The sequence below is a fragment of the Emys orbicularis genome, chromosome 8 (assembly GCF_028017835.1).
Source record: "Emys orbicularis isolate rEmyOrb1 chromosome 8, rEmyOrb1.hap1, whole genome shotgun sequence".
Classification (NCBI taxonomy): Eukaryota; Metazoa; Chordata; order Testudines; family Emydidae; genus Emys; species Emys orbicularis.
This window is the reverse complement of record NC_088690.1, coordinates 28,948,420-29,092,598: the sequence shown is the minus strand read 5'-3', so window position 1 is coordinate 29,092,598 and position 144,179 is coordinate 28,948,420. Positions and strand designations below refer to the sequence as shown.

At 41.7% G+C, this 144,179-nt stretch overlaps 1 protein-coding gene across 1 annotated transcript; it reads left to right on the top strand.

The window, feature by feature from the left end:
• The first annotated feature begins 58,016 nt into the window (after positions 1 to 58,016).
• Positions 58,017 to 136,003, top strand: TTLL7 (tubulin tyrosine ligase like 7). Its single transcript, XM_065409321.1, has 20 exons — positions 58,017 to 58,041; positions 58,472 to 58,603; positions 62,935 to 63,056; positions 64,062 to 64,129; positions 68,473 to 68,631; positions 69,682 to 69,898; positions 74,945 to 75,109; positions 75,834 to 75,992; positions 95,988 to 96,082; positions 97,144 to 97,291; positions 97,379 to 97,452; positions 101,412 to 101,547; positions 102,468 to 102,554; positions 106,688 to 106,883; positions 107,951 to 108,159; positions 111,504 to 111,644; positions 115,609 to 115,689; positions 123,441 to 123,601; positions 131,872 to 132,045; positions 135,886 to 136,003. Exons 1-20 carry the CDS (start codon positions 58,017 to 58,019, stop codon positions 136,001 to 136,003), a joined length of 2,667 nt encoding a protein of 888 aa, XP_065265393.1.
• Positions 136,004 to 144,179: the final 8,176 nt, after the last annotated feature.

Genomic DNA, 144,179 nt, shown 5'->3' with positions numbered 1-144,179 from the left:
AAACTATAACTTCAGAATATTATTCCTTCATACAGCTCTCTTAAACACTATTTTAATTTACTGTTTTTATTAATTCATCATTTACAGTTGCAATTTATTAAATATTGCAGATGATATTTATAAGTTTTTATACGTATTTATAAGAGACTGAGTTTTCTTGAAAATCCTTTATTGATGTAACTCTTCCAGATTGTAAATTCTGTTGTTTACAATACATTTGTTAAGTGCCTGCCCTAAAAGCTGCCCTAACCTAGAATCATAGAAGTTTAGGGTTGGAAGAGACCTCAGGAGGTTATCTAGTCCAACCCTCTGCTCAAAGCAGGACCAACACCAACTAAATCATCCCAAGCCAGGCCTTATAAACCTTTAAGGATGGAGGTTCCACCACCTCCCTAGATAACCCATTCCAGTGCTTCACTACCCTCCTAGTGAAATAGTTTTTCCTAATATTCAACCTAGACCTCCCCCACTGCAACTTGAGACCACTGCTCCTCGTTCTGTCATCTGCCACCATTGAGAACAGCCTAGCTCCATCCTCTTTGGAACCCCCCTTCAGGTAGTTGAAGGCTGCTATCAAATCCCCCCCCCCTCATTCTTCTTTTCTGCAGACTAAATAAGCCCAGTTCCCTCAGCCCTCCTCATAAGGCATGTGCCTCAGCTCCCTAATCATTTTCATAGCCCTCCGCTGGGCTCTCTCCAATTTGTCCACATCCTTTCTGTAGTGGGGGGCGCAAAACTGGATGCAATACTCCAGATGTGGCCTCACCAGTGCCGAATAGAGGGAAATAATCATTTCCCTCGATCTGCTGGCAGTGCTCCTACTAATGCAGCCCAATATGCCGTTAGCCTTCTTGGCAACAAGGGCAGACTATTGACTCATATCCAGCTTCTCATCCACTGTAATCCCCAGGTCCTTTTCTGAAGAACTGCCACTTAGCCAGTTGGTCCCAGGCTGCAGCAGTGTATGGGATTCTTCCGTCCTAAGTGCAGGACTCTGCACTTGTCCTTGTTGAACCTCATCAGATTTCTTTTGGCCCAATCCTCCAATTTGTCTAGGTCACTCTGGACAATAACCCTATCCTCCAGCGTATCTACCTCTCCCCCAGCTTAGTGATATCTGCAAACTTGTGAGGGTGCAATCCATCCCATCATCCAGATTATTATTGAAGATGTTGAACAAAACTGGCCCCAGGACCGACCCCTGGGCAGCTGGTATCAAGCAGAGTGCCCAACTAGACATTGAGATGTTGATCACAACCCATTGAGCCCGATCTAGCCAGCTTTCTGTCCACCTTAAAGTATGGATTGGATGAATGGACTATAACTTGCTGGCAGGCTACATTTAAGTGTATCCTGGCAATCAGAGACAAGCAATACTTGCTGTCAGGCTACATTTAAGGCTACACTTAAAACACTTTTGCTGCTCACCTCCTTCCCATACTGTGCTGCCTAGTGGAGCAGTCTGTGAACCCATTCAGTAAGGGTTCCACACTTTCCCTGACCACCTTCTTGTTGCTAACATACCTGTAGAAACCCTTCTTGTTACCCTTCATATCCCTTGCTAGCTGCAACTCCAATTGTGCTTTGGCCTTCCTGATTACATCCCTGCATGCTCGAGCAATATTTTTAATACTCCTCTCTTGTCATCTGTCCAAGTTTCCACTTCTTGTAAGCTTCCTTTTTATGTTTAAGCTCACTGAAGATTTCACTGTTAAGCCAAGCTGGTCGCCTCCGATATTTGCTATTATTTCTGCACATCAGGATGGTTTGTTCCTGCCCCTCAATAAGGCTTCTTGAAAATACAGCCAGCTCTCCTGGACTCCTTTCGCCCTCATACTAGCCTCCCAGGGGATCCTGCCCATCAGTTCTATGAGGGAGTCAAAGTCTGCTTTTCTGAAGTCCAAAGTCCATATTCTGCTGCTCTCCTTCCTTCCTTTTGTCAGGATCCTGAACTCTGGGACCAGAAGCTGAGGAAGGAAAGCAGTGGTAGGAAGCGACCCAGGCAGAGTAACTCAGAGGCCCCCCTCAGAGGCCAAATGCAGCTGACCCTCCTAGGGCTCTGGGTTGCAGCCCAGTGGAGCAGGCAGGGCCAGGCTCTCCTACCACTGCCTCCACTACTAGGTGTGTGCTAATCACTAGGGTACCCTGCCCACCAAAGGACCCTCTTACAGGGTAAAAGGCAACCAAATCAGAATCAAGCCCAAAGTACAAGCCAAGGATGAATCACACCCTGTTTTTCTTTTTGATGTGACTTTAGAATGCTAGGTCTTGTCTGCTCTTCATGGACATCGATAATCCCATGGCACTTTTATTAAAAAAAAAAAAGTAGAGGTTTCCCTAGTGTTATTGCCAATTTTTTTCTCCCACCACCAGCTTTTGTGCAATGTGCTGTGTCTCCTTTGGTGGTAGTGTATGTATAAGGGGTCACATGGTATCTTTCTATAGATAAATTAGCCAGATGGTAATGCTGGTAATCAAAAGCCCTGTGAATTCTCTTTCATAAAAATAAACTGTCCACAGGGAGGAAGAGTTTAGCCCAATGTGGGGATGGATAGGTGTGCAGCTTTGAGGGGAGGATATCTGAAAGGAACTCAAAATCCACCCTGCCTATAGATTCTGAACCATCCACTGACAACCCTCCCCTTCCCTCTGACTAGCAGCTCAAACTCCTAAGGGAACTGTGCTGTCATTGGCTATCTTCCACCTTCTTCCACAGGGGTAGAAAGCATGGAGGAGAACTTACTGCTGGTTCTATTAGTAACCTCAGAGCAGATTTCTGCCTGCTCTCTCAGGAATTAAGCCACAGAGTGGCTATTCTGCATTCCCACAGCTATATGCAATTGGAGTGGAAGGGCCTTTGCAGTATCTGAGGTCAGAGTATACAATGAAGCAGCTGTTTGCCTTCTGTATGTCTGGGGCTTTTCCTGCTAGATTTTGCTCCTCTCCGCAGCATGTGGTAGATAGATTTGGAAAAGTTGGGACATATGCTCCTTCCTGAGATCCTTTGGGATGAAAAACACTACATAATTAAGATAACATTACATTTATAATTATCATTTTCTGTTTTATTATGTAATAATAATTACATAGCTGTGTTACAGTACACCATAACTACATTTCACTCTTTACTGACATATCTCCAAACAATGATTGTATTGTCTTAAATAAAATTGTGAAAAAATTAGCTATTTACGGAATACAGTTTACTGAAAATCATTACTGACTCTTGGGTATAGTAGGAAGATATCAAAAAAATTACAGCTGCTGCAACGTTACTTAGACTTCCATATTATCTCTTTAAAAATGGGCTTTAAAAAAATTATTCTGAAAGTCCTAATCATAATGGCAAAGGCTACCAAACTATTTTATTAATGGCTTTTCTCAAAATAAGGGTGCTTTAAAATAAGAATACGTGATATTCTACTACCACCCCATAGTGCTGCTAAACAAAAACACATTTTCACCATTTTTCAAAGAAGCATTTTATTGTATTACATGTGTTACTTTTAAGGAAACAGCTCACTTTGCTTGAATAATGTAGACTAAATACTAAATTCTTCATAACCTTACAACTGATAGCAATTCATTCCATGTTCAGTTTGACTCTATAGAAATGGCCTCTTTTTTAAATGAACGTCCTATAAAGATACTAAGAAATTATTTGCTATATTTGGACGGTCTGAGATTTCCTGTGAATTGGCATTATGTTTATCTGTTTGAAAACCAGAAATTCCTGATGTGTATAGCAAGTATGCATGATTGGTCTGAAAGGGAGAGGTGAGGAAAAAATGTATGTCTAGAAAAGTCATGAATTTGATCAATAGACACGGGGTGCAAACTTTTCTTGCATACAAAAGTTTAGCAATCTCCGGGGGGAGGGGAGGTTTGAGTGCTTTAAATCACCTTTTCATCTCCCAGAATCTGGGCTGCTCTGAGCATTGGTGCAGCCTGTGGTGTAGGTTAGGCTTGGTCTACACTTAATTACGTTGACATACCTGTGTTGATCAAGGATGTAAAAAAGCCACGCCCCTGATGGACATAGTTTTGGTGAACTAACACCCAGTATGGATGCAGAAATGTAGGTGGAAGAATGCTTCTGTTGATGTAGCTAAGGCCTGGTCTAGGCTTAAAACTTAGGTCGACATAGCCATGGTGCTCAGGAGTATAAAAACCCATATCCTGAGTGCTATCCTATGCTAATCTAACCCCAGTTTAGATGCAACTAGGTCAATGGAAGAATGCTTCCATTGGCCTAGCTACCATAGCTCAGGGAGATGGTGTTCCTAGAGTGACCGAGAAACCCCTTCTGTCACTGTGGGCTATGTGTACAGTATGCAGTTATGCTGGCATAGTGATAGTGCCATAGCTATGCTGCTACAGTCCTCGTAGTATCGACATGGCCGAACTTTGTTCAGGGAGGTGGTGTTCTTACACTGAAGGAAAAAACCTTCCATTGGTGTAGACTTATGTCTACACTGTGGGATTATGCCAGCAAAGCTATGATGCTACAGTCTCTGAAGTGTAGGCATACCCTTACAGCAGCCCCAGAGGTTACTCTAATTTACAGCAATGTACAGGGAAGCCTATGTACTTCTGTTGCCCAAAATTTGCTGGAGTGCAGTTCTCTGGCCACTCCAACTTCTGCCCCCCCCCCCCCAGCACTCCTTAGTCTTAGAGGCTGAAAAGACAGATAGTCTATGTCCACATATGCGTATGTAGAACTTGTGCCTGGAGAATTCCACAAGGAATTCTCCAGGCACAAGTCCCCTTGATATTCCCTGTATGCCAGTGGAGCAGAGTAATGGGGCTGTAGTAAGGTTTAAAAACTGCCCTCTGTCATTCTTAAGATACGAACAGCTTTTACTTTAAAAAATAATTGGAGTTAACATTACGTAACAGCAAAGAGACTGCTGTGAGCTTCAGCTAGCCACAGTTTGTTCTGCCCGCTTGCAGTCCAAAACCCTGCCTCCTAAAATGGAGGAGAAATGAACTTTGGCCTCTGCAGCCACACCTTGCATTTTAGGATATTACAGTTATGACCTGGGTGAAACCTTGTTATGGGGCAAGTTAAAAACTCACTGAGATTGATGGGTGTAGCTTCACCTATCAGTTAACATAACTGGAGGGATAAGTTAATTAAAAGCTGCCACCTAAGACAAAAGCATTATTTGAATTTGCCTAGGAGGTTTGGGCTAGTGCGTGTGAGTGTGAGCAGAACACAGAAAACCAAGGAGTGAGACAGCCTGAAGTAGCAACTGAAAGCATGGGGGTAGGACCTTGTGGGAAGCCTTGTGGGAGGTTTCAGGAGTGCAGGCTGAAAAGAGGATTCTTGATTCTATGAGCAGAAGAAGCTGTTTCCTGCTATTTGATTCCTTCTGTGCTCAGACACACAGGACTTTGTACATTATTATACATAAATAAAACTGCATCAAAGAAATTTCTATCACCAATTTCTCCTCATAAGTGGGTGGGATGGGTCTTACTATAAAAGTTAGATATTAACTCTATTATAATATCAGCATTTATATAACATTTTACATTTTCAAAGATCTGTACAGACATATCCAGCTTCTGCAAAGTTAATTAAGTATTCCCATTTTATAGAGGAGGAAATGGAGGCAGAGAAGTGAAAGGTATGTCCATGACCACGCAGCAAATCAGTGGCAAAGTACAGAATGATTTTCATGGTCCCATCCTAGTCCTTAGTAAATGATTGTCTGCATCACAAAAATCAATGCACAATTCTGCACAGCTAGCAACCATGGCTTAAGAGACCAAAGACTAAGTTTTCAGAGCTGTTGCAAGTTGGTTGGAGGTTGACCTGCATAGGGAAGTTTTCACAACATATGCCCAGCCTTTGTCCATTATTATAAAATCCATCATCTTAATGAGCAGAACATTCACACAAGACAATAAATTGAAGAACTTATTGGAGTTCCTTGACACTGAATGTTAGCTAACTATGCATGCCAGATTTTAGATTATGGTCCTGCACACATTGCTATTCTGCTTAATCAGATAGCTGTCTTTCAGTGATGTCAGACTTTGAGGAAAAATAATTAATTGCTTTTCATTTTTATGTAGCATTAGACATTCTTTGCATTTCAAAAAATGTGAAGAATTTAACTGGAACTGAAGTTTCCCAGAAATAGATTTACTAGTTAACTATTGCATGAATTGTGTGCAATATGAAAGCCAAAGATATGAGAGTCAAATTACTATTTTAAAATCTGGCTTTATTAAAAGACATGCCAACCATAAATTAATCCAAAAGTGTCTTTAGGATCTCAACATTTCTTAGGATCAGGAGAGGGGCTGTATGATCTAGTGAACTGAGCATCAGAGTGGAATCCTGGAATAGTTCTACTCCTGGTTCTGCCAGTGACTCACTGGGCTACATTCAGAAGTGATATGTAAGGTATGTAATAAATTATATTAACACTGAATAAGACTCCCTCAGACTGATCTCTGAGTATGGTTTACTGTGTGGTCTTGGGCAATTAACTTTTCTGGCTGCGACAGACATTGCAACAGGGTGCTCTACTTAATGCAAGATGGCACCTCCTCATGGTCACTCTGCAGACTAGCTCACCAGGTCAACATCACTTCCCCCAGTTGCACACTGTCCTCCACCTCTCTCACTCCATGAACTGCTGCTGCCTCTTCATGACTCAGCCCTCCAGCCAGGTCACTACATGTGTTTTCCCCTTCCAGGTACTAAAGGGTTTCAAAATCTCTAGCCAAACTAGCAGTCTGAGGTAGTCTTCCCATTCACTGCTCCCTCAGTGGCCAGCACATGAGCCCAGGCCAACCCTTCAGCCAGCAGTCAAGCTTTGTTCCCTTTTAGACCTTACTGCCTTTCCCTAAACCCTCTCCTACCATCTGGCACTCCCCACTCTCTGGGATTTACCAACATCTTAATTCCCTCCCTGGGAATAACAATGGGTTACCTATCCCTATAACTACCAAATACTTCTCCCAGGGAGTGACTACAGGCTTCCCTAGTAGCCCCCTTCTGCTTCCAATTTCCTATCTTTATAGTCCCAGCCCAGCTTGTTCCTCCTTAGCTGGTCTCCCTTACTCAGTCAGGGAATTACTTGGCCACCTGATTCCCCAGCTGTGACTTATTGGGCTAATTAGCTCTTGGCTCACTCTGCATTAACCCTTTCTGGGTAACTGTGAGGTGAACACCCCATAACATTGGCCCAAATTCATTCCTGGTATAATACCACAGAGCTGGGAGGAATTTGAATCTCTGTGTCTGTTCCCCCATCTGTAAAATGGAGATAACAATATTTACTTTATAGGAATGCTGCAAGGAACATTATACAATGTTTATACAGTGTTGTTAAGTAGAATTATTAAAAGACACCTGATTATTTAGGTCAAGCTTCTCTAAATTTTTTAGGGTTCTAGATTCATTTTATCTGTAACCAGGGCTTTCAGTGGTTCTCCTACCCTAAATTTAAATGAGCTGCAGGCAGCGTCAGAGGCTTCAGCCATGAAAATATGTGTCCACTTTCCCCCTCAAGTTAAACCAAATGATATCTATAAGAGAAGGAAGATTTAGAAACCACACTTGGTCATGAAACGTGTATATTCATTGCCATTTCTAAGAAGGGTCATGGTGACAGCAGTAAAATCTCATACAAAACAGTCATTATGTCTCCACAAATCAAACTGCTGGCCTGATGGTTCTCTTCAGATTTATGGCAATGTATTTTATATTCCTATCACCTAATAAGGTGCAGCTCTAACAATGACTGAGAACTGATAAAATATACTTTACAAACACGCTGACTACCATGTTTTACACAGCAAGATACATCCTGAGAAGTGTGAAGCACCAAAACTTCTGTGGGGTAGGAAGCCCTATTCATTCCCTCATTTCATCTTGATGATCCCTCATCGGAACAAGAGCTCTTCTATTCCCTGTTGGCTACTGACGAGCCTGAAATAATACTGGCAGAAGAGCTGTTCAAGCACCTCCACATTTAGCCAGCAGTCCAGCAATGATATAGGCAGTACTGGCTAATGCCATATGCTCTAATTCCAGCTTGTGGATGGATAGTTTATGTGCAGTAAGCGTATTGCAGTTTCATTATTTTGAGGGACCAGCATTGATTCATAGATTTCATGGCCGGAAGGGTCCATTATGATCATCTAGTCCAGGGGTCGGCAACCTTTCAGAAGTGGTGTGCAGAGTCTTTATTCACTCTGATTTAAGATTTCACGTGCCAGTAATGCATTTTAACATATTTAGAAGGTCTCTTTCTATAAGTCTATAATATATAACTAAACTATTGTTGTACGTAAAGTAAATAAGGTTTTAAAAATGTTTAAGAAGCTTCATTTAAAATTAAATTAAAATGCAGAGCCCCACGGACCGGTGGCCAGGACCCGGGCAATGTGAGTGCCACTGAAAATCAGCTCACCTGCCACCTTTGGCACGCGTGCCATAGGTTGCCTACCCCTGATCTAGTCTGACATCATGTATAGCATAGGCACTAGAACTTCCCCAAAATAATTCCTAGATCATATTTTTTAGAAAAACATACAATCTTGATTTAAAATGTCAGTGATGAAGAATCCACCACGACTGTTGGTAAGCATGTGTATAGTTTGCCAGCACACATAGGTTTACTACATTCACTTTCTTTGAATTTGTGCTTCTTTCTTCAATCTTTCACCTCCTAGATGATAGAGAACCTGTAGGCATGGACTTTTCATGGTCTGTCTTTCATTCAGTATAGGAGAGTATCTTCAAAAGGGTGAGGTCCTGAGATTCGCTCCCTTTTCCCCTCTTAAGCAGGGGCATAGGACAGGTGAGAATTTGATATGGGTCCTTGAGAAACTCTACATCCTAACACAGGGTTGCTAAACAAAATAAATGAAGACAGTCTGTTTTGAAAGGATATTTTATGTAGTTAAAGAAACAAACAATTCTCAAGTTATCATGGCAGATTTAATTTGAAAAGATGCCTGAAGTGAGGGAGCCAAATTCAGCCATGGTATAACTGAATGCAACTCCATTGACTTCCTTGATATCACAGTACATCTGTTTACACCCATGATTAATGGGTCCCAGAGGGAAGTTTAAATGGCGAGGACTGTAAAGTTGCAGTTTATTGTATATGAAAGGATATGTTATGCTTACAGCTTGTAAAAGCACATTGTTCCATATAGTAAAAAATGTTTACAGCAGCAATAAGTCCAATAAAGCACATAGCACACATTTGGTGCTATATAAAAATACGTCATGCATCAGGGCATTTGATTTTCAGCAGATAGTACCAGATAGTACTTTGAAGATTAGATGGATAGAAGATAAGAAGCTGTAACAGTCTGGCAGGGTGTGCCTGAAATCCCAGACTCTGTTAGCAGGTGTTGATGCTGCATGGCTTCTGCTAACTCACTGAGCAAGTGACTTTTATAAGGGAGGACGGTGTGGCTCTCTGAAGGGGGAGAGGAAATTTAGGCTGAGCAGTCTTGAATTAGGAACACTAGGAGAGGCCAAGCCTAGAGACAGAGTTTGAGATTAACCTTGTTATTTTCCTGTTAATTTCTTTAATAATGCCAAACCCCAGCAAAGGTACTCTACAGTGTGTGTGTACTTTGTTTTAGAGAAACTTGGAAAAGACACTTCCTCACAAAAACATAATTAATGACTAGCAAATATTGTCTAAGAAGGCTCTTTATAAACAGCAGTAGACAGCACTTTTGAAACAACCAGCTTTCATCCTGTACAACTATAGCCTGAGCTACACTTTCTCTGTCAAAGTTAGACGTGTATAGAGCCTTATAGTGGCCCTTAGCTACAGCCTAGATTGAGGGTGGCATGGAGCTATACCAACACATTGGTAGCACCTCAGGAAGGCAAAATGCAGCCTGAAGTTCCCAGGAACACATGAGTGCATGCCTACAACTACATCCTTCAGACACCATGGTCTAGTGATTGGGGCATGAGACTGAAAGGAAAGAAAAGAAAAATATGTTATGATTTCTCACTCTGCTACTGTCTTCTTTGTGGTCATGACCAAATCACTTAAGCTCTTTGTATTTCATTATTTCCTATCTGTAAAATGAAGGTGATGCATACATACTGTACAAAAGCACTTTGAGGCCTATGGAAAAGTATATGGATGATAAGTGTGGAGTACAATAATGATGATCATAATTATTCAGGGAGTACATCATGTATGGAAGGATGGACTTGGGCTCTGTCATGTATGGCAGGAAGAATGGAACAGGGGTTGGACCATAATAAGTAATTAGCCTATACCCTGAAGTATAGTATAAGCTTTGATTGATCTTATCATTATAGTACTATTTATAGTCATAAAAAGTACCCAGTCCTACTTGGAGCACAGAAAAAAATAGAAGCATTAAAAGTTTGTGAAACAACTTAACCACTACTGATCTTTACTTCTTGGTTCTGCTTACATTTCTTCAAGCATAGAATTCACAACATGACTCTTACAGCATAAAAGGCATTCCTTATGGAATGTTTTATTTACAGTAGTAATTATGTACACACAGCTGTTATCTCAAAAAGAAAATTGGTTTACAATTTATAAAAACAAACAATCCTATTTTCCACTTCCACGCAAACACCTGGGCATTTAATACCCTGTTTTGGTTTGTTAATAAGTAGAGTTTCATTTCAAATATCCAGTGTTCTAAAAGCAGTCCACATTAGAAGTGATTCAAAATAATGAGGGCTGTATCCAAGTTAAAAAAAAAAAAAAGTTGGTGAATTTTGATCCTTGCTGTATTTCACATCCCAACTGAAGACCAAGAAGAGCTCAAATATTTCATTAATTAAACCTCTGCTTTGTATTGTTTTAATTGATCACAGTTTCTCTGATGGCTGAAAGCAACTGTAGGGATTCATCTCCCTTTTCTAAGAAGGATTTTTTTGTGGCTAGAGCACAGGCATTTTTCTTCCACACACTTCCTTAATGATGTTGGACAAGTTATTTAACCTCTCTGTGCTTCATTTTCACCATCTATAAAATACCTACCTCACAGTGGTATTGTGAGGTTTTAATTCATTAATGTTTGTGAAGCATTTTGTTATCTTTGGATGGAAGTTACTGTATGAGTATGTTTGGTTACATTAGCAATAAGTACAACACTAAAACTGTCTACACTATCGTGGTAAGTCGACCTATGCTATGCAACTCCAGCACTTAGCTGGAGTTGATGTACCTTAGGTCGAGTTACCGCAGGGTCTACACCATGGGGGGTCAATGGGAGAAACTCTCCCGTCGACTTACCTTACTCTTCTCGTCGGGGGTAGAGTACAGGGGTCGACTGGAGAGCGATCTGCTGTCCATTTGGTGGGTCTTCAGTAGACTCGCTAAATTGACCGTCGGTGGATCCATCTCAGAGAGTCGATCCTGGCTGTAGTGTAGACATAGCCTAAGTCTATATTCAGCTACTGAACTAGAGAAAGTTTTAAAAGAAACTGCCTGATCTGAAGCAGAACATGTAAGCATTGTTACCATAGACTTAAAATAACTTTAGAATTGTCTCACCTGCTTTGAATCTGGGTATATTAAACATTTTTATCAATAAAAGTATGATTTTCCCAATACAAAGCAATGGATTTCACTGAAGTTAGAGCAGAGCATATTTTTAGATGCTTGAATTGAGAAAAGTTTTATTGTTAACATACAACTGCCTATTGGATAACTCTTCTGCAAAGTTCGCTACAAAATATTGAGGACCTCCTATCATCTGCGTTGGCATCTCAATTCCTATTTAATTAAATGGGGGATGGAAGGTGCTCAGCACCTCAAAAGTGGTGCTTACCTTGAAGGAATGGTCCTTAATACCTATTATGATGTGGGTGCATGACTGGTTGGAAGACTGTTCCCAGATAGTAGTTAGTGGTTCACAGTCAAGCTGGAAGGGCATATCAAGTGGAGTCCTGCACGGATTGGTTCTTGGTCCGATTCTGTTCAATAAATTATTTAGATAATGGCAAAAAGGGTACACTTACAAAGTTTGCAGATGATACCAATCTGGGAGGCGCTGCAAGTGCTTTGGAGGATAGGATTAATATTAAAAATGATCTGGACAAAATGGAGAAGTTGTCTGAAGTAAATAGGATGACATTCAATAATGACAAATGCAAAGTACTCTACTTAGGCAGGAACAATCAATTGCATACAAAATGGAAAATGACTGCCTAGAAAGGATAGAACAAGAAGCAATGGGCTTAAATTGCAGCAAGGGCAGTTTAGGTTGGACATTAGGAATAAATTGCCCGGGGAGGTTTTGGAATCTCAGTCATTGTCAGTTTTTAAGAGCAGTTTAGACAAACACATGTGAGGGATGGTCTAGATAATACTTAGTCCTGCTTTGAGTGCAGGGGACTGGACTAGAAGACCTCTCAGTCCTATGATTCTATATTTTATTAATTGTGAATATGCCTTACTTCCCTCTTCCAGCAGCTAAAGAGAAATTTCGGAATGAAAATTTCTCACCCCTCTACATTCAATATATTTCTCTTTAAAGAAAAATCTAAGGAGTAAATTTCTACTTTATAAAAATGTAAATTGTTTTGATTTATGTAGGATGAATACTACAGCAAGATTGATTAGGTTAGGGAAGTAGCATAAGTTCCACTGCTTGAGAAATTGAAAACTATATTGGATAATGCATCAGTAAATATACTGTAAGAACCAATCCTGAACAGGTAGGAAGATGCACTGGATGACCAAATACATCTTTTCCATTCTGAAATTCTTGAAGAATATTGAAAATGCAAAATTGTGTGAAAATATTGGAAGAAAACATTCAATTATAAAAAAATTGCCCACTTTTACTCTCAATGGATATAGAAAGTTAGCAACAGATTCAGATTGGAGGCTTTCTTTAGAAATTTTTGGTAAAGGAAAAGGTTTGTGTGGAATTAATTTTTGCCATTTTATAGAAAGCTAGAATGTGATACACAAAGAAAAAGCATTACATTTTTTCTCATGCTTTTAATCATGTGGGTTTTTTTGTTTGTTTGTTTTTCAAAGCAGATGCAGAACACCAGGAGCGATGCCAGAAAAATTAGCTTGATTCCTTCAGATTTTTATATGACAAGTTTGTAAGATTTTCTACATTGCTTTCTCATTCTTTAAGGCGAAGAAGATTCTGCTATCAAGAAAACTTGCCTGTTATGCAAAATAAGGTATTTGATCTTAAATATTGTTTCTTTATGGGATTTTGGAGTAAGCTGTTGTGTAGTACGCTTTTACAGAGACAGGATTCCTTTTTATGTCACTGTTCACAGACATGAATAAGACATTGGAATGTAAAATGTTTGTTCCATGTTCCATAAAACTTGCCTTTCTATGCATCTGTGGGCCAGATCTCCAGCTAGCATAAATCAGCATAGCTCTATTATACCATCTGAGGATCTGTCCCTTTGTTCCAGGATATTCACAATATCTTCATCACTATAAAAATGTAAATCTTACTTATAGTTCTGTTTAACATACAACAATTTTTGAACTAAGATTTGTAAATTTGAGTTGTATTTTTAAATGGCTAAATAAAACTAATAATGTGGGTTAGAATTCACAACTTAATGTATCAAAAGCCCTTTAACCAATTACTTATACACATTCTTTTTATTGCATTTTTGATTCTGGTACAGAGCAGATAAAACTGAAATCTCAAATACACATCAAAACAGTTTCACACACATCTTCCAGTGTTACTAACACTAGTGATACTCTCATCTGCTGTGCCTGATAAATAAGGTGCAACTAGAATTTCCCTTCCCAGTGAGCAGCTAATGTTAGTGCACATCAGTACAAGAACAACTGAATAGGAATTTTTAAAAATGCTGCGTTGTATCCAACTTTTTCATATAAAGTTTTTGATTTTCAATTACAGATGTAAGTCAAATCCATTCTGCAAGTATAAAGCTAACTCAACATATTTATGTTAAACGTATTTGGTGAAAACCAGGAAAGAACTAAATAGAACATGTTCGTCTGATATCAAGAAATGATTACCTTTCCATATAGAATATGGAAGTTTCCCATCCAAGTCTGACATACCTTGACAGGGGGTGGATCACTTGATTACCTGTTCTGTTCATTCCCTCTGGGGCACCTGGCATTGGCCATTGTCAGAAGACAGGATACTGGGCTAGATGGACCTTTGGTCTAACCCGGTATGGCTGTTCTTATGTACCTTGTTGAGCCTGAGAAATGTTGTTGCTTTTGTTGTATGAACAATCAAAGTGGTAATGAAATCTACTTGGTTATTAATAGTTTATTAACTCTGCACGTTACAGTAAGAACATAAGAAGAACATAAGAAAGGCCGTACTGGGTCAGACCAAAGGTCCATCTAGCCCAGTATCTGTCTACCGACAGTGGCCAATGCCAGGTGCCCCAGAGGGAGTGAACCTAACAGGCAATGATCAAGTGATCTCTCTCCTGCCATCCATCTCCATCCTCTGACGAACAGAGGCTAGGGACACCATTCTTACCCATCCTGGCTAATAGCCATTTATGGACTTAGCCACCATGAATTTATCCAGTCCCCTTTTAAACATTGTTATAGTCCTAGCCTTCACAACCTCCTCAGGTAAGGAGTTCCACAAGTTGACTGTGCGCTGCGTGAAGAAGAACTTCCTTTTATTTGTTTTAAACCTGCTGCCTATTAATTTCTTTTGGTGACCCCTAGTTCTTGTATTATGGGAATAAGTAAATAACTTTTCCTTATCCACTTTCTCAACATCACTCATGATTTTATATACCTCTATCATGTCCCCCCTTAGTCTTCTCTTTTCCAAACTGAAGAGTCCTAGCCTCTTTAATCTTTCCTCATATGGGACCCTCTCTAAACCCTTAATCATTTTAGTTGCTCTTTTCTGAACCTTTTCTAGTGCTAGAATATCTTTTTTGAGGTGAGGAGACCACATCTGTACACAGTATTCGAGATGTGGGCGAACCATGGATTTATATAAGGGCAATAATATATTCTCAGTCTTATTCTCTATCCCCTTTTTAATGATTCCTAACATCCTGTTTGCTTTTTTGACCGCCTCTGCACACTGCGTGGACATCTTTAGAGAACTATCCACGATGACGCCAAGATCTTTTTCCTGACTCGTTGTAGCTAAATTAGCCCCCATCATGTTGTATGTATAGTTGGGGTTATTTTTTCCAATGTGCATTACTTTACATTTATCCACATTAAATTTCATTTGCCATTTTGTTGCCCAATCACTTAGTTTTGTGAGATCTTTTTGAAGTTCTTCACAATCTGCTTTGGTCTTAACTATCTTGAGTAGTTTAGTATCATCTGCAAACTTTGCCACCTCACTGTTTACCCCTTTCTCCAGATCATTTATGAATAAATTGAATAGGATAGGTCCTAGGACTGACCCTTGGGGAACACCACTAGTTACCCCTCTCCATTCTGAGAATTTACCATTAATTCCTACCCTTTGTTCCCTGTCCTTTAACCAGTTCTCAATCCATGAAAGGACCTTCCCTTTTATCCCATGACAGCTTAATTTACGTAAGAGCCTTTGGTGAGGGACCTTGTCAAAGGCTTTCTGGAAATCTAAGTACACTATGTCCACCGGATCCCCCTTGTCCACATGTTTGTTGACCCCTTCAAAGAACTCTAATAGATTAGTAAGACACGATTTCCCTTTACAGAAACCATGTTGACTATTGCTCAAGAGTTTATGTTTTTCTATGTGTCTGACAATTTTGTTCTTTACTATTGTTTCAACTAATTTGCCCGGTACCGACGTTAGACTTACCGGTCTGTAATTGCCGGGATCACCCCTAGAGCCCTTTTTAAATATTGGCGTTATATTAGCTAACTTCCAGTCGTTGGGTACCGAAGCCGATTTAAAGGACAGGTTACAAACCTTAGTTAATAGTTCCGCAACTTCACATTTGAGTTCTTTCAGAACTCTTGGGTGAATACCATCTGGTCCCGGTGACTTGTTAATGTTGAGTTTATCAATTAATTCCAAAACCTCCTCTAGTGATACTTCAATCTGTGACAGTTCCTCAGATTTGTCACCTACAAAAGCCAGCTCAGGTTTGGGAATCTCCCTAACATCCTCAGCCGTGAAGACTGAAGCAAAGAATCCATTTAGTTTCTCCGCAATGACTTTATCATCTTTAAGCGCTCCTTTTGTATTTTCATCGTCAAGGGGCCCCACTGGTTGTTTAGCAGGCTTCCTGCTTCTGATGTACTTAAAAAACATTTTGTTATTACCTTTGGAGTTTTGGGCTAGCCGTTCTTCAAACTCCTCTTTGGCTTTTCTTATTACACTCTTGCACTTAAGTTGGCAGTGTTTGTGCTCCTTTCTATTTGCCTCACTAGGATTTGACTTCCACTTTTTAAAGGAAGTCTTTTTATCTCTCACTGCTTCTTTTACATGGTTGTTAAGCCACGGTGGCTCTTTTTTAGTTCTTTTACTGTTTTTCTTAATTTGGGGTATACATTGAAGTTGAGCCTCTATTATGGTGTCTTTAAAAAGGGCCCACGCAACTTGCAGGGATTTCACTTTAGTCACTGAACCTTTTAACTTTTGTCTAACTAACCCCCTCATTTTTGTATAGTTCCCCCTTTTGAAATTAAAGGCCACAGTGTTGGGCAGTTGAGGTGTTCTTCCCACCACAGGGATGTTGAATGCTATTGTAAATATCCACCACAGTACTTCATTTGTGGTGGATATTTAGGATTGTGTAGTGACTTTCCGAAATACACTATTTCCAGGGTTTTATATCTATGAAAACAGAATTCTTACAGGCTGAAACCTTGTTATGGATTGAGTTGAAACCTGATTGAAAATGACATATGTGAGATGACCTGTCGATTAACATAACTGTAAGGATAAATTAATCACAAACCTCCACCTAAGACAAAAGTGATGTGATCCCACCAGGAGTTTTGAACTGTGTGGTTAGAGGCGCTTGAACTAAGTATTGTTGGTGGGTGGGGGGAGAGAGAAAGTAAAAGACAGAACCAGAAAGTGACAGAAAACCTGAAGAAATCCAAACAAAAGGCTATAACTAGGGTGTCGCCCTGGCAGAAGGCAGAGAGAGCTTTTGGGTCTGGACTGGCTAAAGAGGCATGGGGGGGGGGGGGAGGGTGTAAGCTAAGAAACTACTCTGTTGGCCTTTGGTTCCTCCTGTGTTTATATATCTAGTAAATAAACAAAAATGCATCAAACAAAATACCAGTCTCCACCATCAATTTCTATTCCCATTCATAGCCCTGAATTCTGACTAGTTACTCGAGTCAAAAGGGGACAACAATAATTTTCTTAAATCATTAGAAATTAGCAATTTTACTGTGAGGGTTCTTCTTGTTTGAAGTCTAGTCTCCCATATAGGGGATCTCAGACTTATTCCTGTTCCTGGCTCAGCCTTGCCTGAGCCCATTCCTGTCCTGTCCCAGGCTTGCTTCAGCCTAGACCCTGTCGGCACCCAGCATTGCGTCCCCCGACCCTTGTACTGATTTCCACCCTGTAGTCAAGGGGCAGCTTTTTGCACTAAATTTCCAGTCTACCTATCTTGCAAATTCTTGTATGGCTGCATTCTTATGGTAACTCAGCATCTCATAAATATTAATAAATTTGTCACAACACTCATACATTTTACAGATGGGCAACTGAGAGATGAAGTTGTCACTGTTGCAGGGCTAGCTGCAACTTTTTCCTTTTCTTGGATGGTCTGCCTCGGAGTGTACTCTCAGGTCTCATGCCTTTATCTCTTCTGGAGTGGAATTCCACAATTCTCCCACTCTTTGACCATGCCCTGGGCTATGGTACCTGGTGTATTCACTGTGTTTACCCAGCATATCCAACTGGGCTTGGCACCTGCAATTCTTCCTGTCGGCAGTCTGCAACCAGCGGTGTCTTGTGACCAGACAGCCTTCTTAGATTGAACCAAAGTATTGTGTACTTTAACAGTAGGAACAAAGTATTGAGGGGGAAAGGATTTTAAAACAAAGTCTACATGCATATCTATCTTACCTGAACCCTTTCCATCACCTGCGTGCCCCCAGAGGTCCCTGTACCCCTGGTGAGAACCACTGACCTAAAGGCAGATCAGATCCTTACGGGAACGGAAGGTTTCCACCCCCGGTCAGTTTTGCTTTGCTTTGTGCACGGGGCCGGGGGAAGAGCAGTGATGGGGGAGCTACTCCGGGAGCAGCGTCAGGGATCCGTAGGGAGCGGCCGGGGGGGGGGGGGGGAAGGTCAGGAGCGCTAGGATCCGAGGGATGCGGCGCGGGGCTCCTGAGCCGGGTACCGCTAGCCGGTGCGGCAGGATCCCGCGGCGGCCCGGCAGGGCAGGGCAGGGCAGAGCAGAGCGCCCCCTCCCCTCGCTCTCTGGCTCGCTCACTGCCCCAGCCGCTGGCTCTGACGGGGCGAGGCCGGGCGGGGTGAGCGCTGGACGAGCCCCGGCCCCCCTGCCCGGGCAGGGCGGGTGAGCGGCCCGTCGCGCCCCGGTTGCTAGGTCCTCTGCGTCCGAGGGCGGAGCAGCCGCGGGGCCGCCGCTACCCTGGCTGGCGGAGGAGTTCGGGGGAGGTAAGACACGTCCCGGCGGCGGGGCCCGCTCCGCAGCCCTCGCCCGCCCTTCGGGAGCCACCGCCGGCTGCCTCGCGCACCCACCGGCCCCGCGAGCCCGTCTCCGCCTCCCTCCGCCGGGCCGGCAGCTCGCACCCCCCCCCCCCCAGCCCGCGAATGGTTTGCTCCGGCAGCCCAGTTGTCCCCGCCTGCCGCCGACGCCGCTGCTGCCTCCAGCGTCCAGCCTTGGCAGGCTCCGGAGCAGGTGCTGCTGGCCGGGGAGGGACCACAGACACCGGTACGAGAGCAGGCGGGCGGGTGCAGCGCAGCGACCCTGCAGAGCGGAGTGTGGGGGGGACCCTCAGCCTCAAGGTACAGGCAAGAAAGCCAGTGAATCCCGGTCCCTTCCCACTGCCCTTCACCACCTCCCGGGCGCAGCGCGGGGCGGCTGTAGCAGCCGGGTGGGGTTGTTCTACCCATAGCCCCCTGAACCTTCCCCCTCCTCCCAGCTCCCCCGTGGTAGCAAAGGTACAGGGGCGCGAAGCCTCTGCTGCGGGGAGATGGGCGTCAAAGGGAGAGGCCAGATGAGGAACAGCTGCTGATAGTGATTCAGCATCATTGCCTGCGAGCCACTGGGGGGAGGAGGTGGAGGTCGGACACCAGAAGGGGCCCTTTCAATTACCCAGAATAGAAAGAACTCAGAGTCAAAGGTGCTTATTCACCCTCTCTCCTTTAATGCTTAGATGTGATGCGCAGGTAGGGTCTTCTCCCCATAGAGGTGTAATGTTAGCTTTGCTGCTGGGGCCGTGTGGAGAAGGGAGAGGGAGCATCTGCCTATACTATATCTTAATTTCTCTCCCCCTCTGCTGTTATTTGGCTTGTTAAGTGTTGGAGTACAATTTATGTAAAAAATACCCCAAAGAAGGCCCCCTTCCAGTAAACCTTTCTCTCACAAATAATGACTTACATGATAATATGATTGATCTCATTGAAACAGGTAATGGTTTCAGGATTGGGCCCCAAATGGGATGCGGCATATGCTTCCGGTCAGTTTAGACTGTTCTGAAGAGCTTCATAAATGCAGCCGGTTTAATAATTTATGTTAGAACATCTTAGGACTGTCATTTCATCTGAAGAATGATGAGCAAGCACATCTTTTTGTCTGTGAGCATATTATATTTTTAACAAATCAGCTGGTTTTCAGAATAAAATTTACTCATTACTGATGTGTGTATGTGTGTGGGGGAGGAAGTCCATTTAAAAATAGCTTATGTAAGTTATATTAGAGAGCCTAACTAGGTCTCTGCAGAGAAGGGCGAGGTTATGGTGGGGTCATTTCTTGGCAGTAGCATTTAGTGAATGCTCAAATTTAGAACAGATGAAATCCATGGACATGAAAGAGTACTTCTTTTTCAGCTTCCTGCTGGTAGACCAACATCTGTCATCGGTAAAGCTTCTTTTTGTAATTCATATGGTCTTAAACTGCACATCAGTTTAAGCAATATACCTGATAACCTAAATACAAATATTTGATGCCAGAGTTCAAATATATGTTATTAGATTCCACCAAACTAATGTGAGACTTTTGTGTGTGTATCTTTGATATGTATTTGCAAAGTAAAAACCTAATTTGGGCACTGTTGTTCCTTATAACAAAACTAGTGCTTGATACTGTATTTCTTGCCCACCCAAAGCTACTATTGATTTTATGTACCTGGACATCTGTATTAATATTAATTATAAATAGAGCAGCACTGTCAGGAGATCAGAAATTCCTTCTCAAGGGAAGGGGGGGGGGAAACATGGATTCTAGAGAATATAGCAAAATGTGCAGAATGACTGTACAAGATGCTTTGTGCCCTTGTTGAATTTCCAGGGTAAAGGTTTCCTACAGGAATAGAATAGGCTCAAAATAGCACTTCATAGGACAAAGACAGAAGGCTGTTTTTCTACCAGGGTCTCTGCCACATTGCAAACAAGGGTATTGTCAGCAACTTCATGTTCGTTATAGCAGCATCTGAAAGTATTATTTGCAGGGGTAGGACACTTAAGACAATGATGCACTATTAAAAATATAGCAGAGCAGAGAAATAAAATTGTTTTCAGAAAATAATATAAGATATTCTAGATGCTTCTTAAAGAAGTGTAATCTTACCTGTAACTATGTGTTCTCACACTGCTAGCGCAATGGGGTCCTGGTTCAAGATTAGGGCTCCTGAGCAGTAAAGTAACACAAATAATAAGGACATCACCAGTCTAGAAGATGCTACTGGGTCCAATCTGCTAGAAGTGTGGACAGAGGCAGCAGCCTGAAGAATTTTGGAGCCCATGCTCAACTAATAGGCAGGAGGTGGTTGACTCCCAGCATCTTCCAAAGCCAGTAATGTTAGAATTGGAAACACAGAATAAGCTATGGTCATGTCTGAAGCCGAGAAAGATGAACAAGTTACAAATGGTGGGATAATAAATCATCTTATAATCTGTTATACATTAAAGTTTTTTTCTAAGATCTTTATATTTGCTAGCAGTGAAAGACATAGTAAATATTAAGGATGAGATGTGGATGCTTAATGCATACTACTGAACGCAGTGCTTACTACCAGTAGTTATTGTCGCCAGGATTAAGCCTCAATTTCTCGTTAAATGTGAATCTTTGATTTAATCTATACTGTAAAATAGGATACACAAAGGGCTTTGGATCAGACTCTTAAAAAGGAATGAACGAATAAATTCCAGATTGAAAAAATAGCAAAGTATTCTTTTTCTTGTGGTTTGTCTTAAAGAAGACCAGAGTTGGTACACTCATTGATTAATAATAAGGCATTCTTGTTCTTATGGTCACTGATAAGATGAAGGTCTCTATTATGGATGGATAAGGTAGTATACGTTTTTAGTTTTTTCAAAGTGCATTGCTACAAAGGCAGAGATAAGGTAGTTTGGGTATCATACCCATGTATGTCCATGCTTTCAGATGTCTGGGTTTCTTGTAAGTCCAACCTTAACTTTGAATTTCCTTGCATTTTAATGGAGTGGTTTTACAAACTGCCACATTATTATAGGGAGATTTGTACTTATATATGTATGCTCTGCCTTAACTTCACCTTAAATTTTTTTTGTCTGGAAGTCCCTTAGTTTTTTAAATAGCCCTAAAATGGGAGTAGGGAAAGCAGGTATTGAGGTAGAGAGGGCTCATTTTCCTTCTTCTTGCTGACTTCCTGAAATCTGTAGGAGTGGATCTCCCACTCCTGATAATCTTGGAAACTGTACAGGAGAAGGGATCCCTTTTTGGGCACTTATTAGATCTCCAGGATGAGGAAGGGACTCGAGAAAGCAAAGCATATGTGATAGGGCATGGCTCCTCCCATTCCTGTGCACCTCCTGAGGCCCACATGAGGGGAGCCCATTTCTGAAAATGTTAGGGAAGTTCACTACACCTGTACAAATGCATCCAATCTGTCAAAACTTAAGAGGCTGATCAGGGTCTTCCCAACCACAATGTTTGGAGGCTTGTGAGCTCCATGTTAATCTTGACTTTTAGCAAGCTGGCTTGGGGGCAGGGTAGAAGGGACCTTTCAAAATCCAAACTGCAGGCATTGGGAGGCTAATGGGATCCCCATAAGCATTATGAGGCTCTTTGGAGTCCCCTAACCCTCCCTCCCTTCAAAGCTTAAGAAGCTTGTTATGGGGATGCTCTCCAACCTTTTCTCTGCAGACACTAGGAGGGTCCCTTCAAGCTTGTTGGAAGCAATGAGCTATTTTTACATTAGTGTTACATTCCAATGATAAAACTGATTAATATTGTAATCAACTAATCTTTGGTTTTGTGCACTGGATCTCAACCAGATGAGTCTAGTAAAGTAGGTATATCTTTTTCCTTTCCATTTTTTGCTATAAAGTTGGCAAAATTAAATAAATAAACCATCAGTGGCTATTAGCCAAGATGTATAGTGATGCAACCCCATTTTCTGGGAGTCCCTAAGCCTCTGACTGCCAGATGCTGGAACTGGACAGTCGGGGATGGATCACTTGATAATTACCCTGTTCTATTCACTCCCTTTGAAGCATCTGGAATTGGTTACTGTTGGATGACAGGCTACTGGGCTAGACGGACCATTCATCTGACCCAGTATGACCGTTCTTATGTTCTTATGTTAATTAGTGAGGGTTTTTTTGTTCTCTAATAAAATCAGAAAACAGAGAGCCCTTTGTTTAATTCACTTTCAGTTAGGTTAAAAAATTCTACCTTGATCCCAAATGTAACATTCATTTTGAATCTGATTTTTTTTCTTTTTAAAAAATGGGTCTTGGAGGGCAGGGGACAGTATGTGGCAAAATGTGCTTAAAATAGGGACTCAATTGCAACTTTAGCTATGGCCTTATTTACATTAAGGACATTGATTACAATTCTGTGCACTCCCTAATGTAGACATTGTGCGGTAGCATAATGTGATCTTACATCAGTCTTACTATCAATTACTACTCCAATTACAAATCATTGAAAAATCGTGAGTCAGCCCCCTTTAAAAATGAAGATTAAAAATATAAATGTTGGGTCCTTTATATTTTGCTTTATGTTTTTTGAGCCTTTAGGGTTCACATTTTCCAGCTCTTCTGTCTAACCATGAGGGTGAGAAACTTTTCTTTTCTCTTAACTTAATAAAAGGAGGGGTGGGGGAAAGGAGCGGTGTTGGAGAGGAAAAAATAAAACAGAGATTCTCACATAATAACATGGCTCCAGCAATTGGGACTTGAAGCATCAAATATTGAGACCCATGATAAAATCATGAGTTGGCAACACTGTTCAGTGCATCTTAATTCAGAAACATATTATTACACCTTGATGTTTGTGACCCATTCATCTCTCAGTTATGCTTCAGACCTATCCACACCTTAATGTGTGTTTCAAACAATATTGGTTTTGGAAGATGCTGGGATTGAACCGCTTCCTGCCTACAAACTGACCATGGGGTCAAAATTCTTCAGGCTGCTACCTCAGTCTGCAATGTGTGCAGACCAGACCCAGAAGTATCCTCTAGATTGGTGACTTAGTATGAGAAACCATAATTTTAGGTAAGAATACATTTCTCCTTTAAGAAAGCGTATCATATTACATATGACTATTTCACATAGCTTTCTGCAAACAATTGTATTTCTGTGCTCTGCTACTATTGTTGGATACTGAATAATTGGATACCCATTGTTAAGACAAGAAACTAAAGGAGAAAAGAAGAAGCAGCATATTAAATAAACGATAGTAGAAGACTCTCTCTCTCGTGTGGAAAGTAGAAAACTATTAAAGAAAATATAGTCCTCTTAAAAGGTACCACATTAACAGCCTGAGATACTGAAGTTCTGTTTATCCACAGTACACACCTACCATGTTGTCTTGCTTATGTCCCTCCACCCAGGCCACTTCTAATGGGTAAAAGATTAGGTCATTCTCAAGCACATTATTCTTTGTACTGTACTATCTTCTGACAATGCCCCAAATAGCACTTATTAGTGTCCATTTTTGTGGTGGTTTGAGTGATGTGGACTGAGTCGTGTGGACTGGGAAATGGACTGAGATCAACAACCAGCTGGTAGGTGCCATGAATTTTTACTTACTGTTAACCTGGTCCAGATGTGAGCCAGTAACCAAGAGAAGAAACACTCCATATCGAATAACAAATTTCTTAAACCATCTTTTTACTCTCATCATTTTTAATACAATTCTTTTTCTTTGCTTTCTTCTGTTGCCATGTTTCTGAATGTTCACCCTTTACTTCAGTGACTGAGGTGGGAATAATTGTTGTGGTCCTAAATGTAGTATACACAGCTGTGTTACTTGTTCAATGACTTATGGAATAAATGGCAAGCCAGAAAAGGCTGATTTAGTATCAGCCATCTTTAGTTAGGTTATGACTTGTAGATTTGTCCATAGCAAATAGATAAAATGGAACATTATTATTAATTACTTGTACTGTGATGACACCTAGGCAGTGCAGTCGTGGATCAAGAGCCCGTAGTAGTAGGCACTGTACAAACACAGAGCAAAAAGACTTTCTCTGCCCCAAAGAGTTTACAGCACACATAATTATTATTGTGAAGCTACATAATAAAGGTTAACAAAAAACCACTAAAAATTGAAGTAAGAGTGTAATGCTGTAACAGTGCTTTGTTAAATATCACTGTCATCAACACGAGTACATGATCACTTTTTATAGAAAGTAAAGTTAATAAATGGAGTTACACCAGGAATGGCTTTGGTCCAGTGTTTAGTAATGACTGTAAAAAGTTTAAGGAAACTGGTGCATAATCATCTATCTTCTCCCTCTCAAATAATAGAAGCTATAGAACCTGGGTAATTAAAGGGTAATTAAAGAGATCTCTAAAATATAAGTAATGTAAACTGCAGTGCTACATTCCATTACCTATTTCTGCTGCAAACAATTTTTTTCTGTAAGTACAGGTTATTAAGTTGCTAAGTGAAATAACTTCTTAATGCATAACTTCTAGTGAGGAAACAGATAGAAGCATACCTTCAGGTTCCAGTAGTTATTTAAAATAATGGTTTGTTGTTGAATTGATTTACTCTTTAGTGTTCTAACCATTCTGTTCATTGGCCATAATAAACTAAACTATTGTAATCATGTAATACTAAAAAAACACTACTTTGGAATTTATTGCTGCAAGAGTTAGTGTAAAATGATAATGAAGGCATTTTATGAAATGTGCATTTTTAAAAGAGAAGACTTTTACCAGATTTAAAATGTGATTTATTACAACAGCAAATTCATCCAATTCCCTTATTATCGTATGCCTCACAGCATATATTATGTATATTGGTACATAAATATTGTATCATTATGCAACTACATAGTGGTATAAAGATGGCTTTAAATGAGCACAGACTCACATACATCATACATTACTGTGTGTGCAATACCGGACTGATTTTTGTCCATAAAGAGATCACTTGCTCCAAATTTAATTCTCAGTAATTGTACACTAATCCACAGTATGAAGAGCTGCGATTGTGTGGCAATTCTGTGGTCAAGACAAAACCATTTGAGAAAAAGCATACTTTTTATTGCACAGATTGATACCTCTTGTATTCATTACTCTCATCTTTCACTAATTATAATACTTTGCCACTTTTAATCGCAGTAACTTGTTGAATGCTCACCATAATCTATGAGCTAAATATTATGCTGCAAAATAAGCATGAAAGTGCAATTAACACTTTCTGAAAGTAATAATAACTTTTCAAATAATTTATAAAATAAGCTGGACAGAGGAGTAGTTCGACTAGTTAAAATGCATATTCCAGCTCTGGTGATTTTGGGCCTAATGTATTCTGCAGGTGAATGGGAAGAGAAGAGCAGGTAACTGGGAATGGGGCAGGGAAGGGAGGATCATGGATTGTGGAAGGAGGCTCCCATTTAAATCTGGTGGACATCTGAGCAAAAAGTCATCTAGCACAATTGCACCCCTTTGAGAGGTGGAAGCTTTGCACGCTCAGGGAAGTCTGTGGGAGCATGGCTGAGTTAGTCAAGTTCTACCTGTGAACACCATGGGATCCATGGGATGTGTTCATGAACCTTCAGGTTTCATGGGGATTAGAGGCTTTGCCTTTTGCTTGTCCTGCAGGGTCTCAAACCCTTCCTTTTAAAAGAGAGCATGAAGCAGAAACTCCATGGAGTAGGTGGTCATTTACACCTGTACAAAGCAGATGTAAAACTCTACCAAATCAGAATTCTCCACTCATTTACACCAGTACTAAAATTTAGACACACGTCATGGTCCCTTTGCCTTTATGTGGCTGATGAGACAACCGGCAAGACAATGGAGAATCAGGCCCCATGAATTTGATAGCAGTCTGTTCTCCCTTCTGCCTGATGTTTGCAGTCAGAGTCAGAATTGGTTAGCTCCATTCCTTCATGCAGATTATATCCATAGGAACATTATTTCCCCTTACTTAATTTATGTTTTAAAGGAATAATTAAAGTGGGCATCATGCCTGTTACCATTCTAAAACCTTCAGTGTCAGCAGCTTTAATCTGAGCTGCTCAGTGTCTCCAGAGTGAAGTCACTGAAGTTGATGATAGTACTATTTCCCTTTCCATATGCAAAGCTATTATAGCTTTGAATACAAAGCAGTATGGGTATTTCTTTAAGAATATCTCTATTTCAAAGGCAGGATTTATAAATATGAGCTGCAGGTGTGACCTTGATAAACACTCACTTATGTGGGGCAAAACCATATCTGCTTTATGGATAATACTTTAAATCTGAATTGAGGCTAATTAAAGATGTTACCTTTTTAATGAATGTTTGAGTATTTTATATTTTGGGACAGTGCCACTGAGGTTCCTTCTTTCTCTTTCTTTTTTTAATCTCTCTCTCCCAGGACTTGGTCCATACATCCTTTCATTTTAACATTGGTGAAGGTGCCACTTAAGGCCAAGAGATAACAAAGAAAAATCATTTTAATTTGAGAATCACTTGCTTTTGTTTTCCTTCAGAGTAAATGTCAGGGCAAATAAGATTTCTGGCTTTATTTATTTTTCAGGGAACTCAATAAGAGGTCTAACATCTATCAATGCACTGAAAATTTAAATTGGTGACTTGCTTACTTGATAATTGATGGAAGAATACAGCTATGTATAGCAAGTAGAAACTTTTAAATTTGTATTTCACATTTGTGGGCCAATGTGGTAGTCTTATAGTACCACACCCAGTACCATGCTGTAATCTGAGTTCGAGTCCTTCACCACCTGGATCATTAGGAGTGAAATCCTGGCCCTACTGAAGTCAATGGAAGTTTTGCCATTGGAGCCAGGATTTAATCTCTGGAGAAGAGATGTCATGCTGCACTCTTAACTCCTCTAGGTTGTGTTAGGAAACAGGGATTGAGGTTTAAAGTGGGGGGTTCAGCATGGAGTGTGAGAATTGTAATGGGTGGGGTCTCACATAACCCACAATTGAGTAGGGCCTGTGGTTGTTCTGTTGAAGGGCTACATTAACACCTTATCTAGAAGGAAAACTCCTTACTGTGGGTACTGGAAAGAGTGGTCTAAAGGGAAACATTGGTAGTTTTTCATGAAGGACGGAGCAAGCCTTTTAAAAATGTAAAGCACGATCGATAGTTATTCATGAGGGGGCTTTCCCCGTAGTTTTAGTTTAGACCTAGCTATGTGTTGACAAAGTTATTTTCATCTTTGCTTAGTAGCAAAAAGTTAAGTATATTCTTCTTTGGTTACATTAATGCATGTTTCCTTCCAGCTTTGTCTTTGGATTGACATTTGTTTGTGTTATTTTTAGCATCTGAAAACTAGCACAGAAATATCCCTATAGGCTATAGTGAAAGAATTGGAGTATAGCATCAGCAAATGGAAGCTTAATACTGAATTCACGTACACTAAAACAGTCACATGTAGATATTGATTGAGATAAAAGAAAAACTACATTGCAAGGACAGTAGATTGTAAAACCAATCCACTGGTGTAAGAAAATTTCTCTTTGTACTTGTTTACAACATCTTTTTTACTAATAATGTTGAAAAATATACATTGGACCTACGTGTTGATCTAATCCATAGCTTTTATTTTCCTTGCTTTGGTGGGCTTCTCTTATGTCTTTAATGTTCCTCAAATGCATTTTTTCCTGTTAATTTGTTATATTGTTTTTTTCCCCTTTGAATTGCCTTTTGGTGTTTTTTGTCTTATAAAACAACACACATGATAAGAGTTATTAGGTGGTGGTAGAGTTATGAAAAATTTGTTTTTTCCCACACCCAGAAGAAAAATGGACCTGTTGAGTCTTGGTGTGGGTGGGTGGGGTTGGGTAGGCTGTGTAATTTCCCCCTCCCATTTCTTTAACTTTTTTATGTTACTCTGAAGTATTTGAATATAACATATTTGAAAGTCACTTTAAAATATTTTAATTTGTGAATGAAAATGTTAGTTACTAAAATGTAAAAGGGAAGTGATGTAAGTAATTGAGGTTCTTGGTACATGTAATAAGAAAGCTACAGAACTGTCTGGAGCAGGGGTCGGCAACGTTTGGCACATGGCTCGCCAGGGTAAGCACCCTGGCGGGCCGGGCCAGTTTATTTACCTGCTGACGCGGCAGGTTCAGCCGATCGCGGCCCCCACTGGCCGTGGTTTGCCGTCCTGGGCCAATGGGGGTGGCGGGAAGCCGCGGCCAGCACATCCCTCGCCTGCGCCGCTTCCTGCCGCCCCCATTGGCCTGGGACGGCGAACCGCGGCCAGTGGGGGCCGCGATCGGCTGAACCTGCTGCGTCAGCAGGTAAATAAACTGGCCCGGCCCACCAGGGTGCTTACCCTGGCGAGCCGCGTGCCAAACGTTGCCGACCCCTGGTCTAGAGGAGTCACTGGTGATTGGAGAGGTAGGTGTGACTATTAGGTGGAATTAATTATCATTGGATATTGAAAAGATGGTAAAAGTGTATCAATATCTAAAGGCAGATACAAGAGAGAAAGGTGCATCATTAAATAGTAGATTGGGGACTCAATTCTTGTTTTACTTAGCAAGATTTTTATTTTGGACAATGTGTGTCTTTGTTTTGAAGAATAAATTTTGTTGCAGAGTGATTTGCATAGTGTATTTTGTTTCATTTCAAAAACTCTTTGTACTTCTCCTCAGCCCCCCTACACATACCTTTTTGGATTGAGGAAAATTGCAACAATCCTTATTGGTGGAATTACTGTAATTTAGACGATTTCTCCTACATTGATGGAGAAAATGTAGTTAGTTATTTTAGTTTTTTATTTTATAAAGCATTCATAAAGACATCTAGATTTTTTTTCTACACAACTAAATAAGAATTAAAAAAATTGTAGGTGTGTGGAATGAGAGACAGCTGTTCTTAGAATTCACAATAGGGGGAAAAAGGAGACCACTCATGTTTGTTTGTAGATCACGCTACCAGTATTGTCTGCATGTGCTTATTGTGATGGAAAAGCAGCGCTACCGTTGTTAGCAGGGCTAACACATTGTGTGTGACTGTAACATTCCCAGCCCTCCAAACTGTGTCTCTGGGCCTGATTCACCACAACTCTTGCCTCCTTGTAACAAGCACAGATCGGTGTGTGTGCCCAGTGAGCTCTAGGAGTGAGGGTAGTACAGCTTGTCCCCTCTCACAGGTCTGGCATTGCCTGGCTTTCTAGTACTTATAGCCTAATTGTTCATTGCCTTGCACCTTGTGAACGTTAAATGCCACCAAATTAGAATGAGCTCCATACCCCCAATGAGAAGAGTCCCATGCCCCAAACTATTTCCCTACTCTGACAGTGAGATGCCCTTACCTTTCTAGATCTGCCTCCTTTGCTTTGAAAGTGTGTGTGCATAATCTGCCAACCTTTAAATTACTTTTAAAGTTAAGATTACACTTAATTTTTTTTTAATAATTAGAAATTAAAAATTCCCTTGTGGGAACTGAACCTGAAATCAACTCTAGCCATGACCACAGAGCATGCTTATACCCTGCAACAGGCATTAAATCAGTGGTGGGCAACCTGCAGCTCACAGGGATGTGTTGGCCGCCGCTTCCCACAGCTCCCATTGGCCGGGAACGGCGAGCCGCGGCCACTGGAAGCTGCGGGCGGCTGTATGAATGTAAACAAACTGTCTGGCAGCCCACAAGCGGATTACCCTGATGGGCCGCAGGTTGCCCACCACTGGATTACACCTTCAAGAGTGGGCCTGCTCTTTTTTGGGTAAATTAAGAGCAAAGTATATATCTCAAAATTGGTAGCGAGTTCTGTGTTAGTGTACCCTAGATAACTAAAACAGTTCATAGATGGGCAAAAGAATTTTGATTCTCAGGGATAAAATAAACAGTTGATAAATGGATGATGGTGAGTAATTTTAAATGCTGTAAAACAAAAGAAATTATTTAAATAAGCAGGGTTTTTTTTGAGGCCGGAAAATTAATTAATATCAGGAATCTTAAATTCAAATTAAATCCCACCAATTCTTTTTGTTTTCCATCTCTAATTTATTTCTTCTCTCTAGTAATACTTGGTCTACAAAATTTCATATTTAACAGGAGAAGTTCTTAATATTTTAAGATACAGTAGCATTTCAATATCAAGTTAAAAGAGAAAAATAAATTTTAATCCTTTGGCTGTGCTTTACAATTCATCTCACAAATCCATGTTGAAGTATTGGTTATGTAAAAACAATGAGGAGTCCAGTGGCACCTTAAAGACTAACAGTTTTATTTGGGCATAAGCTTTCGTGGGTAAAAAACCCACTTCTTCAGATGCATGGAGTGAAAATTACAGATGCAGGTGTGACAGACCCAGACCAGTGGGGTACAGGAGTCTGGTAGAGGGCAAATATACTGGTCACTGGATGAGTAGTTTTCTGTTCCCTGAGTGACCAGAGCAGGGGCTGCACTAGAGTAATCAGGAACCTGCTACAACCAGTTAAGGCAGGCAGGCTAATTAGGATACCTGGAGCCAATTAAGAAGAAGCTGCTAGAATCAATTAAGGCAGGCTGATCAGGGCACCTGGGTTTTAATAAGGAGCTCACTTCAGTTTGTGGTGTGAGTGTGAGGAGCAAGAGGCGCAAGGAGCTGAGAGGGTGTGCTGCTGGAGGACCGAGGAGCACAAGCATTATCAGACATCAGGAGGAAGGTCCTGTGGTGAGAATAAGGAAGGTGTTTGGAGGAGGCCATGGGGAAGTAGCCCAGGGAGTTGTAGCTGTCATGCAGCTGTTACAGGAGGCACTATAGACAGCTGCAGTCCACAGGGCCCTGGGCTGGAACCCGGAGTAGAGGGAAGCCCCGGGTTTCCCCCAAACCTCCCAATTGACCTGGACTGTGGGTTCTTCCAGAGGGGAAGGTCTCTGGGCTGTTCCCCAACCTACATGGTGAATCTCTGAGGCAAGAAAATCCACCAATAAGCGCAGGACCCACCAAGATAGAGGAGGAACTTTGTCACATAGGCATAAATATACTGCACACGCACACACGAACAAATCTAGGAACGATTAGGAAGAAGGAAGGTTAAAATGATGGACTGGATTTGTGACGGGGTGTGTATACCCCGAACTAGCCAAGACAGGGTTAAACCCACATTATGGACAGCGGAAGTCCCACCCCCTAGGCTGGACTGGCCATGCTCCAGATGCTGCAGCAGTATAAAGGGAGGAAGCCCAGATCATTTGGGGCTGGATGCTGGAGGGGAAGGACCTGTGCTGAAAGCTCCCACTGAGGAGTGGCTACGGCTCCTGCTTGCGGAGATTGGATGCCCTTGTGACCAATGGAGCCCCAGGAAGTGACCGGTGCGGCGGAGCCTGGAGACCCCGAAGCTTCATGGACTGCCATGCCAGAACAACGTTAGGAAGTGACCCAGGGAGGGTGATGGAGTGGTATCAGCCACCCAGGTAAACTCAGCGTGTTTCGGTGGGATTCCCCACTGAGCCAGTGACAGACTGCTCTGCCACTGCCAGGGCCCTGGGTCGGGGCCCGGTGGAGTCGGGTGGGCCCGGACCCCCCTACCTGGGCTACCAGCCACCCTTGCTGGTGGCCCCTCAGGTGCTGGCTGCTAGGCAATGCGGCCCTGCACCAAAGGGCCACGCTGTTGACTCTGGCTACTAGGCCACGCTGCCCTGCACCAAAGGGCCGCGCTATTGACTCTGGCTACTAGGCCACACTTCCCTGCACCAGAGGGCTATGCTATTGACTCTGGCCTCTAGGCTACGCCACCCTGCACCAAAGGGCCACGCTATTGACTCCGGCTACTAGCCCACGCTGTCCTGTATTGAAGGGTAGCTCTATTGACTCTGGCCACTAGGCCATGCTTCCCGGGCACCAGGGCTATTACCTTTATGCTGGTCTATAGACCCCGGGGTGGCGAAGTCTGAGATAGATAAGTGGACTTAACGGCGGTGTCTGCGTACCCCCTGGCACCCCTCTTTCGGGCTGGGGTGTGCATACACTGCCACAGGCCTAAATAGGAAGGTGCTGCAGCTAATATCACCCTGATCTATCAGCAATGCAAGAACCTGTGCCACTTCTCAATCACTGAGAGAGACTGTTTTGCAATATTTATCCCAGTCAGTTAAATCCTTGAGAAATGGAGGTTTTGAGCCTCCATTACTAGTTTGTATGTAGAGGAGTTGGTGGATTAGGTTGCATCACACTTGAGTTTTTGCACAATTGCTCTGTTGTGTTCTATTTTAGCTGAAGTATGTTAATTTCCCAATTTTATTTTGACAGTTTATTTACTGTAAATATCAAGTACTTCTAGGGGGAGGGCTTGCTCCAGCATTTCCCCTCCTTCTTTTCTGTTTCTTTGCTTTTGCCCATATTTTCTTGGACTTGTATCATAATGGCTTTTTCGTCTGGTAAGGAGGATTGACTTTGGGTGGGCGGAAATCTGTCCTGGACACCTTTCCTAAACACTGCTTCAAACACACAGTGAATTTTGCTATTAAAAAGAAAATCTTTCCAGACCAAGAGAGAAGACTAAAGGTAGTGTTTTTTTCAGCATTGCTACCTACTTGGAACTGCGTCACTGCTGTGATTAAAGGCATGAGGAGAAATGGGCATGCTTAGGTCAGTCATCTCAAACTTTGTAGTTATTTTAAACTATGAATTCAGAAAAACCTACAGTGTCACTGTCAGCATGTTCAGTGTTCGTAGCTTAGAGACAGCATAAGGTTAATCTATAAATAGAGCTGTTCAATATTATAGGGTAGCACTAGTAATGCTACAGTTGTGGCTGATAAAGCACATTTATTCTGTGCTGTGTTTTCAGGCGCTTCCTAAAAAAATGACCCATTTTGGGCAGAAAATTCTCATGCTGCTTCATTTTTCTCAGCACAAAGGTAAAACAATTTGTGTGTGGAAAGTTTGATATACTTTATTTTTCACGCTTCAGGTATTGCATTTTTCAATAAATAAAGGAATTTTTCAGAGGCTTTTGATCACATGCTGCCTTCTACTGTATAGTGTGGAGTGTAGCAAAATGTACCTATGACAGGGGTCTGCACTCATTACGAACAGATAGATGTTAATTCCTGCTTAGATCTCCTACAGTGGATAGAGTGGAGAAATGAAGCGGTGCTGAGGGACTGAACGCCAGTCAGGCATTCAAAGGAGATTCTATAAACCAGCTCCCTGGTAGTGAGAAGAAAGAGACTTTGGAGGAGGCAGAGCTCCACATGCTATTGTGAAAGAGTTAGATTCCTTTTGTTTTACATATACAAGCTTTAGTTTTTAGATCAACTATGCATCTTGAACCCCAAGAAGAATAAAGCTGAGAGGAGAAAAGCTTGGTCATGGGATACTTTGTTGTTGTTGTAGCTTCTGGCCTGCTCTACCAGTCCAAGTCTCTGGCAGTAAGTTCAGGAGGAGGGTGTGACGTTGTGCAGTCTATATGGTTTTATAAAAACATGATAATAAGTGAATATAATGTAACTGGGATATGCTTCATGCAAAAGGTCTCTTGTAAGGTATCATTACAAAGTTTATAATCTACTGAGTGTGATCATCCGATTTGTATAAATGTACCACTCTTGTATCTAAAACTAGAAATATAAAATATAACTCTGAGGGCCTATTGTAATTATGTAAAGTGTGGGCCATTAATGATGGTTTGGAATCTTGATGACTCCCATTGTCTGCAGATGGTTGTGTTTACCTGTGAGTCTTCCTGTATATGTGTGTGCTGGCAAGTGAGTAATGAAGTCTTGCAGTGACATGTGATCAAGTCACCTGAACTGGAATCCATCTTTAACCTGGTGCTTTTCCAGTGAGGGGGGGGGAGTGGAAACCCAGAGGGACAAAGGGTTCCCGCCTTATGCAAAAGATATATAAAGGGGTGGAAGAGAACAGAGGGAGAGAGGAGCCATCATGAAGAATCCCATAGCTACCACCTGAGCTGCAACAAGAGCTGTACCAGGGCAAAGAATTGTGCCCAGGCCTGGAAGGTGTCCAGTCTGAGAAAAACTTACTGAAGCATCTCTGAGGGTGAGATTATCTGTATTTAGTTTGATTAGACATAGATTTGCGCATTTTATTTTATTTTGCTTGGTGACTTACTTTGTTCTGTCTGTTACTACTTTGAACCACTTAAATCCTACTGTCTGTATTTAATAAAATCACTTTTTATTTAATAATTTACTCAGAGTATGTATTAAGACCTGGGGGAGCAAACAACTGTGCATATCTCTCTCAGTGTTATAGAGGGCGAACAATTTATGAGTTTGCCCTGCATAAGCTTTATGCAGGGTAAAACGGATTTATTTGGGTTTAGACCCCCATTGGGAGTAGGGCATCTGAGTGCTAAAGACAAGCACACTACTGTGAGCTGTTTTCAGGTAAACTTGCAGTTTTGGGACAAGTGATTCAGACCCTGGGTCTGTGTTAGAGCAGACTGGAGTGTCTGGCTCAGCAAGACAGGGTGCTGGAGTCCTGAGCTGGCAGGGAAAACAGGAGCAGAAGTAGTCTTGGTACATTGGGTGGCAGCTCCCAAGGGGGTTTCTGTGATCCAACCCGTCACAGTGGCGTAGTCGAGCAGGATCTGTGCACAGCTGATTGCTTTGAGCTACTGGTAGTGATTTTAAGTGAGTTTTAAGTGTGGTGGCTGGAGAACAGACAAAGTAGTTACTGGTTTGTTATTTTCTGTTTGCTTATTTCGGGAAAGGGAAGTAGGGACAGAAAAGGAAGCAAAATAAGTAAGAATGAAGATGAAAAGAAGCTAAAACTACACAAGTTTCAAATTGCCCAGAAAGACTGAACAATGGGTGCTGGGAATGTCTCTGTTAACTAAGAAGCCCGGAGCTGAGTGCATCTCAGTTTCAGTGAACTGCAGATGGGTGTGGCCCAACCTCTGTCTGTGCTGAAGCTGACTGGAGTGTCTAACCTAGCAAGACAGGAGGGGAGGGGTGCCTGTTCTGGCAGGAGGGTGTTCTCTGTGGTATCCCAGCTCATCGAGTGATGGTCTCAAGGGAAGACAAATGGAAATTGATGTACAATTTGCCTGGGAAAAGGCTGACCTGGAAAAAGGAAAGGCTGCCCACCAGCCTGGACTTAAGAGACAAAGCAATTAAGACCCAGAAGCATGACCTGGCTGTAATGGAGTGGAAGAGGTGCACACAGACATGTATCCTGGAGCTGGAAGTTGGGGTCCTGGTGACTGCTGCGGTGGGAACAAACCCCAAGGACTCTAGCTGGAAGCAAACCCAACCTGAGTGAAAGGGGGGGGATTTTGCTGGCCAGTGAAAGGTCTCTCATAGCTTGGAGCTGTGAGCCTACAGCTGGATCAGGGTCTCTTTCCCTTTTGGGGGACACAGGAGTGTCTGCCCCATAGGGGAGCCCAAAAACGAATTTTAAGTATACTGCCTCCGCCATGGTCAGTGTCCAAGTCTCTGGCAGTAAGTTCAGGAGGAGGGTGTGACGTTGTGCAGTCTATATGGTTTTATAAAACCATATAGACTGCACAACGTCACAGCTTGGTCATGGGATACTTTGTTGTTGTAGCTTCTGGCCTGCTCTACCAGTGTACAGCACATTTGGGTCCACGTCAGTGAAGCATTGGTGAAAGGAGGCGTTTTGCTCTATTCTCCCCCTGCAGATAATGCACCATAAAAATCCCTTTCCATAGCAAGTGCTGTGGGGTACCAAGTCTGTGGCTAGAGAAAAGCAGCTGGACTTTATGGCATGTTCCCCTCAGGTCTGGTTGAATTTCTGAATGGCAATTAGGCCATGTCTACACTACAGAGTTAAGTCAACTTAAGTTATGTCGATGATCATAAACCTCTGTAATTATATATCTTGTGCATGTTCACACAACGCTACTTGTCAGCAGAGCATGTCCACAGTTGGTGCTCTAGCACCGACAGAGAGAGCAGGGCACCGTGGGTGGCTATCCCACTGTGCAAATCACCACCTTCTCCCACTAGGTGTTCTGGGAATTAATCGCAGTTCATCATGGGGGCAGGATCACCACCTCCATGATGCAGTTTTTTCCCTCCCGTAATTCCAAGGGCCTCCGACTGCATTTTGCGTAATTTTTCAACTGCTCCTGCAAACTTTGCGCCTGCGATCTCTGCCTGAAAGCATGGATCCTGTCTTGTGATCAGCATTATGAACACAACGTAGCTGATCCTGCAGTATTTCAAGAGCTGCGATTCTGAACAGGAATCCGTGCTGCCTGCCCTGCTGCATGCCATGGAAATAAACAATTCAAAATTTATGTTGGCATTCATGGAGCAGCTGCACACGGTGAACCATCGCTTTTGGGCTTGGGAAACAAGCACCGAGTGGTGGGATCGGATTGTGATGCAGGTATGGGATGATGAGCAGTGGCAGCAGAACTTTCGTATGCGCAAAGCCATCTTCCTTGAATTATGTGTAGAGCTTGCCCCCGCCCTGAGGCACAAGGAACCAAAATGAGAGCTGCCCTAATAGTGGAAAAGCAAGTGGCGATCACTGTTTGGAAGCTGGCAACTCCAGACTACTACCAGTCAGTCCGAATCAGTTTGGAGTTGAAAGTTCACCGTGGGGGTTGTGGTGATGCAAGAGTGCAGGGCCATTAATCGCCCCCTGCTACAAAGGACTGTGACTCTGGGCAATGTGCGGGCAATAGTGGATGGCTTTGCGGAAATGGGATTCCCTAACTGTGGCAGGGCAATAGATGCACACATATCCCAATCTTGGACCCAGCCCATCTTGCGACGGAGTACATCAACAAAAAGGGCTATTTATCCATGGTACTGCCGATGCTGGTGGATCACCAGGGTCATTTTCACTTACATCAATACAAGGTGATCAGAGAGGGTGCATGACACATGTATCGTCAGGAACATTGGCCTGTACAGAAAGCTGCAAGCACGGACTTTCTTTCCAGCCCAGAAGATTTCAGTAGGAGATGTGGAAATGCCCATAGTGATCCTAGAATACACACCCTACCGCTTACTCCTGTGGGTCATGAAATCGTACAACAGAAACCACAGCAGCAAGGAGCACTTCAACAACAGGCTCAGCAGGAGCAGAATGACTGTAGAATGTGCGTTTGGCAGATTAAACGGTTGCTGGCGCTGCCTTTTTGGCAGGTTAGACCTCAATGAAGAAAATATTCCCATAGTCAGAGCAGCCTGCTGTGCTCTGCATAACATTTGTGAAGCCCAGGGGGAAACGTTTCCCCAGGGGTGGAGTGTTGAGGTTGATCATCTGGTGGCTGATTTTGAGGAGCCAGACACCAGGGCTATTAGAGTAGCTCAACAAGGGGCTATTTGAATCAGGGAGGCTTTGAAGCAGCATTTTGACAATGGGCCCAGTAATGTGTCTTTCTGTAATGAATTGAGCTAGACATTGTTTACTTGCCATCTTGAATGATCCCTGTAACGGTTCATGCCTGAGCGTTAATTGTAGTCTGCAAACTTGCCAATTGCCACTGTGTATGAATTTCTGTTGCAACCACCCTGTGTAGATCACAAATAAAGAATCATTGTCTTTGTAAGATTAAATTTTTATTAAACAGCAATACACAGATTAACATTTTTTTACAAGGGACGTGACAGTGAGCAGCACTCTCTGAAGTGAGGATCTCACAGCTGCCTGTAAGTCCAGCTGTTGTTCTGGAAAATGTCCCTGGGATGGAGTGCAAGGGGTAGTGTGATGGGCCAGGAACATGAGAGGAATATGTGGGGGGAGTTTATGCTGTGCAGGGCAAGGAAGGCAGCTCTGTATGGGCTGCGGGAGGGCTGTATGTGTTCCGCCTGCAGCACAATCGGGGACCTCAGCATCACTGTTTGGTCCTCCATGAGCTTTATTATCCGCTCCTTCCCCTGTCTCCTCTCCTGGCTATCAATTTCTAGTTTCTTATTTATTGTTTCTCTCCATGTTCTGTGCTCACTATTGGCCTGATCTGACGATTACAACAATTCGTGAAACATGTCGTCCTTACTCCATCTCGTTCACCTCCTTATCTGACAGAGGTGCTCTGCTGTGTGTAGGAGCTGGCCCTCAAGAATACATCTGCCAAAGCACAAGAAACAATACACAGAGTCAGTATTGTGTGTGCACTCACGGTCTTGAATCATAAAAGTTACATACACCTCTTTCTCACTTTCCCTTGGCAAGCACACAGCATGGCCAGAGCACTAAACATGGTGAATTTGGCCTGGGGGTGGGGGTGCAAGACAGGACAAAGGGTCTGTGTGGTTTCAGAAGGGGATCAGTACAAGCGCCTCGGGACACTATACTGAATACTGACACCATTTTCCACAGGTGGGGGTGATCGAAGCTGAAATCACACTACTGAGGGTAACCGAAGATGTAAGGGTGCATTTCCGCCTGTGTGTGGCTTCAGAGCAGGTCCGTATGCCTGTGTGCCGCTTTGTTTCCTCCAGAAGTAATTGCTGATTGGCGCGGCAAAGTTTCCTACGATGGAGGAAGAAACACAGCAGCTCTGGCAAGGAACCTTCAGCAGAGGATTGCAGAGTATCTGCAGAAAAGTTTCCTAGAGACCTCTAGGGAGGATTCCCAGGAGATCTTGGTGTGCATTAACAAACTTTTCTGCAGAGCCCCATTGCATAGCTGCACAGGGGACTATGAAGCAGATGCAAACAGTACCTAGTGTTAATTTCGATTCCTTCTCTCATGTGAATCATGTAACAAAATAAAGGACACCGCTACCTCATGTAACCATGCACTATCCAAGAAAAATGAATACTTACCAGAGCTCCCCTCTCCTGCTTCAGCCAGACTGCTGGGTCTGGGAAGATCCTTCCAGAGACAAAAAGAGGTCTTGGCTCGCCCCCGGACAAGCCTGTCACCAGTCCTCCTCCAACTTGACCTTCTTGTCCACCACTTCGTCCTCGGGGTTGACTCTGCTGGCTGCTGCCTCCAGTCCCACTGACGTATCCACGGGGCACTTGGTGGTGGAGGTGGGGTTGCCGCCGAGGATGCCGTGCAGCTTCTTATAGCAGCGGCATGTTTTCAGTGCTGCACCAGAGCGACGGTTGGCATCCCTTGCCTTCTAGTATGCCTGTCTCAGCTCCTTCGTTTTAGCACACCACTGCTGCATGTCCCTTTCGGACCCCTTCTTCTCCATGCCACCAGCAATCTGCTCAGAGGTGTCAAAGTTCCTACGGCTGGATTGGAGCCGCAACTTCGCAAACTTCTCTCCCCACGGACCCAACAGATCCAACAACTCCAGTGTACTCCACATGGGAGCCTGTTTGCTGCAGAAAGCTGGCTGGTCAGCTGGGAAGATGTGATCTGAGCTGTCCACACTGAGCAAACAGGAAGTGGAATTTCAAAAACAGGGGCTTTAAATTGGGAGGGGCGCATGCCTGTGTACCTGGCTGCAGGGCAATGAAGTAGAAACTGCTTACCAGAGCGCTCATGATGAGCATTGTGGGATACCTCCTGGAGGCCACTTAGGGTGACATAAGCAAGTACTGTGACACTGTGTTGCTCTAACTTTGTTGCAAAAAGCTCTATGCCGCTCGCTGAGGTGGGTTTATTATGTCGGCATAGCAGGAGATTTAAATTGGCAGGAGGTGTGTACACCTCCACTGTTTTGTTGATGAAATCTGACTTGTCAACAAAACTGCGTAGTGTACACAAGGCCTTAATCTGGAAGTTCTGCTTACTGAATCAGAATAACTCTACTCTGGGGGTACAACTTCACACATTGCTCTGCTAGGGGGATCCGGAGAAAGCAGTGCAGCCTTTGGGGACGGACAGAGCCAGGGGAGCTGTGGGTGTCCTTGACCTCCGTATGGATGCTCCTGTTCCTGTTAGCGTGATTAGAGCAGGGATACTCAGACTGAGGCTCGGGAGCTGCAAGTGGCTCTTTAATGTGTCTCCTACAGCTCTTTGCAACACGTGACTTAAAACACTGTGATTTAATTATTAACCAGTCTAAGTTATTAACCAGTTAGGATGCTTTTACTATGTTATTAACCAATTGTAGAATACTTGTCAGTCATTTTGCTGTGAAAATAATTATATGAAACCATGAATTCACACTAAAGTGGCTCTTTTGGGTAATGTTGATTGCTAATTTGGCTCTTGAATCACTGAAGTCAGAGTATTACTGGGTTAGAGCAAGGGAATGGGAGCTAGGATTTTGTTGTTGTTGTTGTTGTTGTTGTTCTGTTCCTTGTATTGCCACTGACTTGCTGTGTAACCTTGGACAAGTGAGTCAGTTTCTCTGTGTCTCTGTTTGCAGTTCTATAGAACGGGCAGAAGTGTCCTGCAATATTTTGCAGGGTGTTGTGAGACTGAATTCACACAATTGGGTTGCGAGGTACTTTGGGTCCTTGGGATGAAAGGTGTTAATTAAAATATTCTTTCTTTTCTCTTTGATTAAATATTTAAAGAAACTGAAAAAAGATTCTTTGGTTCTGCTGAAGCCTCTTTTTAATTTTACATCAATACTAGTTGGAACTGCCAATAAAGTCAACTTTGCATTGATTTTATGCAGTCCTATGGCAGTGAACATGGGTAGAGTCTTCTTGCTAGTACCCTAATATTAATTTTTCATCACTTACCAGGGTTTTTGGATAGCTTTTGTACAATGTGTATTAGTTGGGCAGCACTACTAAATTCTATGTATTTCTCACGTGTCTGCCTGCTGGGTTTAAAATTGCGTGGATTTGTTTGTCTTTTTGTTTGGAAGAATGGGAGGGATGTTGAATAGCATTTTTTCATATTGTTTGGCATGTTCTAGAACGATGTGTACACCAGAGGGTGTGAAAAAATGCCCACTGGATGCTCAGGATCCCAAAGCAGAAACCGGTAGAAGCTAGGATTCTCCACGGAGGGTTAGTTAGGCATCTGACTCCCACAGAAATTCAATGAGACACGGGCATCTAACTCTTTCAGGTCCCTTTAAAACCCTAGCCAAGGTGTTCCGTTATTTTTAGAAACTGTTTTTAATTTTTTTCCTGTTGTGCAATGTTTAATTTCTTTCCTTTGTTCTCCTGAATTTAAACAGCTGTGTATACACTACATTTTTGCCCTAAAATTTCCCACCATTGCTACCACTAGCACAGCTAGCACCAACCAATAATACTCTGCCAATCACTTTATCCTGCTTAGAGCAGATTTGAAAGTTGCAGTGGTTAAAATGTTGGCAACTACCAATCTACACAAGTACTCCCACCATTGCTGTTCCCAGTTAAGCTATACTAATGGTAGCAACAGTGGGGAAACTTCAGAGTAATTACTGTAGGGTGGGCAGGAGTTCACTATGTACACAGGAGCCTCCTAGTTTCAGATTCATATGTTAGAAAACCATAGACAGACATTTACCCTCAGTGTGGCCATTAGTTTGTGCCCAGACCTTGGACTTTGAATGTGTTACTTGACATTTTGAATCAGATTCTGGGCTGCAGGCCAGTGTCTGTCAATTTGCATTTCATCGTGCTGTCGGTGTGTCATCCTGGGTGCTAGACTAGCAACCATTCTGATGTGCCAGGATCTGAATTTAGATGATGTAATTCACAACCATAGACTCTGCAAGCCTCATTTAGAAATTGCAGTCTATGTCCAGAAACACTGATGGAGCTAGGCAGTGCAGGCCTGGAATATATTAGCGCTAATAGGCCAGATTCTGTGCTGTGGATAAGGAGTACTTGCTTTAACTCATCTTTGTGTTTATATCCCTGATCCTGAGGCCATCTTGGCAGTTGGCTAGTACCTGACAGCATTTGAGAAGCCTTCTGCTCTAACTTATACCAGCTGCCAGTGACTCTAAGAGGTTATTTTGACAACCAGGGATCAGCTGGCATAAGGAAGCATGTAACAGATGCAGAGGCATATAGGGTGGACGTTGACTATGGAGGCCAGGTGTCTTGCTGAAAGACACAGGTCTGCTGCCAGAAGACAGGGGGTCTGGGTGGGAAGGAGGCACTTGGGAATAGGAGAAGACAGTAAAGCTCTATTGCTTCCCTTCTTTCTCCATCCAGCAAAACTTTAGAGCATTTAGGCTCTTAAATTTTAGAGGGAAGCAGGGTTTGAGCGGGATACAAAACTAAGGCCTGGTCTACACTAGGAGTTTATGTCGAATTTAGCGCCGTTACATCGAATTAACTATGCACCCGTCCACACCACGAAGCTATTTAGTTTGACATAGAGGTCTCTTAAATTCGACTTCTGTACTCCTCCCCAACGAGGGGAGTAGCGCTAAATTCGACATGGCCATGTCGAATTAGGCTAGGTGTGGATGGAAATCGACGGTAATAGCTCCGGGAGCTATCCCACAGTGCACCACTCTGTTGACGCTCTGGACAGCAGTCCGAGCTCGGATGCTCTGACCAGCCACACAGGAAAAGCCCCGGGAAAATTTGAATTCCTTTTCCTGTCTGGGCAGTTTGAATCTCATTTCCTGTTTGGACAGCGTGGCGAGCTCAGCAGCACTGGCAACGATGCAGAGCTCTCCAGCAGAGATGGCCATGCAATCTCAGAATAGAAAGAGGGCCCCAGCATGGACTGATCGGGAAGTCTTGGATCTGATCGCTGTGTGGGGCGATGAGTCCATGCTTTCCGAGCTGCGATCGAAAAGACGGAATGCAAAGATCTACGAGAAGATCTCAAAAGCCATGACAGAGAGAGGATACAGCCGGGATGCAACGCAGTGCCGCGTGAAAATCAAGGAGCTGAGACAAGGCTACCAGAAGACCAAAGAGGCAAACGGACGCTCCGGATCCCAGCCCCAGACATCCCGTTTCTACGAGGCACTGCATTCCATCCTAGGTGCAGCCGCCACCACTACCCTACCACTAACCGTGGACTCTGAGGATGGGATATTGTCGACGGCCGGTTCCTCGGAGATGTTAGCGGACGGGGATGATGAGGAAGGAGATGAGGAGGACGAGGCAGTCGACAGAGCTTACAACGCTGATTTCCCCGACAGCCAGGATCTCTTCATCACCCTTACAGAGATCCCCTACCAACCGTCCCCAGGCGTTAACCCGGACACAGAATCAGGGGAAGGATCAGTCAGTAAGTGTTTTAAACATGTAAACATTTATTTTGAACAGAACAGGAATATTAACAATATTAACAATGGGTTTTGCATGATTACTTTGCCCTAGGCGCTTAACGTTTCAGTCCTTGGCAGTGCAACTACTGAAAAAAAATCTAACAATGTCCGGTTTAGCATGATTGTTCTGCCCAAGCCGCTCTACTATTTAGTCCCTGCCAGTGCAGCTACAGTAAAATGCGGTCTATATGTCCGGGGATAGAGCTGAAATCCTCCTGGGACATCTCCACGAAGCTCTCCTGGAGGTAATTGGAAAGCCTTTGCATCAGGTTCCTGGGGAGAGCGGCCTTATTGGGTCCTCCGTAGTAGGAAACGTTTCCGCGCCAGGAGACAAGCAAGTACTCCGGGATCATTGCCCTGCAGAGCATGGCGGCATACGGCCCTGGTCTTTGCAGGCTTTCCCGAAGCATCCTTTCTTTCTCCGTCTCTGAAATCCTCATCAGAGTGATGTCGCTCATGGTGACCTCCTTTGAATTAGGTAGGGGAATGTTAGTATTGGGACTGCTTGCCTGTTCCTTTACAGAACTGTAACCGGCGGTTTACAGCCACGCGGTGGAGGCGGGAGAGGGGCAGCATACAGGGATCTTTCCCGGGGACAGCCGCGAGGGGGTGGGACAGGGGCAGAGTTCATGCTTGCCGGATTGCTGGCAGCAGGGACTGGCATTGCTTTCAACGTGAAAGGAGGCCAGTGCTGCTATTAAAGTTTTAAGCAGCCAGAAGTCTACGGCTTACCATGTCGGCCTGCTACACAAATTCCGGTGTCCTGCCCCGCTTCTCTGATCTGCACTGCAAGACCCCAGGCACTGAATGCGAAGGCCGAAAATTCGACCTTGTCCTGAGTGCGCATGTGATAGGTGCTGTGCATGGTCTTGTTCACTGAGAAAGACTATGTTCTTTGTTCACAACTAAATTTATCTTTCTGAGGAATTCACTCCCTTTTTCCCATCCCACAGCTGCGACTGTCTCCCGACCTAGCCTGGCATCACACTCCCGGAGGCTAGCGCAGATTAGGCGTAGGAAGAAGAGGACACGGGAGGACATGTTCTCGGAACTTATGGGCTGCTCCCGAGCCCAGGCAGCCCAGCAGACCCAGTGGAGGGAGAACTTGTCCCAAATGCACCGATCACACATGGAACGGGGGGAGAGGTGGCGGCAGGAAGACCAGCAAGCGACTCAAACGCTGCTTGGACTAATGAGGGAGCAAACGGACACGCTCCGGTGCCTTGTGGATGTTCTGCAGGACCGGAGGCAGGAGGACAGAGCCCTGCTGCAGTCTATCTGTAACCGCCCTCCCCCGCCACCAAGTCCCATACCCCCCTCACCCAAAGTCCAAAGAAGGAGGGGCGGCAGAGTCCGTGAAAACTCTCACTCCACCCCTGCAGACTGCTCAAGCACCAGAAGGCTCTCATTCCCCAAAATTTGATAAGTCCTTTCCTTCCCGCCTCACCCAAGCCCCCGTCCAAATTTCATCCCCCAGTTTCATGTGTAGTTGCTAATAAAAAATACGTTTCTGTTAATTACTGTTTCCATCATGTTCTTTTAGAGGAGAGTCTGATTGAAGGGGGGGGAAGGGGGTTGGTAATTGGACAGGACAGTCACCTTTAGCAGGGTACAGAGGCGGGGGCAGGTTCAGCAGCAGGGCACACACACATTGCAGTCACTAGTTACCCTGGTCAGTCTGGGAGGTGGTTTTCATGTTCTGGGGGGGGGGGGGGGGCTCTGTGACTTTGTGGTGGGGGAGGGCAGTTAGAGATCTTATGCAGCGGTCCTTATCCTGGATCACAGAGCCACGCAGCAGGGGATCTGTAACTGTCCTCCCCCTGGCACAAAGTCACATAGCCCCCACACAGAGTCCCGAACAGGAGGGGTGGCAGGCTCCGTTGAAACAACCAGTCCACCAGTGCGGAGCCTGTCATTCCTGGAGTTTAGAAGCGTCCTTTGCATCACTACACCACACCCGCTCCCCACCACAGTCTGCGTCCCAGGTTCAACACTTTCCCATGAAAACAGTAATAAAGAAAACGGTGTTCATTAACAAAATTCAAGTGATTTTATTTTTAAACGTGTGTTGGAGGGGGGGAACGGAGTGAACGGGGTATGTAACTGGAGAGGATAGTGAACATTTACTGGGTAAAGAAACGGGGGCAGGTTTAGCTTCTCTGTAAACAAACTTAATAGTCACAGGTTACCCTGCTCACTGAGGAACCTAGCTTTCAAAGCCTCCCGGATGCACAGCGCGTCCCGCTGGGCTCTTCTAATCGCCCGGCTGTCTGGCTGGGCGTAATCAGCAGCCAGGCTATTTGCCTCAACCTCCCACCCCGCCATAAAGGTCTCCCCCTTGCTCTCACAGAGATTTTGCAGCACACAGCGAGGTGCAATAACAATGGGGATATTGGTTTCGCTGAGATCACAGCGAGTCAGTAAGCTTCTCCATCTCCCCTTGAGACGGCCAAAAGCACACTCCACCACCATTCTGCACTTGCTCAGCCGGTAGTTGAAGAGTTCTTTTTCAGTGTCCAGGGTGCCAGTATAGGGCTTCATGAGCCAGGGCATTAGCGGGTAGGCTGGGTCCCCGAGGATGACTATAGGCATCTCCACATCCCCAAGAGTTATTTTGTGGTCCGGGAAGTAAATACCTTTCTGCAGCCGTCTAAACAGACCAGAGTTCCTGAAAACACGAGCGTCATGAACCTTGCCCAGCCATCCGACGTTGATGTTTGTAAAACGTCCCCTATGGTCCTCCAGTGCTTGCAGCACCATTGAAAAGTAGCCCTTTCGGTTGATGTACTGGCTGGCCTGGTGGTCCGGTCCCAGGATAGGGATGTGAGTTCCATCTATAGCCCCACCGCAGTTTGGGAATCCCATCGCGGTGAAGCCATCTATGATGACCTGCGCGTTTCCCAGGGTCACTACCTTTGAGAGCAGTAGCTCAACGATTGCGTTGGCTACTTGCATCACAGCAACCCCCACGGTAGATTTGCCCACGCCAAAGTGGTTCGCGACTGACCGGTAGCTGTCTGGCGTTGCAAGCTTCCAGAAGGCTATGGCCACTCGCTTCTGGACACTCAGGGCTGCTCGCATCCGGGTGTCATTGCGCTTCAGGGCAGGGGACAGCAACTCACAAAGTTCCATGAAAGTCCCCTTCCGCATGCGAAAGTTTCGCAGGCACTGTGATTCATCCCAGACCTGCAGCACTATGCGGTCCCACCAGTCCGTGCTTGTTTCCCGGGCCCAGAATCGCCGTTCCACAACATCAACATGACCCATTGCCACCATGATGTCCTCGGCGCGGGGTCCCGTGCTTTGTGACAGGTCTGTGCCACTCTCAGACTTCAGGCCCTCACCGCGCTGCCGTAGCCTCCTCGCCCGATTTCTCAGCATCTGCCTCTGGGAAAGGTGGATGATAAGCTGCGAGGTGTTGACAACGGCCATAACTGCAGCGATGGTTGCAGCGGGCTCCATGCTCGCAGTGCTGTGGCGTCCGCGCTGTCCCTGACCAGAAAAGTGCGCGAACTGATTTCCCGCCGGCGCTTTCAGGGACGGAGGGCGGGAGTGACGGTCGGATGACGACAGTTACCCAAAAGCACCCTCGAAACATTTTTTTACCCAGAAGGCATTGGCGGCTCGACCCAGAATTCCAATGGGCAGCGGGCACTGCGGGAACTGTGGGATCGCTGCCCACAGTGCACCGCTTCCAATGTCGACGCTTTCCCCGTTAGTGTGGACTCACAAAGTCGAATTACTGTTCTTAGTGTGGACACACACGTTCGACTTTGTAATATCGATTCCACATATTCGATTTAAGTAAAATCGAACTACTCTCGTAGTGTAGACATACCCTAAGTGTATAATGGAGACTTAGTTACAATCTAATGAAGATCTGAATTCTGTTAATCTGCAGAAAAGTGACATTCACCTGAGAGACGAGCTGGAAAGGACATCTGAGAATGGATTAGTACTAGAGTAAAGATTTTGTTTTGCTGGATCAGAAATTGGTCTTATGTATAAGAGCTCTTTCTCCACTGAAACATTTAAAACCAGCCTTGCCAAATCTACTCCATTATCTTCTTGGGAGTGATATTTTTTTTGATAGGTGAGTAAAATATCATTAGTCTTATTTTCTTCCGTCATCATTTTTGTAAAGTTTTGAGCCTGGCTGGTAAAGTTACATACCAGTTTGCCTTCACACTATGGACATTCTTACACAGAATTGTATGAGTTGCCATATTGGATTAACCCATTGGTGCATGTAGTCTGGTATCCTGCAAAAAATGTGTCCAATCCCTGATGCTTCAGATGAAGATACTCCATCACTTCCCCCTCCTCCAAAAAAACAACAACAAAAAACAAAAACAAAAACCCAACCTCGTAATGAACCTTGCCAAATATGCAATGCTGTGTATGGGAATGCAGAAAAGTTATTCACTCCTTCAGTGATCTTAAGCACAAGATTTAATTACCTTAACAGAAGTGGGTTTTTTTTTTTATTCTGCCTATGTTTGTTCTAAATTCACTTCCATTTCATTTAGTGATTCTTTGTTCTCACGTTAAAGGAAGGGGTAAAAAATGAGAACTAGTCACTTTTCATTATGCCCATTTCATGTACCATGTGTTGGATAATCACGTGAAAGGGCTCCATGCTTGTATAACTGAACTGACTCTTTATTAAGAGAACTATTTAAAGAAATACTGCACTTAGGAATCTAATTATGTGCACACAGCAGACTTCCTGGTGCCTCCTGCAAAGTCTTCTCTCTGGCAACCCTGTGTTCCTCTCTCAAAGTTCTAGGCAGGTTGCTACAATATCTTTCATAATTTAAAATACTTAATTCAAGTCTCCTCTAACTCCTTCTTTTTTCCAGACTAAATAATCATAGTTTGACTAGCCATCAAGTGAAATCTTTAAATCAAGATTGGATGTCTTTCTAAAAGATATACTTTAGCTAAACCAGAAGTTACACTATTGAACTTCTGCAGAAATTAGTGGTCTATAAGTCCTAGGCTATCCCTTGACTCCAGGTTTGTAACTATAGTTCTTTTTCATGTATTAAGTGTACCGAGTCAGTCATTTAAGATGCTATTTTAAATTAAGAGCGTGAGGAGTGAAAATGCAGGCAGTTTTTAAAAGTCTGTACTTTCCATTTTTTGTTTCAAGGATTCTACTATAAAGTACATAGTTGGGAATCTCAATAATAATAATAACACTGCTCTACAGCCAAAATGCTTCTGAAATAAATGTAGTCAAACTTTACTAATTCTGGGTCACTGAGACCGAAAATGATGCTTAAAATTGTTGATTGGCTCTAGTTTTCAAGATATGCTATTGGGTCAGTATATACGACCCTTGACTTGGGAATGGCGGAGGATAAGTGAGTTATAAAGGGAAGGGATCTCAATTTAAACCAGAAATGACTAAAATACATCTTTGACTGGATCTATGAATAAATCTATGACTGGGTTTGGACAGTACTTGCTTTTTAGGCAAAACAATGAATGATGCAATCTGAAGCTGGTATTGCGTCGTACATGATATGAATTGCATCATGTTATTCCTAGAAGTCATGGATGATGCAATCATAACGAAGCTTACATCACTCTGCTGAACAAATTGCCCTATATCAGCTCTAGAAATCATACAGTGTCGTGCTCTCTTATTTGTCAGTGTTTGATTTTGCAAAGGGACACATTTCTGTTTAGCCAGAGTGAGCAGAGATGCCTCGTACTTGTGTGAACAGTGCAGATAACTTCTGCTATGTTTGTGGTGAAGTGACTTTTGCCTCACAAAAGCGCAGTATAACCACTATGGTTAAGAAAGCCAACAAATATATGCAACAAATATATGCAACCATATGCTCAGTGTTACATCGTAGGAAACTGAAGAGCAAGTGAGGGCTGGGGAATCAAACTGACAATTTATATTGACTACTGGCCATCTCCAGAAAGGTCACGAGCAAACAGTTCATGGAGCACATTTTGATGGGAAATTCTTTCAGTCCAAAAATTTAGACCAGTTCTAATAACTAAAACACCATAAGCATTTGTAAGGCCATACTGTCCTTTACACCACTCTGGCAATGTAAAGAAGCCTTAAAACTTTTACACCTGTTTTATACTCCTGGGGGAATTCACAAAGACAATGGGAACAATTCAGTAAGCAAGCAGGCTGCTACAGTCTGCTCTGAGTCAGGGGACAGAGCCTTCCCTATGCCTCCTCAGAAACACCCCGAAACCCTGCCCCTCCACGCTGAGTGTGCTGCAATAGCGAGTGAGAGAGAGACAGAATGTGTCTCTTTCACATGCATTACTGCCGCCCCCTGGCTGCTCCAGGTGCCCAAACCAACCTGCCTGCGCTGCCGGGAAGGGGCATGTGACTGCTCTTGCGCCTTTCCTTTGCTTCCTATTCAGAACTCATTTTTCTGTGGGGAAGAAAAGATATCTGCGGGGAACATGAATTAGGCGCACGTGCAGTGATGCAGAATTCCCCTAGGAGTATCTGTTAGTTAAGTTTAAAGCATGTTGTGATTGTGTTTTATATATAACCTTTTATTTCCAATATCCTTACTCAGTACCCCTTGAACCTTTCTTGTTTTCGCTGTAAATACGTTTAAGTGCTGAAGTGCTGGTCCTCAGTTGAATCTTGGATGCTGGTGTGTATATGGTTCATTTGGGGACAGCAGAACAAGTGAGTAGCTAGTGATGGGCTGGATATCAACGGGAACACTTTGAAGGGGTGCACCTATTGTTAACCTTCGAGGCAAAGTGGGCTTTGAATCAGATACCAGACTTGTTTTTTAAGCCTTACTGTGCCTGCTCTCTCTTTTTGATTTGAGTGATTTGTTTTAAGATTTCTGTTTATAATCTAGGCTCGGAGACTTTTTGCATAGAATTTCATCATTTGTGGGATATGTTGTTTTTATAATAGCAAAATATCCCTTTTAAATTATTTTGCTGCAGTGTCATGACTTTTTGGCCTCTTTTTTTCCCAACACAGAGTACATCTGAAATGCCCATTTTGGCACATGTGTAGTTTTATTGTACAGATCTAAGCATAGATCTGTAAAAGATCTTTTAAAAGCCATGTAGTTTATACACAAGAACAAAAGCAAGAGCAAAACAGTTATTAAATGGATCCCCTTCATGAAAATTGGCATTTAAATATCAACATGAGAGACAACTCCTATTAATTAGGTAAGGCAGTTTGTCTTCTACCATATCTTCTCAAATACCCCTACTCTCCTCTGTAAAAAAATAAAACAAAAGGAGAAACAAGTCACCAAGCTGAATAAATTTTGGTCACTGCTGACTTGAGCCAGAGTTGAACTGGTTGCTTAGAGGTGAGAGATGCCTTGTGCCAGTCTGAGCCATCTAGTTCCCAACCAGAAAAATTCTACCAAAATTGTACCATTGTGTACACACTGTACCACACTTCCCTTGACTTGAAGTGAAGATGTAATTAGCTTGTCACTTGGAAAGAGATATGAGCAAGGGTTCTGAAAATATTCTGTTCTGTTAAAGGGCTATCAATCATGTCAGAGTAAACACTATGGGCTTCACCTTCAAAATTTGGCACTCCATATTTGTATGTAAGACAGGAAAATGTTTAGGAACATATGCAGAGAGTGACATATAATTAGACATGTTTAACATTTAAAACGTGAGAATTAATACATGCATATTTATAACCATTTCTGCACTTCACAACAGGTATAAACTGAGTGGAGCAGTGCACAGTATTCAACTAAACAATTGTTTAAAGAGCTTCTATTATGTCTATGCAGATTTAGACCCTGAAGGAGTTGCAAGACAAATTTGATAGATATATAAATTAAAGTAGCTAACATGCCTCTAGAGATTCACTTTAGGACAATAACCCTGAGAAGGCAAAATCCTACAGGAACTGAGTTGGTACATACAGTACAGTAGCAATTCCTTTTGGTCCTTGAAGAAAATAGTTTACATCAAGGTTTGAAAAATAGACTATTTTGGATCTTTGTAAAAAGATTTGAAATCTCTTACAGAAGGACCCTGTCTTAGCTGTAATGGTAAAAATTATGTAATCCATAATCTTGTTATCAAACGACTTATTCTGAAAAGCAATTTAGATACTTTTTTTGAGGAGAACTGGAGAATACATTTGTCTTGGGCTTTTTTTTAGATATATGGCCTCAATAGCAAATCATGCATAAAACATATTGATGGTGACCTGCAGATCTTTTCCATCAACTGCAAGAGATGTGCTGAATATCCTTAGTAGCTAGGCTAAGTGTGGCATTCAGGACAAATTTAGCTCAGTTACATTAGGGTAACTGAGGGCAGAATCTGGCCCTTTAACTAATAAACCTACTTTTTCTCTCTTTGGTTTAGCAGCAACCATCTTGTCTGAAGATACTGACTGTTTCCTAGATGATGGTCTGGCCGCCCAGTGCTGTGATGCCACATCAGCTATGGAGGAACAGTGATCTATTAATCTAGTAACCCGATGATCAGTAATATGTCAGCAGAGTGCTGTGTGGTGAATCTGCTGCTGTTCTTCTGGCTTTGGCTAGAGGTTGATAGGGCAGCTAAGAGGGGAAGGTTCCATGGCACTGGGAGGACAGTTCGAAATCTGGAGAGACTGTAACTAAGGCAGTTGTTCCTGGTGACTGTCTGGGAATTCTAGGTTGCCTGTGTGCAGCGGGGTCCATTTTAGTTTAAGAATATGTAGCATAAACAAATTGGGGAAACTATAGTTTTAATATTTACAAAACTTGCAGAGAGACACTTATCTGACACTCCTATTTGGCAGATTCCCATGGTGATGTGTAGGCTTGGCAGAATTTGTTTTTTATTTTTTATAATTTCAATGGATAATATCAATTTTTTGTTCAAGCATTTTTCCCCAATTTTTATCTGTTTAAATTTAGTTGCATGAAATTATGGGTGTATGTGTCAGACAATTAATGACAGACATTGAAATTTAAAAAATTAAAGCTTTCTAACTGTTAAAACACAAATTGTCAACACTAGGGTTGCCAGGTGTCTGGTTTTCAACTGGAAAGTCTGGTAGAAAATGGCACCAGACAGTGTCCGGTCAGAAACACTGACTGAACATCAAAAGTCCCGTTGCTACCTGCAGGAGCAGGGGCTATGCATAGAGGGGACATGCGGGGGCAAGTGCCCCCCAGATTGGCCTGCCAGGGTGTGGAGAGGGGGTCTGTCCTTCTCCCGCTGCTGTGGGTGGGCTCTCACGCTGACCCAGAGTGGAGCGGCCAGCGAGGGAAGTGGGTGGACCTGCCCCTTCCGCTCCTTGCCCGGGCACGGCTGCCAGGGCTAGAGGCTGAGTGAGCTGGAAATGTACCAGGGGAGTAGAAGGCGGGACCACCCACTTCTCTCATTGGCCACTCTGCTCTGGGTTGGCAGGAGAGCCCAGCCACCCAGTGCAGCAGCTGGGCTGCCTGAGAAAGAGCCTGGCTGTGGGAGGCGACGGTGGCAGGCCGCAGGTAACTGGTGGGGTGGGGAGAGAGTGGTGGTTCCTGGGCTGGATGCAGGGTGGAGGGGAAAGGAGTGAGCAGAGGCCGGGACCTTGAGGGAGGGTTGGAGCAGGGGGCAGGGCTGCAGGGGTGTTCAGTTTCCAGAAATTGGAAAGTTGGCAGCTGTATCAACATCACATATCAAAATATACAGCATAAATAATATCCTTAAATCAAACTTTTTAAGTTCTCATGTAGCATTTTTCTTATTTTGCCTGTCTGTAAACTTTAGTTATCTATGGAAATATTTTTGCCAGTTTGTGTGTGTACAGTGAAATTGATGTTTACTGACACTGATAAAAATTGAATCCTTCCAAGCCTAGTGGTGTGACATTATAAATTCATGGAGGATAAGTCCATCAATGGCTATTAGCCAGGATGAGGAGGGATTGTTTCCCTAGTCTCGGTTTGCCAGAAGCTGGGAATGGGTGACAGGGGATGGATCATGTGATGATTACCTGTTCTGTTCATTCCCTCTGGGGCACCTGGAATTGGCCACTGTCAGAGGACAGGATACTGGGCTAGATGGACTTTTGGTCTGACCCAGTATGGCCGTTCTTATGTATCTCCTTGACACCACATTGTCACCTGCTGGGGCTTCTCCTGCAAGCAGAACACAAGTGAGAACTGGGTTTGCTATCCACAAAAAAAAGTAGGTATTAGTGCCTAAACAAATGACACAGAGAATATAATTTTATGTTCAGAGAGCACTTATAATGGGAAAGAGAATAATCCTTAGTCAGAATTTGGGTCAGGTAGTACTTAAAATGCGTGTGCCTCACCCATGGAAGAGTGCCCAGGCTAAAACTCCATGAGGTTCCTTGGTAAAGTTTCTTCCAAATTCTTCTGTCAAGGGGTTTTCTTCCCATGGTAGAAGCAGTATGTCCAATCTCCAAATCTCATAGGTAGCTTGAGATCTATGTGAATATGGAGGATGGTTCTGCTGAAGGTTTTTGTGCTGGCTCCAGAGCCCTCAGCAATTCTTACCAGCAGCTTGGGACATACAGCTCCAACAGAGCAAAGAAGCAGCAAGGATCCCACATACAGCTTGAGATCTGCAAGGGGTGTTTTTTTCTGTGCATTCCCACAGACCCCCAGGCTACAAAACAAATCTTGGTGGCACAGCCTCCACACAGCTGCTGGCTTGCCAGTCTCAAGGACCAGTGGCTTGTCAAAAATGATGCACTCTGAATGTATGTTCTCTCTTTTAAATGTGGATTCATGTCAGAAAAGAGGACCTGATAATCCATGCATTAGGAATAATAGTATGGCAGAATTTAGTGCAGATTTAATCATTGTGATCCAGGTGGAAAACACCGATGTATTGATGGTAAACTCTGGGAAGATATTTTCTGTATGTGTGAACTGATTGGGTAGGTGCAGTTTGCCTTCTGATGGTTTTTATAAAACATATTTAATAAAGGGCTACCAACTTGTAATTAGTTGGGATTAAAACTGTATTGTATTAGTAAGGCTGGTGTTTCTCAAGAAGCAATATCAGGCTCCTTATCACTTCCCCAAATTTTCAAAGCCTTTTGCCAGCATAGCTGACGAGCAGCTGCCAAGAATTTGTGTGTGCTTCTTAATTGGTCAACGGAAGTGCTTCAGGTTTGTCTTCCCAGAAATGAAACTTCTCTCTCACTCTGGCAATATCCTAAACCTGAGAAACAGATGAAAGTCAGCATGTCACTGTGCACTCAGTGCTATTTCCCCTTAATAGTGGTTTCAAAGAGGCTTTTCTATTGCCCAATGTATAATGAACTAAAATGGAAAAAGGAGTGGGGGCTTTTTAATTTTTGTATGGTATACATTTGGCAGTAGAATCATTGGGCCACCTTCTTGGTTGACTTCACCCAGAACAATCAATTGCCAAAGAGGCACTTTCAATCCAACTGGGGATTTTCTTGCAGAGATCAGATGCAGTAAAACTCTTTTGTGGGGTGCGTGTGAGAGCTACTGTAACTTACATCCCAACCACTTTTGCCAAAATTACATTTATATATCAAAATCTATCTAGGCTCTTGGATAAATATAGAGGCAGATCTCAGCCTTGGTGTTGGCAGGTGCAGCTCCATTGATATCAGTGGGGTTGGCTCAGCTAACATCAGAGCAGAATTTGGCCCCAATGGAGTCTCTAATTGGGGCTGGTTATATCAATCTGTTCCTATTATCCCATTGCATTAGTAGGAGTTTTAAGGATAAATCCCCACATTGAATTGAGAAGTGACCTTGCAAGTCAACCTTTTTTTTTCTTCTTCTTATTAAAAGTATCCGATGCTGACCTGTCCAGAAAATGATTAAGTACATTATGATTGTATCTCAAACAAAAGGAAGAGGACTCAAAGTTAATATTTTGGGCCAAATTCTGCTCTGATTTGCATCCCGTGCAACTCCCCTGAGCTCATTGATTTCATATGGTGTAAATTAATGCAACACTTGACTGCCACTGGTTTGCTTTTTAGTTTACTTGTGGCTTGAGGAAAGGGCAGTATCAGACTTGATTTCAAGTTTCTGATTTTGTGTCAAAGCCTTCATGTTTTAATATACTTTGTTGTATTTTTGCATTGCTGCATTTGTATGCCTGAGGTATAATGCGTGTGACTTAATATCTGCATATTGCTTCAACTTTAGAAATCTGTGGTTTGTCATCACATTTATCCTAGACTGAAATCAAATAAAGCAGGAGTGCTTCACATTGTCTTACAGTTATTTTAAAGCATTTGTGCAAATACAACATACTTAAATTCTATATAAAGCCATCCCAAAGCACTTTTAACCACATTCATAATTGCATGAAAGAAATTCAAGTACTTAAAAATTATAGAAGCAATTTAAACTATTTGTCTTTCCATGCAAAATTCATGAATTTTGGGTCTGAATCACTTTTTGGGGGGCATTTTGCCAAACAAAGCTTTTTTTTTTGTTAATTTTTTCTGTGATATGGAAGCACAACTGAATGTATGCTGCCAGTGTAGTAAAATATTTAGGGCAATGTTTGATCCTGATTCAGAGTTGGTTTTTTTAAGTTTTTGCCAGTTATTTTGATGTGTTTAGGCAGATTTTTAAAAACACTTTAATATGTAAGATTTCAAATGTTATATAAATACAGTATTCCCAGGCCAAAAATAAACTAAGAAGGAGGTAAGGTAGAAAGTACATATCAGTAATATCAGTAGTACATATGATATGAAAGTAGTACATATGTACTTTCATACATATGGTATGAAAGTAGTACATATGATACTGATATGAAAGTACATATCAGTAATATAGGGTAAAACAAAATAGTACTTTATAAGGTTGTGATTATACCCAAAACAAGCATTAAAACCCAGGAAATTGAGTTATGGTTACCCTTAAGAAATATAAACATTAAAGTATGTAAATGCAGAATTCAGGCACTTAAACAACCTAAACCAGTGGTGGGCAACCTGCAGCCCGTCAGGAATATCCACCGGCGGGCTGCCAGACAGTTTGTTTACATTTGTATGGCCTCCCGCAGCTCCCAGTGGCCACGGTTCGCTGTTCCCGGCCAATGGGAGCTGCGGGAAGCGGCAGCCAGCAAATTTTCAACGGATTACAAGTTCTTACTGAATGTGTATTTCCAAAGAGTCAGTGCAGCTGACATGCTAAGGCAACTGCTAGAAAAATGTTGAGAACAAGGAAGACCTCTCTATATGACTGCCCTAGATCTTACAAAGGCTTTTGACCTGATCAGCATAAAGGGCGTTTTTCAGTTGCTAGGGAGAATTGACTCTCCCTGCCGCCCCATCCTTAGTTTGAGTCAATCCTCTCATAATGGCATGAAGGCTATAGTCCACTAGGATGATCAATCTGAATCCACAGCAGCATCAAACAAGTTAAGATTAATGCATGTGTGATAAGGCAGGGCTTCTCCCCAGCTGCCAAATGACTCATTGCTATACCCATGCTCTCTTTGATGCAGTTTTATTATTCATCTTAACAAACAAACACAACACGGCCCCCGCTCACACTTCACATCTTGAGCTCTCCCTGTCAGCTCTCCCAGAGGACTCTGGCAGTCCTGGTTCCTGCCTCTCTGTGGCTCATTCTACCTGAGCGAGTTCTTTCTCACAGTATCCCTGTTCCCTTCCAGATTTGTTCTCACTGAAACTCCCTTTGACCCTTTATAGCCCAGAAAAAGTCCCATCCCCTTAATTAATGCAATGGGTTACACCTGCTCTGGCACAGGTGTGCTGGACCTACTTCAGTCACAGGGGCCAGTCACCCTGTGACAGCATGTTAGTGTCTGTGGTCCCAGGTTATATGAAACTGATTTAATAAACGTTCAACAAATGGTCTCACTTTTCCCCCCTCATGGTGATGGGAGCATGCATAATATTGTACTACATTATTTTAAACCATGAAATTTTCAGTATGATTGGAACTTACCAGGAATTCAGTGCACTTTGCTGAGGATAAAAGTTCCCAGAGTTATTGAATCTAATAACAAATCATGTAAACATCTTAGATAGACAAACTGTAATAAGTGAAACCTTATAAATCCTTTTCAAAGAACAGAGACCGCTAAAAAGTTTTTATTCACCATAAATTAAACAGAAAACTACCTTTTGGGATTCTGCATTTTGATGAATAAATTGGCATATTTTTGCTAACTTGCTTACTTTTAGAGGCTTAATCATCAGTTTTGGGTACACACATTGCCAAAAACAAAAGGAAGAAACAGTTTTAAATGTGCCTCTATACAAGTTATGCTTTATCAGTTATTCCTTTATAATCAATCCTTTTTTAATGCAGATACCTGTCTCTTCCATAATTGAGAGTCACCATAATCAGAGATTGAAATGGTATGACACAAGCTTTGAATCATTTGACTTTGAAGGCCTTCATGGTTTTCTGAGAATTTGGAACAGAATTTGGACACCTGGTTCTGTGCAGCCCCATGTTATAATGCCATCCTTGCCTAATGAAGGAGGTAGGCAAATTGATTATAGAACTCTTGTATTTTTAATATGGCTCATTAATGATGGTGTTTCAACATGCTTGTAACTGTTAATCAATCTGAATCAAAGTTTACTAATACGTAACTGACTAGTAATTCGCATTGCTTTTGTACTATGGTTCTTTTAGTTATGGGCATTCTTTTATGTATTGTTATCATAAATTGAACAATATGAATTCCATTAGCTTGTATGCTAATATTGTTCTGTGACCAAGGGTGAATTTGTACTGAAAATTAATATTCTATTTTACATTTGGAAGATTCGTTTCAAAATATCATTTAAATGTATCACTTTTGTGTAGTTCGTTTAGTAATAGATGAGTTGGGGTTTGTGAAGACAAGAGATGAAGATGAGACTGCTAATTTATGTATTGTTGATTGTTACAAACATTATTTTTCAAAGATAACCAAGGAACCTCTTGTCTGACTTTGAGTTCAGAACTGCCTTACCAAAGCACAATTAAAAGAAAAGTCAGAAAGAAGAAAAAGAATGGAATCATCACTGCGAACGTTGCTGGCACAAAATATGAAATTGGTAGGAGGCTACAGATTCTTCTTATTTTTAATAGCTACTGGGGTTTGTGAAAAGGGTTGAAATCAGACTGAAGGGGTAAAATAAAAAGTAGAATCAGGAAGGAAAGAGAACTTTCACTGTTGTAGGGCCTGATCCAAAACCTATTGAAGTTAATGGAAAGACCCCAGTGACTTTAATGGAGTTTGGGTCAGGCCCATAGTGAATTAATGCCATTGGTTTTCTTTTTGAACATAGGAATCTTTCTGTGTTGTGTTATAATATATACCTGCTGGTCTTGAATGCTTTGTGCACCCATAAATCCTGTTTGTTACTCAGGATTAAGCCTGTTATTAAAATATCAACAACCAATTAATAAAGCTTTAGGAAAAAATCTCAATTATGAGTTCAGCTAAATAATTTAGAACTTACACCTTTCTTTATTTAATTAAGATTTTAATGTCAAATTCTCTAATCATTACATATAAGTCTCTCTAAGAAACTGATTATGTTCATGCATTTCTTACACTTGAAGCTACTATTCCATTAATTTTATACATGGCCTTCATAGTGTGTGTGTGTGTGTGTGCGGGGGGGGGGGGGGGGATACAAAACTAGATTAGTATCAGAGGGGTAGCCGTGTTACTCTGGATCTGTAAAAAGCAACAAAGAGTCCTGTGGCACCTTATAGACTAACAGATGTATTGGAGCATAAGCTTTCGTGGGTGAATACCCACTTCATCAGATGCATATTTCTTAGCTTCAGATTTAAAAATAAAGTTATTGGGAAAGACATTTTAGCTTTTTGGAGATGGGGGTGACCACTGGTGTTACTTGATGAAAACTGAACAATGACCATGTTAAAAATATATTCTCCTATTCATGTAGCAATCTTCATAGTAGGCTTTCTCCGACATCTCTCCAGAGACAAATGGGCCAGTCTCCAGATACAAAGCATTTCCTTGCCAATGGAGGTCTCCTTAGTGAATGGCTGAGGTAGGAAACCCCTGTCTCCTTATACCTCCATCAAGCTATATCAGCATTTCAGGGAGTGGTCTAGGAGAGTATAAAATTGTTTCTGGACCTTATAGTGATATCTGTGAGGCCTGTTCTGCTTGTTACCCATGTGGACTGATGGTCCAGGATCTTCCACGGGCTCAGGGTTTGAATTGGAAGAAAAAAGGTAGTAGTGGAATTCTTCTGAAATCTGTCTGCAAAATAAGCTCCATCCACAGATGATGGTGCATATGATCAAAATATATGTACTCTGCTGGGCTCTGTGGGCTTATTTTCCCTTCATTTGGGGTTCAGATACATCCAAGGGTTCTTCTGCATTCCTTGGGCTTGATTTCCCCCCCTTGATAGGGCTTCGGTGCTCTGCTGAGCTCTGCTAGGCATATCTCCTTGCTTAGGAAAAGTAAGAGGATGTATCGAGCCAGGACAGGAAAATGAACTGTGTCTCAGACTGTAAAAATCTTCATAGCATGATTCTCCCTCTCCTTTCTAGCATGCTTTGGTTAGCATTGAAACAGTTGACAAATTTAATTTAGATTCCCAGCATTCACACTTAACAACCCACTGCAGCTGCACAGTTATGAGGGCTAGGTTCACAGTTGGAATGTAGGTGCCTAACTTTCACTTCAAGTGCCTAAGTCCAACATTTAGGCATAATTGGCATTCAGAAAACCCAGGGCCGGCGCAACCCATTAGGCGACCTAGGCGGTCGCCTAGGGCGCTACAATTTGGGGGGCGGTGACCGCGGCGGTATTTCGGCGGCGGGACCTTCCGCCGCCTCTGTGGGGGGCGGCATTTCAGGGCGGGACCTTCCACCACCTAGGGCGGCAGAAAAGCTGGCGGCGCTCCTGACAAAACCACCACTCAGCTGCTGCCTGTCCCTGTAGGTGCTTAAAGTCTCTAGATACCCACGTTTTCACTGGTAAAATCTTCTAGGTGCCTAAATTTCAGCAATGACCATGTGCGCAGCTACCTAAGTCCTGACACCTCCCAGCAGCTTGGCACCTTACTTACTTGGAGACGTTTACTTATGCTTAAGCCCCAGCCTTTGAGGCCTGATCTGAGCACCCCTAAACCTGTAAAAAAGATGCCAGTGGTGGTGCTCCCTTTATCTGTGAAACCCCTTTTTAGGTGCCTAACTCTCCCCAGGCATTGTACAGGGAGCCTGGGAGCCTAACTCAGGGCAGGTGGCAGGGTGCCTAAAAGTTAGGTGCTGCAACACTGACAGCCCCTCTGTCCCTTTTGTGAATCTGGCTCTTCATTTAAAATAATGCAACTTTGAGTCTAGAGTACAACATGGCAGCTTGCATATGCAGTGTCTCCACATTCCATCAGTTAGATTCTTGCCTTTTCCCTGGGAAAGGAGGCCTCTCAGCTGCTCAAGGAATGGTAACAGGTCAATCCTGTTTCTTCACTTCCCCTGCCAATTCCTCCTTACTCTCACCTGGTATGATGGAGCCAGTTTTCCCAGCTCCCTTCTCACTCCTTCACCTTCTAGCACAAACAGAGACAGACTTGGATCCCATGGTTCCCTGAGTTCTGGCACACTGCCTTCAGCTCTCCTTCAGTCTGGGCAGGCAGACTGATAAAGTCTTTGGACAGAACAATCCTCCCCGACCAGATACAAGAATTTCAACAGCAAGTAGCCCCAGTAGCATATAACAGCATATCCTCTTCCATTCATAGTGACTGCTCTTCGGTGGGAAGGAGTTGAAGTGCAGCCACATTTAGATGACTGGTTGTTAGAAGCCAAAGGTCCAGATTGCAGTTCAATAAGTGTGTTTCTCTTCTTTTATCATTGGAGTTTATCATAAATCTAGAATACTCTAAAACCAACCTAGGATCTAGTCCTTCTTTTAATTGTGGTCTTCATTGTGTAAGCAGACCCTAATCCAGCAGGGTGGATGGGAGCTGGCCCATTCTGCATTCAAGACTATTTGCAGCTGTTGGGAAAACTCTAGTCATGGACTTGTTCACCATGAGCCAACAGGATGGTTCTCATGTTAAACAGCTAATCCAAAGAAAGAGGAGGACCAACAGGCATGGATGCATCCTCTATCTCTGGTCATGATTCTTGGAGACATTTACTATAAATCAATGGGAAGGGGGAAAATAGCAGTACTCTTCCAAACTCTGCCTACTGTACTGACCAAGCTCTGCTTACATCCCATACCAGAATGAGTTGCCACTCACAGTAGTTTATGTTGATGTTCAAAATAGCTTCTGAGCTCTGGTAGGCTTCCTGGTCTTGACTCCCCTCAGTGGGGCTTGTGTGTACTGTGCATATCTTCATACTATGACTGCTGTCACTCTTCTTTCTTGCATGTTTTTGATCAGCAATAAGATCATTTAAATTTCAGTACTTTAAATGTTCATCACTGGGATTCAGTGTTAACACCCAGTGAGGTCAGTAGGGATATGGTATACCTCTCAGAGCTATTGCTAAGAGTCAGTTATGCCAATTGCTGAATGAATATGAGCAGGAAGCTCTTTAAAGCTCCCTACCTGTAAATCCAGTCTCTGTAAAATGTTGATATAGCAATACACAACCTTCTATAGAATTTTCTATAGATTGCCTTGTATGGTTTTAATTAGTTAAGGACTTTGGCTGTTGAAATGATTGAATGTTTCTAATCTCAAGTGAGTTATATAGACCATTTGATGGCCATGCAAATACTCAGCTGGAGCTTTGGCCACTAGGCCAAGTTTTGTCACATGGGGAAAGCTTCAAATCCAGAAACTGGACAGTCCCCTTCTGGAGAGAAGATATCAGAGCAAGTCTATTATGCAGATTGCTGAATGAACAGTTTTTAAAGAAATCGTACTTACACTCGGGGAAATCTCTTCTCCTGCAACATTACTTATGTGTGGCACATCCTTAGACTTATTTTTTTACATTAGAACAATGCATCAATTTGTATTTGTAAGTATTAGACCCTTGACTTAAGGGGCATCCTTGTCTGCTGGCTTCAGTGGCACCTATAGTCATTGTTGCTGTAAAATTAACATATGTAATAACAAAGATAGTCTAAAATCCATTTGAGTCTAAGTGGATTGTTACTAAACTATTTTTGGACAATTTAGAAGCTCTTTGCAGTTCCCACTGCAGATTGCACTTTGCTCCCAGCTACAGTACAAGCAGTAATGACACTATAATTAGTTATGCAATAGACAGATGGAGACTGTCCAAATTATCATAAATTGAACAATATGAACTCCATTAGCTTGTATGCTAATATTGTTCTGTGGCCAAGGGTGAATTTGTACTGAAAATTAATATTCTGTTTTACATTTGGAAGGTTCATTTCAAAATATCATTTAAGTGTATCACTTTTGTGTAGTTCGTTTAGTAATAGATGAGCTGGGGTTTGTGAAGACAAGAGATGAAGATGAGACTGCTAATCTCATATGGAGTGATTCTGCTGTGCAACAAGACAAGATTGCTGAGCTCCGAAACTACCAGGTAACATGCAGCATGCTTAATGTTTCTGAATCAGTTTTTTAAAAAACCTTCCATTCTGAAGTCATGAATTAATCACTTGGTATTCCTGGGTCAGTTGAACCCATCACAAGACTAGAAGGCAGAAACACCAGCTGCACCAAATATTTTGATACTAAGGATTTTTAATTTCTATCTTGTTTTCCCAGTATGAAGTTTCTGTATCACTTGGCCTTTAGTGTCAACATCTTTGGTGTTCTAGGAGTGCTTCTGCTTGCCAGTGGCCTGTTGTGAGTGATCAGAGATGGAGTGTTTTATTCAAAATACAGAAACATTTATAGGATAAATTGGATATGAGCTTGTATATTGTTAGATAATCAGAGCCCCTCTCCCTAGTATTTGTCTGTAAGTCATCTCCTTCCTTTTTAACATTAGTTTGTGACAACTGTATTTGTTTACATATAGCTCTCTGAGTAAAAGGATCTGATTCTCCTCTCACTTGCCCTGAAGTCAGTAGAGATACATAGGAGTAAATCTGGAGGGAAAGGAGAATGCAGCCCATAACATCTCAAAGCCGGTCCGCCACTTGTTCAGGGAAAGCCCCTGGTGGGCCGGGCTGGTTTGTTTACCTGCCGCGTCCGCAGGTTCGGCCGATCGCGGCTCCCATTGGCCGCAGTTTGCCGCTGCAGGCCAATGGGGGCTGCGGGAAGCGGCGCGGGCCAAGGGATGTGCTGGCCACCGCTTCCTGCCACCCTCATTGGCCTGGAGCGGCAAACCGCGATCGGCCGAACCTGCAGACGTGGCAGGTAAACAAACTGTCCCAGCCCGCCAGGGGCTTTCCCTGAACAAGCGGCGGACCGGCTTTGAGAACCACTGAAGTACTCTCTAGGATATCGAATATAATTTAGAAAGTCTTTACCAATTAATGTGTAATCTGATACTAATTTAATTGACTGTTTGAAATGTTTGTCTATAATATTTGTGATAGAAACGCATATAAATACCAACATTCACATTTTTTTTTTCCAGAGAATCAACCATTTTCCAGGAATGGGAGAGATTTGTAGGAAGGATTTCTTGGCAAGAAACATGACCAAGTAATTTACTTCTTACTAATCTAGGAATGGTGTTTGAAAAGTGACTGAATTTAAATCTGCATTCCAAACATGTTTTTTTGATGTTGTACAATATTGAATTGTCTCTTATGAGAACTGTTCATTTCTACAGGGTACAATAACAGAGCCATGAAATCATTTCTGAGGTTCTCAGTAGTGTTGGCCCCAATCCTGCATGCTGTAGCACATAGGTAGACTTCTGTGCCTGTCCTGTTTACTTCATTGTGGCTCCACAAATGCACAGTAGTCTGTCCACACGCCACACAAGGCAAGATTGGGGCCTTACATGTATTATAACACGTGCTTTAAGCACACTTGCACATACATGATTTAGCAACAGAAACAGGAGTAGTGGGGACAAAGTATTCAAATATATTGATGTATAATAACTTAATAATGTATTATCTATTTAGAATAACAAGCAGTTCTCTGTATCATTATATATATATATATATATATATATATATATATCTATATCTATATATATATCTCAAATACATAAATGTAAAGTATCTTATTAAGAAACTAGTCCTTCCCTTCTGTGGACTATCTTCTAAAATGTCAGTTGGTTTTTCTTTTTCATTATTGAAAAACATACAAGGTACTGAATAGAGACTCAGTGTAAATTGGCACTGCTCCATTGAAATCAGTGAAGCTACAAAGATTTATGCTGTCTGAGGATCTGGCCCAATGAGTATAACCTATAAGAAAATAATATTAAATGGTGATTAATCGGCCTGTTACTAAGATAAAGAAGAGCTTTCCAAATGTGTACAGAAAGGTTTGTGAATATATTGATATATGTACAGTAAATTAGTTCAAAATAATTTAAAAATACAGTGTACTATTAATCTTTAGACCTAAAATTTGACCTACACTATGTCTGTTTTCTTCATGGAAATTTACATGTGTATTCCTATTTTTACATGCGCGCGCACACAGCATACTATTATTTATTTGCATTACCAAAGCACCTAGGAGCCCTAGTCATGGATCAGGACCCACTGGACTAGAGGCTATACCATCACAGAACAAAAAGATGGTCTCTGCTTTGAAGGGTTTACAATCTAAGTGTAAAACAAAAAGCAGACAGAATACAATGAAGCAGTATTGGTCAGCATGATGGGCAATGTTTTATGTTAGTCATACTACTTCATGTCTGAGATTTTAAAAAAATGTGCAGAGCAATAAAGTGCTCAGGTTATCATGTATATTATCAGGTTCAGGCTGAGAACTTGCGTCTCAACCTGCTGAAGCCCAAGTGTGGGACACAGTCTCAAAATGATGTCTGTGACAATGCTACAAGAAACTGTAAATAATGTGGGCTCAATTTCTTACATAGAAATATTTTTGGGTCAAATACATCTCTGGTGTAACTTTACTGAAATTAATCCCTGCTGTAATTCTATTTATCTAGCCTATTTTCCATGACCTCAGTATTGTAAGTCAACATTTAATCTTAATAATTTACAGTAATCAAAGTGCCAAAGCTCAAGACCATTTTGTGAAAGAGGCAAATCTGTATCTAAAGTTAAAGGGAGTTGTGAGATATGGCTGGGAATACTACAATATGTAGAGTGGAGGCTTTGCTTCCTGATTGTTATTCTTCTGTGTTAATATTCACAGGGAGTTAGGTTCACTCCCTCTGGGGCACCTGGCATTGGCCACTGTCGGTAGACAGATACTGGGCTAGATGGACCTTTGGTCTGACCCAGTACGGCCTTTCTTATGTTCTTATGTTCTTAATATTTGTGACTATGTATATAATAGTACAGAATTCTTATTTCTGGTCTCTTGCTTTTCTGCTGCATACAGTCTCTTCTATTCCCTTGTTTCCTTAATTGTAGGATGGAATGATGCACAACTGCTTTTGTTTATGATCTTACCTCTCAGCTCTGCTTACCTTTTTTCAAGAGTGCGCTGGAATGTTGCTCAGTTTTTTTTTTAAATTGTTTTCTTTGCTCTATTATGCAGTTCTTTCAATGATAGTCACGCTTGCAATACAATACAAATACTGCTCTTGTATTCTGTTGAGACAATGGGGCACCAGGGCAAGCAGAAATAGAGTACTGTATTTTGAAAATAGAAGCAGCAAATGTCCAGAACACAGTATTATCTCTAAATCCTTTTTTTAAAGGAAACAAGCAAGCAAGTAAATGAAGCGGAGGAGAAAAGCTTTAGAATAAAACTTTATCCTCACAATAACATAAAGGCTTGGAGCTTAGCCACAAATAGAAAAAGCAACATATTAATCTGGTAGCACGTTTTGCTAAATATGTTGCTCATAAACACAGAGAAAAAAGATGGTAATTATATATTAAGGTTCAGAAGAACATAGTGCATTGTTTAGGGATTTAATCACATGAGTCTCTCAAACACCATTGTGAGTTATATGCAGTTGAGTGTACCCCATGCAATTCTCTGAAAAGGTTCCTACGTATAGTCTCTTGAAGATTTCTATTCTAAGCTTAGTTACTGACTTTGGGCAAATCACTTAACCTCTTGCTTCAGTTTGCCCATCTGTAAAATCAGTATAATACCTCCCATGAGAAAAATACTGATAGTTAGCCCTCATAAAACCTAAATAATGGACCAAACTTGCATACTATATGCGCTAGTGCTTTGACATGTTCAGATGAAATTCCCTATAGGAGTGCAAACTTTTTATTACAAATATTCTTTTATTAAATGCTGTAGGAGTTTTGTACTTATTGGCAGTGCACAATTAAAGAAAAAAAAGATGAAGATATTAAAGTTCTAAACTGTTGTGCGTAGCATCATATGCTGTATAAATATATTTGAAATTGGTTCACTCTAACAATTGCATTTCATAGAATATCAGGGTTGGAGGGGACCTCAGGAGGTCATCTAGGATCAAAGCAGGACCAATCCCCAGCTAGATTTTTGCCCCAGATGCCTAACTGGCCCCCTAAAAGATTGAACTCACAACCCTGGGTTTAGCAGGCCCATGCGCAAACCACTGAGCCATCCCTCTCCCCATTTATATATCTCTACACAGTGAAGATGTGTGTAGAGATACATAGGAGTAAATCTGGAGGGAAAGGAGAATGCAGCAGGTTTCTGTAATGTTTGTTGTATACTTATTCAGTGGATTCAGTGACAGTGTGTCTATTGTACCAATATTTTTAGTATTTTGGCTCCAGTCCTAGTCTTGCAGATGTGCTTGGTAATTCTGTCATTTCTGTTACCAAGAGACAATTAGAAGTCTCTCATGGTCTCATATAGTTGGACTGAAATGATACTTTAAGTTCACTTACATCCAAGGCATCCTGACCTTATTGCTTTCATTGGCAGAGTAAGAGTATAACTAAATCTGTAATCTGTTAGAGAATTCACTGCACTATGTTATATTTATTTAAAAAATAATCAGTTTGGGTCATATACTGTTGCCAATTTACTTTTGAAACACCCAAATCTTCTTTGAGTGGCCTCTGCACATTCACACTTTTCAGATGTCAACTTGCAGTGTGAACTGGTGGAACCTTCTAGTGATGGCTTTCTTGCATTTTTTTCTTTCCCCTTCATTTTCCTTCAATGTCTCATGCCTTCCTGGAACCATTTTGTATCCTCTTTTGGGTGTCATAATTTCTAGTTTGGGAAATGCTGCCATAAACTTCTTGTGGTCTGGGTCCTCTTTCTTCCCTGTCACCACCCACACTTCTTCCTCCATCCTGCAGACATGAATTTAGGTCTTTTGGTTCCTTCTGACCTTTATTTCACTAATATATGTACCGGTAATATATGAACTCTCCCTCCTTCCCCTCTTTGCCACCCAAACACACACAATTGTCAATATGTATTCTTAAGAGTATCTTCAGTATAAACATACCATGATAGCATCCCAGACTGGCACAAAAATGAAATTAAACCAATGCACTGGGGATAAAATATGGCCAAAATTTTGCCACCAAAATGTGATAATTAGGAGGATGTCTCTGCCAAGGGGAGAAGGATCTATGAACTGCTATATATCTTAATCCCATTGTACGCTTTAATATAGGAAGGATAGCATATCACCAAGGATTTTTATTAATTGAGCCACATCTTTTGGAGAAATGAATCCATGCATGAGGATATGCAAAAATGCAATATAGCCCTTTTTATAGTTCTGATTGTTTGCATATTAATGCATCATAGACAACTATTCTTAACTGTTTTGGACTTGTTTTCTTGATACTCTATTTTGTCAAACTTGCTTTTCAGAGTCCCCATTCAGAATACAATTTAGTCCTGTAGACTGAAGTGTAACAGGTTTAAACTTGAAGGTTGAAAAAGGTTTCTAAACTCAGTTTTCCTTTTTGCAGAATGATCAAGTCTCAGCCTCAGGAGTATAGTTTTATTCCTCGAACATGGATCTTCCCTGCGGAATATATGCAATTTCAGAACTATGTAAAGGAACTGAAGAAGAAGCGAAGACAGAAAACGTTTATAGTCAAACCAGCTAATGGTGCAATGGGGCATGGGTAGGTCGATTGTTTAGATAACATGAATAATCTATTCAAAGGTGAAATGTTTAAAAAAATATTTTCTAAATAATGGGCAGTTTTTGAGATTAAATTTTAACTTTTGTGCCTCTTATCCCAAGCTACTGTCATTACCTGGAAACTCTGGTAGCAAAAGTATGTGAATAGTAGTGTCCGTATAAGAAGACTCACATTTTGACAAAGGCCTACAGACCAATAACAGCTGAGATAGAAGGCTAAATGGAAATGGTAAAAGGGGAACTTTGTTTTCCTTGTTACAGAAAGCTTTTGCTGATAAGGGGCTCAAATAGGACTTGAGATCAGGATTCCTTTTGTGAAAATACATATAGGCAATATGCTCTTGTATCTATGGGATGGGATGTTACAGGAACAACCAGGTGAGATAAGTATATCAGGTTCAAGTCTCAACTCTGAATTTTCACAGCTTTGTTACCTTAACTCCAAACTTTAGTATTTTTAACATAGATTTTAATGTCCCGGAGTTCATAATATCAATTAGCTCAGCCACTTGGTTATGTGAAAAACATGAAATGAAACAATAAAAATCGGGGTTGATTCTGCCACCTGTACTCCTATTTACTCTGCAAGTAGCCCCATTGAAATCAGTTCGGCAGTGAAGTGGCACTGAATCCTGGATCTGGGGCAGAAGATGAACTGAAGAAAGTATAGGAGCCAGTCTCTAGAGCTGCATGACAAGAAATAATCTTAAAAGCCAGTGGCTGGTCACTCTGCCTAGCATTTCTGAACAGCAGAGGGAAACCCATTATTCCAACTTGTCGGATGAATAGGAGCAGAAAGTTATTTTTAAATGGTGCATTGATTTTCTTCATCCCATTGTAGCACTGTCAAGTGCAGGAAGCAATAAAAGCACCTAAGTGAATGGCATATTTCTGTACTATGCAAATAAGATACACAATATCCACATAGATAATGGAATTAAGATGGTTCTCTGGCTGGTCAGCTATGAAAATGTACTTCAAAGAGTTGTGTCAAATTTCAGTGTTTTAAATTAACCTTTGTTTTAAACAGAATCTCTCTGATAAGAAATGGAGAAAAACTACAAGCTCAGGATCACTTGATTGTTCAGGAATACCTTGACAAACCATTTCTTATGGAAGGTTACAAGTTTGATTTACGAGTGTATATTCTGGTAACATCCTGTGATCCATTAAAAATATTTTTATATCATGATGGACTTGTGAGAATGGGCACAGAGAAGTACCATCCTCCCAGTGACTCTAATTTGGTAAGTGGATGCTAGTCCCAATGTATCACTTGTAATAATAGCACTAAATATTTTCTAAGGGGGTGATTGAATGAATGTCAGATACATAGCAAGATTAGCAGCATTTGGAGAAGGGAAAACAAATGTCCATATTAACCTAATTTAGATTAGGTTTTCAAATCCAGAATTAGTTTTATATTTGCTAGGCAGGACCTTTCCGTTGTTAGCTTAAAGTTCAGAATGTAAATGAGAAGTTAAAATAAAAGACAGCCTTCAAGACATTTAACTCATTATTGGCTCTGCAGTGCTAGAACATGATGACATATCATTGCTTATATAATAATCTTCAAACTAATCTGCTTCTTCTGTTGTCTCCAAAAGACGTTTATTTCCAAAAAGAGAGAAAAAGACAACAATTATTAACCTTCAAACCTAGACCAGGGAGAACTAAAGTGGATCCCATCAATGACTGTTATATTGAATTTATATTTATTCAATACTTTGTCTTTGGTGGTGAGAAAGGGGCATCTCTTGCCTTATCCTGCATCAGGGAAATCTGTGAGTATTGATTTGAAAGGGCACAGAATCAATCCCTCCAGTGTGTCAGCCAGGGGTCTGGGAAGCTGTGCGGAAGAGGGATCAGAAAATGAGAGCTGGTTCGTGGGCTGATAACGGTTGCCATTGCAGTCAGGAGTCAGAATCACTGCAAGTGAGGGATGGTTACTGTGGGTTTAGGGTTTAGGGATGGTTACTGTGGGTATTATCAGGACCAATGGTCTACAGGGGAATGGTTCCTACAGTGGAAGAGAGGAGTGAACAGCAGAGCCCAGTAGCAACAGCCACTTCACATGTACGTGCTTGTGGAAATATATATTTGGCTGCTTTACAGTGAGACAGTAGAAGACCACCTGCAAACTTGGAGGAACGCACCAAATCATGAGAGACGCATATTAATTCTACTACTCACTGTATTGTGTCTCCAAGTGAACAGGTAACAGTATTCGGGCCCTCTCAGTGTGACACAGAACAGAATACGAGTGGCTACTGAGAAGCAAGTAATTTTGAGGCATCCCAGGTATAAGTGATTTCAGTTCTTGCACTACTCTGTTGCATAGGGAACCTGCTGTCATGCCAGCTTCCCTATTCCCAGGGCCGGCTCTAGGCACCAGCAAAGCAAGCAGTTGCTTGGCAGCAAATTTGCAGGGGCGCAAGAATCCAGCATGGGAGCTGAGAACCAACAGGGGGCCCTGAGAGCTGTAGTTCCTTGGTTAGCTCCCTGCCTATAGAGTCAGCCCTGGAGCAGGGAAAGAACTACATTTCTCAGCATTCCCTCCGCCACAATTAACAGGAAAGGGAGGGGGAAGGAGTGTGGAACTGAAACCTCATGCTGCAGCTTGCTGTGAATGGTAGGGACAGAGCCAGCTCTAGGTTTTTTGCCGCCCCCCACCCCAGCCCTGGAGACTCCCCTGCCCACACCCCCTGCTGCCCCAGCTCTGGCCCCCACCTGCATCCCCCTGCTGCACCAGCCCTGGGCTCCCCCCCCCCGCACCTCCTGTCGCCCCAGCCCTGGGCTCTCCCCCAAAGAAAGAATTCGGTGGACTAAATGGACAGTGCACCTCTCTATCTGAAGCCTAGCAAGGGAGATCCCACTAGAATTTAAAATGAAAAGTAAGGGAGGGGAGGCTCTACAAGCCTGGGCAGCTTTAGATACAGTACCAGGCACATAGGAGGATTTACACTTCTGAGCCATGGAAGCAGAAATTGACTTTTCTTTTCCAGTTTTAGCTAATATTCAGAAAGGGAATCTAGCACCTTCCTTCCAGATTTGAACACCCTCAAAATTCAGGAGTGCTCAAGCTCAATTTGGGCAGCTGTTACTTCATTTCTCCCAAATCAAATATACTGATCCACTGTAACTTGCTGTAGAAAAAGTAGAATAAATTGAGCAAGAAATGCTTCCCAGGGGTTATTAGGACTGGAATTGCTATTTTCAACAGCCATTGCTTTTTTTTTTTTTAGTTTTAGTTGTATTTGTTTAAAAGGAAGACAGTAATATTGCACTGGCAAATTCCCCATAGAAACAAAGAATGGAACAAAAGAATAATAAAGGCACCTCAACTTTTCCTCATTTATGTAGGACAGTCTTATAATATGCATCCAGATATCCTTCAATCACACAAGATGAAAATTGTTCCACTTTACTGCAGTTCTGTAACCATATGGAAACCAATCCTGTCTGTGTTCTGTGCACATCCAAAATTCCTGCTGAATGACCCGCCGTGGGTGCGAGTTACCAGTGACCCAGGGCTGGGGCGGCAGGAGGGTGCAGTTGGGGCGGGGGGGGGAAGAGCCCAGGGCTGGGGTGGGGGGCAGCCAAAAATTTTTTTGCTTGGGGCAGCAAAAAACCTAGAGCCGGCCCTGCCTATTCCACACCCATGCACATTTCATGGGCTAAATTATGGCTGTCTCAATATGGGTTTGCTGGGGTACTAGTGCGTTCGGAGAGTCTTTTTTCCCTCCCTGCCCTCCTTCCCCTACTCCCCTCTCACTGCTCTGGTGGAGGACATAGTTATAATTTGGCAGCCAGTGTGCTCTGATGTTAAAACTGGGATGTACAGCTGCTGCCACCAGTGCTTATGTGTGATGGATCATAATCCTGGCACTGCCCCTCTGCCCTAGGATTGCAATGGGAAGAGCACATATTGTATCTGCAGTAACTGCACTTTTCTCAGTCGGTTGGGAGACATTATCCCTGTTCCTAGCCTCTGCAGGCATTGTACCTTCAGTGACCATTGCTAAGGAAGTAGTGCCCTTAGTATTTTATTTACAACAATAGCAGTGCCCTTAATATTTTGTTTGTCAGTTGGTGATCTAACTCACATTTCATCTCCTGATACTATTTTCAAATGCTAAGGCATTGGCTATATGATTTCTTATAAGATGTTGCATGAAGTAACTTTATGCATTGCTTCTGTTAATATTCATCAGTAAATCAAGCTGCCCTCGTCTCTTGCATGTAATTATCAAAATTTATATTCAGAACTAGTTGCCTTGAATATTGTTTGCATTAATATGCCACCAATATCACTGAAATATGCTTTGTGACCTGGCAAGTGAGGTGGAGAACAGTCAGAGTTCTTTTGGTACTGCCTACTTCAGCATTCTCTTTTCTAGCATTGTTATCATGCAAGGACTTTTTTTCCTTTAGTTTGGACCTTATAAAACAACTCTTTGCTCTTTTCTGAAATCTGCTGACGCCGTAATCCATCAATTACTTGAAGTGCTTTTGAGTGGCCTGGCTCATTTCTAATAATCTAAAAATCCAGAAATTTTTAGAGCGAAGATTGTTAAACAATTTAACTAATGTTCTGAAAAGGCTTTTATTTCTTCGTAATCTGCAAAACAATTAACTTAGGATAGTTGGCATTTTATGGAAAGATGACATCTGTGGTTAGTCAAGACTATGGACTTTGATCTGATTCTCACAACAAAAATTAGAAACCATAGCAGAAAGCCATTTTGTATAGTGTTAACCCAGTGTGTTGTCAGCTATCCTGAATTTAGGCTATTAAGTTTTTCAAATAAAAGTAACTGCGGTGAAATAAACAGTATGACGGGAGAGCTTGAATTGTCTCCTTTCCATCAAATCAGCATGGAATTGGGGCAGACAGATTGTAGCAACATCTACTGGCCCTCGATTAAGCAATAAGGTAAGACAGATTGTGTGGTAGTGCAGCAGTAAGGCTGATTAATGCTTACATTGGAAGAACATGCACATAAATCAGTGACTTATAAAATGGCCTTTAAAGGAAAAGCGATATATTGTAAAATTTAGGCTCGTTAAAATGGTTCCTCAGGAAACAAGTTCTGTTAACCATCAAAAATGTTACTTTGAAAATACCCTCGAATTTGTGTCCTTCTTTTGAAAGCAGGTTTTGCTTTTATTCAATGTTTTATCTCCTAGTTAATCTTCTGTGTGCCTAGTATCCCCCTCAAGCTCTGTCTGATCAGTTCAATTCCATTTTCAATGGCAAAACACAATTGAAAACATAAATCAACTCCTGTTTGCATTTTTCCATATAAAATAAAAACAAATATTATTGGGCTACATGTTATTGATGTTCTGCCTTGGAACTTCGGTGCCTCTAATGTCTGGGTACCAGCCGCCAATCCTGAGCCTCACTGACAACTGCAAGGGTGAGGGAATAGAGCTCATGAGTTAGTAGATATTTTTAAGGAGATAAACCGGATCTTCTTCATGAGAACATTTCTCATAAACAGAGTACAGTGAAAACTGAAAGGGGGATTGTGTCAGAATGAGACAGGTGGCCAAGTACTTAGTAGCATTTTCCTGGTCTACAGACACCTCTGCTAGTGGGGATGTAACCATTCTGTATGTTAACTGCTCTGTAGATACTTTTCTCTAGTCAGGGCCAGCTCCAGGCGTCAGCGGAGGAAGCACGTGCCTGGGGCGGCACATGCTAAGGAGCAGCATTCCGTCCATTCTTGGGGTGGCACAGTCTGGGCAGCTTTTTTTTTTTTTTTTTTTTTTTGCTGCGGCAGTTCGGGCGGCGGCAGTCCGAGCGGCTTTTTTTTCTCTTTGCTTGGGGCGGCAAAAATGGTAGAGTCGGCCCTGTCTCTAGTTATTGTTTATGTATGGACATATAAAGATTGGCAACACACATAGGCCCCAGTCCAGCAAAGCAGGTAATCTTATTCTAAGTAGTCCCATTGACTTCAGTTGGCTTAAATTTAAGCAGATGCTTAAGTTCTTTGCTTTATCAGGGCTGTAACATTCAGTATATAAAGTCTTCCCAAGAGCTAATTATACTTGAGCTTCATGTAATGATAGTTGTACTGTGGGTTTATTTCAAGAAATGTGATATGAAACTCAAAATATGAATAATATATTTAATAGAAATAAAATAAATATTACAAAGTATGTCATGGTTTATATAACATTAAAAGGCTTTATTTCAGTTACTTGGGTTTTCTTTTTAAATTATTTTGAACCACATATTCTGGATCCGTATTTATGAGAGATCTGTTACCTTTCCCTGCTTGCAGAGCCAGTTGTATATGCATCTAACCAACTACTCTGTGAATAAACATAATGAGCACTTTGAACGGGATGAAACAGAAGATAAAGGCAGTAAACGGTCCATAAAATGGTTTACTGAGTTTCTACAAACAAATCACCTTGATGTTTCCAAATTCTGGAATGATATTTCAGTAAGATAAAACTAATGTGCAATTAATGATTTATGTATATACAGCATATCAATTTAGAAAATTAATGTCACCTGTCATCTCTAGACTTTGCTTGGAAACCACCATGTGTATTGCAGCGTTATTAATCCGAGCTCTCAATAATGCACATCACAAAGCACATACTGTAAAGTGGTGCTAAGGGCAAACTGTTGTTTTAAATTTTTTTTTTAAGGCTTATAAGTAGGACGGCTTTCAGACTGAATTAGCCTTCTTTATGGAGAGACTTTTTTCTGCGAGGTTAGCATTGAAGTCATTTTGCTAGACAGTGTAGGACAGTGAATTAATTGCAATAAGAATAGCAGGGGAGATATTGATAAATCTAGAGAAAACTCTGCCCTGATCTATATGTCATGTAACCCTTAATAAGACTAGAGTTGCCCAAGATATAAGGCAGGGCAAAATTAGACTTAATGCTATTTTCAATATCTGCTTAAACAAAGGGCTAAATTTATGCTTAAATCCCTTAAAATGGATTTGTTTATATAATTCCCTCAGACTGCTTTAAAAATATAGCAATCATTTGTTCAACCTTTTCGTAACCACAGATGACAGATCTAGACAATTCCTCTTGTCATGAATGTATTAGAAGACTTGAATATGAAAAAAACTTGATTATGATTTATCTCAAAATATGCTGATATCATTCCCTGCAGTTCTAATGTAACTTTGTGAAAAATCCCCACAGGAACTAGTGGTGAAGACTCTCATAGTAGCAGAGCCACATGTCCTTCATGCTTATCGTATGTGCAGACCAGGCCAAGCTCCCGGAAGTGACAGTGTCTGCTTTGAAGTACTGGGATTTGATATCCTGCTGGACAGAAAACTAAAACCCTGGCTCCTGGAGGTAAAGCACTTTTGTTAGACTGTAAAGTCTGCTTATACAAAACTAAGTACAGTCATGCCTAGCCAATACCTTCATGGGAAAACTCCCAAGGAAAATCCAAGCATTGTAGGAAGGGGTACTGGTGATTAAATAGCTGGCACTCATCCTTCTGAGTCAGCAAATAGCAAATAGACATGGGTAGCCCCCCTAGCACAAGGTAAGCTTAGATGAGTAGAGTGAGTACAAACCCTACACCGCTCTCTACTCACCCAGACTGTGCCTCCCCATCTACTCTGCTATTTTTAGCAGTATAGTGTCCCATTGCCTCCCGCTGTTGGAGCCTTTCCCCGCCACAAGAAAAGACTCTGACAGTGGGGAGGGGGGCAGCAGGGAAATAACGCTCAAGCTCAGCCTTTCCCCACTTACTTCCCACTGCCAGAGCCTTTAACTGACACATGTAGCTACACACGGCAGCATGGATGCCGCTTGCTTTTTACTGTGGCATGTAGCTGCCATCAGTGGCATGTAGTATAGACGTAGCCTGAGCTAGTACTGAATCGGTGCCCTTGAATGATCCTGGGGTTGGGAAGTTTGGGGTAAGGGAAGGATATTGTTTTGCTGCAGGTCTTGTATTTCACAAGAGATGTAAAACTAAGGTCCTGACCACTTTAAAGTTCACATACAACTTTTTGTGAGAGGAAGGGTGTAACCCTGGCTTCCTGAACACGTGCCAGCCTGAGGACCACTCTCACTCAAACGGAGTACTGTTTTCCTCTGCAAGGAGTCCCACTGGCTTCAGTGCAACTGCTCAATGTGAGTAAAGGTGGCAGAATCAGCCCTCCATTCATTAATTACATTTTGTCCACTTAGATCCAGTTAGATGTCTCTGGCCAGTTAAGTACAAATATTTGATAAGTCTGAATGGCGTCTAGTGCAGTCCTCCCTAGCTGGAAGGACGGTGGCTGTGAAAGAGTTCAGGCAGGGGGAAGATACTGCCTTCCATAGGGTGAGGTGAAGAACATCCTCAAGCCTTTTGCACCTTCTCCGCAAAAAACAATAAGAATATTGACATGTCTCAGCATTTTAAACATTACAGTTAGTCTATGGAGGAGGAGACCTATAAATCGCTTTGGAAAGATTTATTTTCCATTTCTAGTTTAGAAACTAGCTTTTTATTTTGTCAAAATATTGTCATCTTTTCTCAGTTAAGATAGAGAACAAGCTTGTCACTTTTAACATACAATATAATGCCATGAATCCATTATTTTGGAGATGGCATTTACAGCTTTTGGACTTGATCCCTCCAGGTGCTGAGCACTCTGATGTGATGCAGCAAAATGTGTAAGCGTGTGCTAACTTCAAGCATGTGAGTAATCCCATTGACTTCAGTAGAACTATTCAAGTACTTAAAACTAAGCCCTTGTTTAAGTGTTTTGCTGGATCATGCCATAATGCTTGGCGCCTTGCAGGATCAAGCCCTTTAGTGAATGAACCTTTTCCCCAAGATAGGCTTTTGCTTGTCCGTTCAGAAAAGAAAATGGCACCACTAACCCTGCCCACCAGATGCAGCAGGAATTTTTTAAATTTTTTTGACTTGTAATGGTTTATTCTGTATCAGTTTTTAACAAACTGCTTGACACAGAAGTGATGCATTTTCCAGACGGAGGCAAGGTCACTGAACATTTTGTTTGACTTTAAAAGTTACTTTAACTCTACACAGCTTCTCTATCACTCTTTGCAACTTCTGTTTGACAAACTACTTTGAAGTACATAATGCAGCTTTAAGCTATTAGCACTTCCAGTTCTGCAGATGGAAAAAAGGAGTCCTACTGAACAGAACGTTGGTTGTCTTTGGTAACCCAAAAGACAAACACCAAAGCAAGAATCCCTTGCACACACATTGTTACTAACTACTTGATACACTATTTGGGCATACAAAGATCAATTGCTGCTTGAACAAAACAACTGTAATCAGCGTAACTGGGAAGCATAGAGGCAAAGTGTAGGCACCAGCATTAAAACAATTTTTCACTCCACAGTGTGGATTAGTAAGAGACTTTATTAGTAGCACTTGGTCTACATCTAAAATTTAGGTCAACCTAGCTATGTTGCTCAAGGATTGAAAAATTCACACCCATGCGAGATGTAATTAAGCCTATCTAAGCCCCTGTCTGGACAATGCTAGGTCAATGGAAGAAGTTTTTCATTGACCTAGCTACCACCTGTCGGGGTGTATTAATTACAGCGATGGAAAAAACCCTTCCGTTGCTGAAACAAGTGTCTGTACTACAGCGGTATGGCAGCAGCTATGCTGCTGTAGCACTGTAGTATAGACATAGCTTAGGCCTTGGCCACACTTGCAGCTGTATAGCGCTGTGAGGTAAACCTGTCTTCGTACAGCTGAGTAGGGAAAGCGCTGCAGTCTGTCCACACTGACAGCTGACAGCGCAGTGGCGTGGCACACTTGCAACATTTGCAGCTGTGTTGGGAGCGGTGCATTATGGGCAGCTATCCCAGCATTCATGTAGCTGCAACGTGCTTTTCAAAACCGGGGGGGGTGAGGTGGAGTGTGACGGAGTGTGGGGGGAGAGAGAGTGCTTTTTGGAGCGTGTCAGCTCTCTATTTTGCAAGTTCCGAACTCCCGGCCCCCTGCTCATTCGTTCACTCACTCAAAGCAAACAGCAAACTGTTTGCTTTTTCTCTGTGGTACGAGCTTTGAAACCGGCACTTCCGCATTCCTGCAGCCGGTCACAACAATGGAGAGGATTGGCCACTTGACAAGGTGATCAGAACAGCGCTGCAGGTTGATTCCTGGCACACACTCACAGGGGAGAGTCGTAGCCACTCCGCTGTATCTCTTATGCTTCTCGGGGAGGTGGAGTACGTGCAGCGGTGTACCCAGGGAGATACAGCGCTGCAAGTGCCCTGCCGGTGTGGACGGGGAGTGAGTTACAGCGCTGGGAGTGGCTTTACAGCGCTGTAACTCGCAAGTGTAGCCAAGACCTTAGGTTTACAAATGGATTACTTCTATTCTTGAAACCTAATCTGTTTACACCCAGTCAAAATTAGGTGCAGGTTCGGTACTGCCTGTGGCCTTACCAATATTTTATGAATTTACAATCACAATTACCTATTTTTGAGAGACAAATTTTTCCCTTCCCTTCATGAAAGACCCACATAAACAACAGATGGAGCTGTTTGACTGACTAAACAGGGGAAACAGTTAAACTGTTAAACTGACTCTATAAAGAGTGCTGTCAAGTGAACAAACTTAGTTTCTTCCTCTAATCTCTCTTCTATAATAATCTGAAGTGTTACTTGTAAAAATAGTAGTTAACAAGTCTCAGAAGCGGGTGTGTGTGTGTGTGTGTGTGTGTGTGTTTTGTTTTCCTTTTGTTTACATGGGTAATGCATGTTTGGGGCTTTGTCTTTTTCAAACAAACTGGGTGATGTCATTATGGCAACTGCTTGCAGTGCTTGTATAGCTTGAGGAAAAACCAAAGCATTTTTAAAAAAAGTTTGCCTACTGACAGTAAAACATGATCATGATGATGATGATGGTATTGATGAGCAAAACATCCATAATTAACATGTCAAATGATAGCCTTATTCTCCAACAACTGACTGTCATTGAGTAGTTTAGCAGGCATATTTCTCACAAAGGTTGGCATAACTTTAATTAGAAAAACATATATTCCTTCCCCCTCTTCCCTGTAGAGAGACTAATTTGCTGGCATTGATGCCTTGACCAGAAACAGCACATGACGTACAATGCTGTATCTGCATTTTAGAAATGGAAATGTCTATGTTCATACAAGTCACCAGCTCCTAAGCACTAGTAACATATATGCAATTTCCATCATCCTAGCCTGCTGTCAAATGCAGGTGCATGGAAAGATGAGGGTTCTGGAGGTTGCCACCCATGATAATAGTTGTAAGGCTAGAATCCCACTGCTCCTGGATTCTGTGTGTGGGGTGTGTGCATATGGGGTGGTATTAGTAAACACTGCTGTGGTGCTGGAATTATTGGAGCTGTATTACATATGGGCATGGGGAATCGTATACTCTTTATTTTATTACATTTTCGTATTTAGTTTCAGTTCTTTCCCATTTTGCTAGAGGTCAGAGACATGACTAACCTTAAATCTTATTTGCCAGAGACATTGAACTAATTTAATGTAGGTTCACCCTTTGCAGTAGATACAAACATTATACCTCACATCCACACCTCCTTTGTGAACACTCACTCTGCTTGTTCAGCTGTTTGCTTGCAGTACCCTCAGGTCAACATCTACTACGGCCGTTATCCTTGTATAACAATTTTGGTTCCTTCTCCAGATTCCCACTCTTGTCCCTTTCCACCCATTTCCCTCCTGCCAAGAACTCCTTAAAAGGAGTGAATCACTCTGTAGCACTGGTGACAAGCACAAACATCGCAAGTCCATGAGATTTCCCAGTGTATTGGGAGTGCTGCCAAGATGGCATTGTGATGAGGGATGCAGCCTCCACATGTTTCCTTAGCTCATGCGGTTTATTTTACAAAGGCAGCTGCACACATTATTACAAAAAAAAACTATTGTCAGCTTGCATCTGAAGAAGTGAGGTTCTTACCCACGAAAGCTTATGCTCCCAATACTTCTGTTAGTCTTAAAGGTGCCACAGGACCCTCTGTTACTTTTTATTGTGATTGTTTCAGTCTTGGGGAGACCTCTGTCTCTGCATGCCCATTTCACGGGTGGTCTTGATTGGACCCAACATTTGAGGACACCTCAGCTCACCTCTCCTCTGGCAGCAAGCATAAGGTTTTGATGAAGCAGAGAGTAGGGCATCGTCTTTGTGATGGGGGCCCAGTGGTGTTACCAGGAAAGAGGAAACATTAACCCAGATTCAGGGAAATATGGGGGCAGAGCCACAGTCTTGGTTCTGAGAGGGCTCCCATGTTGCCAATCCTCAGGACACTCTCTGGCTCTCCCTTTTGGGGATGACATGGGTCCCGTGGTGTTGATGTACTTCTGCTTTCCACATGGCTCCCAAGCCTGCCAAAGGGATCCAATGAGCAGGAGGAATTGAGGTGTTTGGGACTGCGATTCTTCTTACAACCTCATCTCTGAACATTTGACTCTGCATTTTTCAATAGTCAGTCCTGCAAAATTAGCTTTGATTACTCAAATACCTGTTTGTCTCCAAATAGGTGCCCTAAAACATAGATTTAAATTGCAAAGTTAATGCTATGCAAACTTACAAAAACAAACCCAAATCAGTGGTTTCTGAGACATCTACACTTGGAGCAAGGGGTGTGATTTCTGGCTTGCATACACATACTTGTGCTAGCTCTCATTGAGCTAGCACGCTAAAAAATAGTGTAGCCTCATTAGCCTGGAGAGCAGCAGCATGGGCTAGTTGCCCTGAGTATGTACACCTCCGGTCCAGGTGGGTTTGTATTTGGGGCAGCTAGCCTATGCTACTCCTCACAGCTGCCTGTGCTACCATGGCTACCCTGCTATTTTTAGTATGCTAGCTCACTGAGAGTTAGCACAAGTTTGTCTATACAAGCTAGGGAATCACACCCCTGGATCCAAGTCTAGATGTAGTCTCAATGGTAATTGTTATCCATTCACATCATGCTGTGCTTTCTGGTGCCTTTCTGTTTTGAGAGTAGGCAAGATACTGACATTCATACAAATCCTACTCTCTCTGAGGCACTACACTTCAGAGAGCAAGTGTGTTGTAAATGTGAATATCCTGCTGTCTTAACAATGCATACTGAGCAGAGGATTGTTTCTGGCTTTGTTCTAATCCTGAGGGCCTATGAACCAAAACAGAGTGAGTTTTAGGTTCACTAGTGTTCTTTTAAAGAAAAGAGAGAACTCAATCTACTATGAAATAAGGCATCAACATTCCTTACATGTAACAAAAGGTAGAAAATACAATCTCTAAAAGACCTAGAAAATTTAGGTATGCTTTTAAATGCAAATTGTTGGAAGACTGTCTGAATGAAGAAGAGGACAGTAAATACCCGTGGAAATTCTGGATGGTCTTCTGGCATTTCTGTGATTGTTTGAAAGGGAAAAATGAATTCTTCTTCAGTGATTGCATATGTCCCTTCCACGTCCAGTGCACAAGAGTCTGAGACTTTTCCCTTTACCCATTGGGCTGTGCTTCAGCCACTGCATGCTGCTTCATGATGGTATAAATGGTGTAGCCTCCCCCACCCCCACCTTAGTTCCTTCTTACCACCTACGATCAGTAGTCTAAGCACATCGTCTTGCTACAGCAAGTTTTTCCCTTTACAGGGAAATTTTCTTCTTGTCTGTAAATAGTTAAGTTAGTATTTGTTAGTGTCAGATTAGTGTAGGTTTTCTTTGTTGTTTTTCTTGGATCTTTGGTTCCCTTTTATTCATGGGGTACTAACAGCTGGTACTGGGATATGCCTCAGTCTCTGGCTGGCTACAGGAAATCTATGCCGGTGAGTGACCCTCATTCCACCTTCCTGAAGTGTCTCAGTGAGGGTAACATTTGTGACTCCTGCCAGATTTGCAGGGACTTCAAACTCGGGACAGAAAGGTGAGACTGTGCCACATCCTCATGGTTGCTGCACTGCATCCACTTTCTGAGCCTTCCCTTTTGGGGCAGGTACCGTGTACTTTGGCACTGGTGAGGAGTGCCCTTCTGAACGTTGCTTCTGAACGTCAGCACTGATCTCTTTTTCTGGGACCAAGAAAGAAGTACAGAGGATCAGATCATTTATGGAAGGAGCTGAATCTTTGTCTCTGCTCAAAGATCAAGATCCCTGGTACTGTTCACCAGTAAACAAAAATGAGGAGGACACGGTAGAGCATCCTCTGGGAAGAGACGCTCCCTGGTACTGACTTTTCATCAAGGGTCATCTATTATGGCACTGATGCCTGCCCTGGTGAGACTGATGCCCGCTATGGTGCAAACCTATTACCCCCCCAACCCCATCCCAATTTTTCACACTTGCTGTCTGGTCATCCTAACATCTCCAGAGAGATGCCCCTGGACTTCAGCACTGCCTGGCACAGCACCACCATGGTCAGGCAACTCAGGGTCCTCCCAGAGTCTAAAGTTGGTTTTTATGCCCCTTTCTCCCAGAATAGATGTCAACACCGTCCTTCCCATTGAGGGAATTCTGTTACTGGTACTCAGCAGATTTCCAGAGACATGGGTGCTTGGAGCAGTTGTGGTTGGGGTCCAATGCCATAACCAATGGGGCATGCTCTTCCTTCCAGATCCTCACCCTTTCCTCAGCCTCTGGATTGAACTGCTTGTGAGTCACCTGAAGTAGAGTGGACATATGTATGGAACATGCACTGTCTCCTGAGCACTTCTTGTGGCTGAGTGTGGCTCTGCAGTGGCCTGCCTCAGTTGCCCCTCCTTAATGAGGTAATAATGAGGTCACTTAAACAACCTGGTCAAGGAGAAGCCACACACTACAGGAGTATATCTCCCTTTAATACAGGCTCCTGAAAGGAGCACTTCTACAGGAGTTTAAAGGCTCCTACCTCAGAGGCCAGATAAAACTCAAAAGTCCCAAAGTAAACGTTTCTGGGTTCCAGCAGTAGCTTCTTCTGCTGTAAGGCCTCAGGCTGCTCCACAGCCCAGGGAACTTCTGCAGTTTTCCCCCTACTTGTTCAGGGTCTCTCCCAGGACTCCTGCCCTAGAGAACTTTTGCCTAGCTCAGGCTCCATAGGAGCTCCCCTCCTCTGGAGCTTCCCTTGTCCTCAGGAGCTTTCCTTTAACTGAGCTCTCCAACCTTTTAGACCTATTAGACTGAGGTATTTGTTACTTAATTAACAGCCTTCCATCTACTTAAGCAGTTAATTATCCCCAGGTGGACCTGGGTTGGCTCATTCCCTTCAGTATAGTCTGTCACAGGTAGCCTTAAAGGGACAGCCCTGTGACACTGTGCAGTCATTCGAAGAAAAAAAAATGCTTACTAACCTGTTCTGTACCTGTTGTTCAAGTTGTGTTGCACATGTCCATGCTGTGACCCAACCTCCTTCCCCTCTGTTGGGTAAGAAGTAACTGAGGTGGGTCTGGAGTGGCCCTGCCCTTTACACCACCATGCAGGAGGAGAGAGTAGCTGAGGGAGGATGTGCTGCCCTGATGGGTACCACTAAGGGAAAAATCTCCAACTATGACACACTGGGCACACACACACCTGAAGTGGACTGGATATGCGCAACACACCTTGAAGAACAAGTTACAGAACAGGTTAGTAACTGTTTTTATGCACTTTGTTTCCTCCTTGGTGCTCTGGAAAGGCAAATAGTTGAATTGTGGGAGCTAAATTCAGCTCATGCTATTTATTAACTTCATTTCAAATAAGGAACAGAGCATGCAGTTCTCTTCCGAAAAGTGGCTGAAGTGGCATGGTGGGGATCCAAGTTTTTTGTGCCTCAATGGTTTCCATATGCAATGTGCTGAATTTACAAGAATAGAGGTTTTTGGTTTTTATTGTGAGCCCTGCCAACTAATCCTTGGGGTTGGCGGAATAAGCTGGGTCATCTTCCGGCTCATCTTTAAATTTTGCCCTTAGTTACACTTATGCTGCCCTAGTGGGTCCAATTCATGTTTGCCCTGCAGTCAAGCCACCTGCACCAGAAAAAAGGGGCTACAAAGCAGCCACATAGGTTCCTAGGATTTCTGGTTCCCCTGTCACAGAGGGTCTTCCGGTCAGGGCATGAAGGAGTGGTGTAGCCTCTGGGATTCTGCACCACTGCAGTGGTCTATAGAATGCATTACAGTTAGAGCACGCCTTAAAGCAGCCCTGACCTAATCCTAACCTGTGCCAAAGGCGAGCCCCTAAGTACCCTGCACCTGTGCTAATGCTGGCATAGGGATGCCTTTCCTTCATTACCTTCAAATTATGCTCTTAATAAAGATTTTGCAACTCTATTGCTGTTAGGAGATTTGGACAGGAGTAACTGATTAGAATTCATTGAACAATTCTGTTGAAGATGTAGTAGAAGGAATAGATTCCATCTCATCTTTTCTCAGCTGTGATGGCTCTGCAGTGCTAATGGGAGTGAAAAGTAATAAAAACTTTAATGACTAAAAGAAGTTACCAAGTCAGACTCTTAATACACAGGGACCATAGTTCAGCAAGTGCTTAAAATGTGCCTAACTTTAAGTGTCTAAATCAGTGGGATTACTCATGTTCTTAAAGATAGGCCATGTTTAAGTAACTTGCTGAATTGGAGTCTGAGAGTAGACCTGTTAAGTAACAAGGTGCCACTTTTAGATAGTGACTTTTCAAAGTAGAATTATACTTCAAATGGTTAAACAGAAACAATTGCCGAAAGGTAGACAAGCATTGTAGAAAATCTTGGGCACTGATAGATGAAGATACGCTCTGTATGGTCCAGCAAGGTCCAGCAAGAAACTTATTAAAACTACTTTGTTTAACTTAATCTTTTAAATAATAAAATACACTTGACTCTTAAAATAAAAAAGCAGTATTATCTACAGTAGAGAGATACACAAAAGGTAGAAAGGATCCAGCTAATGTGTAATCAGAAATATATCCTAACCATATATCATGTATGGTTGTGATTATTATTTAGTTGTATTACAGTTGCATTTGGAGGCCCCAACCAATATTGGGGTGCCCATTGCACCAGGCACTGTTCCTAAACACAGTGGGAGACATTCCTAGCCCCTGAGAACTTAGGCCAGATCTTCAAATGTATTAGACACCGAACTCCTATTGAAGTCAATGGGTGTTAGATCCTCAAAGCATTTAGGCACTTACAGTGTAATCAGCAGTTCTCAAACTGTGGGTCACGACCCCCTTTGAGTGGGGTCGCCAGGGCTGGCTTAGACTTGCTGGGGCCCGGGGTTGAAGCCCAAGCCCCACTGTCCAGGGCTGAAGCCAAAGCCCGAGGGCTTCAGCCCTGGGCGGCGTGGCTCACATTACAGGCCCCCTGCTGGGGCTGAAGCCCTTGAGCTTCAGCTTTGCCCCCCCACCCGAGGCAGTAGGGATCGGGCAAGCTCAGGCTTTGGTCCCTCCTCCAGGCGTCGTGAAGTAATTTTTGTTGTCAGAAGGGGATCGTGGTGCAATGAAGTTAGAGAAACCCCTGGTAGACAAGACAGATAAAAGGTATAAGGGGAAAGAGATTTGTCCAGGGTCACACAGCAGGTCAGTAAAAATAACAGGAGTACTTGTGGCACCTTAGAGACTAACAAATTTATTAGAGCATAAGCTTTCGTGGGCTACAACCCACTTCTTCGGATGCATATAGAGTGAACCATATATTGAGGAGATATATATACACACACATATATATCTCCTCAATATATGGTTCACTCTATATGCATCCGAAGAAGTGGGTTGTAGCCCACGAAAGCTTATGCTCTAATAAATTTGTTAGTCTCTAAGGTGCCACAAGTACTCCTGTTATTTTTGCGGATACAGACTAACACGGCTGCTACTCTGAAACAGCAGGTCAGTGGCAGAGCCGGGAATAGAATGCAGATTTTCTGAGTCCCCTTATTCACTGCTTGTCTAGTTCTGTTTCATGAAAATAGAAAACATGCTATTTCTCTGTTAGTTCACTTCCATGAAAATAGACAAATATGCCTTCATTTCTGGGTAGGTCTGCATGAAGACAAACATAAATTCAGTCATGAACACTGTTTTGATGTAACTTTAAAAGTGATATATAAACCTACAAGACTCAAATTAAGCGATACACTAAAATTGTCTCCATTTCATCTCCCATTAGTTATTAGAAATATTCTTGAGCACCAGTGTCTAGTCAGGAATATCTTCCCAGCATTCATTATTCTAAAAATAAACAGAAATCACAGCCTCCTGCCTAAACTTGACTAATTTGACCTTTGCAAAATTCACAGAAATTGCATGTGGAAGAGTGCTGACTCATTCAGAGTGCCTTAAAGCAAACCACATTGCGCCACCTAGCGGATGAAAATCAGGAACATCTTTTTCAGATTCTGTATTTGAACCGATCTGTGTTTTGCAGAGAAGGATACATAAATTTAAAAAAAAAATTAATGGAGATATCCTATCTCCTAGAACTGGAAGGGACCTTGAAAGGTCATTGAGTCCAGCCCCCTGCCTTCACTAGCAGGACCAAGTACTGATTTTGCCCCCGATCCCTAAGTGGCCCCCCCAAGGATTGAACTCACAACCCTGGGTTTAGCAGGCCAATGCTCAAACCACTGAGCTATCCCTCCCCCATATTACAATATACTTCATGATATATTGATAGATACTACTATACCAGTATAATTTAGAAAGAAAGTTCCTTTTTGGGCATGAACTGTATATCAGCTTTGCCTGTTGCCATATATTACATTCCAATGTTTGAGAAAGAGCATTTGAAGAGTGAGCTTGTAGGGTACTTCACTGCTCCCTGCAATATGCAGATTGCTCTCAACTTTCACTGAAGTTAAGGGAGATTTAAAGGTACAAAGCAGTTTGTAGGTTGTGTTTGGCACTTCTTAGCAAGTAACAGTAGGGCACAAGCATTTCTGGGGGCAGATGGCTATGTTAAGGAAATACTTTAAAGGGGGATCATAAGGCTTCCTTCCCTCTGAAAGTATAATTATTAACCTCAAAATATTCAATTTCCTGCAATCAAGAAAGCATGTTTTAAAATATACATGCAGAGAACCATACCAATCCGTACTTCAGCATGTTGCAATTACACAGTGAAATGGATGGTTGGGTTTGCTCTTCACTGAAGCACAGGCCAGCAAGATTTCCTACCATGTCAGGGTGAGTGGGCCAGTAGAAGAGCGGTGTGTTGTCCCCTCACCTAGCCCTTCGCACACAGCAACACGGCCAACACCCCGAACAGGACTAGGATGTTTACTGTTGCCTGTTGGTTCTTCCTCCCTTGTGCTGCTCCTCTGAGAAGATGGGCAGGACCAGGCTCTCATTGCTCCTGTGCAGCGCTTCTGGGGTGCTGTAGGAGAGAGAGAACTCATGGGAAGGTGCCTTAGAAATTGGTCCCAGAGGAGGGAAGAGAGGTAATTAGGCTGTTGCTTTGCTTCTCTCCTCTTCAGCTCTTAGAAGGAGCACTGCAGACATTGCCAGTGGGATTCTGTGATACTGAGGCCAGCCACTGGAAGTGAATAAACATGGATGCTGAGACCTTGTTGCTGTATGGGAGAGGTCTGTGATGCAAAGTACTCTGTGTTAGCCCAGAAAAACTAGTACTGTCCCAGCAGAATTGTGCAGTGGGCATATATAACGTACTCCGGCATGTTCAGCAAAAATATTAACAGAAAGCTGTACTTCCCTGTGGCTTCTGTAGTTTGTGATATCAAAGGAACCCCAGCTTCATATTCCAACACAAAAATGCATTAACTTGGAGTAAATTCCATCCAATTTGTGAAAAATGAGTACTAACGAAACAGGAAATCCTAAACTTTAGAATGCATTTGTTGCGGGTTTTCATTTCTTATTTATGCTTTTTAAAAAATACAGATAGTTAATTGACATATTGTGTAAGGAACATAATTGGTTTACAGAGTTTATGGAAAACCCTTAACTTGGGATTTCCTGTATTTTAATGTGTTCTGTTATTGAGGAATGGACTTAAACAATCTTAGACCCAGGGTAATGCATTATTTGTGCTGGAAACTGACGTGGCTTTTTTGGAGCATAAATGCAGAGTTAAGACATTGAACATATGGATACCCCCCCCAAAAAATCTTAAAGTACTGTCAAATCTGAACTTTTTTTACAGTTGTAAGTCATTGCTATTAAGGTGAAAAACTCACATTTATATGCAAAAATAGTGGGGCTCCTGCCGGGAGCCTGACAGCATAGGGCCCTGCTGCAGAATCTTGTCCCGGTTCTATAAAATGCATACTCCACTGGCTCATGGTAGTAAATGTATTTTCCACCCATAAAGGGTTTCTCTTGATCAGAGTAAGAACAGTTATGCTGAATAATGAGGAATGATTACTGAATAGTATAAAATATATTTTATCACCAGCCTGTTCTCAAAATTCTCATATTTAGAGAGTTATTGATGTTTGTAAACTTCATCAGTGTTCAGCTAGAGGGACTTTAAACCCTCCCCCCCCCCACCCCACCCCAGGAAATTATTGTAAAACCAGTATGAAATCTGAAAAATGAGCAATTTTTAAATGTGTCTAACTTAAAATATTCACTGATCCATTTAACAGGTTTCAGAGTAGCAGCCGTGTTAGTCTGTATCCGCAAAAAGAACAGGAGTACTTGTGGCACCTTAGAGACTATCAAATTTATTTGAGCATAAGCTTTCGTGGGCTACAGCCCACTTCTTCGGATGCATAGAATGGAACATATATTGAGGAGATATATATACACATACAGAGAGCGTGAAAAGGTGGGAGTTGTCTTACCAACTCTGAGAGGCCAATTAAGTAAGAGAAAAAACTTTTGAAGTGATAATCAAGATAGCCCAGTACAGACCATTTGATAAGAAGTGTGAGAGTACTTACATGGGGAGATAGATTCAATGTTTGTAATGGCTCAGCCATTTAATTTTTCTTGATCCGTTTAATGTTTTCTCAATCTCATCAGGAACCCTTTGGTAAGAGGTGTGAGTTTGGGAAAGAAATATTCTGTTTCCCTTTTAAAATTCATGGAAGAAAGTCCACATTATAACTGTCCTTTTCAATTCAAACTTACCTCTGATGTTGTACCTAGCACCTCCATAATAGTTAATGAAGCAATGGTAATATAGGCACAAAGCATGAGCATTAATGACTAGCTAGGTGAATGCAGCGGGCCACTATAATCCATCACTCAGTTAATCCTCAGGAAACAGCCTGAGAAATGTCTGCATTTCAATTATATGATGAATGTTTGGGTTTTTTTTTTTATTTTAATTTAGAATTACTGTTGCTCCTTTGGCCTGAGCCTCAATTTCAAAGTGCTGTCTACGCAGCTAGTTTTAGAGCTCTAAGTCAGGCCTGCTACCCCAAGTCTGACAACCGGGGCTGGGAGGCCTGCTCCCACTCACTCCAAAATGGGATGTAGATATATCCGGTCTATAGGGCTTTCCCCTAAGAGACATCATTGACTTCAGCATTGTGAGAGCTGCATGTTTTGATCCTCCATCAGCTCCACAATAATGGGCTCCAGGAAGAGGAGAGCAGGAGTCTGCTGTTGAATCTTTTGACAAGGATGCTGTCACCATGCCTCCGTGGGTCATAAGTGAGAGTGCCAAATTCAGGACAAGCTGCTGGGGAAAAGGGCAGGACCTCCCCCCCCAAACCAACAACAACAAACTAGTGGCTATTCTTCCATGAGATATACCAAACCAGCAACAAAAGTAAACTTCTGTCTTACCACACTAGCTAAGAAGAAGTCAGAAATGCAGCCTCCTTAGGTATTCCAGTCTTGGATTCAACAACCAGACACTAGACTTAATAATGAATGGTTATTTAAAACCAATTTAATCAAACAAAAGGGTTCTTCTGATCTCAAAGGACCAGCCACATACCCAGGTCAATATGTTGCCAATCCTTTAGTATCTAACACCTAAAGGTTTATTTATACAAAAGAGAGAGAAAGAAAGAAAAAGAAAAATGAGTTAAAACTGGTTAAAGGAATCAAATACATACAACAACTGCAAATGTGTTGGATAGGCTTGTAACAGTGATGGAATAAACTGCTGGCTTGTTAAGTCTCTGGTTGCTTCCAAATCATTGGAAGGTCTTCAGTCCCTTGATTAGAATGCTCCCAGTAGTACAAGTTCATAGTCCAGAGGTTTGAGCAAGAAAGAGGCAAAATGCAGATTCTTCCAGGGCCTTTTATAGCTTCTGCCAAGTGAAGGGAAACCCATTGTTCTAGTTTGTGGAAAATTACAGGCAACAAGATGGGATTTGGAGTCATGTGGGCAAGTCACATGTCCATACATGCTTTGCTTAGTCATAGCAGAGGCCATTACCCATACTCTAGACAGAACATTCACATGAAAGTCCATCAGGTGTGGATGGGCGTCTTCCATGGTCCATTGTGAGTTAAGTTTCAGAGTAGCAGCCGTGTTAGTCTGTATCCGCAAAAAGAACAGGAGTACTTGTGGCACCTTAGAGACTAACAAATTTATTAGAGCATAAGCTTTCGTGGGCTACAGCCCACTTCTTCGGATGCATATCGGATGTGAGTTAAGTGTTTCTTGATGGGCCATTTAACTTGAATAGTCGCTTCAAGATGGGCAGGCTAAGTACCTGGTGGGTGTTACCACAGGAGCAAACATTTGAAATACAGGTACATCAGATACAAAAATGATACATGCATACAAATTAGCATAATCATATTTGGCAAATCTTAACCTTTCCATAGACACCTTATTTGACATACTTTGTACAAGATTTGTTGCAGTTGTATAACAGTGGTAGCAACAATGATATATGTGGGATATTTTAATCAGATAACATGACAGTTGCTAAATCCTAACCCCCAGTGTTTTGGTTTTGTGGGTGATGTGGTTTCATTTGACTTATTGACTTCTAGACAATTAGTGTCTTATGCATTAGCCAGAGGTTAAAAACCATTCCTTTCATCTTATAAAATCAGATCCCCTTGCAAATGAAAACAGATGAGATCTTTAGATAGCATAAATAGCTATACAAGTTTATAGCTATTTATACTAAGAATTACAGATTTGGCAATTGTGCCATTCTTTCAAATTTGACAACAAGTATACAATTATGTAATATGCATGGCAATAAAACTGCAATCTAATTGTGTACGCCTGACTTGTGCAAATGTATGCACAACATTTGTGCAACTTTTAATTTTAGGAACAAAGTTTGAGGACTTCAACTGGAGAAATTACAAACTCACACTGACAATTTTGAAATAAGTTCAGTAACTGTTTAAAAATCAGAGTAACTAAAGAATCATTAGTATTAAACAAATTCTTCAGCAGATAGGATTGTGAGATTATAAAAATATAATCTACAAAATGTCTCAACATACTGGACTCTTGTAAGCAATAATGTGTTTGTACACGTCTATTATTTACCCAGCAGTTTTTCTCTTCTCTGTGTTACCCCATATGCTTAATGACTATAAACTAGCTTGGATGTTGATTGTTCAAATCTGTTTTGGTGATGGTCTGCCCCAGGAAATCTGGAGTATGACATGGCTAGTATCTTCGTGGGATGAATCCATTTATAAATTAGCACCAAAACGTTTATTGTATAAATGACCCACCAAGAAAAGTGCTAATAGAAGCAGATACCAGGGCAGATTAGGCAGGTGGAAGAAAGGTGAAGGAAAAACAGTTTAGAAGTTTTAGTTAGAGAGTTTGTTCAAAGTAGGCCAAAAGGGCTTTTGTGGCCAAATGGCTCATATATCCATCCAAATGCAGAGTCTGTCAAACTCTTTCTCTAGTTCCCTATTGGTGAAGAATTCATTCCAACTGAGCTCAGCCACTTCACTCTCTGGTTAGGTTCCCTGGCAATCTCTGCCTTGAAGAAAGACACTAGTGGTCATATTCCATTTAGGTAATAGGGTATTAGTTCTTTCTTGGCATCCATTGGATGGAGCCTGGAAAAGGTATTGTCATGGGTTCTAAAGGCCTGTTAATGCATTGGTAGAGGCTTAAGGACTACTTAAACAGGGAGGTTTCTTCCTCAGGGCTTGTCTATACTTACCGTGCAGCTGTAGTGCTTAGTAAAGAGACTATCTATGCCAATGGGAGAGCTTATCCCATTGGTGTAGGTGCTCCACCACCCTGAGAAGCGGTAGCTATGGCAATGGGAGAAGTCCTTCCATAAACATAGTACTGTTTACACTGGGGGTTAGTTTGGTATGACTACATTGCTCAAGGGTGTGGATTTTCCACACCCCTGAGCAACGTACTTATATTGACATAAGTTACTAGTGTAAAACAAGCCTCAGACTCCTGTTTCCACTCCTTTCCTCCTCTGTGTGCCCAACAGCACAAGGCAAACAGCAGGGCCTCTGAAATATTACATTCACATGTAGAAGCTAAATTGAGAGCTGCTTCCAAATTAGTTTCTGGAGTAAAACTCGAGAAGAAGCCCAGCCATCAGCAAAGTGGTGCTGAGTGTAGTGGCCAGGCTGGAGGAAGAACGTGGCATCCTGCCTTTGAAGTCTGGTGGCAGCACTTAGCCACAGATTTGAACTGTCTGTTTACAGTTTACAGATAGTAGGCTTCTTGCATCTTAAATACATAAAGTAACAAAGCTTATGAAAAGAAATATGTGCAATATCCTAGATCAGTAACAGAATAGGTATCCAACTTTAAGCTGATAAAATGAATAATACAAAAAAAAATCATTTCCTTCTTCGTTTTCCTACTAAATCAGGGGATTAGAATTAAGTGTTTCCTTGACATCTCAAACCCCTAATGCAGGCAGTATAGCAGGCATTTGAGATGGCATCAGCTTTGTATTGGAAATCCAGAATCCTTGTCCTGAATTCGGGACTTGGTGCATAAATGAAGGAGGAAATGATTTTCCAATCTTTATTTTTTTAAATGTAGCTGTTTATAATTATGAAGTCTGTACTAATCTTCTGTCACTTAGTGTGAATCTTTAACTAAAAGGTTTTGCAGATCATCTTTACTGTTTCTTTCTAAAACATTATTCGAATGCTGCATACAATTGCTTTTTGTTAGCGGTCATTTGTGTCTGAGGCATCGTGTGTGTATCTATAATTATAATTAAAAAAACTTTACTACACTAAATAGGTCTCAAGTTTCCTTTTTGTTAAAATGAATTTAATCATCACCTTGATCACCTTGAAAGATCGGTCCTTCAGCCTTCGTATAGATTGCGCAGATCACAACACGTCTTCCATCCTTCTCTTATCCTGACCTTCCTTCTCCACGTGCGGCCAGGCCTTTTCACGATAAAATCTTCCCATCTCTTTGAAGGTCGTCCGAGTGGTCATTTCAGTTCTCGTGGGTACCACTCATGATAACTGCAGTCTATCAATTGTCAGTGAGCCTAGATAAATGCCCGGCCCATAGCATTTTACTGTACCTGCTTTCAATGACATCTCACACTCCACTCTGCTGTCTGATCACTTCACTGGGGACTCAGTGGCGGATTGAAATCTCCAGAATTCTTCTTTCCATCGCCCTCTCTGTGACAAGCAGTTGTTGCTCCTCTATCTTCGTCAGTGCCCATGTTTCGCCGCCATACAACATTTCATAGTAACATTAAGATACTGTACTTTAAGCAGTGCATTTCAAACTGACTAGTGCACTTCTCAAGTAGTTGGTCTTTTGGCTTTTGACCTTGTCTCTCTTAATTTTGGAGTCTTCTTGGGTTGTTGAATGCTTCTGAATATCTATTCAGTGGTTAGAAAAAGTCAAAGAAGCAATTTTCCATCCCCTCGCTAAGCGCGGTCTTTACAGCTATTTTTTGAGTGCTAGTGCGAGCCCCACTAGCCCACATCTCTTGTCCTGGGCTGGGAGTCTCAGTCCAAAATGCTGTGTACACATACCCACAGAAATCTTAGTGTAGCGTTTTGTACACTGTGTGATTTATAATAACAAAACCACCTTCTTCCTTCATAAAACACAACTAACATGGTTATGTTTGTTCAGGTTTGCTGCAAACCTTTTTCTTCCATATCACCACTTTGTAAGAAATAAAAGGTCATTTAAATCGAGTTAGTTTTCAGTGTAATTGAATTTTCCTTTCTATCTTAGATACATACAGGTCTGTCTCATCTTACGCGGGGGTTCCGTTCCACGGTTAGCGGGTAAAGCGAAAACCGCGTATAGCCAAAATTCCATTGAGTTCAATGGCGGGCGAAATCGCCCGCACTACAGGTATACTATTAAAATTGTTATTTTTCTCTTTTTTGTTTGTTTTTGCCAACCGCCTAAAGTTGAAATCGCGCATGTTAAATGCGCGTAAGATGCGACAGACCTGTAGCACAGATCATTTTTATAATAATGTCTGTTAATGTATATTAACATATTAAATATATTCCCCGTGTAACTATATTATTCACTTGTATTACATTATTCAAGTAAAATGACAGGATATAAGATATGTAAACAGTACAATGTGCTGTAATTACTTCTCACGTTCTCTGCAGGAATGCTGCTGTTAATGCTGCAGCTGTAATCTAAAGCGTTAACAATACAGGGATATTTGAAGGCCCACAATTTCAAAAATCAGCATGAACTTCTGCATGCCATGTTCCCTATTTGCACATGTGCAATCCTGTGTGTGGGTGGGCTCATGGGCTCTGGCTATTTCTATGTACTATGGGTGCATGCAATCATGACTTAAAAAATTGGGCCAAAATAGCATTTCAAAAGTCCCAAAATCTAACTACAATTTCACTGGTATCTGGGCATGCAGTGTACATAAAAGCCAGGAAGTTAACTTATTGGAAAAATGAATAAAACTGCCTGGTGTTTACTTTTAACTTATCCAAACATATCTAATCAATGTAGATTTACTTTAAATATTTTACATACATAAAATCTTATTTAAAATGCATCTGCCCTGTCGAGTGACAGTTTTCTGTAATATGATGTATGAGAGTTGGGTTTGAGCTCTTGCCCCCAGAGGCCCATTGATTAAATGCTCCACTTCTTTCAACGTTTATTTACATGATTGATTTTAAGCATGGACTACCCACATGCTTAAAGTTAAGCATGTGTGTAAGTGTTTGTACTATCAGGGCACTGAAGAACAAAAAATCTTTGGCCCGCATGCTGCCAGAGGAGCCGAATCTATCAGACTATCTAAGAAAGATTGAGCCTGGTAAATCCTTGGATGGGAGACCTTCCACGAAGAAAGTAGCTAAACTTCTCCCACCATGTTTTTAATGACTTTTCATGGTTTTTCTTTTAATTCCTGTATAATGATAACTTTCAGTTTTCATGACATTAGCTTCCTAACATTTATTTTATTAATCTAATTATTTTCATGTCAGTAGATTTTAAAAGAAGTCTTTATGAAAAATGTGTGTATATTTCATACACTGAAGTTAAACATTCTTGTATTTTCTGTGTTTCAATTTTTCAGATTAATCGAGCCCCAAGCTTTGGAACTGACCAAAAAATAGACTATGATGTAAAAAAAGGTGTTCTACTAAATGCACTAAAGCTTCTCAATATAAGGTAAACTTGCATTTTAATCCTTACCCTAACTTTTTTTATAGGAGGGCGACGTTTACTGCCCTTTTTTCCTATTGAATGTGGGAAAATCATGGGATATGTGCAGTGTGGAAAATTTGTTACCAGTCTTAAATTGTGTGAATGGCAAAGTTTTCTTATTTACCAGTTTTACTATGTGTACATGACTCAACTTCAACTTTACTCCTCATTAGTGTGCATTACAAAAAAAAAAGTATTGATTACCATTCCTGATTCTTGTTTTAATAATTTTTCACTCAGGTCTCAGAGTGTGGATGGTAAGTGCTGGCATGGGTTCACTGTCACTTTGGTAGTTTGATCTGATGGCACTAGCATTCACAACTGCAATCCATTTCTACTAACACCAGAACACAGAAGCGGGGGTAAACTGGAGGAAATGGTGCAGTTTTCAGTTGTAAACCTAATGGAAAATAATTACTGTAAATTAAGGTCAAGGTTGCACATTGGGTGGTAGCACAAAATCAGTACAGTACTGTACTAAAAAGCATAGAGTTATCACAGCCACAACAATTGATACTATAAGAATTCATTCTTAAGCAGTATTTATTTTTTCTCTTTTCTATAAGATCTACAGCATAGTGTGTTTGATAGGAAAAAACAGGGGGTTTCTTTTACAGTGAAAGTACCTCTCAGCTCACATGTGTTGTAAGAGGGTATGGAGTGACAACCTCTACACAGAGGTTTAATACATTAGACCCTAGTCCTGGAATTGGATCTGTGAGGACAGACCCCTGTGCCTGTGCAGAACCCCATTGATTTCAGTGGGATTGTGCACAGTTATAGAGGTCTGCCTACATGGAGTCCCATTAAAATTACTGGGGGTTCTGCACCTGTGCAGGTCTGATTGCATGTTGGGACCATATCCTGTGACTGTGCCAGATAAATATGTACAAAAGATTTCATTATAAAAAACTAAGAATTCAGCTATGTTTATAACAATGTAATGCAGTCATCTCCTAATCCTGATTAAAAGCTATTGCTTTCCAGATTAATTGAGTCATATTTGAATGTAATCTCTATTTTAGGACAAGTGATAAAAGGAGAAACTTAGCCCAACAAAAAGCTGAGGCTCAAAAGAGACTTTATGGTCAAGGCTCAATGAAAAGACTGTCACCAGGATCCTCTGACTGGGAAAAACAGCGCCACACGCTAGAGAGGAGAAGAGAAGAACTGGTATAAAGGAATTTTACAAAGCTACTCCTCCTTCCCTTCCAAGGCTTGTACTCAATCAGTTTTAATTCTTTCTTACTTGATTTCTAGAAAGAAAGACTTGTGCAAGTTCGTAAACAGATTTCCAAAGAAGAGCATGAAAACAGACACATGGGGAACTACAGGTAACTGTGCCCTCCCTCTTCCTGCTTGAGTGGGATGAATCAGTCCAGAATTGAATGATTTATTTAAGAATAATGGAAATAGGTATTGTGAGACAATGATAGATTTTCTGCAGAAAAATTATTTACAGGAATTTATTTTAAGTATTGATGTTCACCAGATGCTGTCTTTTCCCAGGTAATAGGACTTCTAATCCAAGGTCTGTGTTTGCATCTGGCGTTTATAAGGCATCAATTATATGGTCTATAGGCACCAGCATAATTACTTGAAAGACTTGGACTTAAATGTTGAGTGCACTGAGAAGCATGGCTACAGATAAAGGGCCTGTTCCTGCAGCCAGGCAACACTCCTATTGCTAGCAAATTGGAGGCAGAAAGGGGGTGATAATGATGAGGCCTATCTATGGTATGTCTTTAGGTATTTTTCCTTTGAAAATAACAAACAACAATTTTAATGGAGCAAAGGTCCCACTAGTTAATAGTATGTAGATTTTGTTATGTTCTAGACAAAGCACACCGTGTTGATTAAATACTTGAAAAGACAAAATTTAAGTAGGCAACAATTTTATTCTATCGTAAGTATCTATGGTAAATATTATATTTGAAAGTAACATCCTAAGGAATAAAGGCTGTTTTTAACATCAACTCCAGGACTGAGGGAGTACGTATGTGAGCATTATGCCACCTCTGTATAAGTGGATCTGACTCTGTACTTTTAAGATACAAGTAAATAATTGTTTAAAAATGTTAATGAAAAAAATCTAGATTTAAAAAAAAGCTCCCTTACAATATGGAAAGATGAACAATCCATTACTATTGTTGCATGGCATGACATTAGTGTTTTAAATGAGAACCGCAAGAAACTTGTATGTCTGCACTGACTTCAGACCTGATTCTGTGAATGGGAGTCTTTCCATTGACTTCAGTAGGTTTTGGGGCAGGTTCTATATCTTCAGGTGTCGATTCAGCAAGGTACTTAAGCATGTGCCTAACTCCAAGCACATGAGTAGTCCCATTGACTTCAGTGGGACTACTCATGTTTAAAGGTAGGCATGTGCTTAAGTACCTTGCTGAATTTGAGGGGCTTAAGGAGTGTTTAGGTTTCATGTGGGCCCTTTGCAGTGGAGTATATTTTCCTCATATTGAATTATAATGCCTATCCCTCCAATGAAATTATTGTTAGGCCTCTTTTAAATCAGCAGAAACACCACTTTTTTCCCCCCTTTAAACAAAATTGATTGCTACCAAGGAGCTCTGGCCTGCTCTGCACTGAGACCAACAGGTCTGTACTTAGGGCTAAATCCTGGTCCTGTTCACTTCAATTGCATAACTCCCACTGACTTCAATTGGACCAGTATTTGTCCCTTTAAAGCAGAACCTGAAACAGAGGGACTAGATTGCTGAATGAACCTTCTCATTAGCTGAACATGTGTAAATTATTTATATTTAAGCAGAGGAGCATTTCCAATCACAATAGACGGTTCCTTTGACCTTACAGTTAATAGTCTGTTTATATGTGTAAAGAACAATAAATAAATGCAATTGACAGACGTGTTTTAGACCTTTGAGTGTAATTGTTTTGTGAACGAATGGTCTCTTTATATTAGTCAGGCATATTTTCTTCTGCCTTTGTCTTGCACTGAAATAGAAAGCACTTTGGACCAGATTCTTCACTCATTTTCACTGATCTAAATGCACAGTAACACTATTGGCGTCATATAATACCTGTATAATTGAGAGCAGAATGTGGCCCACTATCTTCTCAATGTATAAATATAAGGCAGTATCCCGAGAAGTACAGAGCATCTATTAGGCAACTATAACTCTCACTGATTTTAGGACCAACTCCATCATTTTTACTGAAGAAGATATTGATTTGAAATTCAAATTTATTATAGAAGTGATTTTCCAGAAATCAATTATCTGAGGTTTTGTGCATGCCAGTATCTGTGCATTAGAATATAGTCTCAATGCTTTGTTTGTTTGTTTGTTTGTTAATGGGAGAAAATTTACCAACAGATTCATACTGGCTCAGGGAGCCTTTTTCATGAAATAAGTCTTCACACCTTATATTCACTCTCCCTCACAGTCCTCTTAACGCTTTGGAGATCCTTCAAGAAAAATGAAGTTAACGTTTGTGACAGAGTGGGGAAGTTTCTACTAGCTATTTCCCTTGTCTTCTCTGATGAACTTCTGGCCCTCTCTAATTCTCCCTTGCTCTCTGTGGAACTTCTATGGTTGCTCCTAATTTCTCCATTGACACAGCCTTGTCTGTAATACACACAAAATATAGCTGCTGCATGGTTATGAATTATGCTAGGTTTTAATTTGTTTTAGACCAGTGGAGAATTTTCCATTGGTCTGAGATCACTGAATGTTCACCATAGCATGCAAAGGGAAACTATACAAGAGTATATCTGAACCAAAGCTACTATGTTTATTTTAAACCAATATGTGTGAATCTAGACTAATGCGATTCTATGAAAACTGAAAACCAAAGGTTTTTTCACATACAGCTGGGAAAGAAGAACATTTGTCCAACCACTAGTTAAGAGAGTGCTGCAGATTGCTCTCCAGCAATCTTCTCTGGCAGATGCCTGGATTATATTAATTAAGTCTAGTGAGAGCATGACCACTCTTCCCCATCTGAGTGAAGGTCACTGCAAGAGGTAGTTTTTCAAGGAGCCAAACATTGTGAGCAGGCAAAAGGGGAGCGATCCTTTTACAAAATTCACAAGACTTAGTGTATGTCTACACTGCACTGTAAACCTCCATTTGTGGGACCTGCACTAGTGGAGTTTGTGTTTCCAAGCCTACGCTTGAGCATGCACACTGCATTGTAAACCTAGGCTTACAGTTGCTGGAACTGAATCTCTCAACTATGCTAATGCATTCACACTGTACTATGCAAATCTTCTGACTTGGGTCTATGGCTTGCGCTGCGTCCACACTTCAAAATGACAGGGCTTGGACCAGAGTCACAGTGGGACTTGGCCTTGGACCCACATCCTGCTCCTGTGTGCTTGCTTACCCAAGTCAGAAAGGCTTGTGTGTGGACAGTAAGGGGGCTTGGTCTCGAACCTGAACCTGAGCCTGGGTTTACAATTAAGTGTAGACATACCCTTAGAGACCTACTAAAATACACCAGTTACATGATGCTGACTGATTATAATCTATTTGCCCACTTAATGTAGGTTAGAAATTAGTCACCAGGTTTTACAGTCTCTGGCTATGCTTCAGTTTTTCCTGACAAGTAGATTAGGGATGATTCTCTTCAGAGCCAACTGTTTCTTTGTAAATGTGCATAAATCACTCAGTCCTAGTTTTGCATTGTCATAATCTCCCTACCCACAGTTGTAAAGAATAATGATCATAGCTGCTATAATGGAAAATCGGAGCCACTCTCCATCTTTGTTAGATAATGTTTTTCTAATAGTGAATGTTCCTGTCCATTATGTGGAAAGGGTTACTGGGGTAATGCAGTACATCTCTAAGATTTAATTTATAGCAGGCCCATAAAAGCATAGTAGTTAATCAGTAAGATTTTCAATCCTTTTGTATTGCTTTGTTTCCAAAACAAAATATTTCATGCCTCTGAATACAGTATTTTGTTAATGTTTCATGCCTCATTCACATCTGAAGTTGAATTTCAGTGAGTATTCCAAGACTGTCATGATATTTCTGTAGAAGAACCTGCACTGTCTGTGTGTGTCTCTCTTTCTCTCTCTCTCTCTTTCTTTTTTTTAAAGCAGCCAGTTGCTAGCTAAAGCATGTATGTGTCCACTGAGCTAAAGTTAGGTGAGAGAGTCTTATTCACAATATGCATTTAATAATAATTACAGACTAAATAAATCTCCTACATAACGAGTTTTGTGAATTAGTTACTTTAGTTGTATTCCTTGTGTGGTCAGTAGCTCAACTTTGTTTTACTCTTGTCTCCATTTCATTTTTTCTAATTGTAGGCGAATTTACCCTCCTGATGATAAGCTGTTACTTGAAAAATATGAGAGTTTGTTAGCCATTGCTTTCCAGACGTTCCTTGCTGGGAGAGCAGCTTCACTTCAGCGGGAGCGGAATAACCCTTTGAAAAGAATGAAGGTACTAGTGTGCAGAAGTATTGGCTTTAAAGTTTATGTATCTTGGAATTCCATGACCCAGCATGAAGTTTTGAATCAGGTTTGAATCATCTTTGCTCCATCTTTGCTCATGTGTCATTAATAACAACACTTTACAATTTTTCTGTAGTTTTATTGTTGTTCTTCATGCAGCTTGTTGGCCAAATTCCTGAGTCTGGCTGAACTGCACTGGACATAAGACCCTGGGTGGAGATAGGACAAGTAGCTTTAAGCCATTTTCCTGATCCTCAGCCTGCCCCATGGCCAAACTAAACTCTGGCATAAACCCCCATAAAGACCACTCTGCCTACTGATAATTACCTTCTTTCTCCCCCAGTAATGGTCCCAGCCTGCCCACTATAGCTGGGTGGGACAACAGCTGTCATAGAGCCAGCTATGGCCCTCAGGGATCCCCCTAGCTCAGGGGAAATTCCTAGAGATGGCCATTTCAAATATATCCATTCTTCAAGTGGCTAATTTATCATGATTTAGAAGTCATTGTTCAAATTGGAGAAATTATTACAAACTTAGGGGAAATAACCTTTTCAATAACATATCAACCAGCAGTCTAACAGAAGATTATGTCCAACCATTCGCACAAATAGCTATTAACAAACTATAAGGGTCAAATTCAGCTTGCACTCTTGCAGGTATCGTTGATTTCCACTAGAATGGCGTATATCAGAGGAAAAGATGTTATTATTTTATCAAAATAGTCTTTGGAAGCATGTGAATACACGTTCGTGCACACACAGGTGTTTAGTGATTATTTGATCAGAAAACCACTTTTAAATCTCAATCCAAGCTGCCACTTTACCTTTGGAGGAAAGGTGGGATCTGTTTTGAATTGTCATTTTTAATGACATCGCTTTGCATTAATCCTAGACATATTCACATTTTCAGGAGGAAGACATTTTGGATCTTCTGGAGCAATGTGAACTAGATGATGAAAAACTGATGGGAAAATCCACCAGGCAACGAGGACCCAAGGTGTTTGACTGATTTTTAAATTAATTTGTGCCAAAGATGATTAGGCTAGGCAAGCTGCAGGCAGCAGTGGATGGGTTGGATACAAGGTACATGTATATTGTTCCTCTCCAGCCTTGTGGAGCTTAAGCTCAAGAAATTTGGAGGTGAGCTCCTTGGCCCATCTGTGAGGGGGCAAACCACGACTTCAAATGGAATTATAAAGGCAGAACTACACGTGGGGATTCTTGCGGGAATTTTCTTTCTCAGAGCTCCCTTGTATAGGTTTTTTTGGGTTGCAGCAGGGGCAAAGATCTGGGCCCAGGAAATTGCGATCTGCCCAACTAAATTCCCAGGGACATGCTGGCCGCTGCTTCCCGCAGCTCCCATTGGCCAGGAATGGCGAACCACGGCCACTGGGAGCTGCGGGTGGCTGTGCAAATGTAAACAAACTGTCTGGCGGACCGCCAGCGGATTACCTTGATGGGCCGCGTTTGGCCTACAGGCTGCAGGTTGCCCACCACTGCTTTATATCCTTAGTCTATCTCAAAGGGGTGTTGTGAGCCTTAATTTATTAATGTCGTTAAAGAACTTTGAGGTCATGGGATGAAAGGCACTCTGGAAGTTCAAAGTATTAATTATGATTATTATTATGTGTGAGACTTTATGTACTGCAAAAAGTGTCATCCTGCTACAGAGGATGTTTCATATCCAGAATCAAATTTTAAGTGAAATATGTATTAGTTTTAGTGTAGTTTCTGCTGATAGTGCACAGTTCATACGAAGCCCATTGCATTAAATTCATCTTCTCACCAGTCAGCAAAGATTAATTATTGTATTATCAAGCCTAAATTATTTATTTGCCTACATTCTGCAATCCTTCTAACTCATAACTCAGTTTAGAAAAGCTCATATTTTAGGTGTTTGAACTCAGCTGGATTTGTGTGTGTGTAAAGGAATAGAAAAGCTTCACAGCATTTTCTGTTCCTCAGAACATTACCCTTATGTACAAATCTGGGACTACACTTCCTTACAAAAAACAATGCTAACTATAGACCTGATCTTGTAGTACCAGTGTTTCCCAAACTTGGGATGCTGCTTGTGTAGGGAAAGCCCCTGGCGGGCCGGGCTGGTTTGTTTACCTGCCCCGTCTGCAGGTTCGGCCAATCGCAGCTCCCACTGGCTGCGGTTCGCTGCTCCAGGCCAATGGGAGCAGCTGGAAGCGGCGCGGGCCGAGGGATGTACTGGCCACCGCTTCCAGCAGCTCCCATTGGCCTGGAGCAGCGAACTGCAGCCAGTGGGAGCTGCGATCGGCCGAACCTGCGGACGGGGCAGGTAAACAAACCGGCCCGGCCCGCCAGGGGCTTTCCCTACACCAGGGCCGCCTGGGGGGGGGGCAAATGGGGCAATTTGCCCCGGGACCCGTGGGAGCCCCCAAGAGAGTTTTCAGGGGCCCCCACGAGAGTTTTCGGCGGGTCTTCGGCGGCAGGTCCTTCAGTGCCGCCGAACACACCTGGAGCGAGTGAAGGACCCGCTGCCGAAGACTCGGAGCGTCTTCCACTCCAGGTCTTCAGCGGCAATTCGGCGGCGAGGGCTTCTTCCGCTCCGGGTCTTTGGCGGCAATTCGGCGGCGAGGGCTTCTTCCGCTCCGGGTCTTTGGCGGCAATTTGTCTGCGAGGGCTCCTTCCGCTCCGGGTCTTTGGCGGCAATTTGTCTGCGAGGGCTCCTTCCGCTCCGGGTCTTCGGCGGCAATTTGTCTGCGAGGGCTCCTTCCGCTCCGGGTCTTCGGCGACAGTTCGGCGGCGGGTTCTTCACTTGCTCTGGGACTCGCTGCCGAAGTGCGCCGAAGACCCCAGGCCCCCTGAAGCCTCTGGGCGGCCCTACCCTACACAAGCAGTGTCCCAAGTTTGGGAAACACTGTTGTAGTGGAACCTTATACAAGAGTAAGAGTCCATATGGGTGGATCTGTATGCAGGACTGGGACCTAAAAAAGGATCTATGCATACCCAATTGATATTAAAGGGATTTCTGCAAGAAACTCATTAAACTTAAAGGGAGTTTGTAAGCAAATGGGTTAACTCTCTGGCCCATGCACCAAAGATCACTCTCTAGCCCCAAGATTTCAATTCCTTTTTCTAACTGGGGGTGGATAATTTAAAAGCCTCTAGAAGGTGCCTCACACACACTGGAAGGTTTATTTCCTCATGTTCATTATGTTGCACTGTTCTTTGTACAGTGTGTTCACAAGAATAAAAAAAATTAAACTATAAAATACCAGGTTTTTAGAGGAGATTAGTAATTGTCATTTTTTTGTTCTTGTGGAACAAAACAGAATGGGTTTAAATAGGGACAATTTAGATTTAGCAATTAGGAAACATTTTCTAATAATTAGAATTACTAAGCAATGGAATAAGTTGTCAAGGAAGGTTGGTAAATCACATTTACTCCAGCCTTTAAAACTAGATCTGTTCATTTATCATAGATGTTTTAGGGATGTTGAAGTCAATCTTGCTGTGATGCAGAGAAAAGGTCCAGATGATCCATAAGAGATCATTTTCAGCGCAAATGAGTCTGTCATTTGTGTTTTTTCTAAATTTCTTTGAAATTCTTTTTGTTTTTACATTTTTGTCTTCAACTTTTTTTTGTATTGCTGAAAATCCTTCTTAGTTAATTGACCCAGGGAAGGTACTTTCTGTTTGGAAATCTGTTTTTGAAAAAGTACCGACCCAATAATGTACCTAAATTGGTCCTTGTGGTAAGAAAGTGTTACCCTCAAAACATACTTCATTTAACTTGAATAATTACCAAGACCATACAATGGCAGTACACTAGGGTGACCAGACAGCAAGTGTGAAAAATCAGGACAGGGGGTGGGAGGTAATAAGCGCCTAAATAAGACACAGCCCCAGATATTGGGGCTGTCCCTATAAAATCAGGACATCTGGTCACCCTACAGTACATTTCTTCCACGTTCTCTTAGCTGGTTTGGATTAAGATAAGCATACTGTGCCTGACAGGTTGCTATTAGAAATTTTTCGCCTTACCTTTATGGAGAAAAGTCTTTGAAAAGAGGTGTCTATTTGTAAAGTACATGCTACCTAAGTACTATTTAACAGGGTTTGTACTGCTGCCCATAACCAAAGTATCTGAGCACTGTAAGGCATATAACATTTTAAATTCATGCTGAAATATTTTTCAGCATGACTATGACCTTTCCCAAAACAAATTCAGTTACCATGTTCTTATGTACCATGTTAACTTTTGCTTTATAAACTTAATTTGCTATCCAATAAGCGAATAGGAAGATGAGATAGTGACAATATGGTATAAGCATCTGCCTTACAGTTAGTAGTCATTGGAAAGCAGACATATAGACATCATATGGCTGTTCAACTGGGAAAATGGTTAATTACCAGAAAAAAATAACAATACGAGACCTCTTGTGGTGACAAATATAACAGAGGGGATTATTAGCACTGATGTTCCTGTTTTCTGTCTGCTTCATGGTTGGTGGAAGAAGGCGAATTCTCAGCCTGTGCTTACTGTTTCTACAGCTGTTTCTCAGTCTCCTGCTGGTTTTTTCTTATCTCCCAATTCTTTTTATGATAGTGCAAGATTAATTACCTAATGGTATATGATTCCATATGCATATGGAGCACCAGAGTGATACCTAGTGGAGCATGCTCTCTTCTCTCTGCTTCTGTTTTTTGTACCATTTGTTTTTATTTTCTCTTTCAAAACTGTATTGACCAGAGTTGTCTGCTGTGCTTATTGTCTGCATGTTACTGTCATTGGTAAGGTATAGCTCGAGCTATTATAAACATATGTAGTGACTAAAATCTATAAAAATGATATTACATCATTGACTTATACCACCTTATAGAAATTAGATGTGTGAACTGTACAATCAAAAATCCCTTCATAACATACTGTAGTATTGTGGGAAATAATAAACCAATTACCCTAACACACATTTCTGCCATCAGTGAGTGTGAGAGAGAAAGAGTATTAAGTCCCCAGTTCCGGAAAGCACATACTTCAAGTTTACTTCAGTAAAACCTGAAGCATGTGCTTATGTGCTTTCCTGAATAAAGGCCTACGTATGCTCCTTTTGGGCAATGGAGGAATTTACTATACATTTTATTTTTTTATATTAGCCCCTGTCTTCTATGCCAGAAAGTTCACAGACCTTAAAAAAACAGAGGAACTACAGTAGTGAGAGTAGCTGTGACAGCAGCAGCAACACATCAGAATGGGAGGAGGAAACTGAAAAGGAAGATCACAATGAGAAAAAAGAGATGAAAGTGTCATATGAGCTTGAAGAAAACAAGTATAAATTATTAGAGCGATCCAGTAAGTGAATGATCATAATTTTGATTAAATCTAATGTGCACAAAAATCAGATAAGATATTCCTGTGCTGCAGAACTTAACAGTGACAGAGTCTTTATGCCTGAAAATTGATCGTCTGAACCTTGGCACTAGACCATCTGGATTCACAAATTAGCTTGTTTAATTCTTCTTTAAAACCCAGTTCCAGCTTGATAGAAAAGCTGGATCAAAATAACCTATGCATGACTTGCTGCCAGGTTACTACGTACTAAAGAAAAGGATGAACATTAGCTACCATTGGATGTGTTGTGTATGCGCCTCTTTGTTTTCATTACTTCTGACAAAGTTGCCATCAAATTTATTCTTCGTTGTTGTTGTTTTTAATTTCTGTTGAACATGATTTTGTTGGGAAATAAAAAAATCTATCTAAGGAAGTGCAGAAGGTAAGATTTATAGATGGGTCACTCTCCAGGTAAATAAGAAGAACAATAGCTAGACAGTGTAACATTGAATATTAAAGTGCTGACATGGTTTGTACAATAAGTTATTTGTGTTTTGTAGTATACAGTTTAGAAGTATTGCATCAAAATTGTCATTATATAGCAATGTAGTTATGTTTGCATATGGTACTGCTGCCAAAAATTGTTTTGTAACAGAATCTTATTTTTATTATGGGCTGCAGAAGGCCTAAAATGTAGAGGATCAGTGTAGTTCTGCTGTCCAGAAAAGCCAAAGTCCCTACTCCCTTCCACCAAATCCTCTGCTCACATTCCATCTTACTGAACCACAAGATGCATGCACCCTTTGACAAATTTATTGTACATGGGAGAGGATTTGAGCCTAACTGAAGAAGACTGATTTGGGGGCAGGAATGGGCACTTTTATGGGTTGCATAAAGCATTTATTACTGGAGAACCGTATAATTTCCAATAGACATGATCTCTAGTCAGTAATGACAGAGGAATGTACAGTAAATGGACGGAAAGTAATTATATCCTGCATTGTCTTTGTCTTCAGGCAGATTACACTGGAAACCTTTAATTAAAAATATAAAAACTCCATCATATTCACCCTCCACATCATCCACAGGTCCTATAAGGCGTTCTGTAAGCTGTCCCCGTTCAATATCAAGCTTCGCTATGCAGTCACAAGCCGCTGAGAAACGTCCCTTTTCAGCCAAACCTGCAGTGCAAATGCCACGTCCATCATCAATGAATAGGTCCCATTCTTTAAATCGTAATTCATCTTCAGTCAGAATGTGTAATACTGCTAGTCTGGGCACAGTACACTCTTCAGGGGTAAGTTAATAAAAACATCACAATGTGTTTTATTTATCTAAAAAGTGCATTGCAGTATTGCTTTGTGTAATACTGCTTCAATAAGATTTTGAATTTCTTTCAACACAGTACTGTCATCATCTTGGTGTATAATATTAGTTTTCCTACTACATTACTAGTTTTCTTGATACAATGTCAGAAATCCTGAGGTACTGAAGTAGCTTGTGTTTTAATAGAATCTCAGGAGTATTGGACTGCTACACCTTTATGTTCCTTAAAATTAGCTCTTGCAGTGATTCTTTCATGTTTCCGGTGCATCCATTAGATTGCAGCCCTACAAACACCACAACTTATGGGAAAGGACTTCTTAGTCTGTGCCCTTGTGACTGAGAATCCTGAGCTCCAAACACCCTTCCTGCACTATGTCTAAAAGATGGAAGGGTTTTCTCTTCTCCAGGACAGGCTGTGTGAATGATTTGGAATTATTGATTTCCCAAACAATATAAGGGCTTATCTACCTAAGAATTTTTACACTGGCAGAACTATGCTGGTGTTTCAACATCGGTATAAATCCCTTACATTGCATTGGAGTAAAGCAGGGCTTGCATTAGTAAGACTTAGGCTATATCTTCCCTGCAACAAGAGGTATGTGTATACATTGAGAAACCTATCTTGGTATAAAAACCTAGTTGACAAGGTAAAGCTAGTTTTAAACTCGATGTAGCTAGCTGAGGTAAAATCTGTACCATCCACTCCTGGGATTTACCTCAACCAGCTATATAAAGTTAAAAACGACAGGACCTTGTCTCTGTTAGGATTTTACATTGAGATAACTAATTTCAATTAGCTGTCTCAGTGTAAAAAACACACTCCCCCCACCCCCAAATGAAGACAAAGCTTTTCCTCATTTTGAAATGCATGCCTAAGTAGACAAGCCTTAAAGCCCAAGTGGCCTAATTAAAAACAAGACGTATTTAAGAATAAACAGAAGATCAGATTAAAAGGGTTTTCACCACATATATAGTTTTACACGTGGCAGGAATTAAGATAGGTAGGTTCATTGTTTTTTTGTGGTTTGTTGCAGTGTAGTAACAGCCTTACAGTCCTAGAGTTGGATTTCTCCCCTCTCTGTCCAGCCTATCTGAGATCATCCTCTTTGGTTTCTCCTTTCACAGTTCCGTTATTCCTTACAGGTTTCTGTGATGTGCTGTATGCCCCACGCATGCCAAATCTGTCCCCAAATTAATTCAGGAGTATATTAAGTGCTGTAGCTAAACCATTTCAATTCCTGTTTTCCAGTCCCCTTTATATCTTATCACCCCCAAATAATCCTTTGGAGGTATGTCAATTAAAATGGGCACTTTCAGTCCACATATTCAATCGCTCTCCCCATCAGAGGAATGTCTGTTGTTGTGAGAAATTATTTTGGGATGCTAATTAACCTTTCTAACATTTGCTAATCCTAACCAAAAGATTTAATTTGGCAAAAAGCTCGTTGCCTGCTGCCTCTGAGGCTCTTTTAAAAAAAAAAAAAAAAAAAAGGTTCTTTTTTTTAAACTGAGTTAGCTGATGTGATGTAAAACATCCCTGACCATCTTTTGTACATACAGTTTAACAACTTTAAATTCAGCTAACAGGATTATAAAGGTATTAACCTGTGTCTACAGACAAAGTGTTAAGAATGTTTCCCTTCACATTAGCTAATTCGAGGTTAAAAAAGCTCCTTTTTATCATGAAGACATACCCTGAGAATTTATTGTTACAGGGCTAGTATAGACTTCTCTCTTCACATTAATTCTGATCTATATCAAATACAAATTACTGAGAGATTAAAATGAGTCTGTCACAGTATGCCACTGAAAATGAGCTACTCACTTAAATAAACATAAGTAAGAAACCAGATTTACTTTTTCATTGAGAAAGCTTCAACTACTGGCAGAGATCTTGTATTACAGAATATCCTTGTTTCTGTGACAAAACTGGGGTCATATTCCTTAAAATAATGCAAATAAAGTTACTTACAGAATAGCAGTGGGAAAGATTTAATTATAACTTTATGGACTGAGTTCCATGCACAGTACTGTATGATTTTTTTGCAACCAAGTATAATATACTGCATATTGCTGATAGAGTAAAAATTAAAAAGGATCATCCATAACTTTTTAGTATGCTCAGAATAAATTATTTGGGAAGTGTATGTTTATCAGCCCTTTGAGTAGTGAGAAGAAAGTATGTTTTTAGTGATTTATATTACCATTAATTAGATTGATTTAAAAACCAAATGCATAAAGATATGGCACCTAAATATGGAAAAACAACCTATACTTGAGCTATAAACCCAGAATTATAAATAGAAATAAACAAGAGGCATTAGATGCCTCTTTATTTCAGAGCCAAATTATTATATATTATATGGCAAAATTATTTTGTTAAGCTTTAAAGTATCTATCACTTAATTCAGCCAAGAAAAGCCCTAAGAGAATAAGGGCTGTACTTCTCTCAAAATCCACAGATGTTAGAAAGCCTGGAAATTCTAAATTAATGTTCAACTTTTAACAAATAGAAAATCAAGCCCCATCCCAAGCCTCCAAACATTCTGAAGTATGCAAAAGCAAAGTTATGAAATATCTATCTATCTATCTATCTATCTATCTATCTATCACAAACAACCTTAATTCTGCCCCTATAGCACCATCCTGAGGGAACTAGAACATCTTAGACAATCTTAGCCATCTGTCATACAGGTTCATCTCAATATTGATCAAAAACATTCATAACTTGAGATTGAAATCCTGCCCCCATGAAGTCAATGGCAACACTTTTATTGACTTTAGCAGGATTTCACTCCTTAATTTACGGAACCTGTGCATGGAAGTTTGGTATGATTTCTTTCATATGATTGGCAACTTGTGCTCAATTGAGACGCAGGACTGGATAGCAAGGGATGTCTCAGCTCATATTGAAGGCGCAGTGGTAGAGTTCTGTGAGGTTGTTTGTTAGTGGCTGCATAGAGAATCCTCTTTGCTCATAAAATAATAGTTAAATTTAAATTTGTTGGGTTTCAACTGTATATTTTAAATGGGGTATATCATAAATATATAGCAGATTTTGCTCATCTGTCTGAAACAAATTTACCTTCAGACTTCACTTCTCTTGCAGTGTTTTATAAGTTCTAGTCAATACTTATATATGTTAATGTACACATAAAGTGTATGTATTATATACCTATACCATTTACTTTCTTTTTAAAAAGTCTATTTATTTTCCTCTGTTTGGGAATAAATATTTTTTTACCATGAAAATATCTTTCATATAAAAGATACACATGAAATCACTAACTCTATACTAAATCAATTCCATATCAATTTTTGAATGAGTCTTTGCTTCAACAGAGAACAAAAGAGCAAGAAGAGGCATTGACAAGAGAGACACTGGTCATTTTCAATGATATGAGGATCAAGTTCCCAGGAAAAACAGATGAAGAGGCAGAATTAATTATAGAAAATGTAAGTATCTATCAATGAGAAAGATGCATCACAGGACACTTATTGTTTTATATTAAGCCCCTACGAACTTGGGAAAATAAAATGTACATTTGATGATTCATGAGCTCCTGTGGCCTTAGAGCTCATGGAATCCATAGATCAAAGCATTCCAAAAGCTCAGATTTCTACATTCTACCTGACCTTAAAAGAACAACACAAATCATTCTTAGGACTCTCTAAAATGTGACAAACCTTTATAATTAGGAACTTTGAGTAACTTAAGTTTATAATTGTGGAGGTTTGTCCTGTTAAAGTTCAAACTTTTAAGTAAGCAAAGAAGAATGTTACAATTAATTAATAGTTATGTTTCATAGAATGTGAATACGGATTGTGACATGTTTATCACTACCCCTGAATAGGCATGCTAAGGAACTAAGAAAGGTATGTAATAAGGCAGGGGTCGGCAACCTTTCAGAAGTGGTGTGCCGAGTCTTCGTTTATTCACTCTAATTTAAGGTTTCGCGTGCCAGTAATACATTTTAACGTTTTTAGAAGGTCTCTTTCTATAAGTCTATAATATATAACTAAACTCTTGTTGTATGTAAAGTAAATAAGGTTTTTAAAATGTTTAAGAAGCTTCATTTAAAATTAAATTAAAATGCAGAGCCCTCCGGACTGGTGGCCAGGACCCGGGCAGTGTGAGTGCCACTGAAAATCAGCTTGCGTGCCGCCTTCGGCACACGTGCCATAGGTTGCCTACCCCTGCAATAAGGTGAAGTAGAAGCCTGAGTACAAGTGCCAGGAATACCATTTGCATTCTTGCTGGCTCCTTCAGTTTGCCAGCTTGGCTTTTCCTTTTATCTAACATTCTTCTGAGCCTTAGTAGTTGGCGTGAAACAAAGAAGAATATGAAAGGAGGTGAAAGAATAAGAGATGAATACTGTGCTTGATGCTAAACAGTAAAGGGGAATCTTAAAAGAAAATATACGAAATATGAAGAGATACTAGGAGAGACAAAGTGCAGATTGGAAAAACATTGAAAATGCCGAAGAGCAAAGAAATAAACATCAGTTTAACAATGAAAAAAGTAAATAGCAATGTTGTGTTCTGCTCTTTGTCTGGCAAAGGTGTAACATACACATGTTAACATGTCGCAGATTAAACCAAATGTATCCTGGTTCAATCAGGGGTCCACTTGCAGGGGAACTGAGCAGCTTTCATTTTGTTATTGGTAGGGGCTGCACAGGCAGTTTTCTTTGTTATGATGAAGATGTATGCAAAGCTCTTCCTGACTCCAGACACTATCCATTTGGAAATGTCCACTGCCTTCTGGGCCATGCAAATCCTGAATGGCCATTGATACTGGCTCCATATAGTAATCCAGCCTCTCTGAGAGGGCAAAGATACCCCACAAACTTGCATATAAAAGAGAGATTTCTGAAACAATTTTTTAAAACTTTTTTTGGGGGGGAAATTTCAAAATTTCCAGTTTTCCTTCTGAAAACAAAAACTTTTTCAAAATTTCTGAATTTCAAACAGAATGGAAATTCTGAGTTTGAACCAGCTCTACTGACTATAGCTCCAGGACTTAATTCCTGTGTGTGACCCAGAAGCACAGGCGTCAGACAAACCTTGGTCAATCTATGGGTAGGGCCCTATCAAATTCACAGCCATGAAAAACACGTCACGGGCCATGAAATCTGGTCTCCCCCCGTGAAATCTAGTCTTTTGTGTGCTTTTATCCTATACTATACAGATTTCACGGGGGGAGACCAACATTTCTCAAACTGGGGATCCTGACCCAAAAGGGAGTTGCAAGGTTATTTTGGGGGGGAGGGGGTGTTCATGTTATTGCCACCTTTACTTCTGCACTGCCTTCAGAGCTGGGCTGCCAGAGACCAGTGGCTGTTGGCCAGACGACCAGCTCTGAAGGCAGCACCCCGCCAGCAGCAGTGCAGAAGTAAGGGTGGCAATACCATATCATGCCACCCTTCCTTCTGTGCTGCTCCCTGCAGAACTGGGAAGCTGGAGAGTGGCAGCTGCTGACTGAGGGCCCAGCTCTGCAGGCAGAAGTGCAGAAGTCAAGGTGGCAATGCCATACCATGCCATCCTTTCTTCTGCGGTGCTGCTGGCAGTGGCTCTGCTTTCAGAGCTGGGCTCCTGGTCAGCAGTCGCCGCCGCTCTCCAGCTGCCCAGCTCTGAAGGCAGTGCCGCCACCAGCAGCAGCACAGAAGTAAGGGTAGCAGTACCACAACCCTCCCCCAAATAACCTTGCAGGACCCCTACAATTACAACACCTTGAAATTTCAGATTTAAATAGGTGAAATCATGAAATTTACGATTTTAAAAACCCTATGACCATAAAATTGACCAAAATGGACCGTGAATTTGGTAGGGACCTATCTACGGGCCATCTGAAAAACAAAATTCCCTGGTATGTGTGGGGCCTCGCCTAATTCTTGATCACTGAAGAGGAGCGCAAGGCCTGTTATGCCAATTGCTGTGATAGGAAAGGCCCCCTTTATAGCCTTAATTTGAGAGCTCCCTTTGTTCCTAATTGCTATTTGTGGTGTATGTCAGTAAGTATGCAAAAATTCAGCTTGATAGGCTCCTCTTTTCTTCCTGGATAAGCTGTGGAATGGGGCTGTGAGCCTGAGAGACTTTTTGAGCCACACGGTTCCTTTAAAACATCTTCATTGACTGTACAGCATAGCTAGCGAAGAACCTGCCTTCTACATTAAGTGAATCCCTATAACATGATTGCCATATGCCTAGTGTCAAATAGGCTGGGTAAAATCTCTGGCTTTGCTCCTGGGAAATTGGTTCACTTGGGTGATAACACTGGGTAAAATTTTCAAAAGCACTTCAGTGATTTAGGAGCCTGAGTCCTATTGAAAGTCAATGGGACTTAGGCTCCCTAGTGACTTAGATGCTTCTGAAGCATCTACCTATAATGTCTAAACCAGCTTTGAGCCAAACTGTCTCTCGGTTGTTCCCAAGGCCTTTTCCAGCAGTCAGTGATTACCAAGGTAAAGGAGTGCCACATAACTGCCTCCATTCCCCTGTGAACACCCTTATACTGTGGGTTCAGAAGAGGGTGACGTAGGGGCTGCAACAGTGGCTCTGCATTACTGGATCCTCTGGTAGCCAAATCTACCAGTTTTGGGTCTGTTCTAACTGATCACAGAATCTGGCCCTTCAAAGGGAGTTTTGCCTGGATAGGAACTGAGGCATAACTGGAATAATTCACTCATAGGTTTCTCCCCCTAGGCTATTTGTTTTCTAGACTTTGAACTAAAGTAAAATGCTTCTTCAACATTTTCTTCAAAATGTACTCCATCTAGTGGCATGTCCTGATATAACATTAAGCATGACAATATGCTTCCTTATTGCAAAGTCCTCTGTAAAGCCACTTAACAAACTTCTCTGGGAAAATAAGAATCTCAAGGTTGGAAGAGGTCAGATAACAAAGTGATGGTGTGTTAGATGACTTTGAGGCAAAATTGTTAATAGATACTGATCTGGAATACAGCCAAAGGTGCAGAATAGCAAGACATTTAAAAGATATGTTAATAGTTCATTAATATTTAGATGTAACCAAGGAAAAATAAAAATACATTAGGAAGGGTATTTTAAAGTTACATCTAATGACCTACATGAAGCACAAAACTTCATATTTACTAGAATAAACAATGGTTATATAATATTGAACTCTGTGCCCACCCCCGTGCTTTTGCTTGCACTGCTAGAATGGCATGATCAGGTAGAACAGGGGCCAGGATCTGGCGTAAAGTCATTACCTCTTTTCCTAAATTTGAAGACACTCTTCCATTTCTTATAGAGAATTAATTTATTTTTTACACAAAATGCTGGGATTGTTTTTAAACGATTAAAGTATTTTACCAATGTAATATTTTTGCTGGAAATGTCAGATTCCATTCTTTATAGATGTTTGTTTTTATCTTTTGTTTTTCAACTAATTCAGATTATGGATAATTGGAAATACCATAAAACAAATGTGGCTTCATATTGGCTGATAAAACTGGACTCTGTTAAACAACGAAAGGTGAGTGATGCACACTTCAACCTTTGAAAATGCTATTAAGTAGTGAACATGCACTTAGAAGTGACTGCCATGGAAAAGTTTGAGATGTCAGAATATGGGCCACCGTGTGTGTTCTTATGTCAGTGACACCACTGTATATACAGAATAATTCCATTGCAGTTAATGGTGTTAGTTCATATTTATACCAGTGTAACTAATTTCAGAATCTGGCCATTGGATAAAATTTCCAAAACCAGGTGTTTAAAGTTAGGTAATTGTTCAGTAGGAGTTGTTGTATGTGCACCATTCTTGAGAATATGGTTACTCGTTTAGGAGCCTACATATGGATTGAGGTGCCTAATTTTGGGTACCAATTTTTTAGTATCTTAGTGTAGAATTGTATGCATAGTGCCAGGTGTTATTTGGAGTATACCTTGCACAGCTCATGTGTGGTTGCAAGTCAACATGTGGGGGAGAGAGAGGTCTTGCAACTGGAGGGTCAATAATGTGAGCCTGTGGAAAAAATGATTGTTAGAACAGTAAACAGTAGAGAATTGTCACTTCTAGTACAAAGAAGCCTGTGAAGCAAACTCCTTCTCCCACCCACCAAAAGAAAAGAAGTAAATATAGCTATCAGTTGTCTGAGTCTGAATTTGGCCCTTTGAGTGTAATATCTTAGCAGATGGCTTGTTAATGACATGGCAGTGAATTGGAGGTAGAGCTACAAAGATTAACAATGTTGTAATCTTCAATTGAATTTACAAATACTGGTAATTATTCCTCTTCTTTTGCCAAATAGTTTATTCCCACGAAAGATTAGTATTGCTTGTCATGCTTTCTCCAGTTCACAGAAGTAGTACATGGGTACTGCTCTTGTTTATAGTGTGCTAATGGCTTCATTTTTAATCTCCATTTTTTAAAAAATGGACATATCTTAGTCAATCTCGGCTTTGTAAACCAGTATCCCTTTTCCTTAAAATAGCTGAAATTTGATTTGGGAATAGGTGAGATGGTGTCAATATATCACTGGACTGGAAGTCAGGAGATTTGGATTCTCTTTCTGCCCTTGAAAAGAACTTGTTGTCTGACTTTGGGCAAGTCACTTAACCTGCTATGTACCTCAGTTTCCCAATCTATTTTTTTTTTTAAGAAAACAGTGGAAAGCACTTTGAGTAAAATGCTTAATATATAATATGTATTGTTGTTAGGAAGGGTGAAACATCATTATAAAGGAACAGGAGAAATTGTTGTAACCACATTTCAAATTGCCCCTACAAAATCTGCAGTCTCGTGTTCAAATTTTTAAATCTCTGTAACGCTGAATACTACATTAAACTACTGCTCTGTTTTTGGATCTGGGCACAGACAAGCTGCTATAAAGAAAACTTGTCCATTGTGATGTGATGTAATTGACCATTTGACCTCAAGTTCATACGTTGGATGGAAGATTTATGCATACAGTTTTATAAAACTGGCATAGCTGTATAGAGACAAAGACATGATGAAAACTTGATAATGCAGGTTAGCTGTGAACTTAATTAAAGGTCTTTTGCAATTATATAAAGTGGCAACATAAATCCACATTTCTGCAAAGACTTTTTTAAAAAGTATAGAGTGCATGTTGTGACAGACCCAGACCAGTGGGGTACAGGAGTCTGGTAGAGGGCAAATATACTGGTCACTGGATGAGTAGTTTTCTGTTCCCGAAGTGACCAGAGCAGGGGCTGCACTAGAGTAATCAGGAACCTGCTAGAACCAGTTAAGGCAGGCAGGCTAATTAGGACACCTGGAGTCAATTAAGAAGAAGCTGCTAGAATCAATTAAGGCAGGCTAATCAGGGCACCTGGGTTTTAAAAGGAGCTCACTTCAGTTTGTGGTGCGAGTGTGAGGAGCTCGGAGCAAGGAGCTGAGAGGGTCTGCTGCTGGAGGCCTGAGGAGCACAAGCATTATCAGACACCAGGAGGAAGGTCCTGTGGTGAGACTAAGGAAGGTGTTTGGAGGAGGCCATGGGGAAGTAGCCCAGGGAGTTGTAGCTGTCATGCAGCTGTTACAGGAGGCACTATAGACAGCTGCAGTCCACAGGGTCCTGGGCTGGAACCTGGAGTAGAGGGCGGGCCCGGGTTCCTCCCAATTGACCTGGACTGTGGGTTCTTCCAGAGGGGAAGGTTTCTGGGCTGTTCCCCAACCCACATGGTGAATCTCTGAGGCAAGAAAATCCGCCAATAAGCGCAGGACCCACCAAGATAGAGGAGGAACTTTGTCACAATGTATTGTAGTAGTAGCAGTCACCACTGATTGATTGAGACTGAATTATTTTATTATTTGACAGCTACTGGTCCCTCTGCTGAGTACCCTTTGCTAATGATTATCTCTTACATGTTTGTAATGCACTGGGGAGGGTCATTACCCCAAGATTCAGTGCATAGACCTGTTCCATCCTTTGCAGTAGGGGCACTCGGCTGCCTCAGCAGCACTCTTCCCCATCTTTCACCAAACCCGCAGAGGCCTCTCTGCTGATCTGACAGTTGGAGTGGTGGGTTATAGGAAGAACGGGAAGATTTGTCATGACCCACAGGTCTCAAACCTGGGCCTGCAAGATTTATGGGAGCAGCCACTCTCCAACCCTCCACCTTGCAGCCTGCTAGCAATAGCTTACCTGAGACTTACAAAGCCCAGCCCCTGCGTGAGGTCCAGTTGTGGAGTCCCAAATTGGCTGATTGGCCTGCTGGCCCTATGTAAGCCAGCAGCAGGAACAGGAAGTTGTCCAAACAACTGGGTTCTGAACTGTGGGACATGTGCCTCCTGCACCCTGCTTAGGGTTGCCAGGCACCCGGTTTTCGACTGGAACGGCCAGTCAAAAAGGGACACTGACGGCTCCGGTCAGCACTGGTCAGCGCCATTAAGGCCTTGGCTACACTTGCGAGTTACAGTGCAATAAAGCCGCCCACAGCGCTGTGCCTCACTCCCCGTCCACACTGGCAAGGCACGTACAGTGCTGTGTCTCCCTGGCTACAGCCCTGCAGGTACTCCACCTCCCCGAGAGGAATAAGAGATGCAGCGTAGTGGCTACAACTCCCGGGTGTCAGTGTGAACGAGGAGTTAACTTGGTGCGCTGTGATAATCCCCTTATCAAGTAGCCACTCTTTTCATTTTTGTGATCTGCTCCAGGAATGTGGAAGTGCCCTTTCAAAGCTCCCTATCAGAGAGAAAAAGCAAAGATTTTGCTGTTTGCTTTGAGTGAGTGAATGAGAAGCAGGGGGGGCAGAGGGGTCGGAACTTGCAAGGCAGGGTGCTGACACACTTTCAGCACCCCAAAACCCACTCTCTCTCTCCCCACACTCCCTGTCACACTCCACCCCCCCCCTTTTGAAAAGCACATTGCAGCCACATGAATGCTGGGATAGCTGCCCATAATGCACCGCTCCCAATGCAGCTGCAAATGTGGCCACGCCAGTGCGCTGTCAGCTGTCAGTGTGAACAGACTGCAGCGCTTTCCCTTCTCAGCTGTGCGAAGGCGGGTTTAACTCACAGTGCTGTACAGCTGCAAGTGTAGCCATACCCTAAGAGTCCATTCAGCAGCGCAGCAGGGCTAAGGCAGGCTCCCTGCCCAGCTCCCAGATGCAGCTGGCATGTGCCCCCTCCGGCTCCTGGGTGCAGAGGTGGCCAGGGGGTCTGAATGCTGCTCCCGCCCCAAGTGACCACTCCGCAGCTCCCATTGGCTGTGGTTCCTGGCCAATGGGACCTGTGGGGGCAGCGCCTGCAGACGGGGCAGTGCGTGGAGGTCCCTGGCCCTTCCCCCTAGGAGCCAGACATGCCAGCCCCTTCCAGGAACCACCTGAGGTAAGTGCCGCCTGGAGCCTGCACTCTGCACCCCCTCCCACACCCCAATCCCGTGTCCCAGCCCTGAGCCCTGTCCTACACCCAAACTCCCTCCCAGAGACTGCACCCTCTCCCACACTCCGAACCCCTTGGCCCTAGCCCAGAGCCCCCTCCTGCACCCCAAATACTCTCATTCCCGGCCCCGCACCAGAGCTCGCACCTCTAGCCGGAGCCCTCACTCCCCCTTGCAACCCAATCCCCAGTCCTGAGCCTCCTCCTGCACCCTGAACTCCTCATTTCTGGCCCCACCCTGGAGCCCACACCCCCAGCTGGAGCCCTCACCCCCTCCCGCACTCCAGCCCCCAAACCCAACCTGGTGAAAATGAGCGAGGGTGGGGGAGGGGATCGAGTGAGTGGGGGTAGGGCCTCGGAGAAGGGGTGAGGGTGGGGCAGCGGGCGGGGCAAAGGTGTTCGGTTTTCTGCAATCAGAAAGTTGACAACCCTAACCCTGCTCCTGCTTGATTTTTCTGGCATTCCAACCTGGCTTGACTCCTGACATCTGACTTGTGGTTCCTGACTTCATTTGTTTCCTGCCCGTGACTCCCTGGTATCCTCACCTGCCCTGACTCTGGTCTCTGACTCGTGGTTCTGATCTTCAGATTGTCTCTTGCTTCTGATCTCCCTGTATCCCAACCTAGCCGACTCTTGACTCCTGTCTCATAACTGCAGACTCTGGCTCTGACTACTAGGTCTGGCCGCGTATGACCTTGTCGTGACAAGATTGCACATTATTCTCCCTTCAGTGGAGTGTACAGGAAAAAGATAATGGAACCCAGACCCCAGACTTTGCAGTCTTCTCTGAAGTGGAGATCCCTTTTGCAGGGGAAGGTCAGGGTCCCCGGGGCAACTGTAGCTAGGAAGAGACCTTGATAACATAGATCTTTTGAACCTAGGCTGCTAGGAGTAGAGGGAGGGGACATCAGCTGGGGGGTCAGAGCTGCAGCAGAGATGTGGGTTCTCTGCACGGAATCTTGGGGATTCTCTTTCATCTATCCCAACAAGGTTATCCCTCAAAAAAAAAAAAAAAAAAAAAAAAAAAAGGGAAGGAATCTCCATGAAGGGAAACACTGGCAGAGGGCACAACCCCCTCTTGTGGGGTGAAGGGGGTGCTTAGACCTGATATGGTGTCACCACTCCAATATGTTAACAGGTATCTCAGACTGGGAATACTATTTCATTGACCACACAGTTTTCAATTGCCCCTGGGTTTTTCTTCTTCTTCTACTATAAGAGATTCAGCCATCCAGTTTAATTTTAGCTGTGGCTTTATCACTCCGGCTGGTTTGTCCCCTGTAACTGGTGTTTTAAAAAGCATGCTAGTGGGTCCTGTGCTTTCTTTGACTGATGCTTGTGTGGCACCCAGAGCATGTACAGTATGTCAGGATAAGACACTAGGTCATTAATATAAAATGCAGTACTGAAAATGTGGATTGATTTCTTCATGTGAAGACAGCTTTGATGACTTAGGAGAGTAATACTACCTGAAGCATTGGTGTGCTCTTGATATTTTGGCAGCAGGGGAAGTGATTTGCTCTGTTTCTCTACCTTTTTAACCTCAACCCCTTCAAGCAATCAGATAGGTATTCTTAGGGAAGTAGTTATACACATGGCTCACCTTGGAGATTGACATTGCAGCTAAGGATTTCCAAATGTGACATATGAGTACAAAGCTTTAGTGGATCTGAGAGCAGAGTGTTTTATATTCTAGCAGGGTGAGGGTGGGGATGGGGGGAGGGGTAAAAGCAAAAAAAGAACCAGAGTTAGAGAATATTTCTGAAAGTATAAGTATGTAGTTCAAAAGCAGCTCTGCAATTATATGAAGTTTAAAACAAAAACTCGGACTATGCGCTCTGGGATTACTAGGAAATTCCAGAATACGGGAAGGAAATATCCACCAAATATGCTAGGTTTTCAGAATGTCTATCCCCAACAGGTATATCTTCTCAATGATTTCTCCACTCTTGCTCTAGATAAATACAAACACCTGTACATAGCCATAATCTCTAACATCAATCAGTGATGCGTTCCAAGGACCATTTAGCAGCTGTATTACCTCAGCTTACACAATTTCTGCTGTTTCCACTGCTGGCACACTCTCTGTCTTTGACTGCTCAGTTTATTCCCCCCCTTGTTCTGTTACATCTAGATGATTTGTTGTGTTAGTGTAAAAGAAAAGGACATTTTCATTCTGCACAGGGAAATTAATTTGGTTGGAGCTAAATGGCTGTGCCCTTGTGCAGTGCCTGAAAGTTCTTATTTGGGTGCTGCTCCCTAGAAGTATTCATTGTGGGTCTACATGCACTCCATGTGCCCGAGCCCAGAAGACTCTTCAATAGCAACGGTCATTGGTGTAGTAAAAAGACAAAGGTCATCTTACCATGACTAAATTCTCTGCTTGGTAACTCCCTTGTCAGGTATCTTAGGGTTTGGATACCATCTTACTTGCTGAGCAGTGGGGGCATCTCCTTTCAGAAAATCACTTTAACAGGCTTTATTCTGTGTGATGCTGTAGGCATTTTGGGGTCTTTTTGCTTTTGGGTGAAATTTGCCTCTGTTCAGCACAAGGCCTATATCAGTGATGGGCAACCTGTGGTCCGCAGGCTGCATGCGGCCCTTCAGGGTAATCTGATTGCGGGCCGTGAGACATTTTGCTGATGTTGACTGTCCGCAGGCACGGCCGCCCGCAGTTCCCAGTGGCTGCGCTTTGCTGTTCCCAGCCAATGGGAGCTGCAGGAAGTGGTGGGCCGCAGGAACTTGCTGACTGCCGCTTCCCGCAGCTCCCACTGGCCAGGAACGGCAAAGCGCGGCTACTGGGAGCTGCGGGAGCCATGCCTGAGGACGGTCAACGTCAGCAACATGTCTCACGGTCCGCAGTCAGATTACCCTGATGGGCCATATGAGGCCCGCGGGCCGCAGGTTGCCCACCACTGGCCTACTAAAATCACACTTACGTTCTCAGAAAACATGTTACAGGCAGTATCTAATAGCCATGATTTAGCCCACATTCTGTGCTGCAATTCTGCACCAATATATCCATACACAACTCCCATTTAATTCAATGGGAGTTACACAAGTGTATCGGAGAGCAGAATTGGGCATCATGTTCTAATGAGCTACTTCCTACTCCATAGTCTACTGGTGTATGTATGCATGGAAGAAAAAACATGAGACATCGAGCTAAGATGTATACTAGGCTGAGAGACCAACATATACACTGTGCAAAAATGTCCAATTTTCTTCTTTCTCCCCACAAACAGTATTCAGATTAACAATGTATTACATTTTTAAAAAGCATTTCCTTTTCAAATGTCTCTTAATGCTGATTTTTCTTCAATGCTATGACATACTATTTCCTGCATAAAAGCCAGTCTTATTAGTGTCTTATGGTTTGATTCTGAGCAGGGCTAAGCACCTGCAACTCACACTGAAGTCAGTGTAGACTGTGGGTGCTCAGCTCCTCTCAGGATTATTCTTTTATGAAGTAGAGGGTATTCTAAACATGGTAACCAATTTTAAAGTATTCAGTATTCCTTAAGATGGTATTAATCACAAGGCTCTTTATCAGCTGTGTGTGTGTGTGTCTGTCTCTCTTTTTACTTGTTTTAACAATCTTTTTTACTTGCTAGTACTGGAAAAGGTGGGGGGAGAGATACTAATGCAATAAATATGAAAACTTGTTTTGTTTTTGCAAAATGGTTTTGATGGAAAATGATGCCATAACAGAGTTAGTAAATGAAACAGCTTGTTGAAATTTAGAAGTGATGATGCTATATGATAATTATCTCTTACCATTTTTTCTGTGTAATGAAAGGACAGATGTTTGGTTTTGAGATTTTGTCATATGTGCCTGGATTTTTTAAATGCTTTGATTTGCTTGAAATATTCTTTTCTAGGTTTTGGACATAGTGAGGACAAGTGTTCGTGCTGTTCTGCAACGTGTCTGGAGGGTTTCTGACGTTGAATGTTTACATTTATACCGTATTTTTAACCGTGTGTTTAATCGCTTACTCTGGAGCCATGGCCAAGGCTTGTGGAACTGTTTCTGTAATTCAGGGTAGGCCCAAAATATTTATTATTGTAATCCTTTTAATAATTTCACAGCTATAGTTAGAGCTAGCATAGTTTAATGTTTACTTTCATTCAAGAAATTATTGTAATAAATAGAACTGTTTTTAAAACCATTAATCAAAAACGTACCATGTAATTACCTATTAACTTAGGCCAAGCATTTCAATAATGAGTCCATACAGTTAGGATCTTAGATCCATCTGAAGGCATCTAAAGTAAATGATTTGATTTTTCAAGAATGCTGAGCATCCTGCAGCTCTCATTGAGAGACCCTTCTGGCTCAGCACTTTTGAAAATCAGGCCAACTACTTAAGCAACTGTGACGGGGTCCCCGGGGTGCTATCTGGATTGTGGGACCACCGAGCCTCAAAAACCCACCAGCCTGGGGTTTCCCTCACACTGCAAAGCTATTGCACTTACACAGACATCCACAGGCAGGGACACACCCAACTGAGTTACATGAATGCTTCTCCCAGCCATTCATGAACCATCAATAGAGAAGCTGCAGCCTTGCACCTCAGGACTGTACTCGGTGGCACTGGTCAGAAGACTGGCCAGTGTAAGCTCCTTACCTAGTTGGCCACTCTGACAAAAGGGTAGTGGCCGTGCAACAGCCCTTGATAATCTGAGCTGAGATTTCCCGAGCACTTCAACCAAAACATGCTGTCTTAGGTAAAATATAAAACAGATTTATTAATTACAGAAAGATCGATTTTAAGTGATTATAAATGGTAGGCATAAAGGTCAGAAATAGTTACCTTAAGAAGTAAAAATAGAAACACACATTCTAAATCCTAAACTTTTAATCTAAGCAAGCATTGAATCAAATAGCTTTTCTCACCCTGACAGATGGTGCAGGAGGTTACAGTTCCTCAATACACAGACTGGATCCTTTTATAGCCTGTGATCAAACTCTCCAGTTCAAATTCTTTGTCTTGCAGATGTGCTTCCAGATGTTGAGATGTGGTGGGAGAGAGGCCAAGTCATGATGTCACTTCCCCTCTTTTATACTTTCTTCCAGTTTGCTGGAAAAATCCTTGCTGTGAGGAGGGGATCAGGCAGTCGCCATTGGTCAAAGCAGTCTCCATTGCAAACATATCTTCTCTAAGGAATCTCTGGGATAGTGGATTATTTTATTGATGGGTGTTGATGAGTCATTAATGCTGTCTGGCTATTGCTGGCTACTATTTTGTTGTAACTGAAAGGCTGGTTGTGGGTGTTCCCAACCTCACAACATATTTCAGTAACAGAGATAGCAATACTTCATAACTTCACATAGAATGATAGCACATACAATCCAACCGGATATTCATGTTCAACAGATCAAGACTTTTAAAATAATACCTCACAAGGTATACTTACAAAACATATAATTATATTAGCATGGTGAATATGGGATTCCAGGGTGCTACTTTGAGGTACAGAGAGTCACAGTGACTTAATCTTAATGTGAGTTGGCCACTCACAAAAATCATGGCTCTATCTGTTTGATCCCTAGTGTAAAAAAAAAAAAAAAAAAAAAAAAAAAAGGAGAATCAAGTAGAGTCCTGCTGACATTTTATAAATCAAGTATTCAGCTTCTGTTGTGTGGTTTAGAAATGCAGCAGAATTTCTGAATTGGACTATATTTGCTCTTCATTACATATCTGAAACAATTATGAGAATGTAAGCGTGTGAAAAGTAAGAAATTGTGACACTGATAGGTAAGGAAATGGTTTTTTTTTGGCTTGAAAAGGATGCTTACTGGAAAACAAGATGCCATATTTTTAAAATTAAATCAGCCCATTCCCCAGCCCTTTACGCTCATGCAATTGAAGTCAAGAGGACTATTCATGTGAGAAAGGTCTGCAGGATTAGATCCTATATATATATACAAAAGGATCTTTGCCATATTTTGTTTTGTGTTTATATATATATATATATAAACACAAAACAAAATATGGCAAAGATCCTTTTCATAGTCTTCCTTATGGGGAAAAAATTTATGTGCAAATATACCATATCTGGAGAGCATATAAGTTTCTCTGTAAATAAATAGAGTGAGGTGACTAATGGGATGTTTTTGATTAGCTTGCAAAAGAGGACTGAAAAAAGATTTATTGAAAATGAGCTTCAACAAATATACACATTATGATGATGGGTTTCATATGTACAAAAGGAAATAACTTATTTGTCACTTGTAGGGAATGCATGCACTACATTTACAAATGTAGTAAGAAACCTTACCTGTATTCAACACAATGTTAGGAAAAGGGAGATGGAAAAATAGATTATTAAAAGCAACAGTCTCAGAGAGTGAGAGATCCTCTGCTGGCATAAATTGGCATAGCTCTATTGATTTCAATTGACTTTAATGGTTTGATGTCAATTTATACCAGCTGAGGACCTGACCCATAATATGATTGATTCTTTAAGTGCTTTCATATGTCCATTACACTGTAGGTGTGGGATCAAAACCTTAGCATTGTACCTACTGGTACCTTTTTCCAGTCTTGAGGGCCTTTGGAGGAAAGGGAGCCTATACTAAGGTCCCCAGGGTTCAAACCTTGCATGCACTGCAGAGAGCCTATGTCTATGAGTGACCCTCATTCACACTGTCTGAAGTGCTTGGAATGAGGGTCATGTTACAGACAAGTGCTCCATTTGTCATGGTTTCAAAACCATGACAAAGAAGGTGCGGGAGGAGCGTCTCTGTTGCATCCTTCTGGAGGCTGCCTTTAGACTGGCATCAGATCCCGCTCAGTTATCCAAGGGAAGTTCTTTGGTGGCTCTTTCCCAAAGTGCTCCGTTATCTTTCCCACAGACATTAGCAGGAGGAGATCCCCACCAACAGGGGGATGTCTTTTTCAAGATCAGGAACTTCAGAGTAGGTCAGGCCTCCAGAAACACAAGAAGTCGTCTGCATTGGGCTCTTTGAGGTCCAGAGTATGGGACTCCTCCACTGAAGGTCGATCAGAGTGAGGCATTTGGCTTGCCACTACCCAGTGCTGGCTCATATAGACAGAGCTGAGCTGTTGATTTTGGTGCCCTCCCAGAGGCCATTGAGACTGGCTACCTCTTCAGCTGCAACACAGCAGTTATCTCTGAGTACTGCAAGACAGCACCCCATGTCCCTTCTAACTATGCCAGAGGCCTATGCCACAATCAGGAACATGCTGTGCCTATCAGGAACATGCCTTGCTTCAGGCTGAAGACCTTTGTCTGGCCCTGGTGCAGCTGCTGAGCTCATTGGCATTGGATCACTCTAGTCTGGGGCACCAGCTTTGGGTTTGGTACTAGCCCGTGCCTTCTCTCCAGAGCCAGTATCTGCTCCTCCACTCCAAATGGTATGGCAGCTAGGAAGCCAGCCATGCTTCCTCCAGGACTGTGTCCACAATGCAGATTGATATCTCAGTCAGCCCTCAATACCAGGGTCATTCTCATGCTCATGTAAGTTCATGTTAGAATGATTGTAGGTTTTTAAGACGAGGCTAGACAATCTCCTGTCAGGAATGGTCTAGTTATTACTTAGTCCTGCCTTGAGTGCAGGAGACTGGACAAGATGACCTACTGAGGTCCCTTCCAATCCTACACTTCTATGATTCTATTATCCTTATAGCTTCCGTCTGGTTGAGACAAATCTGGTATTCAGACTTCCACAAAAACTGTCCACTTGGGAACCTTTGCTGTTATTGATAACTAGAGACCATATAATGCAGAGCTGTGGCCAGGCGCTGCACCTGAATCATCAAGTGCTGCACCTCATGGCATGGTTCATAAGTGGTTGAGTGCAGAGGAGGCACATTGCTCAGTGGCAGTCCAGAAAGTGCTCCTTAACATCAGAAGACCTTCCATGAGATCTGCCTACCTGAGTAAGTGGATGTGTTTGTCTGTCTGGGAGGCCTCCCACAATGAATCTCCACCTCAAAACAGAATTGCTTGAATCTTTTGCACTTTAAGGAATCAGGTCTAGCCCACAGCTCCATTAGGGTGTATCTGGTGGCCATCTCAGTGTTTCAACCTTGCATACATAAGACTATTTTCACTCACCCTATCACAACCAGATTCCTGAAAGGTCTAGATAGTTTCCACCTATGGATTTGAATTTGGTGTTTGGGATTTGAATTTGGTGTTGTCTGCTCTTGGGATTTGAATTTGGTGTTTGCTCTTGTGGATCCTCCTGTTGAGGCTTCATCATCATACTCGCTTCTATACCTTTCAGTGAAGGTAGCTTTCTTAGAGGCCATCAGCTCCGCTAGAAGGATGGGAGAACTGAATGCACTGGTCACTGATCTGCCATACACAGTTATCTACAAGGACAAAGTTCAGCATAGATCATGCCCTAAGTTTCTCTTAAAGGTGATATCTGATTTTTACCTGTCAGTTTTCTTCCCAAAGCCTCATACTTACAAGGACGAGTGAAGGCTCCATACCCTGGATGTCTGTCGAGCATTGTTGTTGTTTTTTTTGACCGGATAGGACAAAGCCCTTTCGAGCTTCTTCACATTCCTTTGTTTCTTATACAGGGGTGTGTGAGAGATCATCCAATCAGATCTTAGACTCACTACATGGATTACCAGCTGCATCATGATGTGTTATACTGCCAAAGGGATAATGCTTCTGATAAACTCACAGCACACTCAACCAGAGCACGTGCAACCTCAGCAGCATTTGTGGCACATGTCCCGATTATGGACATCTACAGGGCAGGGACATGGTCTTCCATTCATACGTTCATCAGACACTATGCACTGTCAGTAGTGTCAAGGGAAGATGGTAATGTAGGTAAAGTGGTCCTACAGTCCCTCTTCCAATGAGACTCCAAGCCTTGCTGCCTGGGTTATCAGCATAGGAATTACCTACAGTGTAATGGACATATGCGAGCATACAAGGAAGGAAAAAAGTCACCTTCTCTAAGGGCAGGTCTACACTACCCGCCTGAATCGGCGGGTAGAAATCGATCTCTCGGGGATTGAATTATCGCGTCTCGTTGGGACGCAACAATCGATCCCCGAATCGACACTTCTACTCCACCAGCGGAGGTAGGAGTAAGCGCCGTCAATGGGGGAGCCGCGGAAGTCGATTTGCCGCCGTCCTCACAGCGGGGTAAGTCGGCTCCAATACGTCGAATTCAGCTACGCTAATCGACCCCCCCCCCCCCCGTAGTGAGGATGTAGCCTAAGTCTCACCTTCACTTGTTCTAAGAGATGTGTTATGTATGTCCATTACATGACACATCCTCACTCCCCAGTGCATTGGAGCCTGCTATAAACTTCTGGTGCAAAGTAACCTTGCTTCAAAGCATGAGGAACTCATTTGACGGTGGTGCTGAAGATGGTACCTCTAGAGAAAACTCTGTGGCACTGTTGCATTGGACAGATGCACACACCTACAGTTTAATGGACTTGGGTCAGTGTAATAGAAAAGGGCCATATTTCCCCAATCTTAATTTACTTCCTTTATGTAGCCACTTAGAGATGTAGGGACTCACTTCATGCCCCCAAATGATTTTTGGACTGCTGATTCAATAATCTCTTAATTTTTTAGTTTTATATAGTATTACAGTTAGCATTGCTTTACACAAGATGTATGTGAACCTCTTGCTTTTAATATTGCTTTTTAATATTTTTAATATTTAATATTGTTTTGGAAGCTTCAATTTGTGATGATTTTTATTTTCAGAAATCAAACATTTTTCTACAAAAATGTTTTTTGTTCAAAAGTTGATCAGCTTTCCTGTTCAACTGATTCAGGAACACAGCTCTGGAGCCCACTGAACAATTCAGTGAAGAGCAGGATCTTTGATATAGCAACAGCTCCTTTCACGCAGAAGAGTGCCTTTATCAGAGAGCCCAGCTGGATCAGTAGGGTTGTCAACCCTCCAGGATTGTCCTGGAGTCTCCTGGAATTAAAGATTAATCTTTAATTAAAGATTATGTCGTGTGATAAAATCTCCAGGAATTCATCCAACCGAAGTTGGCGACCATATGGCTCAGGAGTCGAGCTGAAGTCTTTGACAAAATTTCTGTTCCTTGTTAAAGGAGTTATTGCTTTGTCAAACATCCTTTTTAAAAAAACCTAGGAAACCAGTATATGCAAACACTTGCGGGGGGTGTGTGTGTCACTGTGGGGTGTTGAGGTTGCTCTACATGCAATATACCTAATACAGAACCTACAAAACAAGGAAATAGAAAGTTATGGCTGTCAGCAGTACATAGCCTCTGTTTTCTCCAGCCAGAGACATACTTTACCACTAGCCCAGTCACCATACTCCAAAGAGAACATGCTGGAGCCTTAACTTTGCCGCGTAGGGTGTGTGCAGTTTTACAGAAGTGAATAGTAGGGACACTGGGGGAGCGAAGTTTGGTGCGTCTGTGGTAGTGGTGGGCACATGGAATTTGGGGAAGAAGATGCTGGTTTCCCTACTAAGGCAGAGTTAAAGTTGTGGTGCATTCTCTGTGGTGTATGGTGGTTGGGGGCTAGTGGTAAAATGCGTCTCTCTGGGCAAGGAATAGAGGATAGTTATTGTTAGTAGTTTTAACTCGTCATTCCCTTTAGGTTTTGTGTTAGTTATATTAGGTGTATGTAGAATGACTTTAACAGATGCACAAAAAACACTTGTGTATTAATATATGGTATCTGTATGGTATAATCTAGACATAGCTAATTAATTAATGATACATTTGCTTTAATTACCTGCACAAAATCAAAAGGAGTACTAGAAAAGTGATAGTACCAGTTTGATTAAAAATCAAGTTTCAAATAAAGGCTCACACATGATTTAGAATATTGCATACTCCAGCATGGCCTTCCCTTGTTGTCTTCCTGTATCCCCTTTCCATGGTGGTGTGCCATGCCAAAAGCAAATTAGATATACCCCAAATTACCTCAGATTTTACTTGTCACATTTCCTGTTCATTCACTGATATAGCATCAGCCCTGAATTTTCACTAAGCCCAAACAGACATCCTATTTTATGACTCTTATTCAAAACCCCTATGTGGAGGATAAAATCCTGGCTCCATTGAAGTTTTTGGGGAAAAAACTACCATTGACATCACTGAGGCCAAGACTTCACTCTGGATGTTAGAACCTGGAGGAGGGATGCAAGGAACCCTCCCCACACACCTCTCCCACATACATACTGTATGAAATGATTATTTCATTAAAAAAAAAAAAATCAAATCCAAGCTTGCCAGCCATCTAAGCCATCATACAGGGCTTTCATTTTTTTATAGGGAAAGGGGTTTCAAGTACAAATTTTGCCTTTGGACACCCATATAGTTCTCTGTATTCATATCTGAATATTCATATAGTATTCATGTATGAATATTTATGTCATATTCATATAGTAAGTTGTGAATAAACACAAATACTGAGTGAGCCCTGTGCACAGGACTAATTCCTCCTCACTGTGGTGAAATGCACCTAGTTAGACTAGCGTGGTAGCCTTAACATTCTGTGCACTGAAAAGCTGAAGGGACTAAACCATTTTGGAAATAAAATGTTAATGGAAACAAAAGTACCAGGTGTGTGGTTATTTCAGATGGAAAAATTTACCAGACACAAACTGAAAGTTCTAATTATACTTCTCTGACTTGATAAAGAGCAGTCTCCCCCGCCCAGTTAGAGCAATGTGCTAATGTTCAAATGGTCTAGACCGAGAAACTCCCTTCCCATGACTTTTTGAATAGTTCTGGTAGAGAAATGAAATATGAAATGCTTCCATTTATCTATTTTTTGGAAATGTGAAACAGAGCACAGTATTTTGAACATTTATATTCAACCGTCATATGTATCATTTGTTATTCTCTTCATGCTTAATATCATGGACTCCTGAATATGACTAATTAATGAAAGTATTAGCATGCTATATAATTACTTTGGCAACACAGACTATTCAGATAGTAGCTTGTTAAAAAATAAATCAGTATTTTGTGTGTCTCATGATGTAGAACACCATTTAAAATTACATGGCAGTAAATCTTTATGTGCTAAACCTAAACAATGGTCCTATAAATGCTTTAGGGGACATACTGAATGAAAAATGGGTTGTGATCATTTTGCAATATGAAGATTAATTTCTTAATTTGTATTTTATATTCCCACCATCTGTCAGTATATGGGTTAAATAGCATAGGCCTTTCCTGTAAACAGGCAAGGTCACACTTTATTTCTCTTACTCCTCCACTGCTAAATCTCATGTGCAGTAGTAAAGCTTTTAGATTGCCATTTGTAACAAAAAACATGAGGTCATGTCTGTTTCCATGCCAACAGAAGTTCTTGGGAGACCATATTCAGTAAAAGGACAGAGGTGGTGACTCCTGAACAACTCCAGTGTTGTCAACGAATAGTACAGCTTTGTAAACACTGCCTGCTGGTGGCTTACAAATATTCAGCAGATTCAAGAGGATCTCTTGCTGGAATTAGCCCTGACTGGGATGATACAAGGTATATACTTTCCTATTTCTAATTATGAGACATATTGGAATGTATGATCAGATTTTAAATTATATGCGTATACTTCCCTCTAGGCTAGTGGTCTCAACCTGCGGCCCGTGGGCTGCTTGTGGCCCAACCTGCACACAGCTACAGCCCATGTGACCTCCTCAGTGCCATACAAGTGTATATATATTGTGTGGATGTGGCCCATATAACAAAGAGAGAGCTGCATATGCACCCACAATGGTAAACAGGTAGAGAACCACTGCTCTAGGCCTAGGAAAAAGCTACAAGAACTAGTTCACTGTCTGCAACATAAAGGATGAGCATTTCCTTCCAGCCCTACTTCCTGTCATTATGATTTCTATAGTGCGGTAGTGAATGCAACAAGAATTATCCTTGCTGGGTTAAGAGGAGATTTACCATACTCATTTTATTTGAAACTAACTTATTAAAAGTTTTATTTGCTTCATGCCCCAATAGCCAGGGTAAGAAAGGCATTCTATACTTAACTGAATTGAAACTTGCCTTTCTTCCTTTTCTCAGATTCCTCAGAGTAATAGATTCCTGGTTTGCATTCCTAGGAGTGCCCTAACATGTATGACTCTGCTGGCTTTGCAACCACTATGGAATCCCCCAGGAGCATAGCTCTAGGCCATGGTCAGGTAAGTGCCATCTGACTTACTGTGTTGCACAGTTTTGCAAAGTTGACTTCTAAAAACTGCAGACATGAAAGTTTTTCTTATTGTTTTTGCCAAAGGGTATAAACACTTTGTTTAAAACCTTGCAAAACAGCACAATATAGTAAAAAAAATATATTTTGGCACTTACCTGACTCTCCATGGGCAGGGTCAGTTCTTCAGCAGAGTTATAATATTGTCAGCATGCTGACTCTTACTGAAACATCACTAGGAGTGGGGAGCCAGTGATCTGTGACGTAAAGGTCCTGAAATGCAGAATTAAAGGTAAGTTTCAGATTTATGTTCTGAATGCTTCTCTTACCCTAGTAATTTGGATCATTCAGTACATAAACCTACAAATGGTTTGTTCATTTTAAAAGTCATGCAGTTCTCTGCAAGGGCAGTGTTTATTCCTTAAAATAGCTACTACTATGTCCTGTAGAAAATAAACTCAATATATATTATCAGTTAAACCTACTGTATGACTTAATTGCTTAAGCAATATGTCTTTAACTAGTTATTTGATATATTAAACTTTCTGCTATTGTCATGTGAATGTTTCAGGGGCTCTAACATAATTTAATACCAGCTGGAAACAGAAGTTGATTGTTCACAGCAAAAGTAGAGGTAATTTAGCCACAAAATGAACCATATGCAATATTCATATACAAATGAGCTTATAATAGTAGAGTGGTAAAATCCAAAAAAGATGAAACAAAGTAATTCTTACTGCCACTATTAATACAGGAGGTAATTTTTTTCAATCAAAAACCAGCCATAACTTTTCAGACCAATCAAATCACTCTATTGTATTGCCTAGCTAACAGGCCTGCGTTGGCCATTTTCTGTGACTATTGAAGTCTCAATGGAAGTATAATCATGGATTTCAAATATGAGCAGAATCTGGCCCTCTGTTTTAGATAAGTGCATAGCAGTTACAAAATAGTAACTTTTATATCTGTAGCAGCATAGCTGTCAGGATAACTTTGATTAAAAGCTACAACCAGTCTGCATTTATCTCAAAAAACATTACATTTATACACTACACTACACTAACCAATATGTTCTGCATAAAGAAGGGGCTTCCTATTTTCTTTATGGGAAAGAAACCCTTTTAGATCAGCTGGGTTTGCTTTTATTTGTCCAGCCAGCCCTAATATGTACAAGGTAATAGTGACGTTATTTCCCTTAAGAGTAATCACTACACAATTTCACGTTGCACCTGGTTGTATTTTTAAGCTATCAAAGAAATTATATTAAAGGATTTTTACTGCTAATAATAATTTTTGTTGACTGTTACTGTGATATAGTATGAATAAGACCCTGTAAACTGCAGCATATGGGCAGAGAGTCATTTAAAGCTATTTTTTTTCATAACTCTGTAACGTTTCATTTGTATAGCTCTGTTGGGCTTTCTTGAGAGGGAAACTATTTTCGGGCTACGTTTATGTGCACTTTTTTGGCAGCTTTGTCAGATACATCTCCAGTTGCAATTGGCTATTTGTACGTATTTGGCACTTGACACATTACTGTATGTCTAATTCCCAGTGATACTGTTCCTGATGGAAAACCAGTCATTATTTTAACTTTATTGCATAGAACAAGCTCAAAAATTGTTAAACATATTTCAAAAATAATTTTCACTGTACAGTTCAGTGGTCCCAGAGCTCTGTTATCAGACATTATTGGGAATACCAAGATAAATGATCAATTATGTTTTCTTCACAGACCTTCAAAATAAAAGTAAAAATGCTGTGAAAACACAGCCAGACTTCTTTTCCAGTCAGGATGCTCAAATCTCGTAACACAAGCTTTTTAAAAAAAAAGCCTCTGACCTTTTGAATCCTAACAACATTCACTTCTAAAAGAAACTTGAAGGAATGTGGTCATCCCCAACCCCTCTTCCCCCTGCTGGTTAGATTCTTAAACTTTTCCAAACAAGCATAGATGTCACATCTCATACTTCATCAGAACTGCTCAGATGTTCTGTGAGATACTGAGCACCTCCGCACAAAAGGTGCTTAGCCTCCCCTAAGATCAGGCCCTTTGTAGCAAATTGATTAGCCTTTGGCAATAATGGCCTTCCTCAGGGCTTAAACAAACCAAACATTTACACTTTCTCATAGAGCAGATGTTTCCTATTAACAGTCATGACATTTCCCCTTTCCCTGTGATTAGTAGGATTAATCCTCAGAACTCTTTCAATGCACTTGCTCATCATTAATCAATATGATTCCCTAGAATGATGCTACACTTTTTAAACAATACATTATATAATCTGTGGTGTATGTAATCTGTTCGGGCATTGCCCATCACTCATGAAATTTTGATTTAATGTGGATGTTTTGTATAGTTTTTTGTGCTCATCTAATGACTCCTCCAATTAATTATAAGAACTGGTAATAAGAAACAGATTTAAAAATGAATATTAAGCAACTGATGATGAATGAATGTTTGTAATGTTGTCTGAAATAGATCCTTAGCTAGTCTGATTTTAAAAAAAAAAAAAAGTCACTGATTAATGATGAATTAGTAGATTGCAGAAATCTGGGATGTTTGCATTACTTGGATAGTGGTGATGGCATGCCGATATTTCAAACAGCTAGGGATAGTCAAATGATTAGTGCAGAAAACGGGGGTTCAAAACTATGTGTATTTTTTTGCCTGTCTTTGCCACTGAATTACTGTTTCACTTTTTATAGGTCAGTTAATCTCTTTAGGTCTCAGTTTTTAACCCATTTTTAATCTGGGAAAAATAATACTATTCTAATTGAGATCCTTGGGTGACAGGTTAGAAATAGCTTTGGATAAGTGACTGGTCTTCTTTCCCCTCCCCCACCCCCTTCACCCCCATAAAGGGCTGGCTATTGCAAGCATTTAACATCTTTACCATTAAGAAATCAGTGGCAAAATATATGACCCAAAGTAGGCTGCAGTTTTGCTATGGCTGTCTATAGGTTGTAATAATAAATAAATAATAATAAATAAATGTTTATTTATTAAACCATTTCCTTTGTTGTCTGAGGCAAAGGCCTGCCACACAGTACTCCATGTGTGAATGTACAAAAGTCTGACATACCAAGATTGTGAGGCACATGAATGACTAACTCCTTTGCCTTTGAATGTAATCTTTTCAGTTAAATTCCACTTTTTTTTAAATCATTTTTAGGTATTTACTGCCAGGACCTTCACAGTTCATCATGAAAACATCCTCCAACTTTATCTGCACTTCATCCGGAATGCCTCGCTCTAACATTTTGTTTACACCCAGGTATAGCCACTTGTGAAACAAAGAGAAGGGTGCCATGCTTGATAAATAATGGCATTCCATTTTTCCAGTTTAAATTTGTGAGGGAGCTGAATATAAGCACTGTTATATATTTGCCACAGTACATAAAATAAAATTTAGCTGAAATCCTACTGTAAAAGCAGAGACTTTCTGGAAATGTAATAAACCTTGTTAAGTTGTTTACACAAATATGTGAATGTCTAGATCTTGCTAGGTTTATAAGTAATTCCTTCCTACTAGAAATGTTATTTTTGCTGCAATATATAAAATGGAATTAATCTTGGAGATCCTATTACAGTGTTAAATTTAGGTACAATATCTTTTAACTTGAAATATATTTATTGTAAATCATACTGTTTATTCTCTCCTAGATGATAAAAAGCCTGTTGTAGAACAGTAATAGTAATTAAATATAAGTAGTCTGATCATTTCTATAGCACATTTTAAAACATTGTAAAAGCAAGATCTAATATACAGACATATTTGTATTTCTCCTATGAAATTACAAGGTATGTGTAATAATGTTGTTTTTCAGTAAGGACATAAAGTATCTTTTAGTCTAAATGAAGACAATCCAGAGGGTAAATATTCAAATATACCAGTCCTGGCAAATAGCTTCTAGTTGGAACCTTGTAATAAACCAGAAGGTAACGGTTATTGTCAGATCTTCCTTTAACCTTCTTGTGTCTTGTGCCTTTCAGTTTCATTTGGGGTCAAGTAGTAACCTACAGCTCATAAAAGAGCCATGCATATTTTCTTCTGTTCTGCTGCACAAGTGATGAAGCAGACATTTTTCAGAATTACTGCAGTTTCACAGTATCCTCTCTAAACTTTAAAATAGTACTTTTTGGTTTGGTTTTCACTGTAGGGTGCATTATATACTGTAGAATGTATACTCTAATGGACAGTATTTTCTAGACTTGCTGAAATCCTAAGAAAATGGTCGAAGATACATTTAATTAGATTTGTTACTCAAATTCAGCTTTGCAGACCTGGCTGAGTGACACAATAAGAATTTGATATGGCCATGAGCCAGATCCTGAAGGCAGAGGTGATCTGAAGTGTGATCTAGAAACATAATTTTAAGAGTCTCTCAGTATCCACGTTTGTCCCATTAATCCCTATACATCAGAGGTCCCCAAACTGTGGGGCATGCTCCCCTAGGGTGGGGCACCAAGGAACATTCAGAGAGGGGTGTGGCAGGCTGGGCCAGCTCCCACAGGGGGCAGGGAGGGAGGGTCACTGAGGCCCCGTCCACAGCTCTACTCCAGCTGCGGCCCCAGCTCCTGGCCCCGTGCCTGATCCCGTCTACAGCCTTGGCACGGCTCCGCATCTGGCTGCAGGCGTGGCTTCGAGCCCCCACTGTGGCCTGGCTATGGCCCCGCTCCGAGTCCCGCCCCTGCCCCAGACTCGGCCCCTGGCCCCATCCTCAGGCCCAGACCCACCCCCAGCTGCAGCCGCATCCTCGACCCCATACCCCTGTCGGCGTCCCCCTCCCTTAGCCGTGGCTCCACTCCTGGCCATGGTTCCAGGGGGGTGCAGACAGAGAGACGGGGGCACGACCCACAAAAGTTTGGGGACCACTGCTGTACATGTACATCCTAAGAAGTAATTTTAAAAAATGAATCCAGTTTGTAACCAATTAACTGCCTTGTTCCTGTTTGGTGTCAAATGCCTGTTCACTCACTGGTGAAAGTGGTTTTACAAATTTCTTTTGTAGTTATTTTCCAGAGACAATGTAATAAATAGGGTGGTAGTCTAATGGCCCTTCTGCCAGAGCGTTACATGCCTTTTCCTACTCACCGACTGGGGACATTAAAATTTCTCTGGGATGGATTTTTGAAACCTTGGCCAGAGCCTACCAAATAGGGAATTTTGACACCTATGCTTTTGCCTGTCCAAGTTCCATACCTGTAGGATGACCATTCATAATAGTATGACTGTTCCCTAGATACGTTTTTAAAAATGTATTATGCTTTTAAAATTTGACTCCGAGGCTGATCAGATACAAGCAGTCTGCTAGTCTGGTAGAATCTCTTCCTCTTCCATGTTAATGCTGGTTTACTCACACAGCATGCTACCATCAGTCCACTTGATGTATCACTGTGGGCTATACAGTGATGACAGCTGATAATGCAAATTACATGTGATTACCTGTAAAACCTAACAAAATCTGTAAATCCGTCCCTCCAGGGAGTGCTAATGTATAGTAGTCTCCACAGTATTCTGCTTTTGGCCATGGGGAAAATTTGGATCAGTGTCCAAAGGTGCTGAGCAAGGGGACTGGGCTAATTCTGCCAGCAGTAGAATTTTTTAAAATAGGGCATTAAGTACAGATATGCAAACTAGGGAAATCAAGGATATGTGTGGGATGTACACAAATGTATCAAGTGATTGGTTTAAGTTTTCAAAAATGGTTTTAGTTTCTGGCTGATGTTATTTCATTGTGTTCTTATTTCTGATGAGCCATGGTGGGGTGGTATTAATAGTTATAAAATCAATATTTCAACAGAATATAATAATCCTAAATACTTTTTAATCTCTTCCACGTGTACGGGCTGTCTACTCTATAGTTAAAGGGGACTGTGTCAGGGGATAGTTACAATCCGGTTCCATATGGTAGTATAAACCATCTCACCAGCCAGTGCATCAAATAAAGCTCCCAACAGCAGCAAAATTTCAGTTCCTTTCTTCAAGGATAGGGTTATGAGTCAAAACCAAGACAGTCTAACTTAAATCAAACAAGTAAACCACATCCTGCTGATTTAGCCCATTTCAAAGTCCTTTCCCTTCACCCAGGGCCTCCTGCAGATCTCTCGGTAGCTGAGTTGCTTTCTGATCTTTTATCTGAGGAGGAGGTAATCTGCAGGCTATCACCTGATTCCTGACCTCAAACCCATCCCCTGATAGGCAGCTAATTAATCATAGGTGGAGCTAAGCCTATCCCCCTTAAAGGGCCATTCCAACCTGTGAGCAGGACCACAACTATATTTCCAAATTGTATTAGAGTCTTAGACATGTTTTAACCAAAAGAGGGGGGACGTGGTTATAATTGCACTAGAGATAGGCCGTACATGTACAACGAATGACTAAAAATAAGACTAGTTGTATATAACTTATAAGTTATCACAAAGAAAATGCCAAATGATATAAAAATAAGATTTTGCATAGCTTTAGCATATGAATTCTATATATTTTAGATTAATACAATGTTTCCAAGTGTGTGGATAGACCTCCACTATAGCCCTTAGGGAGGCTTGGGAAGGGAACCATTGGAGGCAGGGAAAACTGCATTAGCCTGGATCTATTCTAACTGGCATTGCAACTCTGAACAGATAATGAACAGCAACAGCCCACATTCTCCTTCTTCTAAGTAAAAGTAGTCATTTTGCTCAGCCCACTGTGTGAGAGGGTTCACAGGATAAGATACGCTAATCACCACAAATAAACTGCAGATTTCCTTTTTTGAAAGGCCTGGAGACAGCCACCTTGCTAAAACAATAAGTCCCTTGTTGAGGGACAGACTAAGCCTTTTGCTTTAGTAACTTTACAATCTTGAAAAACTGCTGATATTTAGACAAAATAATACCTCATGATACCAGAAGCAAAGTAGCACGCCTACTGACTAGCACCATAGTTAGGGATGACTGTGTGGACCTAATGGGGCCCTCTAGATTCGGATAAGCATCCAGGCTTCAGGACAGTGTTTCCTCACTCGTTCAGTCAGTGTACTTTACACGGCTGTGTCTGTGCTTTTGTACAGGGCTGTAGCTTACACTGTGAAAAAATATTATTGCAACTATTGATGCTACATCCCAGCACAGTGTGTGGGGCAGAAAATGTAGGATTTGTCCATTTCAGTGTTATAGCAGATGCTCAGCGACCCAGTGCCCTGCCATCCACTGGAAAACATAACTCATAACCATAGCCCCCGCCCACCCTGCCAAAATCTAGCCCATTATGTGGATTTTTGGACTGATAAGAGAGCAGATGTTTAAAAAGTCTGAAACTGTCTGCTTATTCTCTCTCTCTCCCGTTCCTCCTCCCCCTGACCCTTAGTTTACCAGAAAGCAGACACAATCCTCAGGTATCTGGAGGCTTGTAGCTGTCAGATACCTGGGGGCTGACTCTGCACATGTGTTTGGCTCCCATTCTAGACTATCACTGTTACATGTGCTCTCCGGCTTATTTGGAGAATTGTTCCTGGAAATAGCTTCCAAATATTGAAACCAATTTAGAAACTGGTTTGCTGTCTCTCATACTGTGTGCTAGTGTAAAAATGACTATACTTTAAGGCAGGATTGACACCTCTAGGACCACACTGAGAAATACCAATTACAAAAACTTAAGACTTCACACTTTATTTGTGATGACAGGCAATTCTTACCTTGTGAACATTTAGCCTGATGATACTTACTCTTACAGCCTTTACTGGGAGAAAATTCCCATTGAAGTCTGTAGGTGTTTTGTCTGTATGGACTGTAGAATTGGCTTCCAGGAGTGAGCAAAACAGGTGCAGTTTTCCTTAATGGAAAACCTACTGGTGCAAATATGTTAATAGTTTGAGTGTTCTAAATAAAGCACTAGGCCCACCCCGTAATTTTCCTCCCTAAAGAAAGTGCAATATAAAACTGCTTCTGCAATTCTTGTTCATAAGCTCAGGAGTCCAAATACAAAGGCAGAACAGCACAGAAGACACTATATTTTAAAGCATTTCTTTTCCTAGGTAATGTAAGAAAAGTACCTAATAATGATACCCACTTGGTGGACTTTGGCCTTCAGGGTAAACTTCTGTTTGGAAATGAATTTCTTCTCTTCATTATAGAAAAATCAGTCTATGCTATGGCAGTTACTTTTCTGTGTAGGAAAATGTACTGCTAAAATCTGATGTGTAAGTCAGACTGAATGATTTCTTAGGGGCACGTCTTCACTACCCGCCGGATCGGCGGGTAGCAATCGATCTATTGGGGATCGACTTATCACGTCTAGTGAAGACGTGATAAAATCGATCCCCGATGGCTCTGCCGTCGACTCCGGAAATCCACTGCGGCAAGAGGCGGAAGCGGAGTCGACGGCGGCGTGGCAGCGGTCGACTTGCCGCCGTCCTCACAGCCAGGTAAGTCGACCTAAAATACGCAACTTCAGCTACGCTATTCATGTAGCTGAAGTTGCGTATCTTAGGTCGACACCCCCCCCCTGTAGTGTAGGCCTAGCCTTAGTCAGGACAAGGACTTCTAGGAAAGTTTTTGTTTTTGAATAATAAGGTACAGATTGAGTTTACGTTTTATCTCTCTTTCCATATCTTCTAAATGTAAAGACTGAACTGTATTGGAGTTACATAACATCTAATTTAGGTATATCATATGAAATATTGAAAAAGAGCTAACTTGGAGTTCTTGGATTTATTCCCATTTTCAGATAAAGTTAATTTTTAAGAGTTCTGTTAACTTAAATATTTGTCACTCTTTTGACTTGCTACTATTTTTATTGCATTTTTAATGTAAGAAAGTTTTCCTGCATTAATTGTTCTTCATCTAAGTTCTTTGCTCTGTAGGGGGTCACCCCAGGCAGAAGGCCAATACAAAGTCTCTGCACAATTTAAGTTCCTTATAAGCCCTCAAATAGTGCCTTTAGTGAGACTTAATGGAGCATGAGTTTATGCTAATCCTCAGCTCAGGCTTGAATTTCAATGTAGTTCAAGGGAAAGGGGCAGTTAAAGGAGAGTGTTCCCTCAAAGGTAAAGAGTCTGATCCTTTGCTCCTGTAGCCAAATCCTAAAAGGTGCTGAGTTCCTACAACGCTAATTGATGCCAGTGGAAGTTACAAGTACTCAGCACCTCCACGGAGGTAGCTTATTGAATTCCGTGGTAATTTTGCCACTTATGTCAGTGGGAGCAGGAGCAAGAGCAGGCTCTAATTGTGAGGATGTGTGGCTGGAACTCTTTTTTTTTTTTTTTTTCCTCTCCACTGTTCCTACTTTCAGAAAAAAAGACATTGTGTGTTGAAGAGAAACCTAGAAATATTTTAGTCAATGCTGCTAACGTTTGTATTTATATTTATTAAAATTTTCTGATAGGACATACTGAGAATGGTGTCAGGGTCCTGCTTAGTATCTTGTTACATGGGTACAAGCACTGTGGATACTAGACAATATTCTGATTAATGATTTGGATAATGGATCATAAAGTGTGCTTATAAAATTTTCAGATGGCACCAAGCTGGGAAGGGGTGCTAGCACTCTGGAGGACAGGATTAGAATTCAAAACAACCTTGCCAAATTAGAGAATTGTTCTGAAATCAACCAGATGAAATTCAGTAAAGACAAGTGCAAAGCCCTTCTCTTAGGGAAAGAAAAATCAAATGCACAACTACAAAATCGGGAATAACTGGCCAGGTGGTAGTACAGCTGAAAAGGATCTGGGGCTTACAGTGGATCACAAATTGAATATGAGTCAACAATGTGATGCAGGTGCAAAAAAGGGTAATATTCTGTGGTATGTTTAGTCTTGAGAAAAGAAGATTGAGGGGGGACCTGATAAGTCTTCAGATGTGTTAAGGGATGCTGTAAAGAGGATGGTGATCAATTGTTCTCCATGTCCAGTGAAAGAAGGATGAGAAGTAATAAGTAAAAAAGTAATCTGCAGCAAGGGAGATTTAGGTTAGATATTAGGAAAAACTTTCTAACTGTAAATGTAGTTAAACTCTGGATTAGGCTTCCCAGTGAGGTTATGGAATCCCCATCATTGGAGATTTTTAAGAACAGGCTGGGCAAACATCTGTCAAGGATAGTTTATGATTACTTGGTCCTGCCTCAGAGTAGAGGGCTACACTTAATGACCACTTGAGGTCTCTTCTAGCCGTACATTTCTATGATTCTATGGATTCCTGGAAGCAGCCCTTACTCACACTATTCCAGACTCTCATAGGCTCTCTTGCACTGAGCAAAAGTCAACTCCACCTTTTAGACTGTAAGCTCTTTGGAAGGGACTGTCACCTTCTATTTTTGTTAAGTTACACAATAGGGCCTCACCCTCTTTGAGGTCTGTAAGCGGTTCTCACAGTACAAATGATAAATAACAGTTGAAACTAGTTTGCATAGCTCCTTAAACACCCCTGATTATTTCTAATGTGTTTACAGCTCTGTGGAACAAAAAAGGGGACATACTGTTGTATGAAATTGGCTCTGGCAGATCCCAGAACAATTATTTAGTATTTTACAGTGGCTCAAATGGCTGCATAGCAGTCTTAGTCACCCAGAGAACTTACCCCAGCCAAGAGCTAGACTAACAGCCACTATTATGAAGTAGAGGCCTGTAATTGAGTGACACACACCTGCCTTCTCCTTTCCAGTGCATTAGTCAAACAGCTGAGCATTGTTGTTGTAGTAGAAACAACACAGGAGCATGGAGACTGCAAGATGTGGAGTCTGTTGCTGAGTATGGTTTTGTACAACTCACAGCTGCAGATTTGTGTTATAGCAGCATATGCACTGATGTAATGGTAGTAAGTGCAGTGATGCTGCCGTGAGGTACTGACTTCAATGAAAATTGAGGGTGCTCCCAGGATCAGGTCCTAAGTGGACAAGAGCTGTCTGGTGTGCCAGGTGCATCTTCTTGGATCTCTGTATAGCATTTTCACTTAGGTCTATTCTTGTTCTAGACACATGTATGGTCCAGGGTGAAAGTCCCTCAGTAGGGCATGGAAGACACTATTTCTTAAACCCCTAATTCCCTACATAATGCAAACAAGGAGGGGGAATAAAACCAATAAAACTAAGACCACCTATTAATGGGCAGGGGCGTGTGATTTTCTTCTACCCCCGACTGCCCTCTCTCTTAGTCAGCTCTGATTCTTCCTTCCCTTAGTCAGGCAGCTTCAGACTGGCATGCTGTAGAGCAGGATCACTACTTTCCCTGGGAACTGGAGTAAGTTCTTGCCCCCACACTAATGTAGGGCGGGCTCTTGCTTTCTACTTTCCTCACTCAGAGTATCAGAATACCTCCAGCCTGACTGAAACAACAGAATATAGGGAAGTGGGACAACCATCCCATGGTTTAAGGTCAGCCAGATTGTTACCAGTTGCTGCTGTTTTTAACGCAGTACACAACCAAAGACACCCCAGAAAACATAGGCCAGTTTGGGGGTAGATCTAAAGACTAAGATGATCTGATATTT

Coding starts and splice junctions, on each gene's coding strand:
- TTLL7 (XM_065409321.1), top strand. CDS start 58,017: ATGCCATCCTTGCCTAATGAAGGAG. Junction 68,632..69,681: donor AATGGTGCAATGGGGCATGG/GTAGGTCGATTG, acceptor TGTTTTAAACAG/AATCTCTCTGATAAGAAATG. Junction 111,645..115,608: donor CAGAATTAATTATAGAAAAT/GTAAGTATCTAT, acceptor CAACTAATTCAG/ATTATGGATAATTGGAAATA.